This window comes from Miniopterus schreibersii (assembly GCF_964146895.1).
Source record: "Miniopterus schreibersii genome assembly, chromosome: 11".
Taxonomy (NCBI): domain Eukaryota; kingdom Metazoa; phylum Chordata; class Mammalia; order Chiroptera; family Miniopteridae; genus Miniopterus; species Miniopterus schreibersii.
The window spans coordinates 20198162-20320057 of NC_138111.1; the positions used below are offsets into that span (position 1 = coordinate 20198162).

Consider the following 121896-nt stretch of genomic DNA (forward strand, 5'->3'; position numbering starts at 1 on the left):
AATTGTAGGAGTGGAATGGACCCTTTTAAAAAAAAAGTACCTTGGATTGCAAGTCATAGGAAACAGTTCTGGGCAGTTTAAGTAAAGTAAGGGATTTACGGAAAGGCTACCAGGGAACCTCATGAAAACCAAGGAAGAGTTGAGTCATCAAGCCCCAAGAAGAGCAAGAAGCTGGGCGTTTCTGGGACCAGCAGCAGCAGGTGGTTGTGGGCTGCTCTCAGTTACTAATGATAGTCAGTGTTAACACTGTTCAGTCTCTATGTCCCCCTATTCATAGACTTCCAGGAAAGAGAGCCTGCCCTGGCCTGGGACAGACATCTTCTGGTTCACTAGCTCTGGAGGGAGGCTGGGTCACATGGACCCACAGAATCCCCAGATATAGGCAATGTCCTGAGAATGGAGGGAGCCAGGCAGCTATCACAGGAGGTATCTATTACCATCATTTTCTTTAGCCCATTCATTTCAGAGTAGAAAATTCAAAGCTAGAGTGAGATCACAAAGGCAGTTAGTGATAGACCAGAATTTGTTATTTTCCTGTTACGATCTCCCCTAAGTACTCCTACTGGGCTTTCTCCTGTCCCACGGACCCCAGATACTCCCCCGAAGTTGTCTTGCACTGATAGATCCAGCATCCCTACGGAAATGAAAAGGCCGCCAGATGAGGGCCAGGAAGACCTGTTAGGAGTCAGAGCTTTGGGTAAACAGCCAGGATTAGAGGAATTTATAGTTTTCAGCATAACCAGTTTGTTGAAGGGGCTGACCTCAGTGGCGGCACAATCAGGAAGTGGATTTATTACCCTCCAGACAAAGGCCCCTCCTATAATCCTGTGTCAGATCTCCGCTCATCCTTTTTTTCTCAGCTATCCCAGGGCTTCTTTGTCATTTAAGATACTAAAAAGTTAAATCAAATAAAAAAACTAAAAGCCCAGTCCAATTAAAATGTCAATCTTGCATCGAATTCAGAGCTTCTCCCATTCCATCAGCTCAGGTCTGCCAGGCCCAGAGACTTGCAATGGGGGAAAGGGGCAGGGGTGGTCTTTCGACCTTTCCTCATCTTCTGGCCCCTCCACCTACTGTATTTTCCAAGGTCAAGGTACTAGGTAGGGAAATTATAGAAAAGGAACAGAGGACCTTCTAGTTAGCAAGTGTTGCTTATAGTTTTTTGGGGGGTGGTGGCTATTGATATTCTTCTTTATGGCAGAACCCCAGTGCTGACTCATACATGGGGTACATTTGTGGTTTTCACAACAATGTCATGGATCTCTACATAGCAAGGTCTCCCGACATCTACACTTATGGCAGACACCAGCAGATGGCACACCCAACAGGCAAATCCAACTCTGCATGTTAGTTAAAACCTTAAATATGGTTTTTCCAGCCTCTCAGCAAGGGGTGGCCAAGTGTTAGAAATTGGCAAATGACACGGAACAGAAAGTCTGTTGACATACTTCTGAAAACAGTAAAGAAGAGCAAAGCTGGAGGACCTACACCACTCGACCTCAAGACTTACTATGCAACTGCAGTAATCAAGACAATGTGGAATTGGTAAAAGAACAGACAGATATATCAACAGAAACAATGGATTCTTTTTTTTAATGATCTGTGTCCTTGAGATGGGCTCTTCTCCTCTTCTTTCTGCACTGAGTTAGCACAGCTGTCTTGTGACCATGGGAGAAAGATCAAGAAAATAGCAGATAACTGAGGGTATCAGCTAGCTCTCTCAGACTTACTGTTATATGAGAACAATAACCCTGTATCTGTTTAAATAGAGTCTGAATTGGCTTGGAGGAGGCACCTCTTTCCTCATTGAGACAGGAGTAAAAGAGCAAAAGCACTCTAACTCTTTTCCTTGTCTTCCATGAATTTCCTTTCAAATTTTTTACCTCTTGGGCTGTTGGGAGTGAAGGTCTCTGGACCAGTTATCTTTAAGTCCTGCCTACACAGTCGAGCGCCTCTCTTTAGAATGTGGAGGTAGTGTCTTTTGTCTTAGGATCTCTAACTGGAATTTTAAGATAACAAGTCCCAGTTAACATCCTGTTACACCAGAAGGCAGGCAAAGGAGAAAAATTAGGAAAGGATGTCTACGAGTGAAGTTTGAAGAAAATGCACGGCGCATAGCTAAGGCGAGGACCTCACAATGTCAGTGACCTGCGTACATGGGTTAGCTGAACCAAAACATTAGCAACGAGAATGCAATGTGCCCCTGATACTTGCGCAAACAGAAGGAATTCTACCCGGAGTTTCGTAAGTGTGTCCAGACAACAGAAGTACAAACAGAGAGGGCAAGTGCAACTGCAGGTGCGCTCTGACCTGCAATAACCACAAAGGCAAATCATTCCAATGTAAAGCTGTGCTCATATGACTGTGGACAGCACTTACATACTCCATTGTGTCGCAGACTTTAGTAAGTTCAGTAAAATTGTCTTTAGCATTCCAAGAAAAGGTATAGGCATTTCTCCTTTATTTCTCTCCTGTTGGGTTGGGTTTTTTAAAGATTTTTTGTTAATCCTCAACTGAGAATATTGTTCTCCATTGCTTTTCAGAGAGAGTGGAAGGGAGGGAAGGGGAGGAGGGAGGGAGAGGGAGCGAGAGCGAGAGCGAGAGAGAAACATCAGTGTGTGAGAGACATATCAATTGGTTGCCTCCTGAGCACACCCCAACTGGGGCCAGGCAGCAAACCTGCTACCCGGGTATGTGCCCTTGATCAGGAATCAAACCCACGACTCTTGCGTGTGCAGGCCAATGCTCTAACCATTGCACCACACCAGCCAGGGTGGTTTTATTTTTTTATTCTTATTTCCTTCTCTTTATCATTATTCCTAGTAATAATCATGTGTGCCCAAATAGAAATAACAACAATGCTTCCCTTAACACATGAAGGTGATGCTATTGCTTTGACTAAGGGCATGTGCCTAAGGTTTTCTAGAAGTTTTCTTGTTATATTCTATCAGCTAGACGTCATCTACATTGAAATCGACTCGTTTAGTTAGGAAAAGTCTTTGGCAGGGCCTCCAATATTCTAAATTCACCATACTCTGAGGTGTCAAAGTAAAAAAAAAAAGTTAGCCATGTTATATTCTAAAGAAGGGCTGGGAGCATTCCCTACCAGGTGAACATCAGGACAACTGGGCCAACAGCTGTTGCAAATCCATAACCAGGAGAGAGTCTGACGATAAAATTAGATATAGGGATGTTGAGACTAGCTAATTAGAGTGGGTAACTGGCAAGTCTGGTCAGTCAGATTGTAGCTGAGACTAAGAAATCCAACTCAGAGACCAGATGAGAGTTAGTCATCTGGCTTAAGCAGGACAAAGTCAAACATTCCCAGGAAAAATGTCAGGTGATCAAAGCCAAGCTAATGAAGTAAGAAACGCCTCTGTGACAAGGCATGAATGACCAGCCACAGTAAAACTACTGACACTAACCCCTGGCAGGAGCCAAACAGGGGTTTCTCCCAGACAGGTGAAGAGTTGCACCAAAAAGTATTTGTTATCCAAAAGACACCTTCTCACAAAAATCTCTGGCCATAAAAGAAAATAAATGACAAATAGGGTTACATAAAATTAAGTACTTCCAATTATAGAAGACACTATTGAGAGGATTATAAGGCAAACATAAAGTGGAAGAAGACAGTTGCTACATGTATTTATCTCCAACAAAAGTCTTACCCAGAAAATAGAACTCATATAAATGAATAAATGAAAGACAACTAGTTGTTGTTGTTTTTTAAAGTTCAATTCAAAACAATTTCTGTGCTCCACTGGGGTGCTGTAACCTCTCACCTGGATTCCAGCGCTCTAATGAAGGTATTTTCATCCATGGATAGTTGCTAAATTGGTTTGGGGGTGGGGGAAATGAAGGCTAGAACCTCCTCTTCTGCCATCTAGCTGATATTACTCCTCTGAACGATCTTTTCTATTACCTTTCTCTGGCTTTAAACCAAAATGTGACAATGGGCTTTGATTCTTATGTTGCATTTGCATTTTTTCATTCCATATGTTGCATTTATAATTTCCACTGTGCTACCCTAGAAACTGATCCTGGGCAAAACACCCAAAGGTATTTGGACTTTGTTTTGGGATCCTGTCTATTATAATCTGATAACCCCTTTCCCATTCTTTGTTTTAAGTGTGCTTGGCTCAACAGCAGCCTCTCTTAGAGACTGTACTCTACTGTGTAACTGCAGTGGGCAGGGGGCTTGGGGTGGGTAGGGGATCATTCACATGGTAGTCTGCACTCAAAGATTTGCTGGGTTCCTGGGGTCTACACAATACACAAGGAAAAAACTTGCCAGAATAAATCCAGTAAAAATTTTCTCGCATAATAATATATATTAGTATATCTTATGAAATATTTTACTTTTAGCATATAAAATTTTCTATTCATCTGTGTTATTGTTAGTCAAATTTTTTGATCTTCTAGGTTTAAAAAAAATCTGTATCACTACAATTTTCATAAAGAAGTCATCTTTTTCACAGAGCTATGTCTGTGATACTTGATTTGAATGAGGTAAAGGCAGTTAGCTTGGCATAGTCTCAAGACTCAGCTCACATTTACCCTCACCCCTAGCCCTTAGTTCATTATAAGAATTTGACAAAAGAATGTAGATGGAGCACTAAAAATCCAATAGAACATTATTACAGTGACAAAAACAAGGCCATTTGCAGCAAAAGTAACACCAAGGTTAAGATGTTTAAATATTCATTATTGTTTAGATTGCTCAATATTAAACTATTAGCAAAAGCAAGTCTGAACTTGCTTGGCCTATAATATTCAACTATTTAAGGAAACTAATTTAAAACTACTGCTGGAAGCTTTTCAGACAAAAACCTATTTTGAATCAATTGTAAACTGAGTAATAATATTTTTCTGTTAAGAAATTACTTATTTAAACACATCTGAAATCTCCTACCTCTAACCCTCTGCCCTTCCAGTCTCCATCCACCCTAAACAGGCTCTGAAGCTATGAGATTTTAAGAATAATTTTTTAGGTGTGTTTTTTTTAAGTGAGGGGGAAACAGACAGCACAGAAATATGCTTTTCTGCTCTTCTCTTGAGGGAAGCTGATTATTGGTGCATATTTAGGCTATTTTAGGGATGCTGGAGAGGGAGATGTGGTGAACTGAGAAGCCCTCACTCATTCTTTAATTTCAGGACAGTCAATCCCTTCAGCTCTGTAAATGAAGTGTGAATTACAAGATCTCTCAGATCAGATACAAGAACTCAGTGTGAGCTCCCAGAGGGAATGAGGACTTTGGAATGAGAGAAAGGCACGTTCCTCTGCAGATTGTGACAGAGACGCTTATGTGGCAATCTCCAGGGAAAATTTTTGCAACTGCTGGGGCTTTATCACCCAAGGGTATAACCAGCTTAGAAACTAATTAGAAACTAAAGTGCTGAGTGCTAACTACCCAGGGCAGCAAGGACCTGATGCATGAAAGGGTCTGACTCCAGAATGGGTGGGAGAGACCAATTCAGGGAGCATTTGTAGATGTCTTGACTGAGAAAGGAAGAAGCTGAATGGCATAAATACACAAGAACAGTGACAGGAAAGTTAAAGGCTAAATGAGCTGGAGTTTTTATAAAAAGCACTTGTCTGGATTATTCCAGTTGAGCAATTTCACTTACCCATTTGAAAATTCAAATTAGTTTTTCCAATTTCACAATGCATGAAGGTGTTTTTTTAAAGCTATTAGTGTAAAATGTTTACATTTGTGTACAGTCCTACACATCAATAGAACGGAGTAGTGGGCCTCCTAAGGACCCCTCCGGCCTTATGGAGACAGCATTCTGGGGGTGGGAGCAGGAAACACTCGTTTCGGAATCAGAAGCCCATTTATTAACTGGATGATTCTTCTCAGATGAGCCATTTAATGTCCCTAAGTCTCCATTTCAACATTTGAAAATGGGGTTGAAAGTATCAGTTTTATTTATCTCACAGTTGTTATGAGGATTAAGTTACATACTTATGTTATATATTTTGAATAAACATAAAGCTTTGTATGAACATAAGTTATTTTTAAAATCATCTGTGGACGATTGTGGAAGATGACTAGCAGGGTTGGCAAACGTGAGGCAGAGTGAATAAGGAGAAAAACTGCAATGGCCCCCTGCAGGTGTTTTCTAACTGTCGTACCTGAAATACCTTCCCTACCAGAGTACAAATTCTGAAGGGCCAGTACGCAGGCTTAGACACATTCGTGCAGCCCATAGCACCAAGCGTCGTCCTTAATGGGTGGCAGGTGCCAGTAAATGTTTGTGGAATTGTACCAACTGGCTTCAACTTCCAAACTTACATACTGATCAGCCAAGAGGGGAAATGTGAGTAAACTAGGAAGAAGGAAGAAGAGGAACCTTACTTTATACGGGGGACAAACAGTCTTGTCATTGTGGGCCTCACTGTGTTGCCTTTTTCCTATTCTGAACGCAGACGGCTTCTGGACACTCTAAACTGTCAAGAGCACTGTGGGCTTCCCAGAGTAGCCGCTTTGTATGGCTAAACACAGGACGGACTTTCCTTTTGCACTTTTTCGGGGTAGGTTTATGGACAAAGTCGTTGTGCCTCTCCTCCTGGCCTTAGCCCTCTGCAGATCGTTCTGGGGTTTGGGTTCATGAAGTACAAATTAGCATAATCCGATTAGATTAGCTGCTGAGGGGGCGTCTCTGGCCTGAAAAGCAGAGAAAAGAAAAGTGTCTGACAAAGAGGGGAGCCTGGAGCTGGGAAGGAGAGGGGCACAATTGCTCCGATGCTGCAGGCCTGAAAGCTTGCACCTGCACAAGCCTCTTGTAAATAAGGACTCTTAGATGGTATTAAACAGGGGACTGAGGATTCTGCGGGGAGGCTCAGGGTGGTAAGCGTGGGGAAGAGAAAGGCAAGACGGCAGCTCTGCATCCCATTAATTGATTTATCTGGATTGGCGAGACCGGGGTTGCTGACAGAGAGAATGCCCGTTTGATTACTACTCAGCATTGAGAGTGGGTCAGCCCCATAATCTGGTCTATCGAGATAAGCGCTTTAGAATCTCTGCAAGAGACTGATAAGGGGTTTACTTGTCAGGAACAAAGTTCATTGGGTGTTTGATTTCAGTACTTTCTGAATGGGACCTGCATATCTTTTCCTTTATTTCTGGAAAAAGAAGGGGGGAAAAGATAGGTGGTGATGAGAGTGGGGAAGGGCAAGTAATAAGAATAGAGCTGCAATTGTTTAATAATTATTCACCTTACTAACTATAGACAAGAAGATTTCTTACAGACCCTGGGAAACTGGAGGATGTGTTGCAAGAAGAAAAAGAGGGCTGTGAAAAGAAATACATTTTGAGAACAAACCAAGGACAGGACATGCTTTGATTTGGTTGCTGTGCCCGGATCCTGACTCCCTCTGGGAGTTTGCCTCAGGAATGCTGACCATTCTTTGGTCCCAGGGATGGGCTGAGCTGTTTGTAACATAGAAGATTAGCCACCTTGTTATCAGATTTTGAGCTCCTGAAGGCTGGACTGCAGACCTTCCCCTCCCCTTTCCCCAATATACTTGTAGCTCACAGCTGTATGTAGCTATCTTCTCCCTCACTGGTATACAATCAGCCATCTGAGAGGGGTCAGAGCAGAGTTTCCAGGGTGACTGACTGCTCTCCTCATACTGCCAACATTATTGGAATAAACACTCATATGTGATTCAACCCAGTTTCTGCGTAATTTGACTCTAGTAGTGACAGGCAGCCTCGGACCATTTGTGCCCGGTTTCAGTGGTGGTTGTTTTAGGCCTTTGGGTCATGTTTGCTTCCTTAGAAACCACAAAAGGGAAGCTCGACAATCAACTTGTTGTGATAAGGGAAGCCAGTGACATTTTTGACTGATTGCACCTTTCTCTGCTATACACAGTTTATGGGTATAACTGAAATTTTCAGTATTTTGAAAACTAAGGAATGCTAATCTTCGTGTGCAGTAAATGTTGAGTTTCAAGTAATTGCTTTTACCCTTCTTACATGGAAGAAAGGTCCAAAGACAGGAAGGAAAAAACAAAACCAAGAAATAAAAATTCAGAATAACTTTCTCAAAAATTGGGGCCCCAGAAAGAGGTAGCTAGGTAGAGGTGGGCTCAAAGTCTCCTTCTATCCTTTGGTGTCCCCTGTGTTACAGAGGAACCCAGCAAAAGTGTGGCCATGAAGAGGGGCTGCCTGATAAGAGCTTTGCTTGCAGAGGGAGGGGAGGGGGCAGTAAAGACCTTGACCTCCTTTCTTCCTTCACCCTCCGTTCTGCCTCTGCCTTCCATTGGTGAATCCAACCAGAAGCCTGAGAGAGGGAGGCCAGAGTGTGGAGGCTGAGGTTCAGACAGGGCTGGGTTTTCACTGCTCCCTTCCCCAAGTAAGGAGCAGGTAATACATTTTAATGAGAGGTTTTTCAATACCAAAATTGATATAGGATATCTAATATTAAAGTATTTTCTTGCATTGTTTGGACAAATCTTTACTTGGTTATGGTGTAATTGTCTTTTCATATACTGTTTAATTATGTTCTCCATCCATATCTTGACCATGATGTAAAATATCTATGAAAAAGTCAGGCTTTTCAAAAGGAACCTTTACTGAAATCTACATGGGAAGGCAGAGCATCGTGTCTGACTAAGGATACCTTGAATCTCTTCCTTTTATGCCATTCAGCCACTCTGTCTACATACGACGGTGTATAAAATACAACTGTTTCAACCCCATAGCCCAAGGGCTATCAGAGCTGATGAGCTTCTCGGGCCTTCCCCGATCTGCTTCTTACCCTTTGCTCTAGATATCAGGCCTCCAGATCCCCTTCTCAACACTTAAGGTGTTCTACATGCTTACTTCAGTTTCTAGCAGATAGAAATTATTTTCCTACCCGCCTCCCCAGATTCAATTTCTTTAGTAGGCATAGAGTGAGCACTCAGCGACGCTTGGCTCATACTCTTATTATTATAATTTTATTTTACTTGTATTTACAACGTAAATAATTCTGAAATAGATATCCATCTGTGTAATTTTTTTACTATAATTCTGATTATTTCTTTGTGACAGGTTCCTAGAAGGATAATTACTCAGGCACAAGTATATGCTCATATTGAATAATCCTATTTTTAAAAGTTACCCAGAAACAGCAATTCAACAGCTTAGTTCATTCAACTACCAGGGAATTCTTGAGCTCTGGAAATTAAATTCCTAGAGTATAAGTTATTTGGCAGATTACAAACCTAACTAAGGCATATGTAAAAATCTAGCCCTCATTAAAATCTCTCTGTAATAGGCCTTTAGCAATAAAGAGAAAATAAAATGAAAGTGTCCCTGTTTAGAGCAAACTCCAAGAGTCACAGAAGTGCATGTTCAGTGTAGGAGACCTTGGCCCTGGTTTACTGTACTGCTTCAACTACAGTCATTCCTTGGCATTTCGTAGCACCTGCCACTTTAAGTCCCTCACTGTGCACTGCCATTGAGAGTTTAGATTCCCTCATCTTTGACCTTTCAATTTAAGGATGTGACTTTTTAACTAATCTTTGACCCATGGGTCAGCAGTTAAGCTGTCCATTCTCTCAGACCTCTTTCACCTTTTGCCTTTTTAAGGACAAAGCCTGTTGTGCATAACTTACACATATTTTCGTCATCTCAAGCCATTCTTAAAAATCTCATGGGGCAGGTGCTGCACGGGCCAAATTGAATGGATATTATGAGAAACAAGCCTTTAAGATGAGCTTTAGACTTTGGGTTTCTCAGTAAAATTTGGCCTGTTCAAGTTTCATGTCAATGTTATCTTTTAGGAGAAGCTAGAGAAGTATTCTATTTTTTATTTATTTTATTTTATATTGTTTTGTTCAAAATATTACCAATGTCCTCTTTTCTAGAGGAGAATTCTTAACAGAGCCAGTCCTGATATAGCTTTCTCATTTTGAAAGTGAGGTCACTTGCAGGCTGTCTTATGGATGTTAGATAGAAACTGTCACTGTGTCAAGAAGACCTTGGCTGGGGAGCGGGGGGGGGGGGGTATATACACAGATATCTGAAACACAAGGTAGAGAAAATAAGTGTCACGAAGTACCTAAGGGGATTCTAAGACGGGAGAGATTAGACTGAGTGGTAGAAATCTAGGAGGACATTATGTAAGAGATGATGTTTGAGATGAGTCAAGCTTCCTGAAGGATGGTATTTCAGATCAGTCATGAAGAATTTTAGCAAGCAGAATTTGGTACAGGTTGGAGGGGTAAGACAAGTGAGAGTGGGGACATTCGTGCAGGCAGATGGAATCACAAGAGTAAACTCAGAGGTATTAAAGAGTGGGGTATGTTTGGGGACCCTCAAGTGAAGTGGTTTCAGCGTGTACAATTAGGGGACTGTGGAAGGTACAGGAAAGGGTACACTGGGGTCAGGCTGCAGAGGGCCTGGCTTGCTGGGGTGCAGCATTTTTTTCTAGACTAAAGGCAAAGGGGTGGGGGAAAGTTCAAAGCCAGAAGATGGAGTGAATGGGTGAATGACCTTAGTTAATTTATAAAATTCGTTTTAAAAAGACAAAAAAGAGAACAATTTCTTTTCTTAATTTATTTTCAATAAATTAATAGTTAAATAGCAAATTAGAATCAGTGGTAAAAATATCACAAAACAACAGATAAAATCTTTGGTTGATACTTCTAATAACATTCTACAAAGCACAATAATTCAATTTCAATAAAAAGGCATAGGAGATTATGGAGGACTGTTGGAAAGAGACGAGCCTAATCATAAGGTGCTGGTCCATTTGCAATCCTAAAATACTCAGTGACCGAACAAGGCTGTAGAAAGGCTGGGCACTGGGTCAGGAGACTGGCACTGAGTTTCCACTAGCTGCCTGTGTGACCTCTGCAAAGTCACTTCAAAATCCTCTGGACTGGTTTCTCCTCTGTCACATGAGGAGTAGAATTAGCCAATCTAATGACCTATATAAATAAATGGACTTGTTTATACTCAGTTTCTAGTGGCGTATCCATAGCAGACCAAAAAGTTGTTTTCACGTAACAGACTAGCATAGATTATAGAATCTGTCTAAACTCTTCTGGTGGGTTCAAATGATCCATAAAGAGATGTACCATTGGTGGACTACAATATGTTTGAACCATAAATCTTACTGTTGCCATCACCAAGTATAGGACACCAAGGAAGACTACAGAGTGACTTTTCAATTGGAAGCCTCCAGTCTTACGGATACCTTGCCAAGGTTTTGGTCCACATATACCTACAATTCCTTCTGACAGTCATTTTCACCCAACGCAACTTGATATACCAAAATGCGAGCCTGAAAAAGAAATCATCTAAGAGGTGTCTTACTTAAAGCGATAGGTTAAATGTTTATTCATCCTATCAAAGGGATTTCCTGCAGGGTTCCTTTACATAATGATCCCCCTCACAGAGTTTAATGATGATTCAGTCTCCTGGAGACTTTTAGGAGCACTCTGTCACATTTCGGTGGAAAGGCCCTCTGCACACACAGCCATGGCCTCAACAGCAGGAAAGTGCGCTCATTCTGAGAAAGGCAATAAAATCCCGTATTCGGGCCTCTGTGCCGTCCTCAGCAACATGAAGCTAATACAAAAATACTGTCAAAAGTGTGGTTTTGATTTAATGCCAGATGAAAGAGTAAGTAATACTGCTCAATTGACAACTGTAAACAAAGCTTTGGTAGTTTGGGGACACACTTAAGTCCACCTAAGCTCGCGAGAAAGAATGCTTATGTGTTTCCCCATGTGACTATTCTGGGTCCACCGGGGAGCTGACTGAATGCAGTTTAAAGAAAGGACACTGAAGGAAATGCATTGTTTCTGACAAACACAACACACTACATAATGACATAATGGCCTTCTATTTGGGGGAATGAGATTTTGAGGGAGCCTCACCCAACTTTCTTCTGATTACCAAAGAGGCTCATTTCAACCTTTCCTAAATCAAGTATCTTCTTTCTAGAGTGGTGGGGAATTTAAATTCCTCTATTGTGTATACACTGGAAATCCATAATTGCAAATCCATCAATTTCCTACTGGTGGTTCAGAAGGTTTTAAAACCAATGTACCATCATTAACTTTGGCGAAATAAAACATCCCAGAGACAATCAAACGATATTATTTGTATTCTGGGCTTGGCTATGGAATTCATCTCTGAATCCAGGCATCATCAGGGTGGCAAGTGGTGGTGAGTTATGCCAGATCCAAACTGTTCCATTGGTCTGTGGGTACCACCCCTCCCACCATAAGATTTAGCTCCTTAGCAGGAAAGACAAATTCCAAATTCATTAATTCATTAGAGGCTGGGTTTACAGCCCTATTGTCTATTCTAAATCTTTTGTTTAAACTAAGCTCTCTGTTAAATGAGCTGTTAAATGGTAATGTTTGGATTTTCATAATTATATTTGAATTTTACGGGTCTTAAATCAGCAGGAACTCAGGCCGAATTAGAAGTATTGACACCTGACATGTGAAACTGAGGGTTTAGAAAACCTATTGCAGCTGTTTTCCATGAGAAAACTAGAAACTCTAATCCATAAATGATTTGAGTCCCTGCCTCTCACAGATAGAATCCACCATTTGGCTTTGTGATAATGTAATAGGAATTGTTCAAGGCAGGCAACGCCTCACATTTCTGCAGAGATAACGCATGCACGGCTCTTCCACGTGCATCTGCTGCGTTCCTGTAATCCTTCCATGTCAGGAGGGTCTTTTCTCCACAGATTTTCCCACAGGCTCCAGGATTTCCTTTCTGCGAGGGCTATCTTTACATTCATCAACCTGAAGACTTGTTTTGTTCACCCTTGATCAAACATCCTACATTTTTCAAAACAAAGTTCAAAATACGTTCGGAGGGAAGATTTTCTACTCATCTGAAATGCATCTTCCTTATAACTGAAAACACGTTGAGTGAAAGTGATTTTCAAACCCATTTTTAACTATGATTATTCTTTTCTTCAAACATCTTATGTAGATCTTGGATACATAAAATAGACAGAAGCAGGCCTCTTTGCCTGAAGCCTCAGGGGGGATGGGCTCCACAGCCACCTTCCTCGTGGCCTCCTTTCAGCTCCTGGCAACTGTCCCTGAGCCACCTCCTATGAAGCTTATATTCGTGCCTCACAGATTATTCATCAAGTTGACCCTGCAACATGCTAAAGGCTGTGGACGGCCACGGACTTCTGAGCAAGTATTTCCCGAGGCGATGAGCCAGAGCCACACTGCGGAAGGTGGTGGCTTGGGCCCGGGGAAGGGACCTGGTGGGCACCGAGCGGAGTCCTGTCCGGCAGGCGGGGTCCCTGGGGGAAGAGTTCCAGGAGGTTGCCCGGCGCCACCGCCCCCGTCTGCTGCAGGCTCTGCTCCCCCAAGACCTTGACCAAGAAGTTGATGTACCTCATGGCCAGGCGGAGCGTCTCATTCTTGCTCAGCTTCTTGTCTGGCGGGTGCGTGGGGAGGAGCTTCCTGAGCCTGGCAAAGGCGCCGTTCACCTGCTGCTGCCGCCACTGCTCCCTGGTGCCTGTGAAGACCTTCCTGGTCATGTCTGCGGCCCTGCGGGGAGACAAGGGCCCCGAGGCCAACGCCGCGTAAGGGGCCTGCTGGGTGTTACGTGTCCTGCCCCAAACTTGGGATGTTCGATCTTCCCCACCCGGATTTTAGGAAACTCGTTTTGTCATTTTCCGGTTTTCGGAATCCTCCTTCTGACAAGGGGAGAAAATGTGGCAGAAGAAAGGGCAGGGTAAGAACACCAGCCTTCGGCCCTTCTCGCCCTGGCTGTTTGGAAGCCTCCGGTTACAGGCTGGTTTATCCCAGTACCCCCATCACTTCTTTTATAATCAACTCTCCCTAATTTCCTGGAGTCAGGTGCAGCATCGGGCTGAGTACATGTATAGGATTGAGTAATAACATATATAGCTAGTGAATTGGGAGTTGAATATGGATTCTTTAAAAAAAAGCTGCGGTTCTAGGTTTCATTAATAAGACAATGTTCACCCAGCCGGGCGTGGCTCAGCGGTTGAGCGTCGACCTAGGATCCAGGCGATCGGGGTTCGATTCCTGGTCAGGGCACATGCCCGGGTTGTGGGCTCGATCAATGACTCTCTCATCATTGATGTTTCTATCTCTCTCTCTCCCTCTCCTTTCCACTCTCTGAAATCAATAAAGGTATATTTAAAAAATAATAATAATAAGACAATATTCGGAGTGATGAAAATAACACACCTCTCCTCTTAGCTGGCAGACCTCACAGCGTAACAGCTAAGATATCCAGACTGGACCACATTTTAGATGATGATGAACAGGGTCTGTTCATCAAAAGTCTGTTGTATGAAGAACAGAAGTGGGGATATTCAGGGTGACAAAAGAAGACAGACCAGGGACAAGTGGGGGTGATGATTTGTCATGGATGCTGTAGAAGGCATGCAGGCCTGTGTGACATGGAGAGGGAGGCACAGGGATGGCTGGAGCAGAGAAACAGCACCTAACCAGGCATTTTGGGGGCAGGGGGTTCCAGGCAGACCACGCGTCCTTCCAAACTAAATGGGTAGACCAGCTGACCCCCAAGTCCTCTTTCTGCTCTGAAATGCTACGACACCCATCTATTGACAATTATCTAATCCAAGCCATTTCTAAATAACCTGGTCTTTGGTTCCACAATGAAAATATGACTGTTGTCAGAACTGTGCCCAATTGTACCTAAAATTAAAAGTTTGAACCTAAATCAGGAGGATTTTAAGATAGAAAGAAAACTGTCAAGTTTTCTCTCAGCAAGGCTGGCTGCTTGGCCAGGACTATGGGAGCAAAGTTACTTTCAAGCTCCTCTTGTTAAAAGAGCGTTTAGCTCATTCACTTCAACTCTAGGCCCGCGGGGGGCCTTTTCAAACTGGGAAGAAAAAGATTAGGCAGGATAAACTAACTGGTGTGCTCTTCTAAGAGGGCTCCATTCCATTGTGCTCAAAGCAGACAGAGGAAGACAAGCTTCTGAAATGACGCCTGCCATCCTAGGGGGTGCTTAAAATTACTTGTTGATTTAGCCTCAAGTGTTTTACTCTCCTCCATAGGGGGGAATACAAATCAGTGATTTAACAAGCTGGAAAACTCAAAGAAGAGGTCACTGAAAATTACTAACGTCCTTATTTGGGTGGTAAGCACACACTGCAATATACAGATGTTGTATCATAGAGCTGTACACTTGAAACCAATGTCACCCCAATAATTTTAATTTAATTTTTTTTTAAATTATATTTAGTCTTTTTCTAATTGTAAGGACTGACTGCTGCTAATCTTGATTTCAGAGTAATTTCAGAGTAATTTAAAAAAATATGCCAGATGCCACAGAATCAGAAAACATGTGATAGATGACAAAAGAGAGGCAAAGCATTTTGTCCCAGGTCAGACAGTGAATCAGTGGCAGAGCCTGCGTCCCTAGCCTGGGTGTTTTTTATGCATTTGTGTCACCACTGACTCCTGCTGGGTCAGGGTCCACAACTGTTTTTTGTGCCATGGACCCTCCCGGCAGTCTGAGGAAGCCTAGGGATGGATTCCGTCTCAGAACAATGATCTCAAATAATACATAAAGTAAAAAGCCTTTAGTTGTCTTCTCAGAATGATGATTTTGAGTGTGTCAATTAAAATACATAGACACATCAAATAACCAATTATGCTTAATAGTGATTAAAAATAATTTTAAAATTATATACAGTAATACATGTGCTTTGTTTTTTAACACAGTATATTTATTACCATAATTTCTAATTAGGGATATGTAAATGATTTTTTTCCAAAAGATTTGCAACATCTGTAATGTGAAAGGATCTAGGGTTTCTACTGATGCTAATAGCACTGTAGTTTATTACCCACATCCATAAATAAAGGAAAGGTTAAATTTAGATTAAAGGTTAGTGGAAATAAAGATGTAACTTTTTCCCATCTAAATATAGAACCTCCTAGTTCTACCTACACACCCCTGAATGGGTGAGTGTCACCACCCCATAGGAATGCCTGGGTGGGAGGAAGGTCATAGTAAACAAACTTGTGTTTATGTTGTCACCTCTGAAGGTAGCAGGTTACCAGAGAAAAGAATGACAATTATGCCCCCGGAGAAGGTGACTAATGCCCCCAAGGGGAGCTGCTGCTTTTTCACGCTGGCGGTTCCTGGACACATAACCCAGGTCAACTAGAAAGCATGAGACACAGACACAGGGCAAGCACGCGTGGTGGCCTGCCCAGGAACTCAGACACTTTCGGCTCTTTCCCCCTAGGCCTCTACATTTCTCTGCCTGGCACTTGGCCCTGTGCATGTGTCTCCTCTTTCATCTTTCTCTTGAAAGCACATGAACAGGCTCTGCAGATCGCCAAGGTGAAGGGTGGTTTAGACGGCTGTGCTGGTGGACCATGCCGAACCCCCAGCACCAGGCACAGCTTTGCCTTTGGAAATGTTTGTAGATGGGATACAGGCTCATTTAAGAAAATATAATCAAGCAGTACCCAAGTTCATAAAGTACAAACTGAAAGCCTCCTTACCTACCCACCTACCCACCTAATCTCTTTCCCAGGAGCGGCCAGTTTGGTGCGTCCATATCACACTATACATATGCCGTATGTGTAATACAGAAATCGGAATACGTACGATTGTGCAGGTTACTGTTCTCATCAGACAGCTGCATGTTGATGTTCTAGATAAGTTCACTTACTGGGACGCCAGCCCTCGGGTGGGCACCGGGAGCGCCGCCTGTGCCGAGGGGCGCCCCGCCCCCGCCCCCGCCCCCGCGCCCCGCCCCGCCCGCTGCGCTCCCCGCTCCCCCGCCTGCAGCCCTGCCTCGTGAACGAGCGGTCGGGGCGTCCAGAAAAGCCTCTCCCGCCAGTGTCCGGCAGTCGCTGCCCTGCACGCAGGGGCTCCCTAAACGGCCCTCCCTCCGCGGGGCTCTGGGGCGCCCCTGGCGCCACCTATCAAAGTGGAGCAGCCCCGCCGGCACGCGCCAGGGCACCCGCCAGGCTCCCCGAAGCCGCGCCACCGCCCCTCCCGGCCAGGAGCCCCCGGCTCTTCTCACCCAGCGGACTGGGTGGCTGCGACCAGGTCACCTCCACACCCCCACCCTCCAGGTGGCTGCGACCAGGTCACCTCCACACCCCCACCCTCCAGGTGGCTGCGACCAGGTCACCTCCACACCCCCACCCTCCGGGTGGCTGCGACCAGGTCACCTCCACACCCCCACCCTCCAGGTGGCTGCGACCAGGTCACCTCCACACCCCCACCCTCCAGGTGGCTGCGACCAAGTCACCTCCACACCCCCACCCTCCAGGGCGAGCGCTCGGGCTCAGGGGCCGCGGGTGGCCCGCTGGCCCGCGAGCCGCACCCCCGCGGCGCGCACTGGAACCACGGAGTCCACGCACCTCCTCGCTGGGAGCCCGCAGCCCGCAGCCCGCAGCCCGCAGCCCGCAGCCCGCAGCCCGCAGCCCGAGCCGCGCCGTCCGCGTCGCCGTCGCCGGCTTGTGCGCCCTCGCCTGGAGGCCTGCCGCCGCCTTTATAGGACACCTCCCTTTGTTAGCGAGGTCCAGGGGGCCCCTTCGCTCCCGGGACTCCCTCCGGCCCCGCCCCGCGTCCCCGGAGCAGCCCCCCTGTGCCCTAGGAAGGGGGCAGAGGCGGAGGGAGAGCCCGCTTTGTGTAAGGCGCGGGCCAGGCGGGCCCTGCCACCCACCGGGGCTGCAGCTCGAGGCCCGCGTGCAGCTCACCCGCCCTCTCCCACCTCGACCGACCTGGGACGTCCACGCCCATCGATCATTCCGCAGATGGCCATCATTCAGGTCCCAGCCGCTCTCCGGCTGTACTCCGAGAACCCCCTGCTTCAGAATAGAGGGTGAGGGAAGACCCCTCTCAACACCCACAATCCTGACCCACCAGATCAGGTTTTCTGGGGGTGGGATCTGAAACTCGCGTTTTTACTAAGTACCAGAGGGATTAAGATGCTGCGCTGGACAGACTCCCGGATATATTCGTCGGTTTCCAGTGCCCAGCGCAGGACTCGCTTATTTCAGTGGCCCTTCTGCTTCTGCACTTGCCCATTTCCTTCCGTCTGTTCTCCGACATCACCCAGACTGACCCTGTGAAAGCGCAAGTCAGATTCCATCACGTCTCTGCTCAAAACCCTTGGGTGTCTCTACATTTCATCCAGAGTTAAACTCAAGTCTTCACAGTGGCTCTGGGGATAGCCTTTACCGGACCTCTCTTGTTCCTTCTCTCCTGTGTTTACTCAGCTCTAGCCACTCTGACCTCTGATGTTTCAGGAACACACCAGACAGCCTCCTGCCACAGGGCCTTTGCACTGTTTTCTCTGCTTGCAACACTGTTATCCACCTAGTTTCCTCCATCACTTCCTTTCACTCATTCAACAAATTATCATTCAGTGCCTACTATGTGCCAGTGCCTGTCCTAAGCACTGGGAGCACAACTTCACACAAAACACACACATTCCTGCCCTCCAGGGGCTGTCATTCTTCAGGTCTCTGCTCCAATATCACCTTCCCAGTGAAGGTTCATTCTCTGGCCACAATATCTGAAATTGCGCCTTCGCACCCACAAGTGCTCTTCACCCTCCTGCCCTGCTTTCTTCTTCTCCTTGTCACTCATGTTCACGTAGTAACACTGTACTTATTTCTCTTGCTGCCTCCTTCCCAGCCCTAGTGAACAGGCATTCATCAAACGCTGGTTGATTAATGAATGGATCATTAATGAATTTCTAGCCATCGCCTTCCCTGAATAACCCAGCATAGGATTTGACGCAATAAATGCACAAATACATCACAGCTTAGTAGATAAGAACAGAGGAATCTGGAGTTGCATACCCAGGTTGAAATCCCTGGTCTACCCACTTGTGTGATCCCGGGTGAGTTTATGTAACTTCTCTCTGCCTCAGTTTCCTGATCTCTAAAATGGGGACAATGATAGGATTGCAAGCGTTAAGTGAGAAAAACAAAACAGAGTCAAGAACCTAACAGTCAGAATATTTTGTTTTATTGTGGTAGATTGTATTATTATTGCTACAACTACTAGCTCCCTTCCCTATGAGAGGGGTTGGAGGGCAGGTTGGAAAGAATGAATTAGTCAGTTTGTACACAGGCACAAAAGGGGCCTTTATAACCTAACATGTGCAGTAAACATTGCCGATTCACCCTCTTTCTGCCCTTCTGTCTTCTCTGTGTGCTGTAGAGGGGCCCTGCTGCCTCACGTTGTCCATGCTTGCCCACCCTGCCCCACTGTCTCACAGTTCTGATGGAGCTCTAGTTAGAATTTAAACCAAGAACCTTGGTTTAAACTATATCATCTTTCATTTTAACCAAAAACCTGTGAGGCAATATATTCTCTTAATGGCACAGTCTGCAGCTGTAAAAAAAAAAATAATAATAATGATAATAATTCTGGCAATTGGGTAGCAAGATCGGATGCTAAGTGAAACAATAAGCTACGAAACAGGATCTGTGTACTGAGAGATGGGGTGAGAACTACAGAGAAAGGAGCACAGTTATGTAGGCACCCTGGGGCCAGAGTTGACATTTTCTTTCTTCTCAAAACCGTCTAACGTAGGATTGTTGGTTTTATAATTTTTAACACGGGGGAAAAAATTGATGCACTGTTCCTCTAGTAATGATTCTTCAGAGTGACGGGTCTTCTCTGTCCCAGGCTCCCGGTGTGGAGAGCTTAGGGGCTGGGTCCTGCAGGGGAAGGGGTTGAAGTAGGAATTTACATAATCCGATTATTGGGGGATTAGGTTTGGGCAGCTAAATGCCTCAGTGTGCTTGAGCTAAAGCCCTTACTATTCATGGCTCTCACTGCCCCCTGGAGAGACTGCACCTGCAGGCTCCTGGGGAGGGAAGAGCAGACCGCTAGGAGGGCATGGGCATTGTCAGGATCTGGTTTTACTGGCTTAATTGATCTGTCTGGATTAGCCTGTGAATACTGGACCTCTAGTCCTGTGTGCAGGGCTTGCCAGCTTCAGGGAAGACCAAACCTGAGGTTTTCAGAGGGGATTTCTGTCAGCCCAGAAGGTTGTGGGCCAAGGTCACTTGGCTGGAGGTCATCTGGTCTTCAAACTCCCTTCCTCCCGACATCCTTAGCCCCTTCAGTTTCCAGTTCTGCATTTCCAGGCCCCAGTGTTTCTCTTCATTCATCCATCCGTCAGCCCATCCCTTCTTCTAGCCACCGGTCGTGTCTGCCTCCATCAATTTATTCATCACATGGACTGGCTGGCTTTTGGTAGTTAATAGAATTTACTAGTAAATCCTTCTAGGTAGGTTTTGTTCCTACAAGTGTTCTATCTATTAAGTCAATTTTGCTACGCTGACATATAAACTTTGACATTTTCAGAATCATTAGTCAAGGGTTACAGTTATTCAATGATTTAAATAAAGCTCCAGTGTTTGTGTTAACGACTTTCTTCTGTTTTGTGTTCATGACTCTGTCTCTCCTCTTGATTAGCTGTGCAGAAGCTTGTAAGTTTGATTGCTCTTTTAAGAATGACCTCTGTGATTCATCGTTTCTATGATTTTTCTAATGCATTGATTTCTACTATATCTTTATTAAATCTGCTCTTTCTCATTTGCGTATGTTTATTTTGTTCTCTCTCCAGCCCTCATTCTTAGATTCAGTGTTTATTTTACTACTTTCCATTCTCTCTTGTCTTTAGTAAGAAAAGCATTTCAGGCTATGACTTCTCTCCTGATGCTCCTTCGATGTCATTTTGTGTTTCCATTTGCAGTATCTTTGTCACTCGCTTCTAACGCCTGTTGTTTACTTTAAATTTTCTTTTAGAAAGTATTTTTAAAAATAATTTCCTTATTGTTGTACTTTTTGGTAACCATTTGCTATTAATTTCTAATTGTACTGCACTGTAGTCAAAGATATGCCCCATATGTTTTTTGCTCTAGGATATTTATTGAGCTTTTTTCTTTGGTAAAACATATAATTAACTTTCATTAATGTTCCATAGGTAATAGAAAAGGGGGTATATCCTCTGTTTCAAAAATAAAATGTGTTTTATACATGCGCATTAAATCGATCCTCTACATTCTTGGGAGTTTTGGTCTATTTGATCTGTTAGCATTGTGTGGAAATATCTCTGTACTATTTCATGTCTGTTCCTGCCTTACTGGTTTTTCCAGGAGTGTTTGTTTAGATCATTATACCTCTGGATGCACTGCACTTGATGCAAAGAGTCATAGGAGTTTCACTAACTTAGAGAATTGTACTCCATATCAATATAAAATTAGCTCTCTTGCCCAGGCCGGGAGTGGCTCAGTGGTTGAGGGTCGACCTAGGATCCTAGGAGATTGAGGTTTGATTCCCAGTCAGGGCACATGCCCGGGTTGCAGGCTCGGTCCCCAGCAGGGGGCCTGCAGGAGGCAGCTGATCAATGCCGACTCTCTCATCATTGATGTTTCTCTCCCTTTCTCTCCCTCTCCCTTCCTCTCTGTGAAATCAATAAAGATATATTTTTAAAAAATAAATAAACTAAAATTAGCTCTCTTTGTCTTGCTTTTTGTCATGAATTCCATTTTGTTTTCTATTACTTCTAATATGCATTTTCCAAATGAAACTGTGCCCATTTTTTTATAGTCAATTCATAGGCGACTCTTGGTCATAGGTTTTACCTTTCTGTGACACTTTGGTAAATTTAAATTTCTTTGATTGTTTTTTTTAAAGGAGCCCCATCTCCATGTTGAATTCTCCAGAACAAATCCATTGTAGTTTTCTTGCTTGGCTTGCCTACCACACTGTAAATGTCAGGAGGACAAGGCCTTAGCTTTGTTAATCACTAGATCCCATGAACTGTGCTCACTGCACATAAAAGATGAGACATTTGCTGAATGAATGCAAGACGGTGCTGCCTCATTTCTCCGAAGAGCTGTCTCTGGCCTGTCCTGCCTCCTGTCAGAGAAGTGAATGCTTCCAAGGCCATGGGAAGGGGTTTTAGGCAATTGTGTTTTTTTAAGGAGAAGAGAAGAGCATTCTGGCTGCTGTATGGCGGAGGGACAAGAAAGGATGTGGGGAGACCAGGTAAGAGGCTATGATGGGGATAGAGATGAGGGGGATGATGGCTGGACCTAGGGGGTGGCATTATTTAGTTCATTATTTAGCACTAATTACTAGGTGTCATGCTAGGCGTTCCACTCAGTTTTCTTGTTTCATATGAGAAATTATATGTTTTGATTATAAAGTTATATAACAAGGTATCATCCTTGACACAACAAAATACCACTCCCAAACAAGTTAAATACTAAAGTGCACCCTAAAGAAACCAGCCTTCACGTGCAGCTGACACTGTTTTACCAGTGGTTCTTAGACAAACATCCTTCCAGAGCCGCTAAGGCCGTAAATTTTCACAGATGTTCATGTCACTCTGTTCACAGGGCCCACAGAGCAACTTGGTGATGAGCCTACCTATTTGAGACTCTTCCTGCCTCCCCCACTCTAACTTCTCCCTAATAAAAATAATAATAAAGCAAGTAGCTGCAGATGAAAGCAGGTAATGTGGGAAACCAGGCCGCCTGGAAGGGAGAAATACGCCGACACAGGGCACATCTCCACCTGAGCATGGAGCAGAGTACTGGAGGGGTGAGAGCTTGGTCTGCTCGCCTGAGGAAAGAGAGATTTGGCCGTTTCATCATCACTTCTGCACTTCCCTGGTCATTCCCTAGTCATGACAGGAAAAAAAAAAAGATGCTAGAATCCGTAGAGCACAGTCTCTGATGTACACTGGTGTTGCGGCCCTGGCCACACAGAGAGAGGAACAACGGAGGAACAAATGATACTGACTGAGGAGGAAACAGACCTGCTTCCCACTGTGTCCTCCCTCCCCTAGCTGCATACAATGACTTCCGTTGACAAAGAAACAATATTGCTCTGTAGATCAAGTTATCCTTACTTGGGAGACGCCACAGCTTGATGCTTATCTGTTACCAGACGTCTTCCCTTTAAGAAACAGTGACTATTGCATCTCAGGGATGGTCCTCAACTGGATCCAGACGGAAGGGGCCCTGTTTGAATAAAGAAGGGGGTGAGGGAGAGTGATCCATCCACAGTCTGAAATCAGAATTGCAAAAGGTTTTCTGTGCTGTTTAAAGTTAACTGCTCTGTGGGTGCCCTTTCTTCCATTCCCCGTCTCCTCTGCTGTCTAACCCTGGGCCTTGCCTAGAGAAGCACAACGAGGATACTGGTTTGGAGTGTATGCAGGAGAATTTATGAATGGTTTAGAGGTTCACTGCTGCTTGGTCTCTTCCTCAATCAAATCAGTCACTTATTTAAAAAGCTGATAGAATTTTTATTTTCTTAAATTTTTATTTATTGATTTTAGAGGGGGAGAGGGAGAGAAGAGAGAGAGAGAAACTTCTATTTGTTGTTCCACTTATTTATACATTCATTGGGTGATTCTAGTTTGTGCCCTGACTGGGGATTGAACCCGAAACCTCAGCATATGGGGACGACACTCTAACCAACTGAGCTACCCAGCCAGGGCTAAGCTGATAGAATTTTTAAAAATTTACCCTTCTGAGCCTGTTTCTCATAAAACGGGAGTAATAAATACTCATTGATTTGCTGTGCATTAAAGGGAATAAGATACTGAGAAATACTGAGAGGTGGTTTAGTGTAGTAGCTAAGAGAAGGCCTCTATCTGGCTGTGGAGGTAGACTGACTAGGGTTTGAATCTCTGCTCTAACACCAGCTGTCATCCTGTGCAAGTCGCTTCTCCCAGTCTCAGTTTTCTCAGCTGTAAATTGGAAATAATATCAACTTCATGTGTTAATGTGAAGATTCAATGAGTTAATTATGTAAAGTTAGTGATCTGGAGTAAACGCTTAAAAATGGTGCTAACAGGCATCTAATAAAATCACAGTTAATCAACAAATAGTTTTACTTTTATTACCAGAAAAACTCTATCCAGAAGCTAGATGGGGAATCTGAACACATGCCTCTAATTAGCTCCAAAGGGCACTTTCATTTTTTATCTTTCATTTTCCCAACCCAGCATCTTGGCTCCCACCTCCCTCCTTCTACTTGCTTTGGGCCCTATTTCCTCCCATTATTTGAACCAAACAGAGCCCTGGGCTGGGTGAGGGAGACGTCAAAGAAGGGAAAGAAAAGCTTCTCTTGAGCAACTTGTAAGGCTCTCTCTTACAATTAATTTCTACTCTCCAGCCCCCCAGACCCAGAACCCCTTGGTAACACCCACACACCCACACGCACACACATCTCCCCGCAAAGACACCTGGCACTGAGGCCAGGCAAGTATTTCTGTCCAGAGCAAATGTTGACTATTGCAGCAGGAAGCAGGGGCATGTAACTGCTTCAAGTGAGTGAGTTTTTCTTCCCATAGTTACCAGTTAGAGGGACGTACAGCCCTGGGTGTGCCCAGCTGCAGATGCTCTGAGGACAAGAATGGCTTGGCCTTGGCTCTGTAGGTCTGGAGCTGTGAATCCTTCTATTTCCAGCCAATAAACCCAAGGGCAGTTAGAAAGCGGGGGAGGGGGGCAGACCCAGGTACTAGAGAAAAGAAATGAGGGGTGGGGTGCAACTCCCCTTTTCCTCTTTATTCTCTGGTCTTTGTACAGGAAGATGATTCATCACTGGGTCCCCCAGATCAGGATTTAGATGCTCTGTGCGCAGCAGATAAGAGTGCAGCCTCCTTGCAGAAAGTAAATTCATTGACTACTCCCCATAAAGTCAGGCTTATCAGCTGTCCTCATTCCCACTCAGCCCCCTAGGGACCAGGCTTGAAATAAAGGCCACAGCCCCAGGGTCTGGAGAGTGGAGGTACAGGGCTCGGCTGGGGGGGGCTCTGCCCCCCTGGCAGGAGGGGGAAATCTGCCAGGCCTGAGATGCCCAGAGCCCTCAGCTTTCCAGGCTGACAAATCCCAAACCAAACACCCCCACACCCCCCCCCCCCAGGGGATGAGGGAGGGTCTCCCTTACCCTTCAAAACCAGCAGATGTTTTCAGGAGGCTTTACTGGGGTTTCTTAGAAAAATTAGAGTATGTTACCTCAAATCTAACCAATAAAAAAACCTACAGAGGAAGCCTTGACTCCCCACCGCTTCTCACCTCGCCTTTCATAACGTGCACTTCTGCACTACCCAAGAACACTTGCATCTTTTCTAGTTGGTGGGGGTTTGATTCCTTTGAAAATTGTCTGAAATAAGTAGGTGACCAGCGGGGTTTCAGATCCAATTCTGAGACTCACGCTGTCCCTGAAGCAGACTGTGTTAACAAGATACAGCCTCCCACCCGCCACCCCTGTGATGCCGGCAGGTGCTACAGGCTGGCCCAGGTCCCATCAGCCAGCAGCCCTTTGAGCACTCTGTCCCAGGCAGCAGAGTCTGGCTGGGTGGAAATGGGGAAGAGTAGAAATAAGATGGACTTGGCCTGGCCTGATAAGTAGCCTGGAATTAGTAGCTACACAGTTTAGGCTCCAAAACAAACTCATACACACTCCAGCTATGGGACTATCATTCTTCTAAGACACCTGAAAGACACTGGTGGTAATACATTTTCAGAAAATCAGTCACCCAATTACCTTTCCTACAACGTTCACTAGGAAATATTATCCAAATCATTGAGACTTGAGAAAAAAAATGCTTAAATTTTACAGTTTTCAATTAAAAAAAGAAACGGGGATAAATATGAAATTAATAGTTACAGAGGCCTAAGAACAATGACACCAGCTGCATTGCGGAAGGGCTTTTGCTGATAAATCTAGTTGGGGAAAAGTCAACTACAAAGGGTACAAAACAGTAATAAGTAAATAAAGTTTAGAGGGTTATGAAATTTATAGAGCAAGTCAGTAAAGAACTGAAGGAAAGAAACAAACAAAACAAAAAACTAAAAAACCTTGTCTTCCAAAACTTCAGATGAGATTATTCCTTTTGATTTTTATAATGAAGCGTGTTACATATTATAAGTGTCTGGAAAATGTTTAAGGACACTCTCTAGTAAAATCGTAGTATAAGCAATGGTGCATAGTACACATTCAAAAAGAAAACCATAAAAAACCCAACTACAGTATTTGGTGTGGTCATTACTTTAAATTTTAGCCATTCCAGTGGTATCTCATTGTGATTGTAATATGCCCAAAACTACAGGTGTGCTGGGGCAAAGGTGAGGCACAGGCTGAACTACCTGGAAGCTCTGACTAGAGTCACTCCTCATACCAATGACAACACAGAAAATGGTAACTTCTTTTTTTCCCAGGTTTATTTAGATTGACATATAACATTGTATAAGTTTAAGGTATACGACATATGGTTTGATATCTGTATATATTATGAAATGATTAACAAAATAAGTTAACATCCATACTTAAATTTTTTTTCTTGTGGTGGGAACTTTTAAGATCTACTTTCTTAGCAACTTTCAAATATACAACACATATTAACTGTAGTCATCACACTGTACATTACATCCCCAGAACTCACTGGAAGTTTGTACTTTTTGACCTTCACTCAGTCCCCCCACCACCTACCACCTGCCTTTGGCAACCACCAATCTCTTCTCTGTTTTTGAGTTTGGTTTTCTTAGATTCCACATATTAGTGAGATCATATTGTACCTGTCTTTCCTTTATTTCCCCTAACATAGCGCCCTCAAGGTCCATCCATGTTGTTGCAAATGGCAGGAGTTCCTTCCTTGTCAGGCTGAATAATATTCCATTCTATACATATACCACATCCATCCATTCATCCACCGATAGACACTTAGATGGTTTCCATGCCTTGGCTTTTGTAAATAAAGCTGCAATGGACACAGGGTGCATATATCTCCTTGGGATAGTGATTTCATATCCTTTAGCCATTTACCCAGAAGTGGGATTGCTGAATCATACGGTAGCTCTATTTTAATTTTTTGAGGAATCTCCGTACTTCTTTATAGTGCTGTACCAATTCACATACCCATCAACAGGGTATAAAAGGGTTCCTTTTTCCCCCATTTTTACCAGCACTTATCTCTTTTTTATAATAGCCATTTTAACAGATGTGAGATGATATCTCATTGAGGTTTTGATTTGTATTTCCCTAATGTTGACCACTTTCCAATGTACCTCTTGGCCATTTGAATCTCTTCTTTGGAAAAATGTGTTTTCAGTTCCTTTGCTCACTTTTAACTGGATTATTTGGTTTTTGGGTTTTTTTTCCTATTGAGTTGTATAAGTTCCTTATATTAGCCCCTTATCAGATATAAGATTTGCAAATATTTATTCCCAATCTATAGGTTGTCTATCATTTTGTTGATGGCTTCCTTTGCAGGCTTTTAGTTGATACAGTCCACTTGTTAATTTTTGATTTTGTTGTCTGTGCTTTTGGTGTCATATCCAAAAAATCCTTGATCAGACCAAAGTCAAGGGGCTTTACCCTATGTTTTCTTCTAGGAGTGTTATGGTTTTGAGGTCTCACATTTAAGTTTTTATTCCATTTTCAGTTAATTTTGGTGAGTGGTATAAGACAGAGGTTTAGTTTCATTCTTTTATACGCAAATATTAACTTTTCCCAGCTCCGTTTATTGAAGAGACTATGTCATTTCTCTGAGTATTCTTGGCTCCCTTGTCTAATATTAGTTGACCATATATAGATGGGCTTATTTTCGGGCTCTCACTTCTGTTCCATTGGTCTGTGTCTGTTTTCATGCCAGTACCACAGTTTTGATTACCGTAGCATTGTATACAGGAAGTGTGATGCCTCCTGCTTTGTTCTTCTTTCTCAGGATTGCTATGGCTATTGCTTTTGCCTATCTGGTTAATGACATTGAACATCTTTTTAATGTGTTTGTCACCTGTACATTCTCTCCAGTGAAATGTCCTTTCTTGTCTTTTGCTCATTTTCTGACTTGATTTTTATGATCTGTGCTACCTCTAAATTGCAGCTTCTTCATATGGAAAATAAAAGATAAAACACCTACCTTATAAGGTCAGATGACACATTTACTGAAATGTAAGAACAAATTTAAGTCTTCCAATTCCAAATCTACCTGCTAGTTTACTCCTTTCAAGAATGCCTGAACTATTCTAGACTCTGTGCTCTTCCCATATATTTTGCAATAAGCTTGCCTGTGCCTACTACAAATCTTGCTGAGATTTTGACAGGAATTGCATTAAACCTATAGAAGTGACATCTTTACTGTGTTTTCCAGTCCATGAACATGGTATGTATCTCTATATATTTAGGTCTTCTTTGATTTCTTTCATCAGCATTTTCATACATAGATATTGTATATGGTTTAAGTTTATACCTAAGTATTTCATTTTCTTTGGAGTGACCCTAAATGTACTGTACTTTTAATTTCAGTTTTCACATGATCACTGTTACTATGTAGGAATGCAATAGATATTAAGGTGTTGATCTTGATCTTATATACTGTGACCATGCTAAACTCACTTATAAATTCCAGGAGGTTTTTTTTTGTTTGGGTGGTTTTGGTTTTGGTTTATAATGGATTTCTTGATATTACTATCTGTCATCAATATAGATAATCATATCATCTGAAAATGAGATTTCTTTCTCTCTTTCCAATCTGTACATCTTTTCTTTTTCTTGCCTCATTGCAGTGGCAAGAACTTCCAGGAGTTGTGAGAATAGACCTACTTGCTTTGTTCTCAATCTTAGGGGGAAAACATTCAGTCACTCATGTTTGTTAATACAGTGATTATGTTTATTTTTGAATGCTGATTCAGGTCATATATATCAGTAATAAATCCCATTTGGTCATGGTGTACAATCCTTTTTTGGGGACATTGTTGGATCCAGACAGACGAGGACTTTTTACTCTATACCCTGTGTTATTTCCACTGTACCATAGCTACTCTCCGTAATTCTGATTTTAGTTCAAATCCTAGAAAAGTCCTTTCTAGTTTTCTTCCTGAAATTTTATGGTTCCCCATGGTAGGTGTTCTCTCTTGCTGCAACCAGCTCATGAACCTAACTTTCCTTGATTACAGGTGTCTTCCTGATGGTCTTTGGCTAGAAGGCATTATCACTGAGAACTCTTGGATTCCCAGAGTAGTTGAATTTTAGAAATACTGTACTGGTGACAAGATTACTATTTTACCAGGCTGCTTATAAAGATTAGTGGCTGTTATTTCTACTATAAACTTCAAAAGTAAACACAAAATATCTCAAGAGATTAGAAAAATTTTATTGGGCATCACAAACTGGATTATATATTATAAATTCTGATAAAAGTAATAATATTAAAGGTATTTTCAGTAGTACCACAAATTATCTGTACCTGAAGATAAAACCAAATAGTAAACTGGTAAGCATACACTAAAATTTACTCATGTTTAAAATACCACTTTGTTTAGAAAATTCACATACATGTTTTTCTGGTTATGAAGTGGAAGGGACACACAAAGAGCTACATAGGATTTTCATTTAATGGACACATGAAATATTCCCCATGCTCTGAAAGAGTCATCAGAAGGCTACAAAATCTTGTAATTTTTTTATATGGTACATAAGACAGCATAATTGTTTCATAGAATAAAATACAGTACTTCTAATTCTCCTAATGCTCCCTTTCAATCAACCTCACTGTGAGAGCTGCTCACAAGTATATAGCTGCTTGGCTGGCTAATGTGTTCCTACATAATTTCTGCATTGGGTTGGGGTGGGAAATGGCAAAAGGGGCATTCTAAGCTAGAAGTTCTGAGAATATAGAAGTGGAGATTTCTCATTAGAAACATTTATACTTGCCTACTTTGGAACTGGTCCTGTGCAAAAGCTATCACCATTGAATTAGTCTATTTGACTATGTGCTATAATTAGAATTTCTCTTTGATTCAGAGCAGCTTAAAATAGCCTCACATACCCTGTTGATTCTTGCCTAGTTGAGACAGAAGCAAAAATTTGGGGAAAGAAGGTAGAAATGAATAATTTCAATGATCCTTTATTAATACTGATATAGTCATTCGCTCATCAGGATAGACTACTTAATGACACTAAGTATTCTAAATTATTTCCCTCTCCGAATCATGACTTATATCTGATTTTGGCTAGGCAGAGGAGGTGAGGGTTTACCTCTAGGAAAAAGTAGAATAATGGGGAAAAGAAGAAAAGTCCAGGGCAGAGCAGGCACCAAATCTAGGGAGGTAAAGAATGTTAACTGCTTGGAACCAAAGAACTAGGTAGCATAGGAGACCGTATAAGACGACCTGGGCGACAACAGCTTGATCAATAAAATAAAAATGCCAGTTCTATTTAGAGAAGGAGGCAACTCGGTAAAGTACAAGAATTCATAAACCATACAACTTGTCCTTTAATACCTTGATACAATAAAGAAGTCTTTTCCTAAGTGAATTCAGTCATGCCACCTTCTGAGTAAGAACTGTGTCCTGACACACAGTTTCTATGATCCCCTTTGAAGAATAATTAGAAAAGGACTTGGAAGAAGAAACCGGACATTTCCTGAGAACTACTTAACTGCAGGCCTGATGCTGAGCACTATGTATTTCACTTAAGCCTTATTAAAACCCCTCACACACAGCCCAGGTCTTAGCTTCAGAGGAAGAGGAGGGGAAAAATGAAAAGCTGCGGGAAATTCCTCAGAGAAAGGCATCTGCCAAGTGAGAAGCTGGTCTTTCCACGCTCTAAAGCCGCCTCAAATGATGGTTCTGTGTTAGAAGGTGGGAGCGTGGCACTTTCTCTGAGTAGCTTTTGAGAGGAAATTTCTACTGGGGTTTAGAACACTGAGGATAAAGAACTGTTCCTTTTCCAGAAGGTGAAAACAGGGGGAGGCTCAGGAACATGTGCAGCCCTGAGTGTGTGATATTGGGCGCAGGTTCAGGCTGGGGTGTGGGAATTCATTCCCAGTGTTTTCCAGATGCTGCTCTGGTCCCCAGTCTACACACCTCTGCTTTCCTATAACAACTCACTGTCCTCAGTTCGCTGTCCACACCTGATGTCCCTGCCATGTGTAGCCCTATAAGACTAGAAACAATGGTTTGGGGTCACAAAGAGTAAGAGGAATGAGCATAATCTGTTTTCATTCACTTGTATCCATAAGAGAATAGCAACAGAGAGGAGGAGGAGAGGCTTTAGAAGTGGGTACTTAGCAGACTGGTGCTGATGGTTTCCTGGGGAACAGAGGGGTGGCAATGGGACACTTCTTGAGCTTCAGAGAACAGGTACACCTGGATGTGAAGGGCATCATGGCCTGAGGCTGATGTACTCAGATATGAACTATTTCACCTTCTGAGGCTAAGGCATGTTTTAATAAAGGTATAGAGATAGATAACCTAAAAATTTTGGACAAGAAAGAAATACTTGTTCTTGCCCTCTTTGTCACCTTGGGGTCTCTGCCTAAAGAGAAAGATGTTAAGTGGGGAACTGCAGACACACCCTGAAATGCAATCCAGCTGAGATGCTGGATGACTTCTCCATCAAGCATCTTGAGCAGGGTAGAGACGCTGTGCAGTGGGCACTGGGCTGGAAGTCATGGCACTCGGGTTTGAGCCTCAGCTGTTTCTTGCTCAAATCACTCATTTCTGGGTTCAGCTATGAAACAAGGGGTTTAGAATAAATGTGGCAGTGACAACCCTCTGCTTTGAAGATTCAGGAGCAAGGTGATTTTCACTGAATGTTAACTTGTTTGCGGGAATGGCAGCAGACACTCCACCATGTGGGGGTCACATTTCAGGGTTTGTAACTAGGGAATCAAGGAAACCTGCTCTCCCACTGCCCGCTTCTCAGGGATGCTCCATTTTGGAGACTAGAGTTTCATTCCAGGTGTCAGGTGTCAGTAGCTGCAGCAGAGGAGAGGACAAGTGCTCCCTGCTTAGAGGACTGAGTGGCCACCTGGTTAAGTGAGAGGCTGTCAATCTTGCCAGTCTTAGTGTAAGAGGTTTTCTCCTAGTAAGCAGGCAGACTGGACATGAAAGTGGTCGGACAAGAATTATTGTTAGAATACTTAGGAGAGGAAAGAAAAGCAATCTGATGAGGTGTTGATGTAGATCCACCCAACCCAAGGTCTCTGAACACTCAGTGGAGTTCAACTGTTAAGAAGCATAGGACAAAGTATGGCTGAGTCTGTATCAGAGGCAAGCCTGGCCTTCAGAGTCTGGGGAAGGAACTTTCACTCCCCAAAGTTAGGGTAGGACCCAAGAGCTGAAGCCGGTGAAGCCAGAAGGCAGTCAGGAATGGCATTCCAGCAGCCAGTGGTCTACTTAGGGAAGGATGTGGAACTTCTGTCAATGGGGCAAGATACCTTAGATTCTGATTACCTTGGACTCCAGGGACAGATAAAAGAGAAATAACCTAAACAGGGATGGGTAAGATTCCCCAGTAAACAGTGGGAGTCCCAATTTGAAATGGGCAGAAATATAGAGTGTATACACTTGGAGATGCTGAGTATAAGCCAATGCTCCTCACTACTCAGGGTAGATCTTGCCCCAAAACACTGTTACTACCCGTTATATTTTTTTCAATCATGAAAAATAAAATTAGGTTCTAAAATTTAGAATCTGGGTATGATTTCTATGGGCTGATTTTCTAACAAAGAGAAAGCTGATTACAATGGCTAGTTATCTGGGGACAAATTTATTGGTAATCTATAAAGGTCCCTGAAAACCTAATTATTTATGAAAAGACCAAATGATTATGGCACTGAAAGCTCATACTAAGAGAGGAAGGTCATTGATTATCATTTATCAAAAGTTTTCATTGTTTTTAAAATCTGGAGTGGAGTGGCTGCAGGTTACTTTCCCCAACAGTGTTTTAAGAAAACTGTCAGCCCATTCCCTCAGGCCTTCTGGTCTCCATTTCTGACACAACTAGTATTCTCTAGTTTTAGAGGAAAACCTGCCAGTCTGGTCCCCAACACAGTCCTAAACAGCCTAGATAAAATGTAATGTTTAGCTTCCTTTCCTGGACCAAAAGGAAAAAAAAAAGTAGAGGTGTTTATTATGCCTACATAGCCCCTCACTTCTGACTTAAAATATATTAAGTGACTCATGAAGAGATGGGGAAGACAGAGCAATCCCAGCCCACTCAGGGAAATGAGTATTTCAGAGTGGAAGGTACTTAATAGAGTAGGAAAGTCTGAGTTCTTGCCCCATCAATATTCAACAGACAGAACCATTAAAACAAATACAAACTTTACAAACACTCTGATCTGGGGTGGGGGACAGTTACAAGGCTTTCCATGTTTCGTCCTTATGGAGACGTGATGTAGTTTTGAAAGAGAGAGGGAACAGGTAGGCTTACATACCATTTAATTGGTTTATAGGCCATACATGAAAACCATGGAGCTATAATTAATTAACAAATACACTGAAGAGAACATTTAAAAAATAAGAGGTGTTTCTATGAATATTTTAGTGTTAACATTGGGAGTGCAAGGATTATAAATCAGAAACTATTAACTGTCCATGAATAGCTCACTTTTTTAAAATGTGGGAACTACTGCTTTATTTATTTATTAATCCTCACTGGAGGATATTTTTTCCATTGATTTTTTTTGGGGGGGGAGGAGGAGGAAGAGAGAGAGAGAAACATTGATGTGAGAGACACATTGATCGGTTGCCTCCTGCAAGAGGATCCTACAACCCAGGTATGTGCCCTTGACTGGGAATCAAACCTAAGACCCCTTGGTCTGTGGGCCGATGCTCTAACCACTGAGAAAAACTGGCCAGGGCTCACATTTTTACCTAACAGATGGTTGAGAATGAAATAAGGAAAGTAAGTGTTGTGAAAAGACAAGCCTTTCAAAATCATGTCTGGTAGCATGGTCTCACTTGAACACTTTGTCAACAAGTGCTATCAGAAGTCAGTGCAAGTATTCTCACAATGGCTAGAAATGTAAGCATTACACAAACACAAGCTTTCCTTTCACTTCAAATATGAAGATAGAAAGTGTATGGAAATTCAGGCATGTTTGACAAGGCCGGAAATAAGCTGTCCTTCTCTCACAGGTTGCTGCCCTGTGCCTTAAATCCATTCCACAGCAGGATGCTTACAAAACCAAGCTGCTAGCATCTTTCCTAAAGTCTGATCACTTTACTATTAACTCAGACTCCACAACCTTAAAAGTAGCACTAACGTACAAGCTTAAATGCTGAGAACAGGAACGGATTATTCTTTTTAGCTAGCATATCCTTCCAGTCCAAATATCATCTAACATTCGAAAGCACTTAGAGAATACATCATATTCCATATGAGCTCTTGAAAGAGTGAGGGTGTTCCCTCAAAGGAAAACTGAGGTGCTTACCAAAGGGAGGGGGGAAAGAGGCAGGCATGTCTCACTCATTTCTGCTCTCCACGGTAACTTAGCACTGAACCTGGCATGTGGAGACCCCTTAATAATTGTTAAATGAGAAACTTAAATGGCTTAGGAGTTAGAATTCTTTCTGTGTCTTCAAACATGCCACTTTTCTTTGGCTCCTACTTATGATGACAAGTAGACATACATCTTTTTAAACAGTCATCCACCTGTTTTTCAGGAGAGGAAGTCTACTGTTTCAACCCACTGTCTCAGTATAACTGGATAACCTCGTCCCACTCATAAATAGGCCAGATGCCGTTGGGCTGCACGTTGGGGGGAGAGCGCTTCCAGTCCCAGGTCTTCACAGGGATCTGCCAGGTCTTACCATAGTTGGCTTCGATGTACTCGATGGTTTCACAGGGCACATGAACCTTCATGTCTACAAACTCAGTCCAGCACAGTGTAAACTTGGGAAACAGGTATCTGTGGCAAAACAGAGGCAATGTGGAAAGGGGTTAGGCTTCAACACGGGACATTTTAGCTAAGAAACCCAGCTGAGAGTCAACTCTTGGTTGAAGAAGTCCTCTCCCAGTAAATAGCTTTGGGGATAGATATAGTGGACATTTTATTGTTTTTGGCTGTCCAGTATGCCTTTCCTCCTCTGATGTTAACAGCTTCCCAACTTCCCTCCCCTATTCCCAGTCCTGTGACTCAGGAGGGCTGACCCTATCCCTAGGTATCACAGATGGGTAAAAAAGACCCAGGCCTGACCAGTAAACTATAGTCCTCTGTTCTGTGTTGGTGTTTTCTGGAAAATGTTTATTCTCTTCACAACATGGTAAGTAATGAGAGTTGAAATGGCAATAGCAGCAGATCACAGAAATCTGAAATACCAGAGGATTAAAAGAAGAAGAAAAAAAGGAACAGGGAAAAAAGCCAGATGTCAAAGTGTAATTGTATTGTGGAAATGAGATCTAACTGGGATGTTCTCCAGGGAAAGGTCAGTTCTCATGTATTCTACTTTCGAATACCATGTTTTATCCCCAGAAGAACAGAAAGCCATACATGAAAACGAGAGGATGAACAACTTCTAAAGAAAGCAACAGGTCCCTTCTACCCAAACCAATGGGTGCTGGCAGTTCACGGACAATCCCAGCTGGTTTCTATGAAAAGACAGCCACAGCGAATCTTATAGCTGAGGGGAAATAAGATACAGCATCGCTCCACCATCTGCTGGGCCTACTTTTACTCTGCACACTCATATTCATAGAATTGCTTATTTTGTCATCAGACATCTCCATCCATCACCAGCCTCCACCCTCCCCAATCAGATGCTGGTCAGCAGAATGTCCACCTGTTCCATCCTATCAAGTTGACACACTGAAGTTGAAATGAGGCATAAATCATGGTCTATCTAGTAACATCGGCCAGGAAATGTCTCGCTTAAATATTAGCCTCTACAGTCTCATCAAAATGGTGAAAGAAAAATCATAGGTCAGGGATAGACAGGGTAATAACAATATCACAAATTTTACAAAAGCAACGGTTCGAACAATAAAAGATTTATAAACAAAACCAAAACATTTAAAAAAAGAACTCAAAGACAATTTAACTCAAATGTTAATTTTGTTCCTAAATAGAAATATCCCTAAACTCTTTGTGGTTTTCTTTTCACCAAGTAATTTTCAATCCATTCAGCCAAAAGAAAATTCCAACTTCCTAGGAGAAAAGATAAACAAACCATAAAATATAAAACTGACTGTAAAATGGGACTGTGGAGAGGAAGGGGGTGGGGGCTGAGTGACACAGACCAGCACATGCCATGTTCTCTGTCCAGGTTACCAGTAAACAATGACTTATAATACACCATGTGTCTGCAACATTACCTTAGCTTTCAAAGTAAAGAGTAAGTTCAGCTAAGTAGATTCAAAATGTGAAAAAACTTAAATTCAGACAAAGCAACCCTAAATCAGAATATAAATTCAAGGGATCTTACACACACACACACACACACACACACACACACACACACACACACACACACCCTTCCACTTATTTTCTATTTCATACCATTTTTACTTTTATTTTTGCATAAAACAGTAATTAGAATTAAGAGTTAGTTGGAATAGACCATTTTTCCCCCTCACAGAGATCCTTAAAATCTCTAAAACTATTTATTGGTGGTTGGATACAGTAATTTCATCAGTTTAACTGTACAACATATAAACATAATTGCTAAATGAAATACACTGTTCTTTACTATTACTAGGTAAGCTAGGCTAAGTGAGTTAGAGGCATCAATTAAAACTGAGCCTGACCTTTTTAAACATAAGCCTACATTAAACTCTGAAGCTGGAACAGCAGAGCCATTTTATTAAACAAGAATTTCCTGTAAAACAACACAGATGGTTTATTCTCATCACTAATTTTGTCTCTTCTTTTAACTCTTAGTTTCTTTTTCTTGTGTTATTCCAGTGCTTTAAACCCTCTAGCTCAATAGAAGCAGGGACAGCAAGCATTCTCATGTTCTTTTCTAATTTTAATAGAAAGGCTTTTAAAGTTTATCATTAAGTACGATAGCACACTCTACATTTTTGGTATATTTCCTTTATCAGGTTAAAGGAATTCTAGATCCCTTTTACTCCAAGTCTACTAAAAACCTTCTGTCTTTTTAATTAGGAAATTTATCAAGAGTTTTAAATGTCACCTACTGAAATAATCATGCAGTTCTTTTCTCCCTTTAATCTTTTAATCCTTTAATGTTGAGAATTATACTAATACACACACACTACAAAATTCTATTCATTTGTGTTTCATTTAGGATATTTTTATCTGTGTTCACTGAGACTGTAATTTCCCTTAAATTTTTTTTATGCTGTCCAAGTCCAGTATTGCTGTGAATATCATAAAACGAGTTGCTCACGGGCCATATTGTTAAGAGTCATATAAGCTCATGAATATTATTTCTTCTTCGTGGACTGCTTCTTTGTAAAATTATGTAGTGGGCCTTTTAATGCTTTAATATCCCCCAAATTCTATTTTGTCTGATACTAAAATAATATATAGTACTGGTTTTCTTTTGTTAGTAATTTTAGGGCATTTTTTTTTTTTATCCCCATAATTTTCAAGTTTTTGTGTGTGATCTTGCTTTAGGTGTGCCTCTTGCCAAACACTATACAGCTAAATTTTGTTTCTCTATCCCATTTGATAATCTATATCTTTTTACAGGTTAGCTTAATCCATTAACATTTATGGTAATAAATTATATATTTGGACAAATTTTGAACTCTAGAGCCACTCTGCCGGGGCTCAAATCCTGCCTTCACCATTTATTAGTTATGTGACCTTGGTCAGTCTCCTTGTGCCCTAACTTCCTCATCTGTAAAATGAAGGCACTAACAATACTTCAGAGAAATGTTAGCACAAAATGAGCAAACAGATGTCAAGTGCTCAGAACACTGTTTAGCACATATAGTAAGTGCTATATTGACACTGACTACTGTTACCACGATTTTCACATGTTTTCAGTTTACCATACTTTTTCTTTGACCCACCTTTCCTACTTTCTTTTGGATTAAAAAAGGTTTTTAAGTTCTCTTTTATTCTGCTTGTTAACGGGTCTTTAAGTGTGGATCTAAGACATGAACTTTTTTAGTCTTTGCATATATGTAAAAGTCTTTATCTTGACCTCCCTCTTGGATATTAGTTTTAACTGTACATAACATTCTAAGTTGACAGCTATTTCTCCTAGCTTTTGAAAGATGTTACCACATTATCTTCTGGCCTCTCATGTTGCTGAGGTGTATTTCCTGTTCCTTTGTGAGTAATCTATTTTCTCTAATAGCCTGTAAAATTTTTTGGTTTTGATATAGTAATTTCCTTAAGAAGCGTCTAGATGTAGATTTATTATGTATCCTGTTGTCTGTCTTTAATTTGGAAACTCTCTTTAAATATTACCACATAACATTCAAAATTCTTTTCTGAATGACGCAATTTTGCACCTCCTACTCACTAAAGGTTTGGAGGTGTAATTGAGGGCTAAGATACAATCTTTATGTTGTAAAATAGAAAGGCATAAACAGAGTAGAAAATGTGAGATCATTTTTAGAAAAGCCAATGTTTCCAATACACTCCTTTAAAGAAATTACCCAAATTTGCCTTTTTAGCTTCACAGCTGTAAGTACTAAAAAGACAAATGTGTTTTTTGCGAGCTAAAACTATGGAAGCACAGCATCTATGAAGCCGAGAGAACCTATGAGTGGGGATTCAACAACTAACCCTAGTCTTTAACTTCTTGTGAAGCAGAGTGAATAGAAAAACTGGGGTGATGTAACTTTAAGGCTTTGATGCCCCAAAGGTGCAGAAAGGACAGACTGATCAGCAAAAGTGCCCAAATAAAGCATGAAAGTGGCAAAGAGGAAAAACAAGTCTATAGAAATTCAGAGGAAGGGGAGATTATTTCCAGTTAGGGGTACTGAGGAGCAACTTCAAAAATGGAGGCAACGCAGTGCCCTCAAGTGGGAAGAACTGGGACAGCGATGCTGTGCAATAGTCTGGTACTACTTACTGACACGCTGAAATCTTGGACTAAAATCAAATTTCAAAAGGCCGGGTGTCTAAATGCAATGTGGTATTTTGGATTAGAGCCTAGAACAGAAAAGGGACATTTGTGGAAAAAATGGTGAAATACAGATAAAGTCTGTAGTTTAGTGAACTGTGATGCACCGATGTTGGTTAATTAGTTTTGACAAGTGAACCATGGTAATAGTAGGTTCACATTAGAGGAAACTGGGTAACTGGTGTATAGAAACTCTCTGTACTTTCTTCCTAACTTTTCTGTAAATCTAAAATTGCCACAAAATAAAATGTTTATTGAAAAAAATGGGGAGGCAGGTAGAATAAAGCATGGTGACAAGGAAGGTTAAGAAGGCTTGTACAGCTACTTCGAGCCTTAGGGCACCAAAGGAAAAGCAAGACATTGAGGAACAAAATGTTATACTTTTACTGGTATTAGAGCATTGCTTACACATCCCTCTATTTCTCAAACAGCACAGTCAAGCAATAGTAATAATTCTGCTTCCGGAAATCTATTCAAGGAAACAATCCCTAATAAAGCTTTTACTTTACATGCAACAATGCACATAGAATTTTTAATAAAAAATTGGAATCTAAGTCTACTTAGCAAACTTCTCTATTTTTAAGCTATACTTCCCTGCTATTGCTTCGAGATAGTGTTTATTTGGTATCTCAAATATACATGAAGCATACAGTCACGCACTGCTTAATGACGGGGATACATTCTGAGAAATGTGTCATCATGGGCTTTTGTCATTGTGGGAACATTAGGTTACACTTACACAAACCTAGGTGGTGTAGCCCACTACACACCTAGGCTATATGGTATAGCCTATTGCTCACAGGCTACAGCCCCTACAGCACGTTACCGTACAAAACAAATTAAATCAAGCTCAGAGGAAATGATGCAACCAAGAGATGCGGTAAACACAGATGTGAGGGTGCTGCCAGCATCACAATGTCCTACAGCAGTTATTTTCATAAGCAGAAAGACTCTAAAGTAACAATAAAAAGTACAGTAAATACATAAACCAGTAAGTCATTTATTTTCATTATCTAATACTATGTACCAATCATTACTGTATGTGCTATACTTTTATGTGACTGGCAGTGCAGTGGGTTTGTTTGCACCAGCAGCACCACAAACAAGTGAGTAATGCATTGTGCTAGGACGTTATGACGGCTACGAGTCACTAGGCAATAGGAATTTTCAGCTCCATTATAACCACATGGGACCACAGTCATATAACTGGTCTGTAGTTGACCAAATGTTATTATGAGGTGCCTGGCTGTACTTCAATTCCTGTACTGGTGATAGAGTGCTTTAGTATTTGTTTCATGGTTTAGACTATGAAATCCTTCGGAGAACAAACTAAGACACATTCACATCAGAGTCCTTAGCACATAGCAGTTAATAAATTAATTTTACAAAAATTAAATGTTAAATTATATTGGAGCCACACTTGGATCGGAGTCTAGTCCTATAGAGAAAAAAATTCAAATTTTCTGAAGATCTATATAATAAGCAGAAACTGCACATGTAAGAAGGTATAAGGAACCACCACTAGTCCAGGGGCAACAGATCTCCAGTTAGAGGACACAGAGGCGGCTGCACTACCCTGACAATGCCAATAAACACAAGTGCTATTTTCATGGAGGGAGTACAGTGAGTCCTCACTTAATGTCACCGATAGGTTCTGTGACTTAAAGCGAAATGACATATAATAAAACCAATTTTACCACAGGCTCATTGACATAAACAAGAATTGTGTTCCTACAGTATCTCATCCACATTACAACAAAATGACATCGAACAAAATGAGTGTTTTTGAGGACCTGCTCATCGACAAAGGAAAGAGACTGTGGCGACACTAACACTGCATTCGGTAAGAGTATGGGCTCTGAAGTGATGTGGCCCAGGTCTGAGTCTTGGCTCCGCCTTAACTTCCTCATCCATAAACGAAGGTGACAATGATAAAATCTCCCTTGAAAACTTGTTGTCAGGGTTAAAGGAGATGATGCCTATAAAAGCTTGACACAGTGCTTATTAGCATACAGTAAATACTCGATAGAAGTTAATTTTTATTATTGCCGTTAGTATTACCTCTCAATCTCCTGGCCTCTACTTACATCAGCTGATCCAGATGGGACGGAAAGAAATAACCCAGAGAAGTATGGGCAGCATTTGTGGGAACTGTGAGGTTATGGGATTAAAACCTCCACATCCTGGAGGCATAATGATTTCACTGCTTTTTATTACTAGTGATTGGGACTCGGGAAGGCAAGGATAAATATAAAAACTCCAGACAATATTTAAGAGTGGAATTTAGATTTTAAGTCTGGAGTTAAGTCTTGGCCCTGCCACTGAGGCCGGGCGCCCTCGAGCGAGGTACTTCACGTCTCCGAGCCTCAGTTTCTTCGTATCTAACTGGGAGAGAGAACACGTAACCCACAGGAATAATGTGAAGACTGTTGAGATTATAAATAAAAAGTACCTATCAGAGTACCTGATATTTAGCAGATACTGTGGTAACTATATCTTTATTGATGCCGTTAATATTTAATTATTATTAAATCTTAGGACCAAAAATATTGTTCTGAAGGAAAAGAGTAAAGTTTTGACAGGGGGAACTTTTTCATTCCTTCCTGAGTTCCTCTCCAACCCTCTAAAAAACAGTGAGCATTCCACAATACTGTTAAGCTTTCCTCAGAATTAACGATGCAAGAATAAAAAGCAGACTATTACAAAGATAAAAAACACCCTTAGACTAGCTCTAAAGGTTTTTTCTTCCCTCTAGAAAACACTACATTTCTTTAAAGCAACGAGTGCTGAAAAGAATGAAAATGGCATATGGCTGGGGGAATCTTCCAGAGGAACCACTCCACGCAGGCACCCGCTCTTTTCTCTGCCTTTTAAGGTCACGGTAACATGAGAGAAAATCTGGGACTCACACCATCTGTCCAGGCAGTTCTATCACTGCTCATTTCTCTTGTTAAATCATCAGAACACTTCACACTTCCCAAACACTGCCACCATAAAGAACAGTTAAAGCAGAATGAAAGAAGCTCTTTCTACCCAGAATGAAGTGGTTAGAAGTGAACAGTTCTTTTGAGGTTTGTGGGTTTTGGATTAAGTCAGTGAGAACAAACTCAGGCCTTAGAAGAAAATTTAAGAACAACAGGATTATCATACTGGCTCTAAAAATTATCTTTCTTAGAAAAAGGTGACATTCCCATATGAATTCTCTAAGAATAGGTTTGGCAGTTTAATATTGAGATAATTATATAGGTTTCTAATCTCTAAATTTCTCATAAGACTAAGAAGAGTCATTTTCTTTACCACGACTACTAGCAGTATTAATAATAGCAGCTATGCCCGGCTGGGCATGGCTCAGCGGTTGAGCGTCGACCTGGGATCCAGGCGATTGGGGTTCGATTCCCAGTCAGGGCACATGCCCAGGAAGTGTGGGCTCGATCAATGACTCTCTCATCATTGATGTTTCTATCTCTCTCTCTCCCCCTCTCCTTTCCTCTCTCTGAAGTCAATAAAGGTATATTTAAAAAATAATAATAATAATAGCAGCAGCTAATAATTACTTTGTACTCAGGACATGCTTAATTCTCTTCAAAACACTTTTTGTGTATCAATTCAATCTTTAAAACCACTCTATGCAGCAATTTCTATTATTATTCTCATTTCACACTTCAGGAAACTTAGGTACAGAGAAGTTAAATAACTTTCCCAAGGTAATATACATAGGTGGTAAAATGTAGGGCTGGGATTCAAAAGCAAACAGGATGGCTCCATGCCTTTAATTCTACGCTATACTTTCTTATACCTTGTTTTTAAAAAAGCTCAAAATTATACATGAAATTTGGCATCTTTATCATTTTGGTTTTTTTTGGGTTTTTGTTGTTTTTTGTTAAATTTATGGACTTTTTAGAGGTTGCTACTTATTTTTTTAAAAATGTATCTTTATTGATTTGAGAGAGAGGAAAGGAGAGGGAGAGGGAGAGAGAGAAACATCAATGATGAGAGAGTCATTGATCAGATGCCTAATGCACGCCCCCGACTGGGGATCAAGCCCACAACCCAGGCATGTGCCCTGACTGGGAATCGAACCCCGGTCGCCTGGATCCTAGGTTGACGCTCAACCGCTGAGCCACACCCGGCCAGGTGTATCATATTTTGAATGAACAAACTGTGGCTGAATGTCAAAAGCATCCCCTCATTCACCTAGTCACAATGAGATTATCAATTACATATTCATTAACTTATAATCACAACTTATTCAGCATGAATGTGCTTGTTGTCAAAAAGCAAAATAAGTTTTTATAATAAATAAAAAGTTTCAAGAATATGCTCCGGGGTCAGTGTCAACTTGGGGATGCTTTATAACTTTGAGAAAAAAGGTCTGGATTACTCTCAAACCTTCAGACCAAGGTTAACTTTACATGAAGCCTCCTTGCCTTCAGATACAGACTCAGCGATGCCAGAAGAGTATGTTAACGTATGAAGGAGAAACCAGGCTGAGTATGGAAGTCCTCTTCTCTGTCACAGAACGTCCCCACTGTGCCCAACGGCTCAATGTATTCAACGATTGAAGCCCCAATCTCAGCTAGTTGGTGAGGTAAATTTATGCCACTGGTCACATAACTGCCCCAATCATGACAGTAATGATATTAATCGCATTAGTGGTCATAGTATTAATAATATTAAATAACAACACCAATGGTAACCACCATTTACTTAATAAGTCCTGAGCACTGTGCTAAGTGCCTCAGATTGTCAAGTATATTGGAGAGGGGGTGGAAAGCAGTGGTTAAGAGTATGACTTCTAGAGACAGGCTGGTGTCTGACTCCTTCACTTATTTGCTATGTGATGTAGAACCAACTAAAAGTTTCACTACCTCACAGACTATCTACCTCTTAGGGCTGCTATGAGAATCCGATGTGTTAATCTATGTAAAATGTTCATAACAGTGCCTGACACACAGTAGTTCTAACCAAATTTAACAGATGAGATGAATGTTCAGGAAAGCAAAGGTCACTTGAGTTCTGGGTCACTGAGGTCTCCAGGTCGGCCTGACTCCAAAGCCCCGCTCTGGGCCTCATCCCCTTCGTGCTCCCTCAGAATGGGGAGTAGGCCAACTGGGTCATAAAGGAGAGCAGAGCCACTCTAATGCTGTTTCTGTCTTTACTCATCAAAGACTTTTACTACGGCAGCATTAAAAAAAAAATGTTTAAAATGCCAGCCTAACATACTGCATTCCTTTAGTTCTGAAGCAGCCCCCCCCACAATTTTTCCATCTGTGAATCCTGTGTCTGATGATTATAATTGGCAGTTCTTCCTTTCTTAGTAGCACATAAAATGGTACATCTTACAATGTATATCATCTTATATTTGACCAAATATGGTAGCTGTTAGGTCCAATGAGCATCTTTTAAGGATCAGCCCTCAGCCTATGTTAAAGGCACATGCCAGAGCTTTCCCAGTGCCCATGGCCTCATTCGATCCCAATTTCCTCACTGAAACTTCACTCCACCATGACTGTCTCCTTACTGGCCTTCACCCATCCCCATCCAATTATCAAGCTCCTACAGCTCTAACAGTCAATCGTGTTTTGGCTCAGGCTCTGGGCTTGGTTTTATCTTTCTGACAACTCAAGGGCTTCTAATCACAGTGACTCTCTGGACTGACAAACCCAGGGACACTTCCTCCTTGTAGACTGTCCTGATAGGTGGTCCTCACATCCCAAACATACCTGGGCTCTAAGGGTAAGCTGAGAAAATATTAGCTAGTAACGGAGCCATGACAGAGACTTTTTCCCCTCTAACCTCTGAAGTTATTTCTATAGGCCCTTTAAAAAGTACTTATCTGATGCATACTTAAATTTTTTCCCTGTTTTGGCCTGAGTGCCTCCATTCCACATATGGTCAGTCTCTTCATAGAAGAAAAAAATGTCAAGTTTTACATCATCTTTTCCCTGGAAAGATAGTTCCAAGCTGTCTTCTACCTAGAGGGAAGAGGAAAACCTTCACAGACTGAAACAAAGGAAATATGTATTTTTTAATTAAAAAGACAATCTTTTATATAGAGTACTGATTTTAAGATACACGTTTTTTTAAGCTGCAGCACCTCTGAAATTGGGGTGCATCAGTAGCATGCCATCATTTGAGTTCTTTCTTAAATGCATATAAAATAATGTTGCTTCTCCCAACTGATGACGACTCAGGGTAGTGGCTTAGCAGTAGTTAAATTCCCACTCTGCTGAACCTCCTGTGCCCGAGCCCCTTTCTGACTAAGAAAAGAACCAAAGACAAATCACTCCCTTGAATAATCAAGTATGACTGTCAGGAAAGTTTTTCGTTACAACCAATGAACAAGTACTTAAGCAAATGTTGTATTACAGAAGCCCATATATATATATATATATATATATATATATATATATATATATATATATATATATACACACACCATGGAGCATGGCAATATGTACGTGAAAAACATAAATAAAAGTTAAAGGAACAAAGAATTCTGAGCATATTTTCCAAAAGAATCTTATCCTACAAATAACTGTGTTCCCACTGGACTTGGTGCATCCGTCTGTTACTGAATCAATCACATAATTATTTATGTGGTTTTTCCCTTCCAATTAGACAGTGAGCTCCTCAAAAGCAAGCACGGTAGCTCATTCACCTTTGTGCCCTGGGTGCAGGGCACAGTGCAGGCACACAGTGCGCACTAAGTAAATGTTTGCTGAATGACTAGAGCTCTGTTGCTTTCACATTGACCTTAGGAAAACATTTTATTAATTTTTTAAATAAACAGAATGCTTATGATGAGGAAAGTAATTTTCCAGTGACTAAACATACTTCTACTTGACTTCCTGGACAATACCGCCCTAGAAACAAGAACATTAATAGGCGTGGCTCAGCGGTTGAGCGTCGACCTAGGATCCAGGCGATCGGGGTTCGATTCCCGGTCAGGGCACATGCCCAGGTTGTGGGCTGCAGCCGATCAATGACTCTCTCATCATTGATGTTTCTATCCCCCTCTCTCCCCCTCCTTTCCTCTCTCTGAAATCAATAAAGATATATTTACAAAAAACAACCAAGAAAACAATTTTAAAAATACTTTAAAAAAAAAAATAGTAAGGTGATTACAAGGAATCATAGGCATAGGGCAAAGGAATCAAACTGTGTAAAAGGAGATTTCATCTAAGTCACGATGACCTATTCCTAGCTGACCTCTGAGAAAATTGCTGTGACCTAGGACAGATGAAATAAACAAGAAATTCAAGGACTGTTTGAAATGAGTCTCTATTTCTAACTCTTAGCAATCGATGAACTGTTTTCTGTAGATAATGATACAATACCTAAGTGAACATAAAATTAAATGACTCATGAGAAACAACATAACTTCAGGTACGGTAGGTGGTATTCTCACTTATTACATTAATTGTATTTTATATGTTGCATTAATTATATATTATACTGTTGTCTCAGATAATGGGAATTCATCTGCAAAAGCCCAAGGTCTTTCTCTCCTTACTATTAATAGAATGGAAGATTTTCCAGTTTCCCTTTAATAGTGCAGAGGTCATAAGTGGCAACAAGCTTCTGCTGCTCTCATTCTGGCGAATACTGAGTGATAAAATGACACACGCAATGTTCTCAATCATTTCTGAGTTAATACAAATTTTACTCTTGAGACATGTTACTTATGAAGTGAAGCAGATTTTTATTACTGACCTTCCCAAATTTGTGTTTGAGTGGAAGTCCTGCATCCTGAAATGCTGAAATAATATCAGATCTGTAATCTTGTATAAAAATTCCTAGGTCGACATCTTTACTATAAGGAATAATACTGCACTGCCGATACCATCCTAAAAAAAGAAATAATAAAACTTTTTTAAAAACTTCAGTTTGGAAAAAAAAGTCATTATTATAATGAAAGATCTTTGGATTTTATTTCATAGGATTAGACTTAGTGTGCTTTACTAAGATTATTTTTAAAAATTAAATCCCAAACTGAAATCTGTGGTTACAGAACCCACCTGTTGAAGAACCTTTCCTTCCTTCCTTCCCTCCCTCCTTTCCTCCCTCTCCCTCCTTCCCTCCCTTTCTTCTTCCCTTCCTTCCTTTTATTGGTCTGAGCACTAAGCATCCTCAAAAACTTTCATAATATATTTTAATTTCTGAATAAACCATTAGCTTTAATAATGTTAACTGGGACATCCTTTTTAAAAAATTAAATTACTTTTGAGAATGTTTAATCATAAATCTCTAATGATGAAGGCTGCCTTTAAGATATGCTAAAAAATATAATGCTTAAACAATATCCTTTCCTGAGCAGTAATTTGTAGAACTTAACAGCTCTGAATAGCTCATGTTTGATGGGTCATATAGAAAAGAAAAGCAGTGTCAACCTCGATTTTCAGCATACTGTCAAAAGCCATTTACTGTCAAAAGCTATTTCTAGGTATTTACTATGTATCTACTTCTCAATCAGGTGCTACAGTACTATACTAAGAAAAACAAACAAACAATTTATACCGTCATATTGCTGAGGGCTCCTCAGCCTCCACTATTATTCTTCTAAGCCTTCTGTCCAAATTATTAAAAAAGTAAATAAAGGTCTACGATTAGCTTTATAGGCAGTACTATCAGGCAGTACTGTTTGGAATTCTAAACTTCCATTTTATTTAACACGGATCTTTAGAAGCCTAGGATGGGGAGGATCTCACCTGTAGTTTAAGAAAAATCTACAATCTACATCTGTAAAATGGAACTATTTTAAAACAGTTTATTCATAAACTATTAAAAATGGAAGGCTCTTTAATATAATCTAATCCAGCCCCCTCATTTTACAAATGCCCTTAGATTAAAAAAACAACAAAAAACATGGGGCTAAAAGCTCAAAACAAACCATGACAAATGATTAACACGTATTTCTGACGACACAGTTGATAAAACTATTTTGCTTTAAAAGTTCAACCTGAAAGCATGTACCACACACGTGCATGAGACGTCCTTTCCCGGCTTCCTCCAGCTCTCAGTTCCCCGTGGGGAAGAGCCACGTGAATCTCCCACAAAGTCTGACAGACAGCATAACCAGATATCCCAGTCTACGCCTACTGCCCTGCATAATTATTAATGGGGCTCCCTTTCACTCTCAAAAGCCTCTTGAATTAGGAATAAATTACATGGCAATCCTATAAAAGCAGGGGCAGAATTAATTTTTGTACTAACACAGTTATAATCAAGAAAGAACCGATTATAGCCAACTTCAGTCCTAAACGGGAGGGAATAAAAGCTACAGCATTGAAGACTCTCAGTAGCTTGACGTTCCAAAGAAGGCCGGGCCAAAGCACGGCACAGCGAGCCCGAAGTCCTTCTCAGATTCTAACAGCAACTCCTCGGCACGGGACAGTCCCCACTTCCCAGTCGCAGTGAACAGGGTGTGGTTAAGGCAGCTGTCCCATCAGTGACACTATAGACGACCTGGAAAAAGTGTGTGGAAGACCTCATGGCTCTGCCTTCGGCGTTTCTCCTGGTGGAAACTTTTGTTGCGAGCAAGTTGTTTGCATGATGTGTAAGTAAAGAAACTGAATAGTTTTGTTTTTTTTTAAAAATACAACAATCTTTGGGATAGAAATAATAACATGCTAATGTAAGGATTACCTGAAAATCAAATACAGTCTACATGTTCTGATGTAAGTTTTAAACACATGAATTATAATTTTTGTTAAAGACAAATGTGACCTTCCTAACTCACTTTCTTTTTTTTTTTAATATATCTTTATTGATTTCAGAGAGAGGAAAGGAGAGGGAGAGAGAGAGATAGAAACATCAACGATGAGAGAGTCATTGATCGAACCCACAACCCGGGCATGTGCCCTGACCGGGAATCAAACCCCAATCGCCTGGATCCTAGGTGGAAGCTCAACCGCTGAGCCACGCCCGGCTGGGCCCTAACTCACTTTTATGTTCCTGAAATTAATTTCTCTAAAGAAATCAATAAATTCTTGCTCCACGCACTGCATTTATCCTACATATGACACTTCCACTATCACTGACATTGTGTCATCTCAAGCAGTCATCCCTAAAGCCAAAGACGACAAAATGACACCAAGACAAATGTAAAGCCACAAGAATTTTACCTAGACAGGTTCCGCTGCTCAGCCAGAACCGGACTCCCAATTTCTTTAATGTTTTGGCTGCGAGTTGCAACAATTCCTTTGCACTCTTCCGAAAGGTCATGGCTTCCACAGTGCTATCATCAAGGTACTGCTACAGATACAATAAATAGTCAGCTATTACAGCCACTCCTAAATTGCTAGAAACATTTCTGTGACATCCAAATTAAATTTGAAAATTAGCACCATATATTTTTTTACTATAAAAATAAAGTTTCAGAGTTTACAGTTAGTCACACATTTATTTCCTGGAGTTTCCTTCCAAGAAACCTGTGTACACAAGAACAGGAGTACCAAAGAACAGGAGTAGAATGTGCAGCAACACCCAAATAGCAATGAGCACAACTGGCACCCAGGTCTTGGCTTCTAAAAGCAACCAGGACTTAAAGAAATGGTTGATTCCAGGGTTGTGGCAGGGAAATTTACAAAATGAACCTAGAATACCTTGTGCCAAAAAGCAAGAAAATGCTCAAAAAATGATGGAGACATGTCAAAAACACAGAAGTCATCATGAAGGGGTTCCCAATGGACAAATATGGAACAATTATAGGATCAAAATAAATAATAAAATAATTGCAAGAATAGAAAACCATGAGTTCATACTGATATAAACAAATAAATGGAAAGTTTGATGATGACACTGACAATATTTACAGAGTTTTAAAGTAGGTTTATGCCAAATACTATTAATTACAAAGGTAAAAAGTAGAAATTCCCCAGGGTTGAAGCCAGCGGACAGCACTGTAATCAAGTGATCAATGTCACTGTCAACAGTAATGGGACAAATCAAAGTCGTGCGGCACTTGAGAGGATGTAAGGAAAAGAGCACAGCATCACCTATGTGACTCCCAGTAAACCTGTATAACCCGGATCTAACATGACGAAAAACCAGACAAACCCCAGATAAGGTAGAATTTACAAAATCCAAAAGTATCAAGGTCATGAAAGTAAAAAATAGACTCTGAAACTGTGCCAGACTAAAGGAGACTGAAGAGACAAGGAAATTAAATATGTGGTGCTAAACAATCCTTTTGTTCCAATGGTTATTACTAGGACAATTAGAAAAACCTTAATGGGGATTAAATGGTATTAATCTATGTGTTAATTTCCTGATTTTTGATTAAGCCCCGTGGAGAATATTCTTGTGTTTAGGAAATATTAAATTATTTGATGTTATGGGGTATATGGCCTACAACTTATTCCCAAATGGTTCAGGGAATAAAAAGATATTGTATTGTATTTGCAACTTTTCTAAAAGTTTGAGAATGTTTCAAAATAAATTATAATTTTTAAAAAAGTTTGGAGGCTGCATTGCGCGATTTTCAGATTAGTTCACTGCTTGTTTCACACCAGGCATTGTATTTAAGACAGTCTGGCGCCATCAAGTGCTCAAAGTTATGTATGTTCACTTTAATTTGAAAATGGACCCTCCTGGTATTTTTAATTATGGTTTTAACATAAGGAATGATGAAGAATGAAACATTTAAGAGGATAAAAACTTTAAAAAGTTATCGATCCCATCACGCACTCTATATTAGTAATACCAATACATTAGCAGAAGAGGAAAGAACAAAGGAGGAATCACAGGTCTGTATTGGGGCTGAGACGGACACAGACAACGTGAAGAATGAATACGAAGCTCCACCTGATCGTGTTACGAATATAAACCTCCAGGCAGCGCTGCAGTCTTGCTTGTGATGGTACTTTAAACATCAAAACTATGAACCTGTGATAAACTAAGCTGCATCGGTCATCCATACTCTTTACACAAATGCTGATTGTTTGCCCTCAAAATCTCAAAAGAATGAAAATATGGAATTAAAAAATATGACACTATCTCCATGATTTCTCAATAGTTTGAAACATTTTAAATTTTACACTGCATTCCCACAGAGACCAACAAATGAGTCTGGGCAAATGCTTACTAGGTCATGGAGTAGCTCTAATCAGTGTCCCTAAAAAAAATTTCGTTCAAATACGCACACTATTCTCCATGCATTCTGCCCTGGTTATAGGATCTTTTCTTTGTGCCAGGTACATGCTAGATATTGGGGCAACAGCGGTGAGTAAAGTAAGATGTCTGCCATCGAGAAGTTCACATAATCTAGCAGGGGGAGAAGAGACACATTCACAATTCACTGTGATAATTACTACGCCAGGGGTGGCAACCAAAATAAACTTCCTTAAGGCAGAAGGAGTGGACAGTCAAGTTCAAGCACCAGGCCACACGTCTTCTGCTTCTTGTTACCAGGTGGTAGGGGTATGATGGGCAGCACCTGCCCACTAAAGCAGGCTGTCCACACATGCAGTTTTCCAGCTTTTCGTCCACGAGGCTGTCTGGGTGTGTTCACAGCTCCACAATTACAGATTTAAAGGAACAGTGTTAGGAAGGCTCACTTGGGCCTACATCCTGGGGATCAGCACAGCCAATTAGAGAAACCTTGCATTTGCTGGTGCTGGGCACTTGACCAGTGATAATATAGCTGGTACATTTTCCCACTCTGCTCCTGTACTGTGTACACAGCTTTCTTAGAAGGGAACCCCAGAAAATAAAGGGCAGGTGGAAGAAATAAGGTACCAAAACCCCACTGTAAATTCCACTGTTTTCCCATTTTTCTGTTTCATGTCATTGCTTAGAGATGCACTTTCATGCCCTTCAAACTCATCTTTATATCCCCGGGGTCAGCAGAGTTCCTGGGAGACAGGCTTTTAATAAATGTTTATTGAGTTGAAAGCCAGGGGCAGCAGAATAAAGTAAAGTTCAAAAGCACTTGGTCTTTGTGTAGCATTTATCTTCAAAACCCTCATAAACACAAAAAATTTCATATTCAGTGCCAATCCTCTGAGAAAAACGGTATTTTCCGTGAAATTTTCTCTAAGATTTTCCCCCATGGCCCATCTTCTGCAGCGGCTTCCTCCTGGCTGGAGTGCTTCAAGAACAGAATGCACATGGAGTTTATGGGCCACATCCTAACTGGAATCAGAGGCCAGTGCTAACCTACCAAAGTCTATCCAATAAAACAAGGTCTCCATACATATCAAACCATGTCAAACAGTTTCTTAAGATAAAGTTTAGTCTACTTTTTTAAAAATAAAAAGAAAACAATCTAGGAGAAAATAAATGAATCAAAAAAATGTTTTCTACCCATTTTCCATAAGTCCCTTCATCTGCCCCCCCCCCCGCCCCCAGAAAAGTAAAAACAAACACACTTCCTTTAATTTTAAAAGTATACTATTTGGTTATCGCTAACCTGAAAGAATGCTCGAGCTTCTTTATACCGACACTCAATAAACCTAGAGTGTGGTATTTCTTCTAGAAAGTGCACTGGATCTTTTGGAATGAGAACTTCTAGTCCATCAACAGTAATCTGCTGTAAGTCTGGCCTGAAAACAAAAGTTAAGATTTGTTGCAAGGACTTAACCCAAAGCAAGTACTGGCAGCCTCTTCAAAATATACAGCATAAGCAAAATTGCTAAACATCAAGCATATTTTCTTCAATTACCTCAGATATCAATTTTTAAGATCTACTCTCTTAGCAACTTTCAAATATCCAGTACTGCAGTGTTTCTATTAGTCACCTTACTGTATATTACATCCCAGAACTTATTTCCCTCGTAACTGGAAGTTTGTACCTTTTGACCACTTTTACTACGTAAGTATATATCCACGAACATACTTTATCCTGTGTTTGAACTTTGTATAAATAGAAGCATAAGATTTGCATTCTTTTATGCCTTGCCTCTGCCACCCAACACTTCAGGATTCATCTCTGTTGCGGCAGAGTCCACTAGTGCCCTTCGTTTCTCTGTTCTACACTACTACTCACTGTATGGATATATGATGTTTTGTTTGAGGGCATTAAGAACAATGTTGCTATGTACATTCTTATATATAGTTCCTGGTGCGTCTGTGCATGAATTTCTTCCTCATGAGGGATATTCGCATTTCAAACTGAGCTATGTGAACTGCATGCTAGATTTAATTACTGAATGTAAAAAAAAGAGTAAGAAGTCATGACTGGATGATACAGGTTTCATATTTCCCCTTTAGACCCAGAATTTACCTGTCAAAAGCTCCTGGAAAACGACCAAACTGTAACTTTCGAAAAGGAACAAACTTCTTGTCGATGTGTCCTTTGAGGCGTAGATGGCCATGCCAGAGGTAGTTGCCGCTCCTCTCGTAAAAGACCACCAAGTGGATGGCATGTGTGGCCAGTTTGCAGATGTAGTGCAGGGGGATTTCAGTTCCAGAAAGCGAGTCTATCCCATCCAGCCGGGGGTCTTTGCTCTTGATCTTCAGGCACTGAAATCCCATGTTTTCAGCTATCCGAAACCAGCCTTCCTAAAACCAAAGAAACATCAAGCGTGAATATTTAAAACTAAATACTAGTAGCAAAACTAAAATGATTCTCATACTGAATGAAGCCATACATATTTTTGTGCTAATCTGTTCTTTGCCTGAAGATTTTAAAATGAGGATGGTGAGGGGAAGGAGGTAGTGGGAGAAAAAAGAAAAGTACCAAAGAGAGAAACTAAGTAGCTTGAAAGACATGTTCAAAGACTCTCTTTATGAAAATATATACAAATTTCTTCCCTGGAATGAGAACACTCATTTTAGTGTTCTCTTATTAATATCTATAAAATAAATGTTAATATACATAAGGATAGAACTTGTAATTCTCAATTTAACTTCTAATACTCTTTATCCTCAAACATGCTTGAAAAAAGTAGTGCTTTCATCCTATATACCCCAACACCTTAAACTGCTACTATAATAGATGCCCATCATAATGCAAATCAGTAGGAGACATACTATGAAACAAAGTGCATTTTCTAACATCATTAGTTATAACATAAATCTCATATAACAAGATTAATATAGATGGCAGATTTCTAGTCCTAATTTCAACAACCAATGCTATAGATTATTAAACAGTGTTCGTTATAAAGAACACCTTATGTTTGAATAGGAATTTACAATATTCAAGGAGCTTTTATAAACATTATTGCATTTACTTATGACATCTATCTTATAAAGTAAGTAGTACAGGTATTATAAAGAAACAGACTTATGGAAATCTAAAGGAACAAAATTAATAATACCAGCAGTTTGCTCTGGACTAGCCTCAATGATGAAAGACACAAGCCTCAGGCACCTCCACTGCCACATCTGCCAGCCAGCCATCCCGGGGAGGCAGAGCTGCCTAGCTGACTGGCAGCTGCCTAAGTGAGTCTTAGCTGAGACCAGAAGCACTGCCCAGCTGAATCCTACCTAAACAGCTAAGTCACAGATTCATGAGCTACATAAATGGGTGTTGTTTATGCCACTACATTTTGGGGTGATTTTGTTTCCCAGCAGAAGCTAATTGCTACATAAGTCAAATTAGAAATCAAATGTGCAAGCAAAAGGAAACATTTTTGACATGCAGGGTTTCCACCTCTCATTCACCCTTTCTAGAAGGGAATTCCTGAAATGTGAAGGGGAGTTACGGAGCACTATCTGCACAGCAGATCAGCCTGTATCAGGGCAGAAAGACCAGGAGCTCTAGGAGGTATGTCGCCAAGAAAAAAAAATTAAACTGAGAGATTACCTGATATGATAGATCCTATTGAGAGTATTAGAATTGTTTGTTTTTTGTGTTTTAAATATATTTTTATTGATTTCAGAAAGAGGAAGGGAGAGGGAGAGAGAGATAGAAACATCAATGATGAGAGTCAGTGATCGAGTTGGGGATCGAGCCCGCAACCTGGGCATGTGCCCTGACAGAGAATCGAATCTCGACCTCCTGGATCACAGGTCGATGCTCAACTGCTGAGTCAAGCCAGCCAGGCAAGATACTAGAGTTCTATATTTCTGTTGCAGAGTTCACACATGGATTGATAGATACAGGGGTAGGAGAAAGTAGGTTTACAGATGTGAGTACGTGAAACACAGAGTTTATTCTTGTATTATTATTTATTTAATTATTGTATTATTTATTATTGTATAACAACTCTAAACCTACTTTTGTCCACCTCTGTATATAAAAAACTAGCAATCAACAAAGGAGAAAAAAAGAGTTGTATAAGAAAAGAAATTTAATCAGAGTAAACTAGGTAGCACCCGTGTGATTATATTTTCATAATAATACTGATTTAACTAGAAAATTTTATCATCATTTCAGGATGATTATGGGAGAAGAGACAGAGAGAGTGTGTGTGTGACAAAATAGACACAAGAGCTAACTTCTCATAATTCATAATATCAATGTGCTATATTTAAAAAAGGAAGCATAAACATTTCATTTATAAATGAGAAGGTAAAGTAGACAGTTGAAAGTGGCTGGTCCCAGGAGTGGGAGTAAGGGGTAGGGAGAGAAGAGGCAAATACTGTTCTTTTTCATTATGAGCTTTGCGTGACTATCTGACTTTTAATACATTGTTTTTTATTATTAATGATTTGAGAGAGAGGAAGGGAAAGGGAGAGAGAGAAACATCAACTGGCTGCCTCCTGCATGGCCCCAACAGGAATCCAGCCTGCAACCTGGGCATGTGCCCCGATGGGGAATCGAACCAGTGACCTCTGGGTCACTCAACTGAGTCACACCAGCCAGGGCACTGTCTGAGTCAAAGTTCATTCTCTGGAGGCCCTGGGTAAGAGTTTGGGGCAATCCAGGAAATATGCAACTTCTCCTGCTTTCCCAAGCCACATGGTTGCCCTGGGGTGTAACCCCACCTGTCACAGGTTACAGAGCTGAACAGATTCCACTGCAGAACTAGTACACACACTATCACGGGTGGCTGACTGGCTAGTTGAGTTCATTTAGTCTGATGCTAATTTTCATATTCTTACTTGAATAACTCCTCAGAATGAAAAACAATAAAGTTGGGAATTTAGAGGTATTCAAAATAAAGAAGCAAAGTTTTGGCGTGTTTAATTGAGACTTTTTTTTTTTTACTACTGTGTGACTTTTAAGTGTATGTTTGAATTTCTGGATACACCTAAGCAGCATCCACTCTAGTAGTAAACAAGTACTGTGCACTTACAAAGTAGAAAGAATGGCGCTATAGATTAGGGTTACCACCTCCACATATATTTTGTGTGGCAGATTCTGAAAACTCATCGCCAAGTCCCCTCCTACTGGCCTGCCTACATGGGTGGAAAGGCTAAATACCTGTCTTTTTAGCCTCTTTCACAACAAGGAGACATATGAATATAGCTCTGGGCTGTGAGCTATAAGTAGTTCACCACCAGCAGCTGAGAAAACTTTTACTTCTAAAGATGGACATTATCACCATCCTTTCCTGTGACCTTCCTGCCTTGAACATGAGCATGGTGCCTGGGAGCTAGGACAGCTGTCCAGTGAGGGATATAAGGCCTGGTGTCAGTAGGCAGCTGAATTAATACCAACAGCCACCAACCTTTCAACATCTGGTTATACAAGAAAAAGAAATCCCCTATCTGCTTAAGCTATTACTTTTTTAAAAATTTATTTTTGAATTAGGTTGACATTCAATATTATACTAGTTTCAGATGGCCAGCATAGTGGTTAGACATTTATATAACTTACAAATTGATCCCCCCAATAAATTTATTCCCCCAATAAGCCCAAAACTATGACACCAGGCATAGTTATTAAAATATTATTGACTATATTCCCTATGCTGTACTTTACATGCTTAAGCTATTATTGTGTCATTATTTATAGCTGGAAATATTCCTCGTACAATTTATAAAAAGCTTTTAGAAAATTTTTTAATGTTTTACATTTTAAGTGGTATCACCTCAGATTCTCTTGTAAAGACCTTCCGTTGTCTGAAAGCAGATCATCGTACCTCATTCTTCCACAGGTGATCCTGCAGTGCAAAGGCAGTGAAGTCTCTTGGAGCACAGAAAAAGCTGCATTCTGAAGTGGAGCCATGAGAAGTGTTTCTGACTTGTTCCAAGTTTTTATTAATCAATTCCAGAATCAAAGGATCAATAAGGAACACAGGTACATTCTGGCTCGATGTTAGCATAATAAATTTTTTAACTGCACGCTGTTTGAGAGGAAAAGAATCTCCTTAATTCTACTAAACCAATACAATAATCTATCTTATTAAATTTTATTCACTGATTTTGTAAGTATATATATAGTGTTTACTCAGTAGACACCATCCTTATTCTTATGCTAAAGTAACAATAATAATAATAATACATGGTCGTTACTCTCAAGAAGTACAGTCTACTGAAGAAGATGAACAGATACTTACATATCAAGGTAAAGCACATGCAACATATTATAAAGTACAAAATAGTAAGCTACTAATTAATTGTACAACAAAAGGATAAGAAAATCTTTGTAGAGAAAGTGGTATCAGAGATGAAACTTCAAGCTTACAAATTATTCTCTTGGTATTAGCTAAATCTGTTCAAGCAAAAGATGAAACACTAGACCTGTCAGCTTTTAAAAATCAGTCATGTCAACCTTTTCAAAACCAAAAGTCATTGTATGTGCCACTTTCCTTCATATTTATAATACTACTTAATAATCTTTCTAAGCAAAAGACCCCAATTAAAATACATTGCCAGCTTAACCCTTCCCATATATAGTTCAACTTTCTAATAATACTGCAGTGTTTTTAGATGTTATTGTGTTGGGCAGTAACTAGAGTCCTCTACTGAAGAAATAAAATTTAAAATTAGAATAGAAACAGACTAAATTACACTTAGAAGTAAACAATACCTAAGAATAGCAAAAATAAATAGAATAAAAGGTGTACATTATTGTTTAAAAAGCCTACTTCAATGCAAGCAATTATGATCTCAAAGAAATGTATGCCCTTCAAAAAAGAAAGAAAATTATAAACCACCAGTCTTCATGAACATAGATGCAAAAATACTTAACAAGACACTGAAAATCAATTCCAGTAGTTTTTTTAAAAGAAGAAAAAAAAAGTAAATATCGTATCATATCATGACCAAAAAGAATTTCTCCCAGGGAAAAAAGATAGCATTTGAAAATCAATCAATGAAACTCATCATATCAACAGAATAAAGGGGGGTGAAATCTATAAGAATATCAATACAGAAAAAGTATTTGACAAAATTCAATACCTATTAACAAATTAAGCAAACCAGGAATAGAACACTTCCTTAATTTGATAAAAAGTATGAACCAAAAATCTATTATTGAGTTGTAGAAGTTTTTATTTATCATTGATACTAGTTTTATGTCAGATATGTTTTGCAAATATTTTCTAGTCTGTGGCACGTCTATTCATTTTCTTAATGCTGTCTTTTGATGAGAAGTTTTAAATTTTGATAGTCTAATCAATTTTTCTCCTTTTTGGTTTTTGCATTCTGTGCTTTACACTAGAATAAAGGCGAAAGAAATGGTTTTGAGAGAAAGATGATGAGATGACAGACACTAGTACAAATAAAGTGCTTAATAAATGTTTGCTGAGTGAACCTCTTTCAGTTTAGTGTTAAATACAAACATCATGAGTATATATACAGCTTCATTATGATTATTAATATAAATATAGATTAGGGCAGGGTCAAAGGGAGATTCTCTAACTCACCTTCTAAATCTGCCTTCCAGGTTGTTATCAATGCAATCATCAATGCTCCTTGGAAACGGATGTCCAATAGCCTCTAAATCCAATTAATTCTTAATTGACATGACTATTGTCATCTGGCCTTCAGTAATTCATTTTGTTTACAAGAAAGAAAATTGTCTTGTTGAAAATAGGACACTAGAATAGCCTGTTCATCTGCCAGTGTACACAATTTTATCAGAACCTAAAGCGCTTGTTGGGATTTGTTCTTAGTGAAAAGCTAGGTCTTAACAATCATCATTTTCTTTTCTAAGTGCTTTCATGGTATCTGTTTAATAATTCACTCTAGAATTTTATTAGGGCTCAGTATCACACTTATTGATCAGAGTTCACCTTTCATTCCTTCTAAAATATTGGAACAAAAGTATTTCAGTACTTCTTCCTTCCCTGTCATTAAGCAACTATTGTAAAGAGTGACTTTTAGTGCTTTAAGCTGCTCTCTACGTTTCTGCTCATGTACCTTGGAAGTAAACCTTTTGTAAAAATCCGTTATTTTCTTCCACCTCAAGGATCATTCCCTGAATGAAGAAGATGTGGCTGCCCTACTTTTCCTGTTACGTGAAGCTTTAAATGATTCACAAATTCCATTTAAAAATGTATCAATGAACCTGCACCCCCGCTGAATGCTTTATATACTAAAGGTTTGGGAAGTGCTGTTGGTTAATCCAGACAAAGTAAAGACTTCTATCTCACTGAAGCCATTACAGCTTTAAAACTTTTTCTGAACATGCTCTTTCAGTTTACATATAAGGAATCTTAATAAATGGCAAACTTGGAAAGTATATGTTACCTTAAGTATCATACTTTAGAATTTTAAAATTTATAATAGAGAACCTCCATTGTCTTCAGATGGGTATATTTCCCAGCTGTTAAAAACCAAATTTCAAATCTCAACAAATGATTTCACTCACAGGACAATAAACTTGGCCCAAGTGTTACCTCTGTGTTTTTCTTAAGGGTGGGATGGAGGCAGAGTGGGGCTAGACAGAATGCACAAAATGCCCCTTTTTATTTCTTTTACTAGATTCTTTAAAATTGTGACTGAGGAGAATGAACTCCAAGTGTGTCATCCCTCTTCCCTTTTCCCTCAGGTTATTCTAAGTGCAACGAGCAAAACATATGCTATTTTTAATAAATTAAGTTTACACTGAAATGTTTATGTATGGTGTCAGGTGGGTACTACATGTATTGAGAGGACCACTTCGTAAGTTATATCAATGTCTAACTACTATGCTGTACACCAGAAACTAATACTGAATGTCAACTGTAATTGAAATATTTTTTTTAATGTTTTAAAGTTCACATTGATAGTTCTAGACATGATAGTTGAGGAGTCTAATAATACAATATCCCAGACTTTACCCTTAAAATAGTGGGTTCAAATTCAGTTGGTGTCACCAATGACCTAAAATTATCACTAGTACTTTATTGCTGCTGGTGATTTGAAAGCCCACTTCTAATATACAGCTTTTCATAACTCTGATTAAACGGAAGCCAAAGATTGAGAAATATCTGGTCATATCCAAAATGTATACTACCAGGAGAAATGTAATTTTAGTAACCTCGCTTTGTTTTTCATTCTAAGTTTAGCAAAAAAAAAGAAAGAAACTATGTTTTATAAATGTGCAGGCTCTGAAATTTGTAAACCAAAACAGGGATATATTGTAATATTGCTAGTTTCTCTTATCTTATAAAGGAAACATGTTGAATAGGCTTTTACTCCTAGTCATCATTTTATAGTTCAGTTCTTTTTTTTTTTTTAAGATTATTTATTTATTTATTTATTTTTAAAAATATATCTTTATTGATTTCAGAGAGAGGAAAGGAGAGGGAGAGAGAGAAATAGAAACATCAATGATGAGAGAGTCACTGATTAAGCCCGCAACCGGGCATGTGCCCTGACCAGGAATCGAACCCCGATTGCCTGGATCCTAGGTCGACGCTCAACCGCTCAGCCATGCCCGGCCGGGCTATAGTTCAGTTCTTAATAACATATTTACTCATTTGGAGAAGCACTATAGCTAAGTGAATGACAGTTTTGGAGGCAAACAGAACCTGGATTCAGTCACTTACTAGCAAACTAACCTGAATCTCCTTAAGTGAACTACGGATAACAATGTACTGACTTGTTAAGAGTTTCCATGAGGACTAAATAAGACATAGCATATAAAGCACTGGGCATAGGGCCTGCCCCTTCTCCTCGACCACCTCAACTACTTCTCACCAAGGTAGCTATTATTATTGTCATCATACAACAAATACTTAATGAATATATAAATGAATAAACTAAAATAAACACTGTAGTTGAGGGATTTCTCGCTTATTGTACTTACCCATTGTATGCTCTCAAATCCAATTCGGCTTCCTTTGGATTTTGATAAATCAGCTCCATTCTAGGAAGATAACAAAAGAACATTTGAGTAAATCCAAAGCTCAGTAACCAGCATGCGACATTACATTTAAGGAGACATGATATTCAAACTACATAACTGGCTCATAATCATTAATAAGCATTCAAGTACCTATGTTCATAGTCAGGAGCTAAGAATTCTACAATTACACAATACAACTATCCAAGATAGAAAACACTGACAGATTGCAATAAGTTAATTAAGTTATTAAACAATAAAGTATATCTAGCCAACATCTCTAAACTAATTAATGTCCACCAATAAATAGTCAACTCATGGCTATTCCAAATCTCTTTGGAAAAAGTGTTTACCCATTTAGCTCCACATCCCTAATTTCAGCTTATCTCCAAACACTGAGTTAGTGTTAGTACACCTTGGCAAAGTGGTAAGAAAGTATGATAATATTTACTGAGCAGCTCCTAAGTGAACTGTGTTTGACATTTCCATATATGAATTATACATTCTTATCTATCTTGCATAACAATCTTGCAAAGTAGGCATTATTTCTGTTTCACAGACAGCTCCAGTGCCCACACTTTTCCTAGCATGCATCATAACTTCAAATGTTGAGGTTTTTAAAAAATATTTTTTAAAATATTCAGGCCTAGAGAATCAGTTTTCATTGGATAAGCCCCCAAGTACTCTGAAAGTAACAGGAAAAAGAATGTCTGATGGTCTAGAGGTAAGAGGAAGAATGTTTCACACTCAAAGAAGATTCAAAGAGGTTTCTTATGCCTTGAATGTGTTCCTTCTCTATAAGATATAAATGGGAGGATGCTGAAGAACAATTAGAACAGTCTCACCCTAAAAATAAAATGTACTCCAAGTCCTAAAATGGAGACTCATCTCATCCTAAACCACAAACTCAAGGACAGGGAAGAAATCCAGTTCATCTTAGTATTGCCAGTGTCTATCACGGTGCCTGGTTATTAGTAAATGCTTAATAAGAGTTTGTTAACTGGAGGGAAGGAGGGAAGAAAGGAAGGAGGGATATACTGAGTAATTAAGGTAGAGTCAGAACTGGTCTCTTCTCACAAGCACAGCAACTTAAACAACATTTTAGTAGCAAGGGATATTTGAGGGAAAAAACAACAAAGTGGCAGCTTTGTAATTCCCACCAGCATAAAAACAGAGTATCTTCTCCCCTATCTTAAAATAGTAATTGAAAAAAACACCCTCTTGACTTCTCTTTTCCCAACTAACAATTTTCTGTCACTCTTTACAGCAAAATTCCTAATGTGGGTTTTCACTGCCTCTAATTCCTCTCCTTCCAGGAACTCACTTGAGATTAAATTCACTCTGGCCTTGTCTCATTTGATCTATCAAGAACTGCTGATCACTGTGCCTCTCTTAAACATTTCATTCACCTGGCTTTCAGGATCCCCACACTTCTGGTTTTCCTACTATACCTCTCTGGCAACTCCTTCTTGGTCTCATTTCCTAAGTTCTTACTACCTCCCTGACATGTTGGAGGCTCTGAAAGCTCAGACAGAGACTTCGCTCTCTCATATACTCTACGTTCACTTCCTTGGTAACTTGTCTACTCATATGGCTTTAAATACCATCTATATGCTTACAACTCCCAATTTATATTCCCAACCATACCAGTCCTTTGAAATCCAAACTTATATATCCATTGTCTATTTACCTTCTTCATTTGGACGTCAAATAGGCATAGACAAAAAACCTCCTGATCTTCACTACCCCTCAGTTTCTCCCAGTTCTTCCCATATCAGTAATCAACTTCTCCCTTCCAATTATCTAGACCAAAAATACAATAGTTCCCAGACTCTTCTTTCATACCCTACATCGAGCCCATCAACAAGTCCTGATAGCTCTACTTTCCCTTCTCCACCACTAACGTCCTAGTCCAAGCCATCGTCACCCTGTGTAAATTACTAGAATCACCCTCTAACTTGTCTCTGTGTTTTGGCTCCTTCCCCTACAATCTATTTTCAACAGAGATGTTCTATGAAAATTATGAATCACTGAGTTCTTTCCAATGAGAGACAATCTGTTTAGAAGAATAAGAATTTTTACATAACTACATCAGAAAAATCCAACAGATATAAACATCACTGAAACTTAGCACCTTTGACTTTTAACTTAGTGTTGTTACAATAACATTTCATTGCAATTCTGAGTTGCTTGCCACACCCACAATGATGAAAACTGCAGTAAGAAATATTTCTGCAAAGATCTGAAAAACTGTGATTAATTTATGTGCTGCAAAAGGGAAGTAAGTATGTTAGGAAAATACACGCTAAATGAAGCCTAATGATGAGAAAGGATAAAAAAAAAAATTACCTTTGCTGATAAATAGTGCTTGTAGTAGTACAACTGAAACAGCAGAAACGCAGAACTCGTCAAAGTTAAAAGCGCCAGAATCACGTTCTTATTGAGTCTACTCATTAGTCTGCGGTGCTCGGTTGGTTGTCTTTCGAAAGTAACCCAGCTGGTTTCATCTTTTTGGATAAGAAGATAACCTTGTTTTCCATAAACAAGGAGGTATTTCTAAAGAGACAAAAACCTGTTTTTAATTTTTCACCTCTGATAACCAGCAACAGAAAAAAAAGTTATCTACAGCTCCACAGAACACACTTTGATTTGGTAACTTCCTATCGTGAAGAAACGATCAGTTCTGAGGACAAACGTGAAAGAACAAAAATGTTTATCATGGCATTCTTTACAATTGCAAATAACAAAAACCATACATGGGATATTTATAAAAACTGACTGACAGGGATTGGGGCTTCTCCCCCAGTTTCTGGTTCAGTAAGACCTGGTGTGGGGCCCTTTAATTTGCATTTCTGACAAGCTCCTGGGTGATGTTGCTGCTGCTGACCATGCTAAAAACCACTTCCATAGGGAGAAGAAATCAAAAAGTTTTTGGCCAAGGAACATCATCTGTAGGATAGCTCTTTGTTGCTTTTTGTGACCTAGGATGTGATCGGTTTTTACAAATATCCCAGGTATGTTCTCAGTTTTTGCAAGTGTAAGGCCATGAGAAAAATTTTTGTTCTTTCACCTTTAGTCTCATCTGTTTATTTCTTTAGGGCAAGAAATTTAATATAGTTCTAGTTCCTCTTGTCTCCTCTCCACTGTTTGATTTTGGTTAAATATATTTAGTTCTTCAAGGGCTTATCTTTATTCCTTTAATTATACTAACACCTCTGTTACTTGATATCTAAACTTTGTCTTTTGTTCTCCAGCTAAAAATAAAAGGAAACAGCAAGTTTATACTACCTCCTGCCTTCTCTTTCAATCCTGACTTTTATTAGTTATTTCTGCCTTGTTATAGTTCTATTATACTCTGTAACTACCGATCTCACAGTTATGTTGGCCCCATCCATACTGTGTTCCCTGCCACTCCTTTTGCTATCATCTCTGCTCATTTACTGGATGGCTGATGTGCAGCTTCTCAGTTCATCAATCCCAGCTTTTTCTACTGGGCTTCCCTCTTGTCCCCAATTCCTGCTGCTCGGCTTCATCGTTCTCTTTGACATGTGACAGGCTGAGGTTCATTCTTGGGAAACTCGCAACCTTCAGAAGTAGAAAGAGCCTGATGTCATCTAGGTCCTCGTTAGACATCTGAGAAAACGGAGGCCCAGAGAGAAGCGACTGGCCTCTTGTTACCTGAGAGATGGGTGATGGTGATGACACCTAAACTCGGCTCTCCAGATCCCTACCCAGAGCTTCTCACAGTCACCTCTGCACACACCCAATCTTTCCCGACATCGCCCGACTGGCCGGCAAACAGAGGGAGACGTCAAAGCCTTATGGGGCTTTACTTAGCATGGCCGGCAGTATCCACGCCATTATTATGCGCGCACTGCCTGCTTCGGTAAAAAATCCTGCACACAGACTAAAAGTTGATCCCAGGGGTAGAGCACCGGAAGAGAAAAGGGATGGCTAATTAAATCAAGCCCTCCCGGTGGAGCTGCTGCAGCCCCGCGCCGGCTGCGGGGCGCACACTGCACCGGGAGCCCGCGCGTCGGCGCCCGCCGCGCCCCGCCTCCCCTGCCCGCCGCCCCGGCCTCAGCAGCAGGGCCGCCGAGCCCCGCCTCCCCTGCCCGCCGCCCCGGCCCTAGCAGCAGGGCCGCCGAGCCCCGCCTCCCCTGCCCGCCGCCCCGGCCCTAGCAGCAGGGCCGCCGAGCCCCGCCTCCCCTGCCCGCCGCCCCGGCCCTAGCAGCAGGGCCGCCGAGCCCCGCGCCCCGCCTCCCCTGCCCGCCGCCCCGGCCCCAGCAGCAGGGCCGCCGAGCCCCGCCTCCCCTGCCCGCCGCCCCGGCCCTAGCAGCAGGGCCGCCGAGCCCCGCCTCCCCTGCCCGCCGCCCCGGCCCTAGCAGCAGGGCCGCCGAGCCCCGCGCCCCGCCTCCCCTGCCCGCCGCCCCGGCCCCAGCAGCAGGGCCGCCGAGCCCCGCGCCTCGGCTCCCGCCTCTGCGCCTCCGCTCCCGCCTCTGCGCCTCCGCACCCGCTGGTCGCACAGCCTGCAGCGCTCTCCCAGCCCGCCCCCCACATCTCCCGAGACGCCTCTCACGGCCGTGCTCCAGCGCCACCACCCCAACCCAGGCCCTACGAGGGTCCCGATCGCCCTCCCAAACTGAGCAGGTCCCAAGATGAGAAATTTACTTGTTGACACGCCCAGGAGCGTGGGAAGAGCCGCCCGAGTGGAAGTGCACCTCAGGGTGCTCGTGGACTGACCCACCGAGGAGCCCCCTCCCGGAGCGCGCTCGCCCCGGGGCCCGCATCGGCCGCCGGGGGAAGAGAGGTGCCCAGAATGCTGAGGGATGCCCGGTGAGGGCGCCCGAGCCCCAGGCGACGCCAGTCTGAAGGCACCCGCCCATCCCCCGCGACCAGGCTGAGCCTCCCAGACCTTACCTCACCCGACTTCGGCAGCAACTCTGCTTTACGACATTCACGGCAACTGCTGCAAAAGGGGCCGTCAAGTGCGGAGCCGTGGACAGCCGGCCGGTGGGTGCCGGGGACATTTCCACCTTCCGGATGCGGGCCTCGGTCTGTCCGCGACTCCTGCCACTTGCTCTCCCCCACACCCCTCCGAAGTTGACAGCCCCTGGCGATGCCCTTGCTTTAGAGATCTAGCCACTGAGCAAAAGCCCTTTTCCCTCTCGCCGAGATGACAGCGGTGCACCGAGGCGACCTTTTAGGAAGTGGACCGCGAATTGGAGAGGCACCGGCTGAGCTGTGTGTGCCAGATAAAAAATCTAGGATGCCAGTTAAGTGTGCATTTCAGATAAACGAACAGTTTTTCAGGATTACCTCCCCCCCGAGTTCGGTTTGGGTAGCACCAGGTGAGATGGGCGCGGGGCGGGAACTAGCAGCTGCGTTGACTGCCGCCCAGGTTGGCGCGCAGCGCGGCATCCCGGCGCTCGCGGCCTGGCGCCCGGGCGGGGCTGGGGCCCCGCGCACACAGTTCCGGTCTGTTCCTTCACTTTCAACAGTGTAGCCCGGAGGATCAGGTAGCAGTCAGTTTTGACATGCATTTGGGAAACTATAAAGCATTAAGCAAATCGCTGTAACTTTATTTCTACAAGAATTACTATTAACAGCTTATGGTAAAAACTGAAAATATCCCCTTCATATATTTGTCATCTAAACTTCTGTATTTGGAAAAGAATAAAATGAAAAGCCTTTATTTCCCAGGGTATGGCTCATACCAGTTTTTCTTTCCAGAAAATGTGCGTACATAAAGCTTATTCTGTAGAAGTCCTCTTATTACTTAGAACTCGTCCTTATATATTCTTAGGACTAATAGCTGGTAAGTTAGTAAAAAATGTAGGTAACACCCAAAAGAAGGAAGTTATCACACATTAACCAGATCATTAGTCACAGGTACTAACTTTAGGGACCTAAGAAGGGAAAATTTGAGCATCCAAAAGAGTTAACTATTGATTGAAACACTTCAGATACATAAAAATTTTTGACTTCATAATTTCTTAACTCAGTCATGATTGAAAGTTTCCAGGGCACCAACTCACTGTCGTGAAACTTGATAAGGGAAAAAGCCAGTATTTATTCTCCCTTTCTTGTATGAACTGTATTTCAGCGTAACCAGAATGCTAATGAGAATTCCATCTAATAAACAATGAATGGTTGAATAATCACGTTTGTTACTCCAATGAAATAATACAAAAAGGACAACACTCATCAATAGATGCTAAAATTAAGGTGAAATGTTGATGGGGAACTTTTTAATAGACGGATTAGGCTGGCACCACCTGGACCCACTGATTAATCTTATTAAGTCTGGGACAACCAGACATTATGTAGGTCTGGGTGTGATGTGACAGAAAATACACAACATCACCTTCTTGCCTAAAAATTCTTGCCTGAAAATTAAATCTGCATTTAATAAAAGCTCTAGATTTAATATCAGGTATAGAGAAGTGGTTAGCTAAATTCAGAATGTGGGACATTCTACAAGACAAATGTCATTTACCAGTGGCATTTTAAAAGGGGTGGAGGAAACTACCACCAAATCAGAGACTTAAGAGACACATAACCAAATGCAATGTGTGGACCTTGTCTGGATCCTGATTTGAAGAAAACCACCATAAAAAAGGCATTTTTGAGACACCTGAAATTTTAATATATACTCAGTCACTAGATGTTAGGATTGCTGTTAATTTTACTAAGAATTTTAATGAAGTGTGAATGTGCTTAAAAGAAAATAATCATCGATGCATGCTGCAATACTTATACATTCCATTTTTATGCACTTTAAAGGATAGCAAACTTTAACAACTGATAAATCTAGATGATGAGCATAGAGGTGTTCATTATTAATAGTCTCTCCTTTTCTGTATGTTTAAAAATTGTCATAATAAAAATTAACAAGAAAAGGGGAAAGTAATCATCAGGTTTTTAGAAGTACCTAAGTACCTTTCAAGGTATTTGTTCCATGTAAACCTAAAAAAGGCAGTTAAAGCAGAGAATTTACACTGGCCAATCTTTTGATCTGAGCTAAGTATTACAAATCCATACTTAAAATTAGTAAGTATTGAGGGACTGGAGTTTGTTTTTCTTAAGTAAACCACAGACATAATGTATCATGTATAATTTTTAGTTTGTTTCTTTAAAGTGGACCTGGAACTTAGATACAAGTCACAGAATCTGAACTGAGAGTCCTAGATTTATTATTATTTTTTTTTTTGCAATTCTCTATCATTTACAATGATCTTGAAAGCAACTGACTTGACAGTAACTTTTTTTAGATCTTCATCTTTCCCCAGCTTTCCTCGTAACTTTTCATACTTGTAGTTCATTGGTTTATGTAATAGTTAACATAAAATTAATTACAGCAATGACTGCAATTGGCATAAACAGATTTAGGAATAAACAGTTGAGGTAAACATATAACTTACTTCTCAGGATACTAGGGGAAGCCCAGCAGTGAGCCTTCTAGTCAGTTGCTTTAATCTGGTTAGCCAATCCAGTTGGAAGAGGGGTACAAGAATGGGTAAAAACAGCTGCTATTATAAGTAAACATCCATCTTTTAAAAATCACTCAGATGCAGGGCACACACACAACCTAGGCCACCCCAACACTGTGGGGCCTGGAGCAAGGGTACAAATGGAGGCCAGCCCTGAAATATCTTGTGTCTAAATAGGTAAGAATTAACTAGATTAGCTGGTTCTTCCCCCAAGCCCCTAAGTCTCTCTTTTTACTTCTAGCTTCAGCTTGTCAGAAGGGTCCTGGTATGCATGTATGTGGACTCCCCAGTATGCATTACCAAGTTTCACCCACACTAGTCACAAACTCACGCCCCTTAAGTACAGGTGTATATACACCTGTAGAACATTCTGTCTTCAGGATGGACTTGGGAAAGAGGCCCACGTATTCTGGAAGCAAGCTTTGAAGCTGGTTTGGCAGGGAATCCTGGGCAGAGGAATGCAGACTCCAAGTGGGTGCAATCCCTTGGTTCCCTCACTTTTTCATTCCATAGAGGAACAGCCAGAGTGAGGATCAGAGCAGGGACCCCTCTTGCCCAGGTCTAAGTGCATGTACATACCCATGGTATCATATCATATATACTACTGGACTTGCTTTTTCATTTCGTATCATAAATACCCTTCCATTAATAGCATATTCTCTAACAGCTTTGTAAAGTTACTTGGAAACACCACAATCTAATCCCAGAGACCTTCTGCAAAAGGAGCATAAACATACTACTAGTACCGTGCAGTGTAAATATAGAGTTTAGTAAGGGAAACACTTGGACAGAAAAGCAGTGCACACACAATTTCCTAAGCTCTTATCCCACAGAAATCCAGCTAGCATAGCAGGACTCCATACCAAGGGGAGGGCTCTAATTGAAGAAGCCACTTCCCATAATGGCCTACATATTTCTAACATTTATGGGGGGGGGGCAGAATATACTTAAATACACAACAATGGTAGCTTGCTATTGCAGCAAATTAGAAAAGGGGCACCTTTGGAATTCTGGTAGCCCATTCTTCAGTTAACAGGTTGCTTGTATTCTGCCATCGTAGTGCTGCAATTAGCACTGGCTTATTTGTGAGTATATATGTGAGAGAAATACCTAGAGATAAAATTAAATTTTCAAAGGTAAGTGTATTTATTTAAACTCCTGCTATTGCTAAATTGTTCTCCAGGAATGTTGCAGCAATTCACACTCCATCTTCTGTATGAGGCTACTGGTTTCTCAGTATCTTTGTCACACTCCTCTCCATACGACTCAAGACTCTCATTTCCCTTCATTCTTCTCTTGATGAAAATGGTCTTAGTTACAGGAGCTCCAGCTTCACCTAGTCACTGATTGGTTTTCTCCTCCTAAACTGATTTCAAGTTAGAATACAAATTCTAAGGCGGCTTAGGTTCTAGTTTTTAATCTTAGCTACCATCTACCAAAATGTAATCTGAGATGTGACGCACTCCAAAGTTCCTATAGTTACATGTTTCAACTTCCATCAATAGCTGCACTGTACAAACAGCAGCAATATAGAACTTCCCATGACTGCATGAAATTCTGTTGAACAGCGCTGCTCTAAAGTAGTGCCCCTTTTGGGGCAAAGGGACTATGACTTTTCCATCTTGTCATCCTCAAAAGCACATTGTATATATTTAATGAGAACTGATAAAATGCAAGCACTGAAGCAAAAGATAGGAGAAAAAGAAGTTTAATTTTTAGATGAGATATTCCAGGTGCTTTCATAAGAATTTAACTTGGTCATTCTACACAGAGCATACAATCATTTCAACATACAAGTTACTCCACTTTGAAAACACTATTTTAAAGTTAAAAACCATTTAAAAGGCTTTGTCTCGTTTCCAAGGAAGTGAGGCAATATGCGTATTAAAACATTAGTTTGCAGCACTGAGTATATTATAAGTAGTTTGTGTTTTTCATCCATAACTTAAAGTTTTAACCTGAGGAATTAGAATTTTTATTATCAGAACTGCATAGCAAAACCACATCGAAATGATAACATATCAGATAGCCTATATATAAAAATAACCTGTAAACCATTTAATAAGTCCAATTTAAAGCAAAACAAAATTTTTTAGAACAGATACTAAATGATATCCAGGTTAACAAGGTTATGAAATGCTTCTTCGTATTTTTTTAAAAATGAGAATGCAACAAAAGTCTACTGTTAAATGGGCACATACACCTTAGATCATTTATCCAATGACAACAAACTATTTGGTTGTTTGGAAAGAATTATTTAGGCCAAATTCAGTCTTTGCACGTGGCACTGAAGAGTCATAAATTGAAAGTGCAAATGCCTGGATGGAAACACAGCTTGGATCATTTATTTATGCTACTGCTCTACAATGACACACTAATGCTATGGGAGAAACTTACAGTTCTAGAAAGTCTTGATAGAGAGTGACAGGCCTGATGAGAAAATACAAAAAGGCTACATCATGCATAAACTAAAAAATGTTAAAGGGCATTTTAATCAGGATTTTGTTTCTGTTTTTTAAAATCCCATTGAAGTCCTGATGATACCATTTCAAGCACATGCTTTATCAAAGTAAATGGCATCTAGAAGTATCCAAACACTTAAGTCCACTATTAACTGAAAATAATCCCTTGCATTTACATGGCATTTTACAGTTGCCTGAAGCAATTTCATACACTCCATTTCATCTTATTCCTCACGACAGCCCTGTGAGGTAGGCTGAGGACGTTACAATTGTTTTATATAAGGCAATGGAGGCCCAAAGATGAGAAATGGTTTATGTAGGTCACAGACCTAGTGTATGGTAGGGCTACAGTGATTAATTTTAAATACTTTAAAAAAATGAAGCCAAATCTTTTTATATCATATCCAGAAATTTTAAAGACTAGTGATTTTTAATATAAGTTATTCTAAAACTTTAGCTATTATATATCTTATAGTATGAATTAGTTATGAATTTGATTTTAAAGAGTCTCCCTTAAATGATAAACTCGACTCAGTGCTTTGGTACCTTAGAGATATTGGAAATATTTTTTTTAAATGCATTCTCATAACCCTTGGGCTCTCCAAAAAGTTCAATACTAACAGAAATACCTTTTACCAACCACTTACATTTTGACTTTTTAAAAAATTGGTCCAAGCTCCAAGCCAAAGCAAACACATTCACCTACCTTCTGCCCTACATACTGTGAAATTTCTATGTCAATTCCAAAGGAACAACTTGTACGGAATGGGTACCATTAAGAAAATATATCAGTTTAAACTAACATAGCTCGAATAGTTATAAATCAAGTCATTACCTTATATTGACGCAGAAATAGCAAATACTGTTTTAATTTAATAATTGCGTAGTCTGAGGAGAAAGTACTATGGCAATCTCTGGTATTTATAAGCCAATACTAACCTTTATATGGTATGTCCAAAATATCTTTTCAACAAAAACAAAACATACTAAATAATCCATTTAACTCCAAATTACTCAAAAAGCTTAAAGTATTTACATTAATCAAATATTCCAAGTAACAAAGCTATCATAGGTGACATATCAAGATCACAAATATTGGCATAATGTGAATACTGTAAGATACAAACAAAATTAAAACTACACTGAACATGAGGTATGCTTTCTGTGATGATTAAAGGAACATTCATGACCTCTTATAATGCTCCAGTACTGGCATTATGAAATGTATATTTTGGTTAAAAATAATAAATAACTTTATAGTTACTTGGATGTTGAGTAAATTTATGCTGACCATATACTTTCCTAAAAGAAGATATCCAGTGTAAAAGTAAAACCAAGGAAGAAACTTTTCCAGACCCATTTTATGTGACTATATAAAAGTGAACCATATTATGTGCAATATGCTCATAAAACGTGAATTTTTTTACAAACTATAACAAATTTACTTTTAAAATTTTCTGATTTAACAAAACATTGTTTTTACGATGCAAACTTTGTCATCACACCACCCAAAAGTAGCAAAACTATATGCACAGTAATTCAAACTTCATTAATTTTGGAAATCTGAATACAAAGTATGACTGCCACATCACACTTAAAATATTTGTGGTATAACTTAGCCAAAAAATGAACACTGATCAACAAATACAGTAAACCCTTGGTTTTGCAGACCTCGACTTAACGGACTTTGGATTTAACGGACAAAATTTCTGGTCCATATGTCGTATGTGAAAATTAACATCCTTTCAATTTTAAAATGCTTTTAACAAAATTTGCTTATAATTAAATTAACAGTTATTTTTTATTCATTCACTGTTATTTTTAACAAATTTTAGCAAATAGGCCATATGTTGGAAAAAACACTGTAGTAATTTCACTGACAAAAATAAATATTACATGTCTACAACTATAGTCTACATACTTAAATCCAAGTCACCACGTGTAAAAAATATTCAGCGAATGATTAGCACATAATCACACTGCATCTCGAGTGGTAACTGGTTCTGTTGTCAGGTGGCATGACTTTCTGCAGCAGTTTTAACTCATGCTGGCGATGTTCCCACTGGCGCTAACCACACCCCATCTGTGTGCGTTCGTTTACTCCCAGTGAATCCCAGTGACTGGTGAATGCACACATTTACTAGACCTATTCAGTATAAATTTAAAATTACAGTAATACATATAGAAAACTTTTCTGTGAAATTAAACTTTTCATACATACTTAATTTTAATTACACAAACATGTCTACATAAGTAAAAACACGTAAACTAATGTAAATTTTTTAACGTACGCATTTGGAAAACCTACTTTATTATATAACAGACTCTTGGCCTTAATGTACACACCCTCGCCAGAATTAGTCTGTTACATCAACGTTTTACTGTACAAGCTTTTGAAAAAGAATTATTATGATGATTTGAAAATATAGCCTTTAGTTTTTTTCAGCCTGGAATCACATATTTTATAGTAAGAAGTCTACACTTTCCTCTTCTAAAATTAATACTCTCTGAAATAATCACTTTCCATAATATCCTTTTCCAACTTTAACCTACGTTTCCAAAAGAAACAATTAAAAAATATAAATAGCTATAACTTTATGGAAAAAGTATATAGAAGAAAACTAATCATTCTAGCTAAGTCATGAGATAGAGTATCTTAGCCTAAATAAAAGATTTCATGACAAATTCTTTACTTTTATCATTTGTACCAGCAAGGATCAGTGACAAAAATTATGTGATATTGTTCATGCTTTAATTTCACAAATGAGTAAATAAAACTAAGCCAATTTGTCTATTTAGTTGATAACATGAGAAAAACTGTTTATAGAACAAAGTAGGCCAAGTCTATCTAGCTGTACAGCAGCAGTTCACGGTTTGTCAAAATGGTACACGTGCCATGAATTAAACCCACGTACACACAGGCATGCCTCTAATACTTTCCATTTGTTCACCTACACTGAGAACATTCAAAGAATCACAGCAGATTAAATTTCTATGTGCAGTTATTAAATGGTTGGTTTGGTATATACATATTTACTAAAAATTAAAGACGTGTCACATGGTCAGCCCAAAGAATCAAAATGAACTATAAAAAAATTCTTTTTCTAAAGTGCTTAAGGCAATTCCTTCATTTCTTTATCCAGTTTACTAAAACTGGTTTGGGATTCAACTGTTAAAAGAGAAATACAATACTAAAAGCATGTTTTTATAAAACATAATTTTTTTAGACCTGTGATACATCCATTACTGTCAACCTCTCATGCATTTCTTTTACAGAAAGCAATCATGTTTGACCTGTCAAAACAGAGTAAATAAACCAATAAAGAATGTTTGAAAGGGTATACCAACTTTATACAATGTATTAAATTGAGCAAAAGAGCTCAATATTTTTTAATTTAAATGCTGATGACAATGTTTTATATATGGTCAAGTTGAAACCTTAAATTAACTTGAGACTATTTAATTAGGCACTACAGTTGATTATTTTCTAGTTCGAAAATGAAGGTGGCGGATTTTTTCCAGTTTAACTTAACACAAATAAACTTAAAACAACGAAACTAAAACCCCACACACTTTGCTCTTTACTTTTAGAGACCTTTAAGAAGCACAGTAAGAGATAAACCTCAGATTCTTATTTTGAAGTAATAATATTATTACTTCAAAAGAATTTTTCAAGAAAATTTCATATGAAGGGTTTCAAATGATAAATGAGCACAGGAAATAATCATATGCACTCCACCAGCCCCTGATTAATATCTCCTTTCCCCATGCCCCTGCAATAGAAGCCCTTCACCAGTATAACATAATGGTCTCTGGCTTAAATATTAGTTGACACTACATGGGGCATGGAGTATGGAGTAAAAAAGAGCATCCTTAGAGGAAGAAGGCACTGAATTAAAGAGAAGACACGATCATATAAGACACAATAGTAAAAAATTTTATAGAAGAATTTCTGGCTTTTTCTGTGTATTTTTGCTAAAATATACATGTATAACAGTTCACATAAAGCAGCTCCACCACTAAATTACTGCTTTCAGGTTTGACTCTATAGAAGAGAATTATAACTTCCTGTTTCCTTAGGTCCTAGATAACCCTGCTATAGGGAAGAGAACATCCAAAACTTTCTATCAAAATTATCTTGAGGAACTAAAAAGAAAATTATATTTGTTTGGAGAATCAAAAGAATATCTATTAACATATTTCATTCTCTAAACTCCCTTACAGTCTTTATAATTACAAATATGTCATCAGGCAATGGTGCAGATATGAATTCCTCTGGAAAAATAATACCCAGTTCAAATAAAATTCCTCATTTAGATTTGTTTTAAAAGGAGCAAAACATCCTATAAGCAAGCAGTAAACTCTAAGAAAGAATAAGCTATTCCTATTCCACAGGCCTTTCTGTAGATAGCAACTGTAATGTAAGCAGCATCAGTCACTTGGAAGAAGGCTGTCATAGTACAACATATTTTAAATGAGAATGAAAGTTAAAATGAGAGAAAGTAAAAGTTTCAAAAATTAAAGAATATAAATAGTTCAGATCTCTTTAAAACACTCAAGGAAGTCTTAAATACTATTGGAATTATAACTTCCAGCTTGGCTTAAAGGACTTGTGGTACAAATTCAATTGACTTTTAAAAAACAGATATGTTCTCAATAACCATGGGTTTTATAGTTAACACATTTTCCCTAACTTTGGGAAAGATTATTCTATGTTGATTTTTTTGAAGAAAACACCCCTTTAGAAAGCAAATGAATGAAGCAAAAAGACTAAGAGAAAATAACCTCTAAGTAGTTATGACTGAAAAACTTATATGCCAAATAAGTCAGAGATACATGTTTTCCCCAAAAAAATACTTGTTTAAACCATTCCATATCTTATCAAAAGCATATATAAATGACTTCAGCAAAGAATAGTTTTAGGCACCTCCCTTTAGAGCCTATCTTTTTTAGGTAAAACTTGAGTAGTGTAGGTTTTTCCACCTTCTATATAACTTTAATAAACTTTCATTCCTACTAAAAATGTTAAAAATCAGTATAAGTATTACCAGTTATTACCAAATCCAAGTGGGAATTTTACCAAAGATAACTACTAAAGGTAGTGTTAAAATAGACAACAAAATAAAAAAATATAAAGCTTTTAAAAATCTTACCCATCATCCAAAACAATGGAATGAAAAGAAGTCTAATTAAACAGGGCAACATACATAGACTATCCTTTTGCCACTGTTAGTGCAGCAGGTAAAAAACTGAAATTTGGGTGACTTTAAGCTATTATGTCTAGAAACTCTTACTATCCACTCTTTATTTTGAGTTATAACCACAAGAAAAATACCATGACATTTAGAAAAGAGAAAATGATATATAATCTGGTCAATAAAACAAAAGATAATTTAGCAAAACGCATTTATAAAAGGGGAAAATCTGTCTAGAATCCCCAACCAATTATTTCAATTTTTGGGAAACCTCAGAGGACTGTATATTTTTAAAAGCTTCAGTGTAAAAATGAAATAATATTTAGTGATAAGTGAAAAAAAGAAAGTAAAGGAGGCAAGATTTAAATGCTTTTTCTTCAGGCCCTAGGGCTACCATATGTAACTAAACATATTAGAAGAGCCAAAGTAATCCAAGAAACACAAAAATGAGTTTCTATGTAGCTGTTTAAACACTGCCTTTTCCCCCATTTGCTCTTCAAAATATGAGTTTCTTGCTCAGTCACTGCTTGCTTCTGTGATATTACACGGTAGGTTCCTGTGAATACTTGGTACTAGATGCTTAAGTGCTAACTGATTCCAGGCCTTAAAGCAGAACATAGCAAACCTGATTTCCACCACTCGTAAGTTTCTATGATTAGGCCACCCAATCAAAAGGAGGGGTCAAACATAGTCTGAGTAGGCATTACTGGGTAACAATGTTTAGGCTGCTAGCTGAACCAGTCATTCCATTTTCACTTTTCTGAAGTGTTCTCACAGCACTTGGAACCTGCATCCCAGTACTTAAAGAAAGTCCACCACACCAAACCTAAGAAAAGACAAAAACAAAGCTTCAGTCAGACTTCAAATCACATTAGAATTTAAGTGAACCTTAACTTTGCACCTGAAAGGCAAAATGCCACATAGGTGAACATCAACAAGTTCCAAACAGATAACCTTCATCTCTGAACTGAAGGGAAGTGGAAAGGCTAACTCAAGGTCTTTTAGAACCACAGAGGCCAGAGGGAGTCTTTGTGGCAGCAGAATCCACTGGAAATGCACACAAGGCAGGGACCTGAGGGGTGCAGAAATTTAGAGGTTAAACTAGATTAACCTAGGCAAAAGACATTGGCTATCATTACTGATGCTAACTTTCACAACCAAGAGAAGTGCCCAAAGAGCAACTTCCTTATCCCAGTACTGCTCTGGATTTTGATGACGTGTGCTCTGAGACGATAGCAATCTAACACCCTTCTGTTTACAGAGTAAAATCCATTAGTTTCTTCCCTAACGTAACAGTAAGACTTCTTTTATAATTCTGTAAGGACTTCTGAGAAAAATGCAAACAGCAATATCCAAATACACTTGCCATATTCTATTAATTACCAGAAATGTGAATGAGTTCATGAAAGATAAAACTGCTTTGCTTGTGAAGAGAGAGCAGCTAATGTTTATAGTGCCTTTATTCAGAATTGTCAAAAACTGGAAAGAACCAAATGTCCTTTAACTGGTGAATAGATGAAAAACCTGTGGTACATACATATATGGAGCACTACTCAGCAATAAAAAAGATGGGGCTACTGACAAACACAGATGAATTTCAAATGTGCATGGATGGACCTAGAGAGTATTATGCTAAGCGAAGTAAGCCAGTCAGAGAAAGACAAGTACCATATGATCTAACTTATATGTGGGATCTAATGCACAAAATAAACTGATGAACAAAATAGAAACAGAGGCATGGACACATGGAACAGACTGACGGATCTCAGAGGGGAGGGGAGGACTGGATAAAAGAAGATGAAACGATTAGCCAAAGAACATATCAATAAATGGTTCTGAAATAAGTGGATATCCATATGGAATTAAAGATTGTATCATGATCCCCAACTTCATACCAAACATATCGATTCTACATTGTACTTGCAATGTAAATGCAGTCTATATCTAAACGTACAAGGAAAAGTTTTTGGAAGGGAACACAAGAATATTTTCATAATCTTGGGGTAAATAAAGATTTCTTAAACAGAACAGAAAAAGTACTAACCACTAATGAATAAATTGATAAATTGAGCAACACTAAAATTAACAACTTTTGTTCATCAAAAGACACCAATATAAGAAGGAAAAGGAAAGCCAGAATGGAGAAGATATTTGCAATACATATATCTGGAAAAGGACTCAGACTATATAAAGAACTCCAATCAATCAATAAAAAATAGGAGGAAAACCCAATGGAAATACAGGAAAAGACTTGAACAACCATTTCACAAATGAGTATACTCAACCAATAAACATAAAAAGGTGTTCAACAGCACTAGTCACCAAGGAAATGCAAATGAAAACCACAATGTAACATATCTAAGGACTAGAAAGACTAAAATAAAAAAGAACAATACCAAGGGTTATTAAAGATATGGGGGAATTCAAACTCTCAAATCCTGCTGGTGGTAAATTAGTATAACCAACGACTTTGGAAAACTCTACTATAGTTGATCACATACCATATGATCTAACATCCCCAATCCTAGTTATATATCCAATAAACAATATATGCATTACCAAAAGACATGAACTAGAACATTCACAGCAGTTCTATTTATAAATGTCCCCAAAGGAAAACTACCCAGGTATCCAACTAAATTAGAATGAATAAATTATGACAGTCATATAATGGAAAACTAGATGAGAATGAGCGAACTGCCACCACACAAAATAACAGGGATAAACCTCATAAACATAATGTTGATCCAAAAGATACTGTATGATTCCATTTATACAAAATTGAAAAGGAGGCAAAATGAGTATATGGTATTAAAATTCAAGATAGTAACCTCTGTGGAAGACAGCCAGTAGGGACTGGAAATGGGCAAAAGGGGCTTATGAGATTCTGGTAACGTTCCATTTCTTGATCTAGATGCTGGTTACAAAAGTGAGTGCAATCAATCCTATGAAGATTCATCAAACTGCATGCTTATGATTTGCATACTTTTATATATTATTATTTACTTCAACAAAATCCAACAAAAATATACAGACAATCACAATCACAGATTTAAGAGAGGTGGATTGGTGAAAAGGAGGGGAATATAAAAAAATAAGATATTCTGCTTTCCTAATATGCAGCAGAGGATGTTTTCCTTAAAGGTGCCAAACCAAATAAATTAGGTACTAACCATGAAACCAGGTAGTACTGGCTGAGTAAATTTTGTCTTAAAGGAATACAACAACTGTTTTGAGTTTGCATCATAGAAAGAAAGTTGACCTAAAAGGAAGGAAAAAAAGCCTTATTTATTATACAAAATATTATTAACATCTAATTAAGGCTAACATAAAGCATGCGTAAAAGTAGTAACTAAATGAGTATTTTAACATTAAATTTTTTTGTTACAAACTATAATGACTGGACTTAATTTCTTACTGGAAAATCAATAGAAAACATGCTTAAGAAAAAGCCAAAATCCATTTCTCTTTCCCTGGTTTTCAAGATCTCCAGAGCGCTTCCTTAATCTGGCAGTATTCTACTTATTCAACTGTAAACTATTTCTTTATTTTATCATTATTTAAAAAATGGTTCCCCAGTAAAAACCAAGGTGATTTCTTCCTCATTTTTGCCATAACCAGTCTCTACCCAAATCCTATCACCAAAGTTTACTCTATTAAACTTTGTCTTCTAACTACTTGAAGCCACATTCATACTTCAGTCTCTGAAATCATAGTATAGTTACCACAGCGTCAGCTTTGTTAATTCTTAAAATCCTTGCGCAGTCTATCTTTCACTATGATCATGCAAATAAGATAACTGTTTTTTTGACCACCTAACTGTCCAACCCGATGGCCTCCTTACAACTCTTACTTCTTCAAATTCTTCTCCCATGACTATTCTCTTGGTTTACAGCCTAACCTGAGGATATCTTGTGTTTCCCCTTATTCTCAATGTCGATGCTTGTCCAGGTTCTCCTCTCTCTCTACAAGGCTTCCTTAATAAATCCACTGCCACCAGAGAAAAAATGAAACTAACATTTATCCTACTATTAAAACACTGGGTGCTTTCCCTCAAAATATTAAGCAACCTAACATGGTAGCAAAGTTAGTAAATAGCAAAGCAATAATGTTTACTTGTTCTATGCAATCTTCAGTAGCCACTCTGTGATGCCGTCTTTAATAATTAGCTTCAGTTCTACTTCTCTTCTGAGTGCTAGCACTGAATTCCTAAATATTTGCCAGACATGCCAGATGGTTGTCCTGCTGACATCTCACCTTTCCCCAGGACTCTCTCTGTTTCCTATTCTATTGATGACACTATTATCCTCTTGATCATACTGGCTGGAACCTCAGAGTCATCTTCAACTCTTCTTTGTCTCACTCTCCAATCCATTTTTAGTTATCAAGTCCTATGAATTCTACCTTCACACTATCAAAACACACTATCAAATCCATTCTTCTTTTATTATTATTATTTACTATTTTTTAATTCTCCCCCGAGGGTATGTTGTTGTTTTTAAATTGATTTTTTTGAGAGAAGGGGGGGAGGAGGGAGGAGGAGAGTGAAAGAGAAAGAAAGGGGGGGGGGGCATCGATAGGTTATCGATAGGTTGCCTCCCACACATGCCCTGACCAGGGATTGAACCACAACTTAGGTGTGTGCCCTGACAGGGAACTGAACCCCGAAACCTTTCTGGTGTATGGGACAATGCTCCAACAAACTGAGTCACAGACCAAGGTAGCAAATCTTCTTGATTCACTCACTGCTCAGACCCTTGTTCCTACTAATCACTCAGCAAACACTTATTAAGGGCTTACTATGTACAAAGCACTTTCCAGGCAATAAGAATATAATACTTAACAAAACAGACATGGTCCTGCCTCCATTGATTAAAGGCTGCCTCCTGAACACTTTTACCCAATCTATGTTGCAATCTCTTCCACATTTAACCATTTATTCTCTAGTATTTCCAAAGTTAAATTATCATCATATGACTATAGTTTTCTAAAATGTGCAGAAGCCCCCCTCTCTCAACTTCTACAAGAGACTACTCTAGTATTATTTTTCAAGGCCCTCAAAATCTGATCCCATCCTACATTACAACTCCCTCCTGCACCCTATGCTCTAGGCCGACAATTATACTTCCCACCACTATCTTTGAGGAACCACAGAGTATGGGAAAGAAAGCAAAAGATGATAAACAAATGCTATCTTGGTAGTTGAAAAAGGGGAAAAAGAAAAAGTGTGCCAATAAATTTACTATTTATCCTGAGGAAAATTACTTATCTGATTCTAAGTCAATAAATAAAAAAGATGCAGCAAAACTGACAGGTCATCCCTAAAAATAAATCAAGCCAATATGAACATTTTTTCTTTTTTTTAAGTAACTAGAGTGATAGCTCATGAATTATTTACTCAATGTTGCTTAAAATGGTAAAATGGGGTTTTAAGGTGTCAACTTGGAGAGAAGCATCTAGGGAATTACTTTTACTCCTTAGTTCAACAGTATGTCATCTTCAGAATCTTCATAAATATTTAAATGACAGTAGAGAAGATACTTATCAAATACCTAATTCAAAGAGCTTCAAGAAATTTTTCAAAAGATAAATATCAAATTAATTTTAGGTGATTTTAACAAGAAGAAAAGTTTGGCCAAATCTATTAAGATGAAACTTAAGGACAAATATAATCTCCTTCATTTGATTTATAAACAACAAAAAACCCAAACTGCCTAATATAAGAGGAAAAAGACAATTTGACAGAACTCAGACTGGTGACTACAAAATAGTCATACGGATATGAAGTGTCCCATAGGGCCCTGGCCAGTGTGACTCAGTTGGTTGAGCATCGACCTGTGCACTGAGAGGTCATAGGCTTGACTCCCAGTCAGGGGCACATGCCCAGGTTGTCAGCTTGATCTCCAGTAAGGGGTGTGCAGGAGGCAACCAACTGATGTTTCTCTCATCAATGTTTCTACGTCTTTCTCCCTCTCCCACTCTAAAATCAATAAAAACATATTTTAAAAAAATAAAGTTTAGCATAGGAAATATAGTCAATAATATTGTAGCCTGGCCATCATGGCTAAGTGGTTGAGCATCGACCTATTAATCAGGAGATCACAGTTCAATTCACAGTCAGGGCAAATGCCTGGGTTACCGGCTCGATCCCCAGTAAGGAGCATGCAGGAGGCAGCCGATCAATGACTCTCTCTCATCATTGATGTTTCTTCTCTTCCTCTCTCTGAAATCAATAAAGACATAATAATAATAATAATATCATAATAACTGTGTATGGTGCCAGTTGGGTACTGGAAATATTGAGGGGAACACTTTGTAGGGTATGTGATTGGCCACTAAACTGTAACTGGAATTTTTTTTTTTAATTAAAGAAAAAAATAGTGCTAGAAACTGTGCTGCCAAATCACTGCCCTATGATAGTCAGAAGTTGTGTGTCCTACTTTGAGAATCAATCTTTAAGAAATATATTGACATAATATACAATCATAGCAATTAGGGTTTGAAAAAAATTAAGAGGAATAGCTAATGGTACAGAGAAAGTATAGTCTGGGGAAAACAGGGCGAAAGAAGCATGTTAATAGTTTTTTAAACAAATAAGGATTATGTTGTGAATTAGGGAACATAATTCTGTATTTCCTTGCTGATTGGTCATGAGTATAGTCATGTTTCTGTGTTTGAATGTTGATGACCGGTCACGAGATAAATCGTGTCTACACTTACATTAATTTAAGTAATTTTAAGGTCTGAAAGCAAAGTAGTTTTAAAAGAGCAAAAAAGTAGCCAGCCGCATGGGCGCGTTCTGACTCAAAATAGCCAGTCAGCAAGGAGCAACAGTCTCAGAAATTACTAGGAGACAAAGTAAGTCAATTTAAGTAAAACCTTCTAACCAAGTGCTATCCAACAATGAAAGAGGCTGCCTTCTAAGACAATAAACTTCACATAAGAAAGTTCATCAAGCACAGGAGTGGCAACTACCTGTAGAGATAATGTAAAATGAATTTTATACTGGGTGGTAGGTAGATTGGGTAATTCCTAAGGTCTACCCCAACTAGAAAAATCTGACTCCACTCTTTACAGATAATAAAACAAGGTAAGAAGGAATTAAAGTAGACAAAAGAAATTTTAGCTTTAAGACTAAAATTAGCAAAATCTTTCTTTCAGACTCATTTAGTATATTATAGACAAGTACTTTTGTAGGGCTGCAGGCCAACATTGTACACCCTTCCAGTCAATTCTGCAGCTGAAATTATGCTTGTGATCAAATCCTAGTAGGTCAAAACACCCTTACCACACTATTAATGGAAATTCTCTACAGGTGATTACCAGTGAAAAGTACTGAAACACAAGCAACTATGAGGAAATGAATTATGAGAAAATCGGTAAACTTACCCCCATCAAAATCACAGAAAACACCTATTGTCTCAGGAGCAGTAACATCCAAGGCTTTGACTTTATTATTATGCTTTGCTGCAAACGTGTTTTGTAGCCAGTTGTTGACATGGATACACCAACTAGTGTTTGTCTTTCCTAATTGGTCAAATTTCCCTAAAGTCTTATATGCTACTCCCACACTATAGGATTTACAATCCTTCTGGGCCTTGACCTCCCAATAATGTTGTCCACCTTCAATAGCAGTGTCACCTGCAAAAGACCAGAAAGGTAAATTTGACTCTTACCTCTTCCTTATGATTCACATAGATTGTACCTATCTCTTGTCCAATAAAATGGCACAAACAATCTGAATCACGATGTTAATACACAGACACTAATTGCAGAGTATCTGCTATAACTTATATATTACTAATTTTTCTGAATATAAAAAGCTTCAGAACTTATCCTCCCTACTACTCCAAGAGTTATACATATATGTGGAGCACTATGTAAAATGAAGTAAATTTTAAACATATCAATAATAAGACAATTTGAAAACCTGCCAAAGTAATTAGGCTTCAAGAGGGAGAAACTTCGGCAGAGATTTATTCAACACAGAGGCAGTCACTCCAGCTCTGAGTGAGTAGAAAGCCCACCAGTAAGACTGTGATGCCTTTTGCATGAGATAATGAAGAACTGTTATTTTTATCCTACCCAGCACTGTGTATGATTCCCCAGTAAAACGATCTCTGCTGCCTCTTACTGCAGGTGGCCTGGAGCCTACAGATGTCCGTTTTGGGGATGGTGTACCACTTCTATATAAACAGGAACAAAAAGAAAGACAAAGATTCTATGTTGTGAATGTTTCATAAACTAAAATTATAAATCATGAAAGGAAGATGTGAAAAAATTTTTAATTATGTTGTACAAATAGCACCATTCATTTTGTCTGAATTATTACAGAGTTGTCAATGATAAGCACTCACATGTAAGAAGTCACCAACACAAAGCAGGCTGAAAACACCAATATCATGCAGACTGAGCAAGGCTTATACAAAGAACACACAGTTGAACTAAGAAACAATGCCAAAATGAGATCAGATACAAAGGGGAAAAAAATAACTCAAGAAAGATTATGTATTATAGCTTACATTTATTTCTTGCAGTTAAATTTAAATAGAAGCAAAGACAAAAACAAACTTACTGCAATCAAAACTAAATAACCTTTTTTGTCAGCAGTATGTATTCTGGTTCTAGATCTTTTCTTCTTAAAAAGTGAAACAGCAATTGCCCAAATCCATGCATAGGATAATGTCAAGTATTAAAAAGTATTTCTCCTACTATAATGGACAAGATCCAACCTGACCTCCCCTGTGTCAAATTATATGATACGGTAAAGTGGACAGTATTAGGCCTTTCACTAACTCTCTTCAACTCAAAAATTTCAATCCCAAAGACGCTTAAAATTTAATATTTCAATAATATTGAATCACTGCATTTAAAAAACAAAAAATGTATAACTTACCAGTAGTAAAGAAATAAAGGGAAGGCATGGAGAAAAGAAAAACAGACATAACTACTGAGAATGGCAGTTTAAATTTCAGAGAAAAGTTAAATAAGAACTCTGCCACTACAGCATTCCAGACTTCTGAGCCCAAGTACATTTTTGCAAGAAGTACAACAGCTATTATTGTCCTATGTCAAACATACCTCCCCCACACTCCCCCAATCTCTTTAAAGACACCTTGGCCATTTACCTATCTGAATTAAGGCTCTTTGTTACCTCTACTCTGGATTGTTTTACCAGCTTCCGAATGATCTCTTTGCTACCCAATTCATTTTGTTCACTGTTACCAGATACCCGTAACTCCTACTTTAAAATCTTCCAGTACTTCCTTACTGCCTACAAACAACTAGCTTGGCATTTCAAGTTCTTGATTTGGTCCCAATCTGCTTTTCTAGCCTTCTCACCCCTAGAAAGCACTATCCAGTTAAATGTAGCACAGCTGAAGTATTCCTTAAACTGAGACAATCTGCTTCCATGCCTTTCCTCTTGCTCCCAAACTGCAAGCCATACTTCTACTTCCTTGAGAACCAGTTTAAATACCATCGCATTCATGAAGGTCTCCAAGATCGTACAAAGTTAAATAACTCTTTGAGGAGTCCAGCTCCAGGCCAAAATCCTATATGTGCTCTTTTAAGCCCAACCATAGGCAATTATAAAGGCTTTTATTGGAAGGCCTCGGGGGAAGGGCTGCCTTCCCCACACCAGACTTGGTGCACAGCCAGTTCACTGCAGTTTCTGAGGGAAGTTGCAATCCCCTGCCCCTACCCCATGCTCATATGCATATCTGCATTCCTAGCTTAGGCACCTCTATTCAGAGATCCCCTTATAGGTGGGGGCCCTCAACTGAGACCCTTTCCACTGCCTCTGCAGGACCTCCAAGAAGGAGGCAGGGATGGGGGTGTAATGTAAAGACACTTTCCTCCCCTCTGTCTGAATACTCTTCTATTTTGAACATTTCCTGTTCTTCCATCTTCTTGTCCTCAGGTCTATAAACAACAGGATGAGCCTTTTGTTTGGGGCTTTCTCAGTAGCGAGATGATATCCACCATCTGTGATCTACTGATTTACCTGACCCTCACCTCATTCTGCTGGGAAAAATGGGACATGGGGAGAGCTAGCACCCTTTCCTTTGTGGCCTCTTGTTTATATTATCACAGTGAATAAAAGGCTTGATTGTTACTTTCAGCTTGGCTCAGTGTCCTAATTGACCATTTCAACACTTGGCAGCTCAAGAAATCTTTCTTCCCCTAAACTCCTTTATTCACACTTACCATTACACATACTCTCTGCCTGTATTATTGTTATTTGTAAATAGATATATCTCTCATCTGCATAAGTCAGGGAAAATTTCTTGAATGCAGGGACAGTGTTTCTCTCTATAAACCCCACAATATCTAGCAGACATCCTACAGTGAACAAATATTTATGGGAAGAATAAATGTATATAATATTCCAGAAGTAGCCTACATAGAAAATACCCTTAAAAGGAGGGAGGGGAGAAAGAGAAATAATATGATATGAAATGCTAAATATAAGCAGTCTAAAAATCTGCAAGTGACCAAATGAAACTTTATAGACTCTATTAAATCTAGCAGCATTTTACAATTTATGATATACTAGCTATGAAATCACTTTTGCCAATGAGTGAATAAACTGGAAAAAAGAGAGGAAGATAATATGAAAAGAGAACACATTCTGGTTTCTGATAAAGATACGCTGGTCTTCAAATTAGCACATTATTACTTGTGCAATTTGAATTGATTGATCTTTCTGGCACTGTCCTAATAATTTCACTAATAACCTTTACTTTTTATCCTAATGCTTTCAAAATTGCATGATTATAAAGTACAGAACACCTCACACCTGCCTCATGTCAAATACAAATAAAAGCAAAGCTGTGAAGTTAGATATATTGAATACAGCACAACAAAAAGATGCTAGGTAAGTAAATACAGAGAAAAGTCAGCTAAGGGAAAATCATTCAAGGAAGACTTTAAGCAGAGCTTATTGTTTTGTTATCATATACAATATAATCAAAATATGCAGCACACTTTAATGCTGTAAATCCCAAACATAAGCTAGCAATACAGACAGTCTACAGAGAGCAATATTTTAGCTTATGAAGGCTGCTGCAGTGGCTTCTGCTTATTGGTTAAAGGAAAAAAATTACAGTTATTCAGCCAAGCTAGACATACTAAATCCTAGAACTAAACAAAGATCGTCACCTTGGATGTTTCCTCAGTGAAGTAACATGGGCACTGTCAGATAAAAATAGGCAACTGTTAAGAGTGCTTTAAAACTTAAATTTAACAGCTTATAATAAAATTAGACCAAAAGCCTGATGAGGAAATTCTTTTATTTATTTATTTGCTGATGTAACTCACAGTGATATTAACTTATTTCAGTTTGAGAAAAATTTTCCTCCGTTAAAAAACAAAGAGGACTCATACTTTGAGACTATCTAAATAAGTCTAACCACAACTAAAGGTCCCAAGCCTCTGGTTCATAAGGTTGCTGATGGGGGCAAGGCACTGGGGTTGTGCATGCTGAAAGCTGCCATGTGAGGCAGACTTTCAGGTAAGACTGGTGATCTAAAATTCAGGAACTATATTAGGAACTTCTTTCTAAGCACTTCAAGATGCTCTAGATATAGCTTAAAAGAAATGGAATACTGAAATAAAAATGTGTGAGAAGAGAATTAGGAAAGAAACTAAGGAAAAGTAATGGAAATGTTACTGATGAATTCAAGAATTGACCCACAATATTATATGTTTCACTTTCATGTTACTAACACATCACAAATCAGATATACAGAATATGAATTTCTATATGTTATTGTCAAGTAAGAACCAGTGTACAAGCATTTGTCCAGACAACAGATTTAAAAAACTAGCTTACCTGCCCTTGTTCTCTTTTCCTTTCATTTTATTTTCTTGACCTTTTCCTCCAGTAGGGTCCCACTCTACACAGGTATCTTCAACTCTTAGGTTCAAATGGGATGAAGAGTTATCCAAACTGAAGTTAAGTGCTATAAAAAACAGTATTTCAATTTTATAAAAATGTAGCGTATCTCCACTTTCTGAAGTACAACTATCATCACATTATTTCCTACCCAATTTTTTCAACACTGCACATAAAGAGTAAAGTTCAGCTCTGGGCCAGGTGGCTGAGTTAGCTGGAGCAGCATCCTGTACACCAAAGGGTTGCGGGTTCGATTCTTGCTCAGGGCCATACCTAGGTCAAGGGTTCTGTCCCCGCAGATTGGCGCGCGTGTGGGACGCAACAGATCAATGTTTCCTTCTCACATCCAAGCTTCTCTCTCTGTCTCTGTCTCTGTCTCCCCCCACCCCCGCCCATTTCCTCCCTCTCTAAAATCAATAAAACAAAACAAACAAAAAAACACATGTCCTTGGATGAGGATTTAAAATTTAAAAAAAGAAAGAATAAAGTTCGAATTCCCAATCTTAGTATTTAAAGTCCCCAAAGAGAAGGTGGTCATTTACTAATCCCTACTTTACTTCCCATTACTCTTTATATATCTTATACTCCCAGCTAACACGACGGCCTGGCACAGCCACTGCAGTTTCTACTATTCCTCCTGCTGGAACCTCCATCAGTGCACAAGGACCTCAGTTTCCTGCTATTAGAATATCAGGCCACTGCCAGTTGACTGTTACGACTAAACAGGAAGAGGCACTGGTAGAACTGAGGATGAGAAAGTGATGTGATGTCAAAAATTATTGAGCCTAGCACACATAATTTTCCAGGTGCTCTAACACTTAATAATTTCATATTTAAACTTTCAGTAGTTTTAAATTAAGACAAGCATGGAGAAACAGGCAGGAAGCAAGGGAACTGACAGATGAGAGAGCTAGAGATGCTTTACATGACAAGGAAAGGGGCTCCTCCTTAAATGAAAATAAAACAAAAAACTAAGCTTTTCAAATTATTTGGTATTTGGGGAAACTATCTGTACTAATCACAAGACTTACTCAGGACAGCTAATTTAGGAAATCAGTATAGCCTCTCTTTGGAAATTGAAGGTAAATCATTACAATGTTATGCTGAGTTCCTCCTATAATAAATGCAATTCCTAGAATCTCTATCTTAAGCAAGGTATCATCTTCTACATAGTTACCAGCAAATCTGCCTCAGTTAGTTATATTTCCCTCCCAAAGCTTAAACTTCTGGTAATTATTCACTGAAGGAATATTCCTTTACAATACCCCATTTCACCTAAGAATCTAGCTAAGGCTTCAGCATGCCTGTAAAGTATGCATCATCAAATAACAAAATATTCACATAGAGAGCCTAATGTTTACCTAGTGAATCAAGAATCCAGTTATCCTCTACCTACTGTTCAATAAAGAGCACTTTAATTTCAACCTCGCATCTGACCCGTTGTTCACTGGGGTCTTTATTTATACAACATTCTAAGTACAAATTTACTAACCCTAACTGCTTCTAGTAATTGTCATTCTATGCAAGTAAGTTAATAGCTTTCAAAATCTGCATGTGAACAGACAGGAACTTACAGAATGAAGAAATATTCAGCTTTTCAGTAAAAATGGAAAAATTCCTTAATAGACAGGTTATTAAAAAGTCAGGATTAAGCAAAATTGAGACACTGCACTACCAAGAATGAACTGCCTTAAGAAAACAGGGTTACCCTCTGTATTGGCTATTAGGTAATCTAATGCATGTGAGGGCATCCACGTTTTTGAGAGAAAGAAAACGTGGATCTAACTCAAAGGTGCCATCAATTCTCAATTACTTGTTAAAATCCAAAGGCTGATTTAAAAAAAATTATTTTAAAAATAAATTTTAAAAAAAAGAAAGAAAAAGATCCTCTGGTTGTTCTCTAATGTGTCATATGATGGAGAGAAGGGTGGAGTCAATGGTGGCAGGAAAGGTATCATCCCCAAGTCACTTGAGACCAGACTTACCAAATACCACAGCATTCAAACAAAAAGGCATGGCTTTCAATCCCAGGGGTGTAATCTTTTCTCTCTCTTTCTTTTTTAATTTTGGAAGCTATCCCTTTATGGAACCTCAACTGAGGCTAAGGTAACAGGAATAATACTGTATAGTTTTGGTTTTTTTAAAAGACTGGCTTCCACACTGAGGTCTCAAATGTTAGTCCTGTCTCTTATATAAACCCTGTAATACAGCTAGATATTAGTTTCCATATCTTTAAAAGTCTGTGAAAACAAAGTAGCAAAAACTCAGAGTACAGAAATATTTCAAGGGTTCAATGTGTATTGGTGGCTGCTTTCTTGGTATCCTAAGACATTACAGCCATTATCACGTGAGGCCAGGGAGTAAACTGTGATTAATATCATATCATCTACCTTTACAAGGAAGTAAGGAATAATATACTTTTAAAATTCTGGTCATAAGAATTCATGCATCACTTTTGACAATTCCAATGACAGAGAAATAATGCCACATACACTGGGGAGACAGATAACAATGTTGACTATTTTCCACCATAAGTAGCAAGATATGAAAGTTTGGTAGGCCTCAACTATTTAATCTCCACCTCTCCCTTTCTCTCCAGTTCTGTGTTCATACCCTTATTTCTACTGGTTGGTAAACAAGGGCTGCAGCAAGCCAAGAAAATTAGTAAACAACTGTTCAACATGTCTTTTTAAAACCTGGCCTTTTCCTCTGGAGCTCTTGCTCTCATTAATAGCCACTCCAGTGCTATGGGATAACTTTAGAAAATCTGTGACCCATAGCTATTTAAAAGACAGATTTTGTCTGGATCTCCCTGAAGTTCAAAATCACTGTTCATTGGGCCTCAGGGTTGAGTTTCAGTCTACCCACACCCAGGGGGTCCATCCCCAAGGCGAGAAATGTTTGAAAAAACTAGAATCAACTAGTCTCTCTCTACAAACCCTTAGATTACAAATTTCAGTTTAATATAAATATACAAACATCATTGAGATGTGTGGAATCTGATTCTGGAAGTAAACCCAGTCAATTATCATCTCACAACTGGGGAGATCTCTAGCACTATGACCTTCAAACTGGTAAACATCTGAAAAAGCCGTGTTAAAATATGGGAGTTAAAACTAGGGAGTTTTAACTAAATTCAAATTGCTCTCAGACTTTAGGCACCTAGGTTAATGCCTTCAACAGGAGCTGGCACAGAACTTGGAAACAGATTCTTATTCACACCTTTCCAAGCTAGATCTAGGTATCAAACACAAGTCATTTAACATATTTGAACTTCACTTTCTTCTGCAAAATGGCTATCAATAATATCTATTCTACTGATCTCTCAGAATGGTTTTAATGATAAATAAAGAACTGTGAGAGTGCTTTGTAAACATTAATAAACTATATAAATGTTAATTTCTACAATAAGATTTAAGGAAACAGAGAGAAGGTGAACTAAACTGAAAAGGTACTTCTCCATCACTGAGCCATAATCCATTCCCTAGGAAAACACTGGACACATCTCAATGATGTTCATATATTTACACTAAACTGAAATTTGTAAACTAAGCACCCACCTAAGAATGTAAGACTATCATCTCAGTCTATTTTACCTACCTGAATACCATGATAAAGGAAAAACTAATGAAAAGCACTACTGATGTCCTAATTTCTCCATCTTAAAATTCCTATTGTTGGGAATTCCTGGTGGGGGGAGGAGGGATGCAAACATACATAAAATGCTTCAAGTCATGAAGTCTCAAATACCTTCAGATGTTGTCTTATTTTATGCTGTCTAAATAGTTACTTATCTTACCTTTTGTCTCTAAAGTCACTGGATCAGAATACTCTCCAGCCACAGCTTTGTTACAAGCTCGCACTCTGAAATTCATATACTTTGAATCAAACTTTAAGCCTAAAAAAATGAAAATGATTATCAGACATAAAAAGTAAAGGAATCTACTCCAAAAATATGAGTATAAACCTTCAAACAGACATCTTTTCCTCTTTGAAACTTTCTCTTTATTCAGGAAGAATATAAATTTATGTTAAAACAATGATAATGCTGAAATAAGAGAAATAATGATTTGCCTATTACTTTCTTCAAAAGAAATAAGTTATGCAGTTTATCAATGAGGTCTTTTAAAACCTAGTGATAAAAAGGTACTGTCAAGCTTCATTAAAAGTAATGTTTCATTCAAGGATAGATACTGAAATTTAAAATAACATATTCAACTTGTGGAAAGTACACACCCTAAGGAATTTTTATATTTATGAACACTGTCTTTTTATGTGAAAAATAAATTTAAAGAGAAAGTCAAGCATAGGGATTAATAGCAAAACTGTGAAATTAGTCATGTCTAGATTAAAACAGTCTAAAAATTACTAGCTAGGGAACTTTCAACATGGTAGAGCCACAGTTTTGTATATAAACAGAAATAATAAAACCAACCTCATAATTGTAAATAGTAAATGAGGTGTATTGTACTGGTTAAATGAAATGCATCGTGTAATACATTTCACCCCTGCTCCTGACAAATGGTGTTAACAATGGTAAAGTTACTAATATTACTGACCATGCATAAGAAGCATTTAACAACTCAGGCAACATTCGGCCATTTCAAATACCCAAAGTCCCCTATATATGGCGATAACCTTTTAAAGACTTTCGTAAGGCCAACAAACAAATTTCTAATACCAAGTCACAGCTCTACTATGAGTACAGTGAAGGTAATCATAAAAGGGTAAAGGCAAAAATATTTGTGGAGAAGGGTATACATCTAGAAAATTGAGGTTTTTTTGTTGCTAGAAACCAAGGTAAAAATTAAATGTTATTCTGAACTATTGTTTCCAGAACTCCCCTTCATGTTTGTTCTATATACATTGTTTTACCAGGTTGTAAATATCCAGAATTAATTTAAATGAAGGTTTTCTTGATATTTTAAGAGAAATTCACCTCTATAATGAATATATAAAAAGTCACTTGGTTAAAGAAATTTAATAACATCATCTTTTAAAATAACTCAAAATAGCCCGGCCAGGCGTGGCTCAGTGGTTGAGGGTCGACCTAGGATCCAGGCGGTCGGGGTTCGATTCCTGGTCAGGGCACATGTCTGGATTGCCGGCTAGGCAGCAGATCAATGACTCTCTCATCATTGATGTTTCTATCTCTCTCTTTCCTCTCCCTCTCCTTTCCTCTCTCTGAAATCAATCAAGATATATTTAAAAAAAAACAACAAAAAACTCAAATACTTTTCACAATTATGTTTATTCTCTGAGAAAGATTCATGAAATGCAGTCGTTTTACCTGACAGTGTATATTCAGTACCCTTAATATGATCAATTATCTCCCAGCATCGCTCATCCTTTACGCGTGGAAGTCCATCAAAATTAGTTTTCCTATATTCCAGGATAAAATGGTCAATCTTATTATCTTCTTCTGGCATTCTCCAAGCTACTGTTACAGCATTGTCAGCCACCAAACACTCTACTGGATCTATCTCTGGAGCCTTGGGGACTGAAGACAAAAGAAACAGACTCATTTCTCATTTACTACAGCAGTAACCCAGTATTTATGTCTGCCACTCGAACTAGGGTTTTCCTGCTGCTTTTGAACTAGTCAACTAAGTCCGGCTAAGAGAAGAGACAGTTTATAAATGCAATATATTCTTCAAAGCTCTGCTTAAAATTCATGTTTCAAAGTTTCTTCATAGCTTATTCAAAGTTTATTAAATCCTACTTAGCAAAAAGCAATACAAACATGCTAAGAATCAAGAAACAATAATGACTTGTTGCCCCTCCAGGCCTGGCTCAGCGGTTGAGCATCGACCTAGGATCCAGGAGATCACGGTTCAATTCCCAGTCGGGGGCATGCAAAAGGCAGACGATCAATGATGACTCTCTCATCACTGATGTTTCAGCTCTCCCCCTCCCTCTCTCTTTCTCTCTCTGAAATCAACAAAGAGATATTAAAAAAAAAAAGACTTGTTACTTCTCAGTATGTACTTTTAATCTATTTCAAACAGCTGTAGAATATACATTAAATCGCTACTGAGAAAATAACTTGCTTTGAATATAATTAAAATAATTCAAGATATTTTCTATGTATTTTTTAAATCTCATTTATAAAATAATTGTAATTTCTCAGCACTAAACAAAAATGAACTCCCCAACCTCCAAAATACTTAAGAATTTTAAAATGTTCCTTCAAAGAGTTCTATGACTCATTAAAATAAATTGGGATAAATGAGCCACAATTAACATGTATGAACATTAATCAATTTCCTTTCCATAAGAGATTTTTCCATAGCTCAACATTAACAGATGTTTCATTTACATAACAACGGGCTAATTGGAGAACATGGTCCTCCACTGATACAGATGTGTCTGAAATGTGTGAAACTGTACAGGCATTATATTTTAAACATTCTGTCACTGAAAAAAAGTTTTATTCCAAGTATGCAAGGGTGGTTCAACATTTTAAATCAATTAATGTAATCTATCACATCAGAAGAAAAATCATATGATCATCATATCAGCAGACAGAGAAAAAACATTTGACAAAATCCAACCACTCATGACAAAAATTCTCAGCAAACTAGGAATAGAGGGGTCTTACTTGATAAAGAACATCTACAAAAAAACCTAGGGCAGGGATGTCCCCTCTCACCACTCCTATTCAACAGTATACTGGAAGTTCTAGCTAAATGCAGTAAGACAAGAAAAGGAAGTAAAAGGTACATAGACTAGGAAGGAAGAAATACAACTGTCTTTGTTCCCGATGACGTGATTATCTATAGAGAAAACTCCACAGAATCAATGAAAATAATTACTGAAATGAGCAAACGATTATAGCAAGACTACAAGATACAAGGGATAAACCAGCAGAGTGCAGGGAAATTTTAGGGCAATGAAACTGTTCTGTATGATAATGTTATGGTGGACACATGACATTATACATTTGTCACAATGCACAGAATTGTATAACACAAAGAGTGAACCCTAATGTAAACCATGGGCTTTAGTTAATAATAATAATGTATCAATATTGGTTCACCAATGATAGTAAGTGCACCGTATTAATGCAGGATGTTAAGAGGGGACCTTGCACATGGGGAGGACATGCACTGACAAGTATACTACTCTCTTCCTCTGCACTATGATTCCTTCTCTCATCTATCCTTCTAAAACTTCCAGAACTCCTGAACTATTCCACACAAGTTAACACTTCACTTGTGCTACCCTTACTTGTTCCACTAGTTTCATGACTACTAACCTTGCCTTTCCAATTGTATTCTAAATCCCTGACCAAATATTCAGAGAATTGTTTCATATCAACATCCTCTATTCAAAACAGCTAACCACTAAAAAATAAAAACCAGTTCTAACAAAGCACCTATTTAAGTAAAACACTTCACTTTCAAGAGATTTCCTGATCCCCCAAATCACCATGTCCAAATTGTTTTAGCTATCAACTTAACATTAGTTGATGCTAGCTAAAAAGAGAATACTACTAACCAAAAGGTCTTTAATTGGCTCTTTCAAGCATGTGAACAAATAATTTGGGACTCAGTTTCAAATAGTTTTGGCTACTGAAATATCCTCATACTAATACTCTAATAAACCAATGTTAACATATTATTGCTGGAAATAAAATTCCATCTGAACCAACAACCACCGCAACAAAAATGGTAAAGATAGTAGCTAACATTTATTGAATGTTAACTCTGCGCTTTAGAGATTTCAATTAATTTAATCCCTATAAAAACCCTAGAAGGATAACATCACATTTTAAAGATGAAGAAAATGAGGCAAAGTTAAATAGCTTGTTTGAGGTTACGCAGCAAGTAAGTGGTAGCCAAGATTCAAATCTAAGAAATCTGGGTACAAGACCCAGTGTTACACTGTGGTGTACTGCTCTGTCAAACTAACGATAAAATATATCCTTTAATGGGATTCTTAAAAATGGAATTTTAACTACCAGTAAAATAATTCTCTAAAAATAAAGACTAGCAAATTTAATTATCCCTTAGCTGAATGAAGAAAAAAATCGAGCTATACTTCTTTAATATTTACATTCCAATGCTCATACAGAAAAATCTTGCAGAAAAAATGTTTTCTATATCTAACTTTACATCTAATATATGCACTTACCTGGCAAAAACTTCAAAGTCTGCAACATCTGTCTTTCCTGAGAAAAATCCACCATTAAATGAGTCATGTTGTCACTGACCTTTGGTTTCAAAGAAAGGCGAAAGGCTGAGGCCATTGTTACTCTACGGCAAACACAAACATACTTTTAAAAATAAAAGAATGGGAAGTGTCATATATTTAATTTATAAAATGTAAGGATAGAAATTATTTCACTCTAGTGAATTCAGAAACTCTAACAAAGATAACAAAACTAAATAGAAATTTGTTTAGTCTTTGAAACTTAACTAAATAAAAAAACTGTAAAATGTTTTTAAATTTAAAGACATTTAAGATAACTTTAAAGGATTTTCCTCCAGCCAGTTTTATAAAAATGCATATAAATACAACAAGTATCACAAGAGACAAATCAGCATAAATCATCTGTAACAGACCCAACAGCCATCTAAACCTCTGTACAACTCAATCTTACTGACTTCCTGATGCCAGCCTCACTTTTCATATGCCAAATAATGACCTGTACATACACCCAGATTCAAACATTCTACCTGGGAGTAACAGCTACTCCGTGTATCCTCAAATAAGAGTAGAGGTACACTGACCAAATACTGTACAGCTTGGGAGCTGCTAAGGATAGGCCATGGATGAGAAAAGAGAGATGTGAAATCACTAGTGGCTGTCATTCTGACATGTCAACATCAGCTATATGGAAGGATATAGGAGAAACAACTCTGTGAAACCACATGCCATAAAAATAACAGGAGTTCAATAAATATTTAGTAGATGAATGTGGTATAAAAAACAAAAACAAAAAAAGCAAGAAGCTATACCAGACCTCATTTTATCCACAGTATGGGGAAACTGTTCTGTCAATTAAAACTGGAAAGAAAAGAAATTATCATGCTCTATTAATTTGTCATTTTATCTCAAGTTTCAGTTTTTCATATTATAGTAAATTTCCACATGTATCACAAAGTAATTCCCTTTAGAATCTTTCATCAAAAAACAATACAAAAGTAATATTCATGAATGTTGTCCTCCTAGTACACAATTTGGGAGAGGAAGTAAATAGAGCTGGAGGAACAAAGATAATACAAGGCCTAGTCATTCAGATCTGCCAAATCTACTCTAGAGATCAATGGCATAAAAGATATCAAACTCACTGCTATAGTCAATTATTTTAGGAAGAAAAATGTCTGTTACTGTATTCAGTTTATTTCATTTTAAAACTAAGAAAGTAGTCACTCTATTTAGAAACAAAGTTAACTGATCTGTTTATCAAGAAGAAAGTGCTATACTGAAATACAATTTATAGGGAAAGGAACTCACACTTAATGAACTTCAGGCCTAACAGTGAGTCTTTCTCACATACTACTTTATGCTGCTGGTTCTCAATAATAAAATTTCAGATTTCATCAATAAGAAGTTAGGAACAAAGGCTAAGTCTTACATACTCTGTTCTTTACAGTCCCAAGTATCTTTTGATTCAAAGACTTCTCAAAGAGCTATACTCAGAAGGTACTAAAGTAAGTGCCCATAGAATCAATGAATGGGTTTGAACCTACTTACTTGCTTCTAAACCTGATTATTTAAATGCATTCTTTGAACTGTTGAGAAAAAAATATCTGAAAGTATTTTAGATAATTTAATTCTGAAGCTTTATCTGCAAAACTTGATTTAATCACTAAGACCTCAAAGAAAAAGAATGTTTCCAAAAAAGCAATAGAAAGGTCTATCAAAGCCTAAAAAAACACAAGTGACCTTCATTTTCTAGTCGATGAAAATTTCAGTCTCCATAAATCAAGTCAGATGTACACCAATGCTATAATCTTTCAAAAGACTGGACTTTTTAAACTGAATATATTTAGACAATTGTGGCCCAAAGCCCAAACTAACAATCTAAAATCCATAGATAATTATGTTACGGATCCATGTTGTTACAAATGTTTTAATTCCACCTTTCTTGATTTATTTCTAATAGTAAAGCTGAATACAAGAATCACTTCTCCACTTTATTTTTGCAAAGTTAACTGCAAAACATACAGATGGACACTTTCTTTTTTTAAAAATATATCTTTATTGATCTCAGAGAGAGGAAAAGAGAGGGAGAGAGAGATAGAAACAACAGTGATGAGAGAGTCATTGATAGGCTGCCTCCTGCAAGCCCCGGACTGGGGATAGAGCCTGCAACCCGGGCATGTGCCCTGACCGGGAATCGAATCCCTATCGCCTGGATCCTAGGTAGACGCTCAACCGCTGAGCCACACCTGGCCGGGCTAGATGGACACTTTTAATTTCCTTAAAATACCTACCTAATTAGCTTGACTCTTCCTTTCATGACCCCTTTCCTTCAAGAACCAGTAACTCCCACAATATACCTCACAATATACCTCAACTAATCATCTTCCAACATTACTGCGCCCCCAGAAGTATATACCAGTGCCCTGTAAAGATGCAGAGATCGGCTCTACATTGTCTTCTCATTTCTGTTTTCAGTGTTTCCTGTCACTCGCCATTCCTCCTGTACAACTTCTGTCTGACCAAATGATAAATACTGAGTTCACACAGGTACTTTCACTTTTATATCTCTGCTTGTTCAGGTATGTTACACACTCTTCCTTAAAATACCACTTTAGCCCTCATGTAAGGGAATAATCCTTTCTTCCCTCGGTGAAAGTAATTATTTATGATTATATGCTTAAATTTTTCTTATATTATAAATGGCAATAATGGAATTTTAGAAGCTTGCTTCCTAGGAGAGCATCTAAAAACTATATCAGAGAAACCTGGACATTATGAAACTAACTATCAAGTTTAAAAAATTAAGCCAAAATCCAGAAATATTCCTTAGGCAGGAAATAAAAATTTTGTGGGAAGCCTAAAAAAATGAATAAGATTTGAAAAACAAAACAAAACAAACGAAAAAGAAACTCTGACACCTGAGATCCCTTGGATACTGATGAAATCAAGCCAAGAGGTTAGCTTAGAAGAAGAGGAAAGGAAATCAGGCTTCACTGAAGAATACATTCAGCCATGAACACTGATCATAGCATTAAATTCTGACAAACAAATCTGGACAAAGAGAAAGAGGTCAGGGGTAAGGACAGAATTCGGGGAAGCACAGAACCAGAGAGATTCCTAGTAGAACAAGGGAGGCTATTGCAAGGTCTCTCACCAAGTCTTTAGACAGTCCAAGGCCTGATCAGGAAGTGGCTAATCACAAGAATAATCTAGCCAGGTAGGAAGACGGATCACTCACAGTGAATTCCAGCAGACACAACCCAAGACTACCTTATACAAAAAAAAAAAGCGCCTCAAACAACCAATACTTTACTTTTCATCTTCAAACTCTCATGATCTCCTTTCTACATTTGGGATTTATAAGAATAATCCATGTCTTTAACCAATCTCTGATATAAAATATTCAAAAAATAAAAATGAATATTTGTGCTAAAAATGCTATGACTGCCATGTGAATCTTGCCTCTAGTAAAATAAACAGGCATGAGAGAAACACAGAATTGAAGTCTTCAGCCAAGATTAACAATAAAGACACTGGTTTTCACACAATCTATAATGAATGGTTTTATAAATTATCGGATGAAGAGTAATTTCATCTAGGATTCAGAGTGGTGATTTGAGGAGCTGTGCCTTTCAGAGAATCCCATATCCTCAAATACAGAAACCTAAGTGATCATCTCACTACAGTCAATGATCAGTGACTAGCCAGGCAGATCAGAGCCATCCCTTCTGTGGCAACCCGATCCAAAATTGCCAGCAGCTCCTTTAGCCTTTCTGTGTACCCATTACAGCAAGTACTCAGTTTCCTTTCCTAATCCTGACTCTATCAATGAGAAAGACCTTTTAAGTCAGAGTCTTTCATAATTTTCTTTAATATTCTCTTCCCAAAAACTAGATAGAAGTGGCATTAGAAAGAGAAAGAGATGGCACCAGGAATAGGATGGAATGAGGATACAAAGGTGTTAAAATTAACAGGAGAGCAGCACAGTAGGAGAGCTGTAGCTCCTGAAGACTATTTAACATGCTGTGACTTCTCAGAAAATAAGACACGCTTATAAAATTTAAGAACAACAAAAAATGCATTCCAGGAATATATATTTTTAATTATTCAAATCGGTTCCCCATCTATTAGCATAGGTAATTAAGAACTGTACTAAAACTAACTACATTATACCAGAAATGAAATTCTTTTGGAAGCACAAAATTGTCCACAACTATGGTTTTATTTTAATATTGTTTATTTCAGAAAAACATACAGAAGACATTTTCTTTTGTACTTGATCATTAGGTATTTTTATTTTAACCAATGAGATTCTAATAAGAAACTGTTCCTGAATTTCATTTCTGACTTCAATATCAACACTTAAATAAAAACATAGGCTTTATTCCATACCTATCCTTGATCTGTCTGGCAGCCTTGGAGCAAATCAGGGAGGAGAGAAAGAAGGCAGTTAGTGCTTTTCATGCAAGTTCAATGGCAGTGACATGCAAGAAAAGTTAGGATATAAACCCTGGAATAGATTAGTTCATATTCACCAAAACATAAATTATAGGAAATATGTACAGTTTGCATCAGCTTGCATAATGTGATGTTAGAAATACAGTAGAAAATCTAGACCCCATATAAATCACCTTACAAGGAGGAAAACTGAACACCACTTCACACTAAAACCAGATGACTACAAACGATTTTTCTTACCTTAAGGTTATCCTAACACGCCTCCTTTCATTCAGCCTGACACTCTCCACTCGAACATCTCTCTCCCCATGGGGCACCCATTTCTATGCATTCTGATGGTTTTCTTACACAGTTCAAATCTGCTCTCCAATTTTTCTTCAGAGATCTCTTTCACCACTTCATAATGATTGTTCCAAGTTTTCTCTATATGCCTTCACTGGGCAAAGACCTTGTATTCTGAGAGCTTGCCTGCTAACATATAAAACTAGGCTGCAGTTCTACAATCCTTTACCCCCAAAGAGTAAGTTCTAATGGCAAAACGCAGACCAGGAGAAACCAGAGAAATACTTCACACAATGGGGTCTTTCCTCAGATGACTTCACAGAAGCTGCCAATGTAAACATCTACATTAAGTTTTGTGGTGTTTTTTTTGAGAATGCTAGCATAAGTTTAGGAAGGGGACACAGTTATTACTTGGTGACAGACACAGAAAAATAATGAGAAATACAAGTAAAAACTGATGTCCCCTTTACATTTACATACAATATAATATATCCAACAAAAATTTTTCCCCCATACTGACCAGCATAATTAATGATACATCCAACATAGACCATGGCTGTTCTCCTCAACACTCCATCCCCAGTGTCCAGCATAAAGCTTGGCACACAGTACTACTTAACAATTATTAAATGTAACTGAACATTAAATGTTTATGGAACACACACATCCATAAATGAAACAAAGGGGGAAAATTATAGCTTGAGCTATTCTTAAGAAATACTTAGGTTTGTTTTTAAATTGCCTCCGTAACTGAAACATTCATGTTTTGGTTAAAGGTCCTCTCCTCTCCCAGCATTCCTGACTTTGGCCCACAGCAGCAGCTTCTGCCAATACTCTCCCTCTCCTTATTTGCTCCTCCCAGTGGTAAGAGCCGGACAATCGCTGAACAATATTCCAATGGCTGTGAGTCAGAAGTGGGAAATACACAAAACCCATTCTCCCTTTTCATCTGAGATCAAATGTAGAAGATACTGTTTCCCTTTCGCCTTAGTCTGTACATTTTATTTCATCTAGTCTGACAAGTGGGTTATTGTGGCCAGACTGTGATGAAATGGCTGGTTAGTTATACTGACTTGGAAATTGTCCCACAGACTCAGCTCTTCACAGGTAGAATTCAAATTCTAAATTCAGGGGGTGGGGAAAGATCGGGGTATTGATTTTGGCAAAGGATCCAAGCAGTGTAGTGCAGGCCAGCTATCAGCAGAGAACCCATGTTTGGTGGGGTTTTGGCTACTTGTCCAGCCAGAAATAAAGTTGATGATCAGATCTTATTTGTTGGTGATCTTTCCACATATATTTCCTATAAACCAAACTTCTAAGAGTCTAAAAAAAAAAATTAGTGAAAGTATGCTCTAAAATCCTTTTCCAATTGTGCTATTTTTACTTGCTCACTTTCAAACTGTCTAATAGCATAGCTTCATATTCAGTTCTCATGTTGAGGTATAACAATATGATCATTTAAATATCAGTACTTAAAACTTCCTTTTTGAAGATAACAAAGTCTAAAAAGACTCATGGTCTGGATTTTAGCCTATGATATTTTGTTCCCATGAACTTCTCATATTAATCGGATTTAACCACCTTAATATGGGATATTTGCAAAGAGTAAATCTTAGAAAAAGTTTTTCCAAATATCTGACAATATACTGCTAGTCCAACAGTTAATCTTTGAAGTCAGCTTTCCCTATTCTGTCAGTAATTAGGTGTTTGGGGCAAGCCTGTAGTCCATGCAGTTGGCTAGGGAAATGAACTTAGGTTCTGACTTGGAATCAAACCATTATCTGGATACTATCTGGATATGCTCAGAAAATAATTGCAGGCAACTCTCATCTCAGTTAAGCATTTCTCTTGAATAAGAAACTCAGATTTCTGACTGGGAAACACTGAGAAGTCATTTCACCACATCTCCAAATGGTTTAAGCTATTAAGCAGGTACTGCAAAATGCTGGAAGACAAAACAAAACTATAAGGTAAGAAGCCAACTGGCACATTAAGAAAATATATTTAAACCACAATGTGATTTATTTTATCAGAACCTTTCCAATATACAAATAACTGGGAACAAGTTTTAATCAACAAACCTGAAAAGAACAAAAAGGAGAGAGAAAGAGAAAATAGTTGTCTCTGAGAGGAAGGGGAGAGGAAGACTCTGAAAATGTCAATGAAAAGAGAAACCTGGAAAAAACAAACTTTTATCAAAGTTTTTCCAAGCATCAGTCCCTATTTAAATGGAACTGGATCCAAGTTATTTCTGAGTACTTGTGCACACATTTTATAACTTTCCTGTCTTCTTCCTCCCTCTCAGGCTCTCACTATTAATTCCTGTCACTATGACTGTGCCTGTCATTAACAGTACCCTACTCCACTAGAAGGGGGCTCTTGACACTAGGAAACAGAAAGAAAAAAGCTAAAAACTTTAGTACCACGTACATATTAATAGTCAACAGATTCTGAAAAACTATCACAAATAGAGGATATTAACTCTTGCCCATGAACTCTATGATGCTGATTTTGATGACTCAGACATCTTTTGCTTTCTGCCTGTACTTGCTATGTTCCAGATATTTGAGGTTATCACATATATGCCCTCTAAATAGGTGACATAGCTATATTTTTAAAGTACCTTAAAGTATGATATATTTCCCTCATAACTGCTTTATATAGTAAATGTTACCAAATGCAAAGATGAATTTTCTTACAACCCACCTCCAAATTTGAGAATTAGTTTACTGATTCATAGAAAAATGACTTTTGATTAATTTTGCTAAATGGAATTAGTTTTTAAAGTTCATTTTCAAAATGTAGGGATATAAGCCAACAAATGTTACCTTCTCAAGAAAGACTTTTCTACTCTCAAGTTCACAGAGGAATCATAAAATGAAAACATTAGACACAAATTGGACACAAATTGATTATAAAGCCACCTTTCTAACACTAATGCAGCTCATTACTTTGTCCACAAAGACCAAGAAAAATAACATCAAACTCAAATATTTTAGCTTCATAAGATTACTAATCCATATTTTGCTAATTATATAGCTTAATTTCCCATTCTTCTCACACCATTTCTAACATATTCCACATCCTTATTCTGCATCAAATATAGCAGATCTGATCAACTGGCAATCACTGAAAAACAACTCTACTTAAAATAGAAACTAGAATCTGAATTCTCTTAAACACAAGGACCTAGGTTAAAACATTAGCAATCTTTGTGCTCTACTGTTTATATTTTCATACCAAACATTCCCCTAAAAAGGGACCTACATTTTCATATTTTAATAAAACATTCAAACAATTTCTTAAGATAAAAGCTGGATATTAATAACTTTAATAACAAATCTCATTAAGTTGCAGTGCTCATCTGCATCAAGTGATAGTTTTCCCAATCAGTTCACACAAAGGAATTCAAAACTAGACTTTATAGTCCTTTTAAACTTTATATTTTTTAGACTAAATAAATCCAAAGTTAAAAGTGAAAATGCCATTTTTTAATCGAAACTTTCCTTTTTAAGTAGGTTAGTTTAGTTTTTATGGTTAACTTTTTTGTACCTTTGAAAATTCTTCAGCCTCCTTTATATCTAATGACCGTGTTGCAAATTCTAACAGTTCTTCAGAGTTCTCCAGGGCACTATTACATTGACTAAGCTGACTCTAGAAAAAAAATAATCATTAAAATAAAATTTTCTATTCCTATCAGAATCTTAAATATATAGTTGTTATAATAAACTTAGAAACAACTTTAATAGCAATAATTGAACGAAAATATTGTAGAGAGCTACTGAAGCAAGGTAATCACTAGTCACATTTTTAACAAATTTTAATTATCTTAATACATTGTACTTAACATCATAAGGAAAAATGGGACAAAACTAAACTTAAAAACTTCTCCACATTAAAGGAAATAATAAACAGAATGAAAGGCAACCCATGCAATGAGAGAAAATAAATGCAAATCATATATCTGACAAGAGGTTACTACCAGAATATATAAAGAACTCCTACAATTCAACAACAGCAAACAAGTACCCTGATTTAAAAATGGGCAAAATATCTGAATAGATTATTCTTGAAAGAAGATATACAAATGGACAGGTATACGAAAAGATGCTCAACATCACTAATCACTAGAGAAATGCAAAGCAAAACTATAATGAGGTATCACCTCACACCCTTTAGGATGGCCATTATCAAAAAAACAAAGTACAGGCAAAATGGGTCAAGGTGGTCAAAAGATACATACTTCCAGTTATAAAATAAGCCCTGGAAATGTAATGTACAGTATGGTGACTATAGTTAATAATAGTGTATAATATATTTAAAAGCTGCTAAGTGAGTAGCTCTTAAAAGTTCTTACCACAAGAAAAAAAATTTGTAACTATGTGTGGTGATGGATATCAACTAGATCTATTGTGGTGATCATTAAGTAATATATAAATATCAAGTCATTATTTTGTACACCTAAAACTAATATAATGTTATATGTCAACTATATCTCAATTAAAATAACAACAATAAAAATAGAAATAGCATGTGTTGGCAAGGATGTGGAGAAATTGAAACCCTTGTGCACTGCTAGTGGGAATGTAATATTACAACAGCATGGAAAATAGTATGGAAGTTCCTCAAAAAACTAAAAATAGAATTACCATATGGACCAGCAATCACACTTCTGGGTATATATCCAAAAGAATCTCAAGGAGATATGAGCACGCCCACGTTCACTGCAGCATTATTCACAATAGGCAAGAGGTAGAAGGAACTCAAATGTCCACAAGCAGACAAATGAATAAAGAAAATGAAGTATATACATACACTGGAATATTATTCAGTCATAAAAAAGGAGGAAATCCTGGCACATCCTAATGACGGACAGATCTTGAGGACATTATGCTGAGTGAAATGAGCCAGTTACAAAAGGGACAGATGCTGTATGGTTCCACTTATAGGAGGTATCTACAGTAGTCAAAATAATGAAAACAGAAAATACAATAGTGGTTGCCAGGCAGTGGGGTGAGGGGAAAATAGGGTATAGGGTTTCAGTTTGCAAGATAAAAAAGTTCTCGAGATCTGTTACACAACAATGTAAATGTAGTTAATACTTATGAACCAGTACATTTTAAAATGGTTAAGAGGGTAAATTATACATTTTTTTAAATCACAATTTAAAAAAACAAGGTATCTATGGCCAAAAAAGGGAAGAATCATTCCTCTACAAGATAAAAGTACAGTTACACACAGGAATTCACTAATTTTTGCTTTCAATAAATCAAGCATTAGACTAAAATTATTCATATTTAAATAGTTTTATGATCTCACCTGTAACTCTTGTGATTTACGAGCTTGTTCCTGCTTGATACTGTTAACCATACTTTCTTTCACTTCATCCAATATAGAGTATAAACTATCAAATTCTTCATCTAACTCTGAAAGTATGTTAGAAGAATTTTCCTATTTAATAAACAAAACAAAATGATTTTACTGAACAGCTGTCAGTCATTAAAAACTAAAATATACTTATCAAAAGAGAGAACAGATCCATATTATAAACTCTAAGCCTAACATCATAAAAATAACAGAATTCTAGTACTTGGCGTAAGGCTTTAAAAACACAAAAATCCAAGAAGCTGGCTACTAATGTTGACAGTTCTATTTCAGCTATGCTCTGAGTTAAGCAGTCTTTTATGAACTAGCCTATGTGCTCTTCATGTTTTATAGTATTCTTTCCATAGGACAATGTGAAAGGTTGTTTTAAGGTTGCCAGCTTTGTCCAGACCTTTAGGCTCTACCACAGACCCTAAGTCAATAGTTCTCAACCTTTACTGTGTATCCGAATCATTAGTGAAGCACTTTAATAAAACACTCCAGAGATGTTTATTCTGTAACTCTTGAGGAATAGTTTGGACATACACGGATGGGGCTGATTTTGTGTAAATTTTTTTTTTTTTTTAATATATCTTTATTGATTTCAGAGAGAGGAAAGGAGAGGGGGAGAGAGAGAAACATCAATGATGAGAGAGTCATTGATCAGCTGTCTAGCCCACAACCCGGGCATGTGCCCTGACCAGGAATCGAACCCGGATAGCCTGGATCCTAGGTCGACGCTCAACCACTGAGCCATGCCCGGCAGGGCATGATTTTGTGTAAATTTTTAAATCTTTTAGGTTGTCTAGAATACTGCATTTACAAGAGATAAACAGAACTTAAAGACTAAGCAGTTCCTTACTGGATCCAAAGAGATTTATCAACCATTGGATGTGAGTGCTGAAAGGAACTTCAGAAATCACCTACTGACTAGAATTTGTAGTCAAACTGTAAAACTTTATGAAATTAAAGACACATAAGTGACTTGCCCGAAGCTATACAACTAGTTGCTAGTGGCAGAATTAATAAAGCATTTCAAGTCTGTTGACTTCTCACTGCCTCATTAAGTAAGATAATATTTCAACAAGAAATAATTTAAAATATCTCTTAAATCCCCAGGGAAGCCATATGTATACTTGTGAGATAGAAGTTATCTCACAATTATGAGATAGAAGAAATTATCTTAAGGCATTTTTCAACTTAAATGAATCATTTAATTAAGAAAAGCAAATTGACCCAGCCAGGCGTGGCTCAGCGGTTGAGCGTCAGCCTAGAATCCAGGCGATCGGGGTTCAATTCCCAGTCAGGGCACATGCCCAGGTGGCGGGCTCGATCAATGACTCTCCCATCATTAATGTTTCTATCTCTCTCTCTCCCCCCTCCTGTCCTCTCTCTGAAATCAATAAAGATATATTTAAAAAAAAAAAAAGCAAATTGGCACTGGCTAAGAGAACTAATACATACACTCTACTGTAATATCATAATCTAAACTTTTGCTTATAATGTTTATAAAAACCAGACATCACCATACCAGAGTCTTACCAAAAGGGGTGTTAATCATTTTACTAGTTTATTTACAATGGTAAAAACAAGCTGTGGAAGAAAATTTGCAGTGTGGAAGGCAGAAGACTTAAATCAAATCCCACAGCAACCACTCAATAATAGTATGAACTTGGACAAGCCACATAAATTCCTGGGCCTCAGTTTACTCACCCAAAAGGAAATGGACTACTCTTTTTCCCCTCAATAAACAACTGGCACACTGTTATAGTCTCTTGCTCACTCCCTTGTATGCCCCCATCTTCAGTGACCAGTGTAGCTTAATAACTCCTCTATTTTTTTTTTTCTGGATTCCAAAGTAGAGTGCTATTAATCTGGCAACCAGAAAAATATTTTGGGTTAATTCTATCTTCTGGTTTCTTTGTACAGGTTTCAAATGTGATGATTCTCTCACCCACAAATCAAGAGTTTTAGAATTTCCAGTTTTGCTTACTTAAAAAAAGTGGATTTGTGAATTCACCAAATTTTCCAATAAAATAGTTAAAGAAAGACAGTTAAAGTGGTGAACATCATAATCAACTGACTTCAATTACAGTAAACTCAGAAGTAAAGGAAATACAATGACTATAAGGTCTAACAGGCCAAGGACCAGACAATTACCTAGGTTAAAACAAACAAAAACCCTAAGAAACGATTCACTGTCTACAAATGTCCTACAAATCACCTATGCTTATTTTACAAAGAAATGTCGTTTAAATTAATTAACAAACATTCATGGGAAAGCATCACCAGCTTATTTTAAGGTACCTCCCACCATCAACATTTGCTTATTTACAGTGAATTATCTCCCCAAACCTGGGACCATTTTCTTAAGTATTCCTCTGTCTCCTCATTGGGCACTTTACCTTTTACTTTTATGTTTTACCTTCATCTAGTTCTACAAGGAGACCTCTTACCACTTACATTTTTCTTCCACTATTTACTGTATAAGGAATGCTTAGCTTCTCAGTACTTTTGAAAGGTACAATTTGCTCTCAGAATTAGAAAAGACAAACATAAAATGGAAAATGAGCACTGTAATATTCCCTAGTAACTACAATTCCAGAATTTTGTGTTTCCCTTACTACTCGATCATTCCATGGAGAATTGCAAGAATAGCAAAGAAAGTGTTTTTAATCTGACATTTAAAAACCCTGCTCTCATCTCCATTAGTTTATAATCTAGAGTTGATGGGTGTTTTTATACTTCTGATTTGATCCAACAATCATTCACTATAACATATTTACACAAACTTTTAAAAGAGATTCATTCATACCTGAACTCCTTTTAGTGTTTGATTTAGTGTATCAATGAAGTTCTGAATTTCATCATTTTTATTTGCCAGAGTTGAAATGATCCTTTGTAGAGCTTCCTAGAATAAATGAAACATTATGATATTTTAATAAAAGAGAATTATAAACTTCATTGACAATTCTCTAAATAAACACTATATAAGACTGCCTGGCCGGGCGTGGCTCAGCGGTTGAGCATCGACCTAGGATCCAGGCGATCGGGATTCGATTCCCGGTCAGGGCACATGCCCGGGTTGCAGGCTCAATCAATGACTGTTTCATCCTTGATGTTTCTATCTCTCTCCTTCTCTTTTCCTCTCTCTGAAATCAATAAAGATATATTAAAAAAAAAAAAAAAAGTATATTATATAATAAATAGGAGCAATGTAAAGCTTCTCGTTCAAAATCTCCAAAGGCCTATAACAACAAGGTGGGATATGTAGGTGTACTGTTTTAAAACCTCTTATTCCTAATATACAAGTTAATCACCATCATACCTTTCAGAATGAAGATGATCACTATTAATTAATATCAATAGTATTATTTTAGGTCATAAGGCTGTAGTAAAATAGAATCAAACCTTAAAGACTGCAAAAACAAATGGAAACTTCGAATACAACATGAGAGTATTAGGAATAAAAACAGAGACACTGAAATTTGACATTTTATTTACTTATAAAAATATAAAACATATTTTAGAAATATGAAAATAGGTAATAAATGTGCAGTTTAAATTACAAAATTCAATGTAATATTTATAGATGCTGTAGAAGCATAATAAATAAGGTAAGTAATTTCAATAGCAAATACCTCAGACTTTTTGATAATGCTTCCTATGTAAATAAAACACTTGGTTATTTAAGTTTCACATACACTCTAGTTCAATACTATCCAATAAAATTTCCTGCTATGATGGAAATATCCTCTATATGTGCCATCCAATAAGACAGTCACTAGCCACATGAAGCTAATGTGCTTTTGAAATGTGGATAGAGCAACTGAGAACCTAAATTTATTTTTTTAACTTTAATTTCCCTTTTTATAGCCATGTGTAACAAGTACTGTCATATTGGACAGCAGAGGTTTAGTTATTTAATAACTCTCCATAGGTAGTAATAGCAAAACCCAAACAAGGTACTCATATCCTCAGTAAAAATCAAATGCAAGTGCTTTTACTTTATAATTTTTCTGGACACACAAGCCTTGTATCTGTAAGCACCTACAAGTGTAAATATTTTAATAATTTCCCATAAGATTCTTTGTGATGAAGGTTCTCCTCAAAATATAACCAAATATTGATAAAAGACTATAAAAAAGAGCCCAGGAAATAATCTGATAAAGAGATAATACTTTATGTAAATGCTCATAAAGCATTATGATAGTGAAAAGTTAAAAAGAATTACAAGTTTTCATTTAATTCTCTCAACAATCCCTGCAGGTAAGTAGGTCTTATCATCATCCCTGGGGCTGCCTAGGACCCTCTGCTGTACTCACCTATAACTATTTTGTCCCATCCTCACTGCTTGTGGTATCTTAGTACAATAACACAATTAAGTTATGCTATGAAAGGAAACCCACACGAAGAGTTAGGTGTTTATCCTGGTGGTGTAACTCCCAGAAACAGGTGCACCAAGATTTGAATGCAAAGACGACCATTGGAATGGAGCCTGGACTTGGGGGAGAGGTGGGCACAGTTGGAGAGACATAGAAAAGGGGGGCAGATGACTTAAGAGTCTTCCAAGTTACCCTGGCCAGTTGGCTCAATGGGTTGGAGTGTCACCCTGTACACCAAAAGAGTGTGGGCTTGATCCCCAGTCAGGGCACATACGGGAGGCAACCAATGGATGTTTCTCTCAAACATCGATGTTTCTCTCCTTTCCTTTCTCTCCAAAATTAATAAACATAACCTCGGGTGAGGATTTAAAAAAAAAGAGTCTTCCAAATATTCATGCAAGATAGATTAAATATTTAAAAACAACACAATGGAACAGTAAAAACGATTCTGCTATCAGTAAGCTTCAGTAAGATTGGGCTCTTTCTGGTTCAAGGACTGCCTCCTCTTCTACCACTAATGGCAGGGTTACATCCATATTATACAAATGAGAAAATGGAGATTCAACTAGTTGCCCAAAATGATACTGATAGTAAGGTAAAGACCATGCTCAGTCTGTCACCAAAGCTATGCTCTTTACCACTTTAGAATACTTCCTCTAAATCTAACTAAATACATTAGCAATCATGGCTGCAGAAGAAGCAATCATCCAGGTGAACAAGAATCAGAACCCAAAGCAACTGTCGTGACCTTGGTAGCTAATGCAGAAAAAGTGGTGCCTTTACCCTAAGCTTTTCTAAATTTAGAAGAAAAGGGGGGCAATTCCTTGAAAGTTCCATAAGAGCAGGCTGCTGAGTGAGACAAGGGCTCCAGAAGCTCTGAAGCCACTTGCCCTTTAATCTGCTGCTGTGAAGAGAATGAGCAAACCCAAAAGGCTGCAATCAAGAGCTCACAATTAGTGTTCTACTATAAAGGAAGTTCACCAGGGAGGGCTGGGAAATAACTTATGAAAGGGACCAGAGCTTTTACCATTCTGGCCCTCATAAGGATAGGGACTTGCTAGGGTGGAAATGGCAGAAGATAGAAAGAACTAAGAAACTCGGAGATCAGTAGAACTGGTAAACAAATGACAAGTAACCAAAATATTTAAGACAAACTACCACCAACACCAAAACTTATTTAGAAAAAAAAAACAAACCAAAACTAAAAGATAAGGACATGAGCTGAGTTCTGAAACTTAACCCTAGCTTGTACATGTAACATGAAGCTGACGTTTTCTCCAGGTGGTAGGAGTCAGAGAAGAGGTATACACCAGGATAGTGTGTGCCCAATACAGGAATTATGCAAGAGGAGAGTGGTTGAATAGGTACCATATCTAGCAGAATTCTTTTTTTAAAACAATTTATCTTTATTGTTGAAAGTATTCTAGCAGAATTCTTAAAACATATTTTCTAAATATGGCAGGCAACATGCCAGAGCAGGATATCTGTATATTCTATATTCAGAAACTTCGAGAAACAGGCAGAATAGAACTAAAAGATACCACAATGCACTGAGTTTTCTACCCCATTCTATTGTTCCAGCTCCTCCAAATTTAATCAATGATGTTTCTAATGGAGACCCAAGTAATTGACAGAGAAGTTGAGGAGCAAGTGCCAAGCCAGGAGTCTCAATGAGTGCGATGTAAGCTGTGCACAAACTGCGCACCATTAGATACAGCACCTCTCCTCCGAGCTCCAGACCATTTTAATCCAACTGCTTACTTGAAATCTCCACTTGGATGTCTCACAAGCACTTCAAAACTCAACATGTCATAATGTCCCCCACTAAACCTGAGCCCCCCTCCTGTGTTCTATCTCTGCAAATAGCACTACCAGCTGCAAAAACAGAAATGTATACACAATGTATTGTTAGAAGAAGTTCTAGCCCTGGCCGGTGTGGTTCAGTTGGTTGGAGTATCGTCCTGTGCACCGAAGGATCTCAGGTTAGATTCCCGGTCAAGGAACGTACTAGGTTGTGGGTTTGATCCTCATGGGGGCATGAACTGGAAGCAGCCGACTGATGTTTCTCATATTGATGTTTCTCTCTCTCTCTCCCTTCCTCCCTCTCTAAAATCAGTAAAAACATATTCTCAAGTGAGGATTAAAAAAAATAAGTCCCCCCCAAAATATTTATAGAATAAGCCCATTAGGACATATATCTGCCTCATTTATTATCAAAGCCTGAGGGTGAAGGAAGGCAAGAAAACTTTCATCTGCTCCATGGGATCCTATCAATCTGAAAGGATGCCTACAAGGGTCTCAGATTTCATCTCAGATCTCAAGTCTCCCATTACCTTGCAAACACTGATGGACAAAGTGATAAACATACATGGATAAAGGCTATATAAATTATCCCAAGCTTCTCTGGAAAATTTAATTGTATTTTGCAAGATGTCAGGTGGCCACACTAAAAATTCTAGATGATCTAAGTCTAAAGATATGCTTTGACAAACACCAATTTTGCTGGATCATAGTAAAATATATAGGACAAAGGTCTCCAAAGAAGTGTGCAGAGGCAATCTCAGACACAATCCTTTGGTTACAACCACCCCCCCCCCCGCCCCGTTACCAGGACCTCAAAACAAACAAACAAAAAAACCTACTGTATCAGGATTAAGCCTCTCAATTACTTGACTATGGAATTAGGCTAAGGAAACTGCTACACTAACATGAAAAAGGTTTTTATGCACCCCAGCCAAGCACAATTGCAATGAATTCCCATGGAATGGATCAAAGTAATCTGGGATGTACAAGGCATGAGGTATCCTCTTTAAAGGAGCATAGCTAAAAGTTATATAGTCACTATAAATCATAAGAACTAAAAGCACAATCAATAGACTCTGAGCAAAATAAGAGCTAACACTTTTATACTCTTAAGTGCCAAACTATCTTAAGCTCTTTACATTATAAAGGTATCCCCCACTATTCAAAAGTACTGTTCCTATGAAACCTTTCGTAAGTGAAAATGGTATTAAGAGAAAAAGCAATTAGCATTAATTTATATAGAAAAAATTCTGAGCATGCCCAGACTTCAAAAATAAACTACCAAATCATACCAAATTAATACATAAAACTTAACACTAACATATAGTGAAAGAAGGGATACACAAAATAAATCAAGATAAAGCACAGATGCTTACAGATACAGTTCAAAGCTGCTGGAGGCTGGAGGCTGAGATGCTGGTATAGTTGTGAAAAAGGAGCTTGGCAGTGCAATTCTTGCTGCTTGTAGTGCACGCTGCCTCTATAAGGGTTGGCTGCAAAACAAATGCTAAAAGCTTCTTGTGCTTTTAGCCTTTTTTCGCAAAAGCAAAAATCTTCAGATTTCTTTCGGTTAGAGAAAACAGGTATGCCTGATGTAAAAGTCTCATGTAAAAGTGAAGCGTGTAATGCAAACCTGCAAAAAGCAGAGGATACCTGAATTCACTTAATCCTCTCAAGAATCCTATGAGGTAGAATACTATTATTATCCCCAATTTCCAAGTCAGAAGCTGAGATTTAGGGAGGTTAAATAGCTTGCCCAGGATCTCAGAAGTAATACATGGCAGAGCCAAGATTCAAATTAAGGCAGTCTGACCCTTGAGTCTGTGCTCTTAACTATTACTCTGTACTACATGAAAGTAAAGATCAGAAGTTCATGAAAAGGTAGTCAGAACAACTAAGGGCACCAAAAGGACTAAGATTGTACTTCAAGACTGAAAAAAACGAACTGATCAATAGGTTGTAACACATTCCATCCTGACAGATACAAGGGCAACAGAAACAGCTATTCTTACTACATGATGACTTTCACGATTTGAAATGGCATGGTTCTACTGGTTTTAACTTAATATACGTGAAGATGACAAATGCAAATGTCAGTCTTAATTCTGCTGCATCTAACAAAAAACTCTGCCAACTTAGTCTACTTAACTGCAAACTAGCCAGTGCAACAAACCTCTGAACTTATGATGCACAAACTTCCTGCTGTTAGAATCAGTGGCAAAAAAACACTACACCCAGGTTTATATGCTACTCTGAATCAATGGCATCGATAACCAAGTGGTCATAATTAAGAAACACTTTGATTTATGGGTTTCTCCCCAGCACCTACTATTTTGCATGATGTCAGGTGGCCATAACTGTAAGTTCTAGGTGAGGTAAGTCTGAAGATATGCTTTACAAATACCAATTCTGCTGGAGCATAGTAAAATATACAGGACATATGTCTCCAAAAAAGTGTGCACAGGCAATCTCAGATACAATCCTTTGGTCACACACCACAGTCACCAGGAGAAGATTTCTGATTCAAATTCTACATTAGTATTTCAGACAGTTGAGATACACAAATCTAGAACCACTGCAAATATCACTAATTACTGACCGATCTACAACTTATGAGGGTCAAACTATTATCATAGCCATTTCAGTTAGCATTCATTAAGCACTTTCTTTGTGCCAGGCACTGTGCTACGCTATGAACAAGGAATATCTTTTTAATCTTCACAATAGATTTTTGAAAAGTAGTACATTAGTCTTTGATTTTATGGTTGAAGAAAAGGAAGGTTAAAACAAGTTAAGAAACGTTCTTAGACATACAGCTATCAAGTGGCAGTCACAATTCAAATAGAGGAAGCTGTCTCCAAAGCCTGTACTTTTACTCTACCCTAGACTGCTTACACTGCTGGGTACTAAACAAAAAATCATACGGTTCTGCAACCAGAGCAAAGGAACCAATGAAACCACCATTTTTTTGCCAATCTGACCAAAAAAAAAAAAAAAAAGTATAATTTTGATTCATTCACACCAGATGACTATTGTTGTGTTGGCTACTGTCATTTTTTTTATTTGACAATCTAAGTAAAAAGGTCAGTGCCCCTGACTAAATAGCCAGGTGCTGCATGTTTTAAAAATTATTGCGGCACACCGGTGTGCCTGCTGTGGCTCACTGGTTGAAAATTACTGCTCTACACCACAGACCTCTCCTTTCAATTTGGTGACAACAGTTGAAATCCAGGGAGCTCTAGCCAGCTGGTAAGCTAGACAACCAGAACCTTACCAGTTGACCGTACCTATGGCAACACAAACAAGAGTATTGTGCTCAGATGTGATGCATGATACCATAGTTTTTTAAGTTTCTATATACTTAAAAAAGATTGGAATGTAATCCATACAAATGTTAAAAGGGGTTACTTCAGCGTGGCAGGATTATGAGTGACTTTTATTTTCATTTATCTGTATTTTCTATTTTCCTGCAATAAACTTCTATTACTTACATTTAAAATGTAACAAAAGTACATAGGTTGGCTGTGTTAACACTTTATTATAAATATGTTCAAAATATAATTAGCTATCAATCAACAAGTATTAATAACTGCAACCAGAGGATATCAGAACCTGTGCCTGGGAAAAAGAGCCCACTGAGGGTATAAAACATATAAAAGAAAGCTGGAGACAAAATCCACTAACTTCAAAATATTGTCCACCCTAGGTTGGACACTTAAGGGAAACATTCAGTGTGTTTGCTGCATGAATAATCCTGCTCACATTCAGCTAGACATTGCAAAGCAGCATTGTGTTAAAAAAATTTTTTAAGGTCTGCTTCACTATATTTCTAATTTCTTAAACTGACAAGTTTCAATAAGAAATTAAGATATCTGTATTTAAATATAGTGATCATGAGTATGTCAGTATGGTCCTTTGAAGAGAGTACCTCATTCCCTGTACATCATCCCAGATTACTTTGATCCAGTCCACAGGAATGCTTACAGTTGTGATTGGCTGGGTGTATAAAACCCCACTTATACTTTCCTGTTCACAGCTCTACTTTAGAAAGCAAGAACCTCCCTCAAAAAAGAAAAAGACATACTGGAGAAAAGACATACAGGGTGGGGCAAAAGTAGGTTTACAGTTGTGAGTAGGTGAAAGAGTTTATTCTTGTATTATTAATTATTATATTATTTCCCATACCAACAACTGTAAACCTACTTTTACCCCACGCTGTATACACCTCAGGAAAAAAATGACTTTATTTGGGGCATCAAGAAAGACTAAATTCCTGGTTTTTATCTATATCATGTTCTGTACTTTCTATCAACTATTTTCAATAGCCTTAACTAGCTTCTTTAAAAATTTTACTTTAGCCCGGCCGGGCGTGGCTCAGCAGTTGAGCATCGACCTACGATCCAGGCGATCAGGGTTTGATTCCTGGTCAGGGCACATGCCCGGGTTGCGGGCTTCAGGCAACCGATCAATGACTCGTCATTGATGTTTCTATCTCTCCCTCTCCTTTCCTCTCTCTGAAAACAATAAAGATATATATATTTTTAAAAATTTACTTTATTCCTGTAAGTTTTAGTTACTTTAATCAGACCACCATTTAAAGGCAAAGAATTCAGGTAAGGAGGGTGATAATGAAAAAAGTTTGGCGGTAAAGACAGGTCTGATTTGACTTCAGAATACCACTTGCTAGCTGTGTGACTCTGAACAAGACACTTACCCTCTCTGAGTTTCATTTTCCATACCTGTGCAATAAGAATAAGAGCTGCTGTGAGAGTTTAAAGCACTCTAACACAACACTAGATGCAAAACAATATTTTATTTTTATTTCCTTTTCTCGAGAATATTTTTTAAACAAGGGGGAGTAATTTTGGATTAGACAGTTGATAGGTTATCTGGATAGGGTGGTCTTTGAACTGCTAGGGTACAATAAGAAGGCAAAGGATAGCCAATACCAGAGGAGGAAACTGGAATAAGGAAGCCAAGTGTAGACATGCTGCTTGCTGCAGGCTGTTACACTTTAAACTCCCCTACTCAGTTCAATCTCCCCACTCTACGTTTGTCCAGCCTTATACAGTCAAGTCTCACCTGACTGTCACTAGCCCTTTCCAAGTCGTAGAAAGTAAAGAATACATAGGAAAACATGGGGGAAAGCAAACAATTGACGTCTGCTCTTAGTGACATCCTTCCTCTGGGATCTCTTCCCCCTTCCTCTCTACCTTTATTATTCCTACAGCACATACCTTTTCCTAGAAACAGTAATTCCTATGAATGTGAATGATCTCCTGCACAAAAAATTAACTTAAACTATCAAATTCTAAGTGCCGACATTCTTAAAAGGTACAGGTCTTATTTGTTTCAATGGTTTCTTTGAATATACACATTTCATTGGGTAAAGAAACCTTTGGGATTTTATCTTAAAACCACTTAAGGACATAATCAAAAGGTCTGAGTATCAAACAAAGCCACCTATCCATAACACATCCTGCTCACAAAACTGTCCCAGAAACTCAATATAAACAAAATCCTTCTGTTTATTTCTAGGAGATAATACTGTGGTTTTCTGTATCCAACAGTATGCCTTACATTCCCAAGGCAATTATGTTTTCTTCCTCTACTCAAACAGAGCATCTGTTGCTAACACAACATTGAAGTCCAAGTTATTTTCACAGACAAAAAAGCAGCTGGTCAAGCTAATCCATTTGCTTACTAGCCACCATCAAGCTTCTGTAAGACTGTCCAGTTAACCTCTATTGTCAGATTTCATGAGTTGGAACTTCCAATCCTCTTTCAATTAGAATTTAACAACTGTTCTTTGGCATCACCATTTGAAATCATTTATTACAGATATAAAAACAGAAAACATACTTTAAAACTTAAGGACAAAGGTAAAAAATGGCTAGACTGGATCAGAAAAATAGTTGCATAAATTACCAACAAAAGGAGAAAGTTATTTTAAAGTTGGGATTACGAAATTAATAACAATAGCTAACAGAGAGTTCTCATGTGTGCTAGGCACCAAATGATTTTTAAAAATTAACACAACCCTCACAATAACTCTTTGAGATAAAAACAATTATCATCTCTATTTTATAGATGAGGAAACAGAGCAAATTACCCATGCTCATTCAGCTCATAAATAGTAGGACAGGAGACCTGCTCCAAAGCCATCCTCTTAATAATTTAAGCCCCAAATTCCAATGCCTTACAAAAGGTATATATTCAAGCCATCCTCACCCTTTGCCACTTGCACAGGTACCATCCCTGCTACTACTTTCATTGTAACATTTTACAATAGGAAAGAAAAATCATGCCAGGGGTGTACTACTTACTGTCTTATTTAAAGAGAAATAAAAATCCAGTTTAGTTCATTATTAGCTGAAGTACAGGGTGGGGCAAAAATAGGTTTGCAGTTGCTCATATGGAAAATAATACAATAATTAATAAATAATAATACAAGAATAAACTCTGTTTTGCATATTCACAACTGTGTAAACCTCCTTTTGCCTCCCATAACCCTGTACATAATGGATTCTGCAGTAATTCATGACAACAATTCATGGTTAAAGTATTAACATTAGATATTCTTTAAGCTATAAAACAGTTTTTTTATTTAAAATATTATTTGATACCACCAATGAAATTCAACACATTTTCTGATATTGATAAGTTGATTCTCACTTATCACAAATAAGCTATATTAGTATCAGTAAGAAAGAGGAGGTAATTCTTTGCTTCCTCTGGGGAAACTGCACATGGTATGTGTTGGTACTCATATACATCATTTGGACCTAGACCAAATAAGTTCAAATCTTAGCCCTATGGCTAGTGGTATGACCTTGCACAAATCACAACCTCCTTAAGTCCTTAAGAAAATGAGTGATAATGCATGCCCTGGCAGAATAAAACGATCCGTATTAAAATACTTTTTCAAATTATATTTTATAGCACATAGAGTACTTCAGTACTTATTTTTATAAACTTTAAAAACACTGTATGTTTTCATAATGAATTATTTCACCTGATTTTAAAAATAACCCTACAAAATATTCTTGCTTCCACTGCACAGATGAAAAAATAGATTAATCACAGTTAAGTGATTTGCTCCATATCACAGAGCCAGTAAACAGCAGCATAGAACCCAAGTCTCTGGACTCCAAGTCTTCGCCCTTCCATCTGCCCTGAACTAATAATATCCGTTCAGATATCATATGACTTTTATCTAAAAAATCAAATAAGCTGTGAAATGTTTTACAAATTTAGGCAGAAATGTTTTAAACATGTACATATTAAAAACATACAAATTGTAGTTTTTAAAACTAATAGTCATAGAAATAAAAACTGAGTATACCCAACCGAGTTTCAAGCTACAATGAAATCCCATGCACTTTTGTCAAATACTGTAACAGCCAACACTTAACACATCCCTACACTATTCTCTCCTGCCCCTCGTGCTCCTCGGGGAGGTGAATCCAGGCAAGATGACAGAAAACATTGTCCTAATAGGTCTTTCCAGTGCTTTCTATCTAATAATAGAAAAGAATGGCCGCTTGGATATGCCCTTGTTTTCCCCTGCTACATTATTCATAACGCTGCGTTTCCTTACTGTACTATATTTCAATTACTATCATCTAACAAAGAGAACAGGCTGGCTGATTTCTATATAGGGATTACGGCTGAATATAAATCACTCACTTCTGACTGTACTCAAAACATTGGCTAGGTTCTCGAAAAAAATTTTCTTTTTTAACTGAACCGGCTAGGTCTCTATATCCTTCCCTTAAACTTGTTCGGAAAGTATAAAACACGCCACAATCGCCACTAAGGTAACTGTGACCAGCAACACCGAACTGGCCAAAGAGGGTGCGACCGCTGCCCTGACAACTCTTCAGCTTTTTCCGCCCAATCCACCCACACCAAACACCGAGACCTGCGGAGGAACCAGCCGCGAAGGGTGGGGCGGTGCTAGGGGGACAGGGTTCCCCGTCTGAAGCAGCACGTGCTGCGCCCACAGACCCGGGGCGGGGCGGGGCGGAGGGAAGAGCACCCGCGGGCGTCAGCGGGCAGACCCCGCGCCCCGGTCCCCTCACCTGCTGCGGTGGGACAAGCCTCCCTCGCAGGCTGGGAGGCCGCGAGCGCTGCACAAGTTATCGATGGAGCTACGGGGGCGCCTCCCTATTCGCCTTAGGGAGCCGGGGCCCAGGACCCAGTGTAGGGCAGAGGCCATTCCGGGTCACGGGGCGCGGTCCCCGCAGCCGGGCGGCCGCCGCTTCGCTCCCCCGGGGAAGGCAGGCCTGACGGCCTCCCCTCCGCCGCCGCAGCCCGGCCCCGCCGCCCCGCCGCCCACCCGGCCCGGCGCGCCCCGCCCACCCTCCGCCCGGCCCCGGGGGCCAGCGCCCCCTCCGCGCTCACTTTCTGGGAGTCCATGGCCAGGGGCTAAGTCCGGGGGGACCCCGAAGCCGCGTCGGAGAAGCGTGTGAGGAGGCGGAGAGAGGTCGGACACGCCGAGACCGCTACACCGGGCCGCCGCTATCCTCGGCCGCGCCGCCTCAGCCTCAGCCTCCGCCCGCGGCGCCGCCTCCCGGCCCCGCCCGGTCCGCGCCCAGCCCGCGCGCCGCCGCCAGGCCGCCGTTGCCAGGGTGAAAGGGCGGCTCGCGGCGGGAGGGGGAGGGGGAGGGGCGGGGCGAGGGGCGCCCGCGCATGCGCGCTGCTGGCTCGGCGGCGCCGGGTGCCTGCGGGGAGCGGCGGCGCGGGGGCTGTGCGCGCCCCTCAGGCCCGCGGGTCCTGTCCAAGAGCCTCTTTCCTTCCCGCGTCCTCGCTGCTCCGGCGCGCGCGGTCGCTGCAGGCCTTGGCACGGACCCCTGGGCGTCCAGCTGCGGGCCGTGGGGAGGGCCCGGGAAGGAGGGCGCTGGCCCGGGCGCAGACCGGCCCCTCTCCGTCCCGCGCGCGGCTGCAGCGCCGACCCACGGGCGCTGGAGGAGCGGGCGCGCTGGCCCGGGCCCCCTGCGCAGTGGGAAGGAGAGGGCGCGGGCTGTCAGGGGGATGTCGTGGAAAGAGGGGAAAGGCCTGTGGGGGCGTGCGGAGATGTGGGCAGCCCTTCCCCGGAGAGCCCCCCCCCTCCCCGGGCACCTTACTGTCTGTGGTTTTTGAGCAGGTCTCTGTCCCTGAGCCTGTTTCATCTCCGGTAAACGGAGAGAAAGTGCTGACTTTGCAGAGCATTGTGAGGACTGAAGAGCGTATGTGAAGGGCCCCGCGCGCAGTTTGCGCTCAGCAAATGCTAGCTCTTGGTGGGCGCTGGCGGGACGGAGGGCACCGTGCCCGCTGTAGAGAGCTTGGGAAGGCAGGAGGAGCATGTGCGTCCCCAAAAGGCAGGCCGCCGCCCCCCGCCCGATGACCCGACAGGCTCGGAAAAGTTCAACTGGCCACCACTCAGGGCGAAAGAACAGAAAGGAAATACATACCGAGT

The 121896-nt window shown here is 39.1% G+C and overlaps 3 protein-coding genes across 18 annotated transcripts; all 3 read right to left on the minus strand.

Annotated features, from left to right (window-relative positions):
- Positions 1–10556: 10556 nt before the first annotated feature.
- TAL2 (TAL bHLH transcription factor 2) lies at positions 10557–22954 on the minus strand. Of its 4 annotated transcripts, none has more exons than XM_081151302.1 (2): positions 17372–17472; positions 10557–13531 (listed from the first exon to the last, which is right to left on the minus strand). In XM_081151302.1, the coding sequence occupies exon 2, from the start codon at positions 13519–13521 to the stop codon at positions 13138–13140; it is 384 nt and encodes a 127-aa protein (XP_081007428.1). In that variant the 5' UTR covers positions 13522–13531; positions 17372–17472; the 3' UTR covers positions 10557–13137. The 4 variants fall into 4 exon arrangements, with proteins under 4 accessions (XP_081007428.1, XP_081007429.1, XP_081007427.1 ...); XM_081151303.1 differs by lacking the exon at positions 17372–17472 and adding an exon at positions 22897–22954 and having other exon boundaries at positions 10563–13531; XM_081151301.1 differs by lacking the exon at positions 17372–17472 and adding an exon at positions 17735–17799 and having other exon boundaries at positions 10563–13531.
- FKTN (fukutin) lies at positions 22829–66546 on the minus strand. Of its 7 annotated transcripts, XM_081151287.1 has the most exons (11): positions 66261–66546; positions 63291–63497; positions 60906–60965; positions 56809–57012; positions 53058–53335; positions 52245–52377; positions 48958–49087; positions 46547–46680; positions 44678–44805; positions 34598–34695; positions 22829–23008 (listed from the first exon to the last, which is right to left on the minus strand). In XM_081151287.1, exons 1-11 carry the CDS (start codon positions 66360–66362, stop codon positions 22983–22985), a joined length of 1500 nt encoding a protein of 499 aa, XP_081007413.1. In that variant the 5' UTR covers positions 66363–66546; the 3' UTR covers positions 22829–22982. The 7 variants fall into 7 exon arrangements, 6 of the variants coding, with proteins under 6 accessions (XP_081007413.1, XP_081007412.1, XP_081007417.1 ...); XR_013999846.1 differs by lacking the exon at positions 22829–23008 and having other exon boundaries at positions 26217–34695; positions 44678–44833; XM_081151286.1 differs by lacking the exon at positions 22829–23008 and having other exon boundaries at positions 26217–34695.
- Positions 66547–68160: 1614 nt separating this feature from the next.
- FSD1L (fibronectin type III and SPRY domain containing 1 like) lies at positions 68161–121048 on the minus strand. Of its 7 annotated transcripts, XM_081150677.1 has the most exons (15): positions 120843–121048; positions 113813–114069; positions 109064–109159; positions 106204–106335; positions 104437–104538; positions 100537–100559; positions 96127–96248; positions 93281–93490; positions 91790–91888; positions 87928–88057; positions 87255–87287; positions 84177–84277; positions 83481–83732; positions 79265–79353; positions 68161–76917 (listed from the first exon to the last, which is right to left on the minus strand). In XM_081150677.1, the coding sequence occupies exons 4-15, from the start codon at positions 106252–106254 to the stop codon at positions 76795–76797; spliced, it is 1335 nt and encodes a 444-aa protein (XP_081006803.1). In that variant the 5' UTR covers positions 106255–106335; positions 109064–109159; positions 113813–114069; positions 120843–121048; the 3' UTR covers positions 68161–76794. The 7 variants fall into 7 exon arrangements, with proteins under 7 accessions (XP_081006803.1, XP_081006799.1, XP_081006801.1 ...); XM_081150673.1 differs by lacking the exon at positions 113813–114069; XM_081150675.1 differs by lacking the exons at positions 87255–87287; positions 113813–114069 and having other exon boundaries at positions 84177–84274.
- Between the last annotated feature and the right edge of the window lie 848 nt (positions 121049–121896).

What these genes read in the sequence shown, in the direction of transcription:
- TAL2 (XM_081151301.1), bottom strand. Translation starts at nt 17,778, where the DNA reads ATGATGGCCATCTGCGGAATGATCGATGGGCGTGGACGTCCCAG. An exon ending in GATGGGCGTGGACGTCCCAG is followed by an intron (nt 13,532 to 17,734) that starts GTCGGTCGAGGT and finishes GTCTCCCCGCAG; the next exon opens with GGCCGCAGACATGACCAGGA.
- FKTN (XM_081151286.1), bottom strand. Translation starts at nt 66,362, where the DNA reads ATGCCGCGCTGCGCGCCAACCTGGGCGGCAGTCAACGCAGCTGCTAGT. An exon ending in GATTTGAGAGCATACAATGG is followed by an intron (nt 57,013 to 60,905) that starts GTAAGTACAATA and finishes CCTCTCAAACAG; the next exon opens with CGTGCAGTTAAAAAATTTAT. An exon ending in AAAACAGGGAAAAAATTTAA is followed by an intron (nt 34,696 to 44,677) that starts GTATGCATCAGA and finishes GTTTTGCCACAG; the next exon opens with ATACCTGTTTCCCAAGTTTA.
- FSD1L (XM_081150673.1), bottom strand. An exon ending in AGGCTGAAGAATTTTCAAAG is followed by an intron (nt 100,560 to 104,436) that starts GTACAAAAAAGT and finishes ATTTGCTCCAAG; the next exon opens with GCTGCCAGACAGATCAAGGA. An exon ending in GCCAGACAGATCAAGGATAG is followed by an intron (nt 96,249 to 100,536) that starts GTATGGAATAAA and finishes TGTTTGCCGTAG; the next exon opens with AGTAACAATGGCCTCAGCCT.